Source organism: Strix aluco, chromosome Z, assembly GCF_031877795.1.
Source record: "Strix aluco isolate bStrAlu1 chromosome Z, bStrAlu1.hap1, whole genome shotgun sequence".
NCBI classification, from domain to species: Eukaryota; Metazoa; Chordata; class Aves; order Strigiformes; family Strigidae; genus Strix; species Strix aluco.
In genome coordinates this window covers 22205598-22349776 of record NC_133971.1, presented here as the reverse complement: position 1 = coordinate 22349776, position 144179 = coordinate 22205598, and the positions used below count along the sequence as shown (strand labels likewise).

The 144179-nt window shown below is 44.0% G+C and overlaps 1 protein-coding gene and 1 pseudogene across 6 annotated transcripts; one reads left to right on the top strand and one right to left on the bottom strand.

Annotated features, from left to right (window-relative positions):
* Positions 1–50910: 50910 nt before the first annotated feature.
* Positions 50911–113027, bottom strand: LOC141918633 (uncharacterized). 6 transcript variants are annotated; one of them, XM_074813330.1, is made up of 4 exons: positions 112671–113027; positions 99016–99305; positions 95798–95895; positions 50911–51053 (listed from the first exon to the last, which is right to left on the bottom strand). In XM_074813330.1, the coding sequence occupies exons 1-4, from the start codon at positions 113015–113017 to the stop codon at positions 51027–51029; spliced, it is 762 nt and encodes a 253-aa protein (XP_074669431.1). In that variant the 5' UTR covers positions 113018–113027; the 3' UTR covers positions 50911–51026. The 6 variants fall into 6 exon arrangements, 5 of the variants coding, with proteins under 5 accessions (XP_074669431.1, XP_074669430.1, XP_074669432.1 ...); XM_074813329.1 differs by lacking the exon at positions 50911–51053 and adding an exon at positions 88816–89700; XM_074813331.1 differs by lacking the exon at positions 50911–51053 and adding an exon at positions 88816–89664.
* Positions 113028–120663: 7636 nt separating this feature from the next.
* On the top strand, positions 120664–143494 carry LOC141918768 (AF4/FMR2 family member 1-like; annotated as a pseudogene).
* The last annotated feature ends 685 nt before the right edge of the window (positions 143495–144179 follow it).

The window sequence follows — 144179 nt, the reverse complement described above, 5'->3', positions numbered from 1 at the left end:
CTTGAAGCTCCAAGCTGGAGGACTATGGAAAACAGAAAGTGTCATTTTCATGGATGAGTAACTAGCTGACTTATGACACTCTGTATTTAAGAATGTTTCCCTACCTGGATGTGGGTAGGCATAGTTCCTAGATAGAAAAACTGCAAAGTATCCTCATTAAACAGGTTGCCTTCACTAGGGGCTCAGAAACATGCTCCTGTTATTATCACCTAACATTCTCCATACAAGCAAATTTGTTTTGTGTCACCTCTCTGACAGACTAAAATTTAGGCTTGCCCCATCCCACTGCAGGTGGGGCAAGTAGATGCTCACTCAATGTAGATGTTCACCTAAGTGTCTGGCTCTCTTTGTAGTCAGTCAAAAGAGCCAGGAATCTCCAGAGGTTCAGTCAGTCCACCTAGGGCTTGAGTTGCCTCCGGAGCTGCCAGTCTCAGAGTTACAGAAAGAGCCTAGGTTTTAACCACTTGCAAAAGGTGCGTTTTCATTCATCAGTTATTTAAGCAGTAAACTCTTGCACAGCATTAAGACATTGAAAGTAGACAGTGTTAGGCTGCTGTAACAACAGGCATCAAGAAAGCAAGAGCTCTGTGCCTGTAGCTTAGTGACATCAACAGTAATTTAGGGAAAAAAAATTGGTGACTGAGGTAGCAGTGGGACAAGCTCACTGTGGTCATGGAAGTCTCTAAGAAGAGGGTCTTAAAATGTAAGACTTGGAACATGTGTTAGACACACCCTTGAGCCAAATAAAACCCAAAACAAAAATAACAAGTAAAAATTAAAAAACTGGTCTTCAGTAATGCTGTTTGCTTGCAGGTATCTCAGGAAGTGCCTCAAATTTCTTTTCCTGAGCTGAGATGTCCTGGGATAAAGTAGGTCAGGAAACAAACACTCTCAAACCTTGGCCAGAACTATAGTGTATAATAGTTTCAGGAGTTTGCACTAAACTAAATAATGGGTTAAATAGCTGTACAGGAAAGATGTATGTTTAGAAGAAGCCATTTTGGGCACTTATTGTAAAGGGAGGCTGGGTGTACTATGGGAAATGGGCATAAACACAGATGGATGATCACATACCTTCTTGCTGCTTGGGAGAAGGCAAATAGTCATACACCCCTTTGGAGCTAGGTCACTCTTCCTTTCTGCTTAGTTTGAGATGAGTCGGGGTTATTGATCCTCCCTCTTTTTATCACACCTGGTGATGTAACGAAGAGGATTAAAGACACCCCTGCCACATGTCCTTTTGGTCAGCTCCCGCAGTTTAGATAGCAATGCTGGCTTGATATTCTCTGTAGGGATCCTGCCTTGATCTTGATAGATGGAGAGATGAATCCTGTCAGAGACAATACATCAGGCTGGGAAATGCAAGGGGAGATATGGCACTGCCCCATTTGTGCAGAGATGTGCACAGAAACACCCTGAGAAATCTTCCTGTGAACTGGCCTGCTGGCTTAAAATGCTGCAAGGCTAGGCACTGCCCCAAACTCTGCCTCATTTCTGGGTAATTCCCTTCTGGACTCCATCCTCTGCTGATTCTTGAGTGTTTATTTCCCAAGATAAGCAGGAAAAACAGCACCTCCTCTCTCCAGTCTGTAGGGAGGAGAGCTCAGTGTCTCTGCCCAGCTCTGCACAGGATATAGAGTAGATGAGGATGTGGGGTAAGGAAAGGTGGGTGTTCACTGTTTATATCCAGAAGCCTAAATAAAATGTAGGAAAACATTGTGGTGTGCTAACTCCTTGGCTTTGGGACAGGCAGACAGGGGAAGATAGCGTGTGCATTTGGGAGAGGTGGAAGGATTGTCCCATGACTGGAGTGCACCAATTGATGGCTACAAGCTCTTTAGAAGGGACAGACAAGGAAGGAGAGGTGGTGGGGTGGCCCTGTATGTTAGGGACTGTTATGATTGCTTTGAGTACAAGTGCAGTGAAGACAGGAAGGAGTGTCTTTGCATTAGAATCAGGGGGAAGGCCAACAGGGCAGATGTTGTAGTAGGAGTCTACTATAGGCCACCTACCCAGGACAGAGAGGTGGATGAAATATTCTATAGGCACTTAGAAGAAATCTCATGATCCACTTGCCCTTGTTCTCTCTTAACTTCCCAGACATCTACTGGAAATACAACACAGCAGAGTGGGACCGGTCCCGGAGATTCCTGGAATGTGTGGCAGATAACTTCCTGACACAGCTGGTGAGAGAACTGACCAGAGAAGGTGCCCTGCTGGATCTCCTCTTTGTGAACAGAGAAGGACTTGGTGGATGATGTGGCGGTCGGAGGACGACTAGGGCACAACGGTCATGAAATAATAGAGTTCTCTATTCTTAGAGAGGCCAGGAGAGGGCTAAGCAGAACTGACATCCTGGACTTCCAAAGGGCTGACTTTGTCTTGTTTGGGCACTGGCTTGACAGGATCCCTTGGGAGACGGTCCTGAAGGGTATAGGGGTCCAGGAAGGCTGGGCACTCTTCAAGAAGGAAGTGTTAATGGCTCAGGAACAGGCGGTTCCCAGGTGCTGTAAGAGAAGCCGACGACAGAGAAGACCACCCTGGCTGAACAGGGAGCTTTGGCTGGAACTCAGGGAGAAAAGGAAAGTTTACAGCCTTTGGAAGAAGGGGCTAGCCACTCACAGTGATTACAAAGAGGCTGTGAGGCTATGCAGGGCAGAAATCAGGAGGTCTAAAGCCCAGCTGGAAATTACCCTGGCTTCAGCAATCAAGGATAACAAGAAATGTTTCTATAAGTATGTCAGTAGCAAAAGAAAGACCAGGGAGAGTATCCATCCCCTGCTAGACACAGGAGGAAACATGGTAACAAGTGATGAGGAGAAGGCTGAAGTCCTTAATGCCTTCTTTGCCTCAGTCTTTAATAACAAGACTAGTTGTATTGAGGGAATCCAGCGTGCTCAGACAGAAGACAGATACTGGGAGAACAACCCCCCCATAATCTAGGAGGAGAGAGTCAGTGACCTACTGCATCACACAGACACACACAAGTCTATGGGACCAGACAGGATACACCCGAGGGTGCTGAAGGAGCTGGCTGGGGTGCTCGCCAAGACGCTTTCCATCATTTACCAGCAGTCCTGGCTGACCGGGGAGGTCCCGACAGATTGGAAATTGACCAAAGTGACGCCCATCTATAAGAAGGGTCGGAAGGATGATCCAGGAAATTACAGGCCTGTCAGCTTGACGTTGGTGCCTGGGAAGCTGATGGAGCAGCTCATCCTGAGTACCAACACACAACACATGCGGGACAACCAGATGATCAGGCCCAGTCAGCAGGGGTTTGTGAAAGGCAGGTCCTGCTTGACAAACCTGATCTCCTTCTATGGCAGGGCGACCTGCTTATTGGATGAGGGAAAGGCTGTGGATGTTGTTTACCTTGACTTCAGTAAGGCCTTTGACACCGTTTCCCACAGCATTCTCCTGGTGAAACTGGCTGCTCGAGGCTTGGATGATCACATGCTTTGCTGGGTAAAAAACTGGCTGGATGGCCGGGCCCAAAGAGTTGTTGTGAATGGAGTTAAATCCAGTTGGCAGCCGGTCACGAGTGGTGTCCCCCAGGGCTCGGTTTTGGGGCCACTCACCACAGAGGCGAATGTTAATGCTTTTGGTTGCAGACCACGATGTTTAGGAGCTGGAGCCAGGAAAGTTTCCGGAAGTGATATGCTTCACAATTAACTGAGGAACTTTAAAACAATGTGCACTCTTTAGGATATTTAGATATATTACAGCCATAATTTTCCAATGCTAAGGCTCTATTATTTGATATTTTATTTCAGCACAACATCATCAGTGTGAAGTGGGACTGTTAACAACAAGAAAATCCCATAAAGTAAAGATTGATGGACAAATGACATGACAAATGGAAATGTTATTATTAATGTAATGTATTACTAATGTACATAAGATTCATGAATAACCCTTCAATAAATGATTATATTGTAGTGAATGAAGAAATTTTGTAATGTTCACTGCAATTTAAGTTCTAGCTTACACAATATCTATTCCTTTTTTTTCTGAGATTATTAAAAGTCAAGTGGGATATCTAGTTGTGCCTAGAGAAGCAAAAAAAAAAAAGAGCATGAAAGTGTATAAAAGGAAATTTTGGTGGAAGAACAGGAGAACCTTTCTTAAAGAAGTCTTAGACAAAGAGTCCACTAAAGAGTGAGTTAATCCACCAGCTGGTAATGATCAAACCGATAAATAAACTGGTAAAACAAACAACTTTCATATGTATTGTGACTTAAGATAACCATAATGCAAATAAGAATCTGTGTTCTTATAGATAAAGAGAACCTGACATTTTTTCCTTAATAAATATTTTCCTTTAATAGAGGTTTTCTTTAAAATGGTGGAAGACACACCCATTTCAGCGGTTTCTTTACAAGCCTCAGTAATTAAGTTCACACTTGGTATTTGCAGTTGAGCCAGGTCAAATGTTTACTGATTCTTCAGTAATATTTTTAATTAGAATAGCAAAATGTGACAGAAAAAAATGGTGATGATTTCCTTAAGATAGGATAACACTTTCAGAAGACATATTGCCACACTGACATTGGAATGACATTGAAACAAGTTTACAGAATTGCCCTAAATCCATTAGTATCCATTCATTAGTATAAATGATGTCAAAATCTTGCTCATTATTTTCAGTCACAAGCATATGTCTAGTTTTCACTTACAGCCATCACTACACAGTTATATCCAGATACAAACGATAATTCATGTTCACTCACTTCGTAATATAAGGCATTTCGTAAGACAAAAATAGGAGACACGGCTGGCCACATCTCTCTCCTCTCAGTGTCTGTATGGTTACAATGGCCATTGGAGACACTGAAAGTCTGCTGCTTTTGCATAAAAGAGGATAATTAATACTGCTAGTGAGTATGGCAGGGATAAAAATTCCCTCTTTTTTTTTTTTTTCTTTTAACCATTTTAGTATTTCACTGACAACATATGGCTAAAGAGAGAACCAAAGACTAGAGAACCCATGCAATAAAAAAAATCTAGGGATGTGAATGTTAATATTAAATATCACTTGCACAAAGTGGATATAATAACCAGAAACAGAGCACAAAATGCTTCCCATCAATAATGTACATTCAGTGGTGACTTCCCATTTGGATGTATGAATTCAACATCAGAACAAGGTGCTGGGTGACTTCACTGACTTCTGCAGCACAGAAAAATATTTGGTGCTACATTGTCATCCCTTTGTTTGTGTAACAACTTCTGGTCATGGGCTGTGAACTGAGTGTGAGTGTGAGATCTCCTGCACAGGAGGCAGAGACCTCTACATTGGGAGCTTCAAACATACAAACAAATGCTCAGCCAAAGGGAAAGCATGTGGCTGGCAGCTGACAGGGTTACCTATTGAGTGGAGGATCCTTGCAGGCAGTACAGCTTATACATAAGCTTCAAAATGAGCTGCGTGAAGGGGTCTGGAAGCACTCACTGATGTCCTACATGGTACGGCTTTCTTCTTCAGCACATGCCTGCAGAGCATCCCACAGACAAAGTACCTCTTGTCCTCTTTTGTGTTACCCTTCCCCACCACAGCCCCCTGCAGTCACTCCCTCCCACTCTCCCCCCCTTTTTTTTGTTGCTGAGCACAAGATTTATAAACCCTTTGAAACATGTTGTTTCCAGATGTAAGCTCCAAGTGCCCCACCAATAGCTTCCTGCCCAGCTCCAAGGGCTGAGCAGAGGGAGACACACACGCTTCCCCCTCACAAGCCCATGCTCCATTGCTCACTGAAACCCTCCAGAATCTGCTCTTTTCCTGGCAGAAACCCTTCTGCATCCCTTTGCTTAACACGGTGAATTACCAGCTCATTAGGGTCCCTGTTTTCCCACTGATTAGCTGTCCAGGACTGGCATTTCCCCTGGTCTTTCTAATGGGCTGGTACTAGTGCTGTGTCCGCGCTCCTCACCTGCACCAGCATGTAACATGAGAAAAACCTCACAAGTCCACATGAAACACCGCATTACAATATTAATAAACTGTGTCTTGAGCACCAAAGGATGACGAGGTAATGTTAATTATTTCTGCGGACTAGGACAACTTAAAAGCACAAATGACAGCACCTTATGTCAAATACCTGTTAGCAGTCTTTGAAAGCATGCCTGCCTCCTCGCTAAGCCAGGCCAAAACAGATTAATAAAAGAAAACCAAACAATAGTTGCCTTCTGTGAGTTCAAAAGCAGAAAACATTTTTTTTTTTTTTAAATCTGCATTAACCTTCAGCTGGTAATTATGCCACACAAAAGGAAAAGCTTTAAAATGTATTACTTATGTGCAGAAAATGAAAACCATAAAATGTTAGTTCAACCTTTTACTCCCACAACTTCTTTTCTTTGGTGATAGAGGTCATATAAAATAAAAACTAAGTTAGAGGAGGGTTGGAAGACAAAGTTAGACTAAGTTAAAGCAGGATTGGAAGTACTTTAGTGAACAAGTTTCAGCTTAGTAGGATTTCAGAACAGCTTTCTGACATCCACAGGCCAGTCACATCATGCTTATTCTGTGTATAGAGCTGAGCATCCTCATGCACACTGACCACCAACAAGGTGCACTGCAGGGCGTCTAGGGATCTTTCCAACATATAAGCTTGGCAGCACAGTAGGATTGAACCTCAAATACACATTAACTTACAGAGTTTTCCTGTCAGAGCAATGGCAGGCAGTGGTCAAAAGGGATCAGAGACCCCATACGTCCCATGCTACAGCTGACATGTGCCCTTGCGGGATTGCTCTCCCAGTCCCAAAAAAGGCACTTTGCAGCTGGATTGGGAACTGGGGATCCCCTTGCCCCTGTTCAGCTGCTCGCTGGCTGATGCATATGGAGGTTAGCTTCATTACCACCTGAGTCTGGACACTGGTGGACTTCATACTCCAGGCTATCATCTGGGCTATCATCTGGGTTTCCCCTCCCAGAATTCTGCCTTTTGGCACCTGGTGCTGGAGGATAGTGGGCTGGGCACATCCCTCACGCTTTGAAGCTCTGCAGCCAGGAAGTCGCTCTTTTTGCAGGAGGACTTTATTCCTCTCCTCCACCTTCCCACTGCCACTGCAGAAGCTGCTGGCCAGCACGGTGGTATGGAGTGGTTCCATGGCACCAGAGGCAAAAGCACTAACCATGCACGGTCTTTTGCTCAGACCATCTCTAACTTTTCTAATTAACTAGGGCAAACAGACTTTCTGCCTGTTCCCCACTCTGCTCTGTGGGGAAACCCTGCATGTGGGATGTGAAGGCATCATGCAGCAGTCAAAATCAAATGCTGATAAAAGAACAACATCATTGCACGTAATCCTACAAATGCTAAGGATGAGACACCTCTGTCAATAACTTCTGAGTGTCTGATGTTATTTTCATAATATTACTTGACATGCTTTGTCAGTTGATATGCCCAGATGCACGAGCTATTTCTTTCAGCTTCTTAACATTCTGCCAGCAGTTAAAAGTACTTTAGCAGCATGATCAATACAACAATCTCCATGTAGAGTGAAAAACCAACTGACCATGATCCTTATCCACCACATAATGTGAAGCAACAGTCACAAGCTGAAGCCAAACAGCTTCCATCAGTACAGAGGCAAATGGTTTTGCCAGTGAGCAAGGTTATCTGCTCACACAAATTGCTTCAGGCAAACAGCAGGTCACTTGTCGCTCAAAGCCTTCAGTCAAGGCTAAAGTCTTCTGTGGAAGGTGAGCAAGCTCAATCAAACAGTGCAATGGTGACTGGATAAAACTCTCTCTCATGAATTACACAGCAATTCTGACCGACAGATCTGAAGCAGAGGGTGGATCTCCAGAGCTGGTTGGGGCGCTTATAACTCATTTCAGAAGGGGTTATATCCTCCCTGTATTCTGATGCCAGCCAGCATTTTTGAGTGAAGGAGAAATCCCTAGCACATCTGCAACTGCTAGCTTCTGCAGCATCCTTCAGAAAACATTGTGTATGCCCACTGCAAATTTAAGAAAAAGTACACAGAGCTGTTGCAGAGCCTTTCTCATACTGGCTAATGAGACAAAAAACTAATAGAAAGATGAAGTAAAGGGTTCTTACATAGGTAAAGACACAGAACTAAAAAGCATGCAGATTTCAGTTTTCAAAATGTATTTTAAATGCAGGAATAAGGACTTGACATTGCATTTCCCACTTCTAGACTTGCTGATCCAGAATGACTTCCTTTTATTTTCTACAAATTTATATATATATATAAAATTTATTAATGTAATTAAAATATGTACTTGAATAGTTGAATACACATATGTTCCAGCTGCCATGGCCATCCAGAATTTCTGTTGAACTAATCCATGTTTAGTCAATGTTGATTTCTGGGTGTGAGCCAAGGACTTTGTGGATGGCGTGAAAAAGACCCAAATAAGGTTTGGAAAATTCCAGGTAATGCATAATCAGATCAGTAAGCAGGTATGGTGTGATGGCAGAAGCAGCCTAATCACAGAAAAAATATGGCAAAGTCATATCTGTATTACAAAATGGAGATTTAAGTAATCTGTTTTATATGGAAAAAGGATAGTTTAGCAGAAGATTAAAGCCAGGGCTCCAGTTCAATGTTACTAAATAATGCTTACTCTCACTTTACCCTAAGACTAGCCAGAAATTTCTATCACATGTCTTTCTTCATTTAGAAATGCATCTGACTAGGGAGCAGAGCAACCAGGACAGCAGCAGCAGGTTCTGTCACACAGCATGTGCCAGAAGGCCAATGTGTTTTGATCCCAGCTAGATGCATACATCCCCTTTCCAGTTATTAAGTAAAAAGAATCTCATGTAATGAGATGTATAATTATGCAAGTGTGTGCGTGTGTATGCTTGTGGGCACAGGCAGAAGAGTGGCAGGTTTGGGAACACAGCTCAGTTAAACTCACTGGGACTCTGCTGCAGACCTTTGCTAACTTTACATTAATATATTTTACAGGTCTGGGAATATCATCTGGATACTGGATTGTAAACCACAAAGCAGTTCCAGGACAATTCCAAAAGTAAATTAAAGTCAGACAGGTCAACCTACACAACCCACAGTAAAAATGACCGTGTTTGATGTCCATGCAGAGGTCTGTTTCATGGCCCTGCTATGCCACTAAGTAATGTTATCATTTTTAGAGGCTAACAGTGAAAATTTTGACAAGCTGGAGCCAAAAGAAGTGACCTTACAAAGAGGACTTTGTTCAAAAATGGATTTCTTTTCCTTGGTTTCAAGAGAAACAATAGCTATTAGCTGTTATAGTAAATCACTAGTTGTTAATTTATGAAGGCTTTCAAACCCTTATGATTATCCGTGTGAGTGATGGGTCCCATTGTGCAAGCAGCAAAGCATCCTGAGCCCATTCCAGCAAATCTATTAAGCATGTGCTTCATATTAAGCATGTGAGGAAACACAGTAAGATCAACATATCTGAATTAAGCATGTGTTTAAGTGCTTTACTAGACTAGGGTCAGAGTGCATAGCAACTTGCAGGATGGACTTCTACAGGAATTTAAGTGCTTGTGTCCAAAAGCAAGTCCATAATGGAGATCTATCTGAAACTGCAGTATATTCCCAGACATTTTAAGCTACCTTTCTATGTTCCATTTGGTGAAAAGTTATTCTAAATTAGCAGAACTAGATCTACATACCTGCAGATGGAAACTGGTGAATGGCAGTCTCCTATGCACCTTCTCGATCTGCCTCTGAACTAGAGTACTGAATAAAGAAATTCAATCCAACATACAGCAGGATCTTCTTTTTCATTTTAGAAAGCCTTGGCATTATCCATGTATCAAACCTAGATTTCATCTGGCCTAATTGTTGTCCTGCCAGCCAGCAATCTAAATCCAGCTTCAGGAAGATGAGGAAAAAAGTGTACAATAAGAAAAGTGATAAAAGAATTATACTGTCACAGCCTGCTTACAATGCAAAGGAAGGGGATTGCAGCTGTTCACCCCTCCCTTCTCCCTTCCAGAAACCATGCTGACAGATTTGTCCAGTCTGTCTTTTTTTGTTTTTTCCTCTTTCTTTTTTAATCATTTTAACATGACATCAGCAAACATTTCTACAGGATTTCCATGACCTGTGGCAATTCGCTCCCACTGATGTTGGTAGAACGTGTGTCTGCAAGCTCAAGAACTGAATCAAGCTGTCTTCTCCTTTAAAACTATAAACCCCTCTGAAGCCAATGAAGTTGTGCACATGCTAAGTAAGTGGAGAACTGAACCCACAATACACATGCCAAAGAATGAATGACTGAAAGGGACAAGATAAAACTGCAGCTGGAAAAGAAAAGCAAACATATTGTAGGTGGAAAAACAGTGATGAGTGCAAGGTCCTAGCCAGCTGCCCCCTTCTTCCTGACTCAGGAAAGAAAATAGTGTTGAAGTCCTAAGGTCACAGACAGAGGAGAAGAGAGGGCAAGAGCCAGACCTGGAGCTGAAGCACTTCCACACTTCAAGGGGTGTTGTGGCAAAAAAATAACTGACAGACGATTGGGAGGGGAAATGAAGCGCCTTAAAGGGAAATTAATAATCAAAGCAGGCAAATCTCTCCCTAATGGTATAATATTTCACAAGATTTAGTCCACACAACATGGAGTCCAAACTTTTATTTATTCTTTGTTCTAGACACCTGCAGCAACATTCCCCTTATTTAGTATAATACTTGCTGTGAAGCTAAAGTTCAGTTCATCTACACATTGGAACGCCTTTTTCATCATGAAGTCTTCTGCATCTGGACATCTGGCTGCAATCTTACACTCTATGAATGCAAGGAGTACAATGAGATGGTATTACCTGATCATTCTTATAACTTGTGGGGCAAACCTCTTATGAGCATAAATCAGTGTAACTCCTCTGAAGTGAATGGAGCAAGGCAGAGTATCTGTCCACAAGGAATAATGAACCTGTTCTAAGGAGTATGTTCCATAGCAGAGGAATAAACAATATTTATTCTTCAGTAATGGGATAGAAGCCCTCACTAAACACTGCCTTCCCCTGTTTGCCTCTCTTACTTCATCAGCTGTCCCTAATGTGCGTGATGTTTGAAAATGTTCCTGCTATTAGTCTTTGATTTCTCTCAGGCCCCTGACCCCTTGGTGAAAGAAGGCGTGGAAACTGAGATGAAGCTGTATCTCTTCCATCCTATGCAACTTGAGAAGTTAAAGATAAAAGCTGTCACACAGCCACAAAAATGAGGAAATAAGGAGTACTGACTAGAAGGATGATCTTGTTCATCTGATTGTCTCTCCTGGAAAAAGCAGAGAACCCCTTGCAATGCCTCTGCTTCAATGCAGAGTAGAAAGCCTGCCTGCATCAAATGGGGTGGTCAGGGACCAAAAGACATAATCCAGGCAAACTGGTTGTTATGAATACGCAGCAACACAGCCAACTGAAACAGCAGGCCTGAACTTCTGGTTAGCTTTTGTTGACACTTGAAGCCAAATAGACAAGCAGAAGTGAAGCAGAAGTTACAGAATACCTTTGTGGGGGGGGAAACATAGCAGTGTTGAGAGGAAGATGGGAGGAAACACTGGCCACTGACATCCTACACATGAAGGAAAGAATTACCCAATGGGGAAAATACAATGGTATCAAGCACCAAAGTTTCATATACTGCAAAGAAATTTTAAGTGCTGCAAGACAGTCCCAGGTCTGCTGGCTGTACCCTGCTGACCATTGTCTCCCTGGATCATGAAATAAGGAGGCATGTCGGATGCCCATGTTAGTTGTGCACAAAGTAACCCCTGCCTGTGTGCCTAGGAATAATGCTGCACTCTCACCTTCTTTATTCCCCTCTAAATACTGTGAGGTGTGACACCAAGTCGCTCCCACTGACAGACAAGGGAAGATGATGAGATCAGCTCCTTGATTGTCACACTGTCACTAGAAGAGTTCACTTTCCCATTTCCTGGTCATACATATACATAATATTATGTATGCACAGACACACAGTAATAATCACTACCATGTTGTTACTCTAGAGCATATTCTATCTAGAAATCTCAAACAGTTTTAAAATGCAACAAACAAAAACTATTCTTGCTAAGGGTTTCACTATATAGATGATGAAATGGAATGGACCTTAACAAGTCACCTGATGTATGCAGCTGCCTCAAGGAAAGACCAATGATTCCCATCATTCCTGACAGCCTAAGAAATTTTTAAATATTTCCAGTGGGTAGAGACAGTGTGATTTGCAGTAAGTCCCTAGATCCACTCTCCATCCTTACGATGAGAATGTCCTTTCTCATACTGAACCTGAATCTTGCTTCCTCTTACTTCTTCTCAACATTTGTAGTAGAAGGGATTGCAGATTAATTCCTCTCCTCTTTGCATCAGGCTTTCATACATTAGATTATTGCTCTATTCCCTCTTTACTATCCATCTTGCAGACTAAATAATTCCTATTTGTGTAGCGCTCTCTCATCAGCTACATTTTCCAGTTTGTCCTTATTGGCCTCTTCCCAACAGTTTCCCAGTGACCAACATCCTTTTCTAGACTCTTCCAACAATGTGACAAAGACAAGATGAAAATACGGGGTTTTGACCTTCGGGGCAGGTGAGTCAGTGTTATCTTTTACCTGAGGCAGTTACAACACCTGATTTTCTCCTCTGAGCTTTGCTACTGATCTACTTTATTCTTAAGCAAATTGCTTCTCCATTGGGCATCTACAGCTGACTGTGTGTCTCATTTATCTAGACTTTTAACTTTCCTGAAGAGGAGCTTTGTGTCAGTGCAGTGCCTCTCAGATCTTGGCTTAAGCATCTCAAAAATCATTTATAAAAAGAATTGGACGTGATACTGGCTGGCCTCTTTATTTTTCCAGCTTTCCCAGAAACTAATATCTAGGCCAGAATCTTCAACACTGTGTCTCTCACATCAATGTAAATCATTCTTATTCATAAATAATGTTATTTTCAGGCTCTAGTAAAATCTCTTAGATTTTGTTTTCTCAACTGAGATCTCTATCTTCAAATAAAGACAGAAAAAAATATGCAGGCACGCAGTCCTAAGTTGTTCCATTAGCCATTCAGTTTGTGATAGTATAACTATACAGGCTGAATTTTTATGTTTTCCTTTGAGAATTTGAATTGTGTTTGCACTTGTCTCCTAGACTTGAGTGCACAGATAGGCTACTGCACAAAAGTATTATCTACAAACATGATGCTGCTCTGAGTGGGGATAAGCAACCGTGTCACTCTCACCACCTCTTTTCTTCTTCTTCCTTCAGCTGACTCCTTCAGGAAGCTCAGTGGCACAATTCTTCTTTCTGTATTGACAAACCTGCTGCTCCTGTCTCCCTCGGAGCTCCCCAAGGCTGTTAAGAACAGTTACTTTGATTTAGATCTGCTCTTCTCTGATCCCTGAGAGTTGATATGGCCAGCACTGCATCCAAGCTCTGCTGGACTTCGAGCCTGACATGTCACCACTTAAGAGTCCAGGATGTGAAGGAGCTGACGGAAACAATCACACATACTTTGAAAAATAGTCTTGACACTGAATCCATGTGGTATATCTGTCTCATTGTTCAACATTTTCTCCACAAGTAAACCATTTTAATTATTTAACATTTAACATTTTAATTATTCTCTTTCACTCTGTTGAATCCAGTAGATGAGACATAAAGAAACAAATTGAACATGGCAAGATCTGTGATCAACTACTGGGAACTTCATCTGATATCCCAAAAAGCAAAGGCCATGTTTCAGAATTAAATCAAGCTGTATTTCAAGACATGACTTCACTCTTGTCTCATTGAAGAGACACAAAACAGATAATCACCTGTGTTTTATGCCATACCTACAATTGGGGTGCAGTTTTTGTCTACAGAGAGGACTGGAATGAGATCTATGCATCTGGTAAGACTTGACCAAATTCAGACATGGTAAACTTTTCTTAGATTCTGCAGCTGAATGCCACTCCCCTAAAAGAGTCAATAACATCACTAAAGAACAGGTTTTTTAAAGGGGACCCAGTCCTTTCCCCATTTTATTCCAGATTAATATTGTTTGGCATCATATGCAAACACCTAATGGTCCTAACCCACAGCACAGGGAAATACCTAAATATTAAGAGAAAGTAACTATTTGTGCATAAGACTTCTGTTTTCTTGAAGGGTTTCACACCCTTTCAACACATTTCTTCCTAGCAACATGCATAGAATATCATACAAGGTGGGTTCATAGATATGCAATCACCTGGAAAAATATACTACCATTTACTCTTTTTCAGCTTCTCTACAGAAACAAATCTGGACTGTGAGAAGGGCCAGAATGGGTCTTGGTTTTCCACAGCAACAAAGCAGGGACAAGCCTTCACATCTGATCAGTCCACGCATGGAGCTCTTCTCCCACCCTCCCACTTTTCCATTTAGAAATCAGGGCGATTTCACCAGGAAAGAATACTGGAAAACTCTTTTCCTTTTTTTTTTTTTTTTTTTTTTTTTTTTTTTTTTTTTTCTTCAGGATTGTGCAGGGACAGTAAGGGGAAAGTTCTGGAGAAATAGCAACAGTGTGTGAGCCAATGGTCAGCTTTGCACAAAGCATGTGTAATTCTTTCCCTCTACTATTCACATACAGTAATTCCCCAGCCACAGGGTTATATTCTCCCACATCATTATGAGGGGAATGACTGAAACAGATTTCAACAGTCTGGTAGCCAACGGAGCGACTGACATTACTGAGGAAAATGTAAGCTGAGAAGACAGACTAGCCAAGTAATGAAAAAAAAAGCAAGCTGTGAGATATATTACTGGAACCCAGACAAGAAAAATGTCTGTTCTGGCACCACTACAACCAAACAACAATAACAGGTTATGACCCATGCCGTACTTGGGGAATTAGGCACACAGCCTTTGCATTCAGCCTTCTCACAGGGGTATGAGGTAAGGCCACATCGTCTTGGTTCACAACCTTCTGTAACTCATCAAGTTATGAAATACAAATTGGCAGATGGAGAGGGAGGAAAAGGGAAAGGAACGGAAATTTTGGCAAGGGTGTTCCCATCCATCCCTCTCATGCCCTGACAAAGCTCTTCAGCCACACACTTGGACATTCCTCATGTATTTTATTTCTGTAGAGAGTGTACTGTATTGTTTACATGTCTTGTTTCATTGAAGCTGGTGAGGGAAGGACTGGAACATCTGGAATTTTGGGCAACCGTTTTGCAACACTTGTTGTTTGAAGAGGGGGAAACACTGTTTTCAGTTACCTCTGCATGGTCATGTCAGATCCTGGCCTTTTTAAAACACCTTTTCTTCTCTGTTGACTGAAAAGATGCACACTTTTCTTTCACTGTTCAACTGTACATTTACGCACACATATACAGAGAAAACATGCTGAGTTTTTAAGGACCATCTCTGAAAGCTTTACCTTCACCTGTTTTTGCAAAAGAGGTATATTAGAAAATTAATATAGCTGGCGGCTTCTTTTTTTTTTTTTTTTTTCCCTCACAGCAGGAAAATCAGTTGCTGGACCAGTTTTCATTAATCCAAAGCTATATTATTAACTTACTGTACAGGCACTTGATCACAGAGGCCTGTTTTTAAAGTGTGCTTCATTTTTGGGATGTAGTCTAAAACATAGTTCTGGACAGACAGTCAGCATGAGACACAGAGAAGGTTTATATTCAGACCTGAAAACCAGGTAATGTTTAAGTAGAATACAGACATTATCCGAATCCTCTGCAAAGGATTTTTGAACTCATCTGCAAATGTGAATTTAACCTAGGAGGAAATCCAAGGTAGTGAGGTACTATTCTCTTAAACCATAATATGGACAAGATGACACACACAAAAATATATGGTAGCAATTTCACTATAAGGTGAAGATTTTTCAATATGTCTTCCTAATAAATCACAATCTGACTGATGGGTTCCCCTCTCTTCACACACACAAGCATCTTTTTGAGACTGTTACTCATTTAGCAAGGATGACTCATTTCTTTTTCTCTCTGTTTTAACTTTTTCCTAAAAATCATAGTTTTTGGAAGCTCCTGTAATGCCACACTTTTTACAGAGTCTACAGAAGGAGACTGTCAGGAGGTGTAGTCTTTCATGAAACAGGCATTATGAGCAAAAAAAGAATGACGTCCCTTACAGATCAGAAAATTATTTCTTTTATTTGGAAGCACTGGAGATATTTGGTCCATACTCATATGACTTCTTCGGCTCCTCTAGCATCATGAAGCCCAGGGAAGCAGAAATCTAACCACTTCTAATGGAAACTTTCTTATTAAGTCCAAAAGACCAGCACCAAATATTTCCCATCTGAAGGCCTGCAGGTAAGCCCTGCTAAGGTGAGCACACTGTCTATTGAAGTAGCTCTGCTGACCTTACTCCCATGCTGGGGAAATCATACCATTGTCACAGTCCAGACTTGAAACACAGGACAGACTACAATACTTCCCTTCCCCTTGAACTGACCTGTATCCTCCTTTACACTTTAGTTCACTGAAACTGTGAGAGCTCATCACAAAAGATCAATCCATTTCGAGGGATTAGTCATATAAATAGCTCCTTATCCACTTACATTCTCATGCACAGCAGATTGTATTTGATCCAACAAACCTGAAAAGTCTCAAATGCTTTAATTCATTCATCAGAATTTAACAGAATGCTGAATCAAAGGATATGTGTGTAAGGTTAAAGAAATATTCACTCCGGTTTAAACCGTTCTTAATGTTTACCTATATTTCTTGTTTCTTGGTGTGTATTACACCAACATGGGCTCTCTCCACACTCAAATGAAAGAGCAGGTTAGCTTCAGTGCTCTCTGCTTTACTGTAAAAAGGCTCTGGTACCTCAGTTATCTCATGCCTGTGAAATCTTCAAATTGCAAAAAAAAAATAAGTGAAACCCAAGCATGTGTTTTACTGATGAGTAACCACAAACATTATTTCTGAGGTATCCCAGCTGACCTGATAACTTGGTCTGGGTGGTCCCAAGGGCATGTGAGTAAGGAAGGTCTTTGTTTTCCTCTTTCTTCTCCATCTATCTTCTGTTGTGATTTGGTAGATGTCTCATGCAAAACTGACCTCAGGTTGCCAAAGGACACTGGAGCATATCTGGTAACTGGCCTAAAATTTCAACTGTGAATATGTATTATTTCTTTGAACAGTTCAATGCTTATTACTATGCTTATCTAATCAGTGGTAGGCTCGGAGTTTTTTTCTGCAAAGGCTAACTAGAAAGTGCCCTTAATAGAACCGAAAATGTAGGTTGACAGAGTTGCCATCTATCTTCATGTTTGGAGTCCTCCCACTCCTCTGTGAAATAGGGCAGCTTCTGTGGATTTTCTCATTTAGTGGTGTCTCTATTCAACACACATAATAAAGATCAAGAAGGACTTCAGCTTAGTTTAAAAGCTAACCTGCATTTTCAGTATGAGACATGATTTGAAGTCTATAAAAGATCAAGATTAATTTTTTTATGATCATGAAAAGATTCCTGTCAGTTTTTGGATCAATTTTTAAAAAGGAAGATTACCTTTAAAAAGCCCAAACTAAGCCTTTTGAATCAGTAAGATGATATCAAGAACAGCAGTAGGGATGAAGTTTAGCAACAGGTAAGTATATCATCTTTACCTGCAAAAAACACCGAAAAACATTCTTTTGAACTAACCAATTTGATTTTGAGATTACTTTCAAACCAACCAGTAGGTATTATACACAATGTCCAGACATCACAACAATGGGGTCAAAGAAAAATAACTTGTAGTCTTTCCTCAAGAGGAAAAAAAGGAAGGGAGTAGGTTGCAATGGAAAATGAGTGATTTTTCATGAAAGAGGAGAATAACCGTTCCAGTTTATATCAGCGGGCTCTGCATGACTTCGTCCTCCCTGATAAGGGGGGAAGATAGGGGCAGGGCAGCATTATCTGAGGACTCTTGACTTGGCTCTTTAGGAGGGAAAAATAATAAAAGAAATCTTAAAGCTGAGGTAGAACTCCATTGGAGATACATAGTGAGGGAAGCATTAAAAACCTGGGACTACTATTTCATATAAATATATTACCATTTTCTGCTTTATGCATCAGTCACTCTCCAAAACATGAGTATAACAGGACTTGGTTAAAATTCAAGTACAATGAGAAATTGTATTGCAGTTCCCCCCATTTTTTTCTTTTTTTTCCCTAAACTAACAGATAAATACCCGAGAAAAACAGTACTTCTGCTGTTAGTCTTTGTGCAAATAGTTTTTGGTGTTTACTACTTCATCTTACATGGTTAACAAAAGATTAGTAACATATTAATAACATTTACACATGAAAGCAAATAAAGTGTTATATTCCCACTTGAGGTCACCCTGATTTAGGTTTTCAAATCTGTCTCACAAAATGAAAAAACTTTCTGCTATTCTTTCCTTTTATTTGCTTTTTTGGTTTGTTTTTTTGTGTTTTTTTGGTTTTTGTTTGTTTTTTTTTTTAAACACATATAACATTACTTTCTTTTCAACATCTTCCACTCAGATTTACTGTTCTCCTGATTTTACTCTCATTTCAGGCTGTCCTCTTTCCCCGTGTTTTCTCAGTCACAACATGCCTATGCACTTGTAACCTTTCCCCAGTGCAGTGTTGAATGCTTCATTTTTAAGCATTAGAATAATGCTAACAATTTTCATGTTGCTAATATCAGGCATGATAAGTAGCTGATATTTTAATGTTTGGCAGTGGAAGACAACAGAGGTGAAGTGACTTGCTGAAAGCCACATACAGAGAATAAGACAGAGATGTGAGTCCAGAGGCCCCCCTTTTCTTGGCCCTAATTGTGCAAAGTGTTATTCAAGACACTTAATTTTGCAAAAGCCTCAAACTCAGTGGGACTACTTGTGTGTGAAAACTGAAGTATGTATCTAAATAGGATCACTGCCATAGTCTGTCTTAAAAATGTGTTTTCTTTGGACATATATACTTGGCTTGATTGGAACAGATTTAGGAGTGACTGGAGCAAAGTGCAAATAGAGAATGATATAATGGCTTAAGAAAATATAGCATTCAAAACAGATCAGTGTAAACTAACAAAAGCTGGGAAGGCTCAGAAGCCATCCAGGCATGGATTTCACCCTGATCTGAAAGACAGCCAAAGATTTCTTTCTCTTCCAATTTTTTTTGCATTTGTTCTATGGTGGACCAAAGTAAGAAAGCTGTGGCTCGTAGGTTAAACAATAGAAGAGCAAACATATTTGAATCATTTTTGTTTAGCTTGGTTCTGCCTTGGTTTTCAAAAGAAACAGTATGAGGGTATGGCATCCATGTGGGACAGGAGCAAACCTTATTCACTACTTATCAGTTGTACTTCTTCTCAGAATAAAAACAAAACAAACAAACAAACAAAAGAAGGTGCAAGGTGTTCCACTGGCAGCAGAAACCGAAGAATTCCTGATTTTCCAGTTTTTATATTCCTTTGAAGTCCCTTCACTCCTGGCACCCCATAGGTCATCCTTTGTAGCACCGGGACAGCCAGCCTTTTGGCTGAGTTGGAGCACTGTGCACACTGCATGGCTGTCCTCTGCACATGTCCAGGGTGCCAACCCCAGCTACTGCCAAATGCTTTTACCTGCCAGCCGATCCCACTGGGGCATCTCTTCAGTCAGCTGTCAGTTTCTCTAAGGCTGCATGCCTCTACCTCCTCTTGCAAGCTTGGCTGAAACCAGCCTCCAAGCTCGAATGTTATTTGTCTGCCTTTCCCCTTTCATTCTCTTTCCAAAATAGACAGACAATGCAATTGCATAAGTCTTATTTCCCTTGGAAGCAAAACTAAAAAAGAAGCTCTGTGCAGAGTGGCTTGTAGATACATAACCATAATGGGAAATAAGCAGGCCAGCATTTGGGACAAACCTAGTATCATTTGATAGGGATGAAATTAGTGGAATTCTATATATATTAGCCACTTTCAAACCTTGTCAGGTCATATTCTTATATGGTGTGAATTCGGACAGCTCTGTTAATTTTAACGTATCTGTGCTACTTACAATAACTGCTGGTCCAAATATTAGAATTTATCAACAACACTTTTCCCTTATTTTTAAAATTTGCTGTGTAAAAATACTGATGAAGACAAGTTTCCTGACAAATTTTTAAAGGTCTTAAAAAAGGGTTAAACTCTTCAGTCAAATTCTAAAGCTTTTCCATATGGAGGGCAAGCTGTTAAAGATCAAATCGTAAAACAGTGTCAACTTAGTTTTCAGAGGTTTTTCCTGTCTAAGCAAAAGTATAAAGCCAAGTCACAACCCAAAAGATTTTGCTTTGTTTAGATTGTATTTTTTTTCCTATGCCATATAACCTCGTCAGTGAAATGTGCCCTAGGAAATGCTTTGTACTCACTTTCGTTAACTTCATGTTGCAGAATTGCACCAAGTGACGTCAATAGAAATTTTGAAGCAAACCATCATTTCTGACAATGGATCTTACTTAACTCAGTGTGGTAGGAATAGCCAGTGGTGAAATTAGCTAAATCCTCCACAATATCTACAGCTAAATCCTCCACAATATCTACAAACAAGACAGGGATTGGGCAACACTGCTTTTTTTTAACTTGACCTGGCTTCTCCAGTTCTTCCAAACAGCACTTTTCAGTGCACCGTGTTGGGCATGGAGGTTTTAGCAAGGGGTTAGGTTGACTAAGCTGGAAATAGGGTCTGTCTAGTGGAGCCATTGTCTTGTTCCATCAGCTCATGGGCAGGTGATGTGGTCCACTGAGGGGTTGTTACCATGAACATCACTAGCTGTCATGTTTGAATGCTAAGCAGTAATCTGGAGTATCTTTCTCATAAATTGCATGCAGAGGTTCCACAGCAATATTCTTGCATTTATATATGTAAGTCCCTTATAAAACTATGGCCAGTACATGGCCACTCATGCAAAAAGCAGAGCCCACTCTGAAGAAAACATTTAAACTATTTCTGACACCAATATTTAAAGCCCATCCTTTCTCAATTTTCCTATTTGTTATATTTTATTCCTTAAACTTTACCATGTGTCTTTTATATACACAGTATTTTATTGAACAGGATTTAGTACTAGTTCAGAAAAACTATATTTTCTTCCTGAAAACTGGGGGCTTGTTTTGTTACCATTTGAAAAATAATTAGGTAAATTTTATAGAAGCATTGCCAAAAACCAAGTGTCTCAAACTTTTACTTTTGAAAAACACAATTTTTTGAAATCTCATAAGCCTTTTTAGACATCTCACGTAAAAAAAAAAAAAAAAAAAAGTAAAATAAAAGAAAGGGTCTCAAAATTAGACTAGATGGGCTTGTTTGGCATTACTTGGAATGAGTAGTTATTTGGCTGGCATATAAGTTTCTACTGTGTCCTTAGGACATGCTATATCTTAAATAGATTTCACAGTTGAGAATTTAGGCAGGAAAAAGAAAGGTAAAACCTTGGGAAATGAAAGGAAAAGTAAATTTTTATGTTACTAATCTTGGAATCACTTTTTTTTTTTTTTCCCCCAGCAAGAAAGCAACTGCAAACATATATTCCTATAAAAGTAAATGAACTGCTATTCAAGTGTACAATGCCAGACATAAACAAGAGCATCAGTGATAAATGACGCCAGGATGCTAATTATTGTCACAGAAGTACATGTGGGTGTAAAACCCAATCTTGGGTTTATTATGGAGGTTCAGTATATTTCCTCATAGCCTGAGCCAGTGGACTAAAGCAATAACAAAAAATCCTCAGTCTTCCCCTTTTTGCATGAAGGCAACGTGGGTGCATATGTGCATCTCCTATCTCACAAGCTCAACAACCCATCTGCAGCCTGGTGGTTCAGAAAGCAAATAAGCCCATTCAGGACATATTATTATTATTAGCTTTCTGATTTTAAGCCAGTTTTAGATTTGTGCAGGGCATGAAACTTGCTGGGGCTGGCCAAACTGCAAAAAAGGCAGTAGTGTAACTGAGGATAAATGAGGCAAACAAGGTTTACCAACTTCCAATTTAAGTAAAAAGGCCTTGGTCCACTGCGTCCCTCCTACTTGAGATGCCCATCACATGAATTACCTTCATTAATTAAGTAGATATACCTCCCCACAATTTTTTTGTTTTAATTTGCCACTACACTGACACATAGGTTATTAAATTTCTAATGCTTCTAAAGTTTTCTCTTGCCCTACCACGCACATGAATATAGCTTTTCAGTAGTGTAAAATTCATACACTTCCCAGCTCTTCACATACTCTTTCATGAGAACAGGATCCACTGTTCATTGTGAAAAACACTGATCACAAAGCAAACCTTTCCCTTTCCTAATTTTTTTTTTTTTTTGGTCAGCACCAGTTAACCTAATTATACACGAATATCAATTCCCACAACAAAATCCCTTTTAGCTCACAGATCGTGAAGTTCACGCCATTCAGAAAAGCCAATGAAAGACCTAGGAATCATTTAACCCTCAGAGGGATGGTTGAAGCTACACTTGAGTAGTACCTAGCTAACCTCTGTCAACAATTACTATTGTCCACTCTCCATGCCCATTGCACAGGGGTATGAGCTGGACAGAGAGAAACTCAGATACAACTGTGAGCAGCTCATGTCTGTCTTTCCAAAGATCTCCAGTCCCCAGAAGTCCATCAGCACCATCAGACCCAAGTCTGCTCTGGCAGCTCTGCACAGAAGTTTCTCCCTAAACAGCTTGTGATCAGTAGGACATTTCTTCAGCTTTCTCTTTTCTCCTCCTATTTTTTCTCTGAAAAGAAAACTCAATGTTATCTTCTTCTCCAGGTTTCAAAGGCCTCCGCTAACTACTGAATGTTTCCCTATCTCTGCACTCTTGAAGATGCATTGTATGCTGGTGGGATGTGTTTTTTGCCTCCTCTACAACACCTCCCTCTACAACAACCAGCGTTTTGGAGTTCATGCAGCTATCCATTTCCTAATAGGTGTGCTCAGCATTTGATTGAAATTATTAAGGAAGTGGACATGGGGTTGTGCTTTCGGGGTATCTACAGGATTAATTGTTAAAATGGCAGTTGTGGTGCTAGTGGGAACACTGAAGACAGAAGGTAATTTCCATCACACTTCATTTCAGTGCTGGAACATGCACGATTAAGTGGACTCTTTGGAGCGACAGCACATGAGCCAAATGAAAATGGTGTGTTTTACTGAACAGACAGGCTACATTTCCTGTCACCTGCTGAAAGATGCCCACAGCTGCCAACTTTTAAGAGAAATTAAAAAACCCCCAACCCTAAAGCAAACTAAAATCCTCTAATAACCTACCATCTGTGGGTGTCTTGCTGTCACATGCTGACTTTTTAATGAGACAAATTTGTCTGACAGTTACTTGCCCTCCCTGATTGCGGGCTGCGGTTTAAGGGGCCATGAGCATGATTAGAAAGTGATATCATTTTCTAGGGCCTGCCATTCTCCCCCATACTCTGATATGAAACAAGCAAAGCCCTTCTGCTTTACATCTGACCTTGACAAGGGTGTTTCTCATTTCCTCTTCACTTTTTCCCTCCTAATCCTTCCTGAAAACATGTGCCTGCTGAATAAATTGGATCCAGTGTTTTTAATTGGCATCCTCCTGGTGTTTTTGCCTGTGGTTGAATTTTACACGCCTAAGGTCCTTTTAAAGGGATAGGGGAGATGATTTCTCCTTTGATAACATACCAACCCTGATCTTTCCTCCAGTTACCATTCCCCATCTCTATATTTGCTTGGACTGTAGCTGCTCTGCCTGCTAGGATGGTGTGGTTTGATGAATGCCATGCTTCACAAACATGTCAGCATATCAACTTAAAGGTGCTTAAAAGCAGAGGCAAGAACATCAGTCTGTTTACACAGGTATTTAACAAAGCCTCTTTTTTGTCTCTTTAGGTGGGTCATCTTGACTTGAAAGTGAGACATGAATGATCATTTCTTCATAGAAGTCTTATATCTCAGAATAGGCAAATGACAAAAGAAAATGGGCACAGCTACAAGGAGAACTCATTTCAACAATCACACAAATCAGTCTTAGGGCTGGGATAATGTCCTTGCAGTCTCCAGTAGTGCTGTATTAAGTTCCATGCTGAAAACATAAATATATTCCAAGTTCAGCAGACTTAAAGTGACATAATTTTCTGACCACCTTCCCTCTCATTAATCAAACTAATTTTCCACAATGACTAAAAGCAGAAGATAAAATAGTTGTCTTGCCAGATGAAACTAGTTCTACATTTCAGAACTGCAGTGGTTCTCAAAAACAAAAAAGAGGGTTTTTTGCTTCATTTTCCCTTTATCTATATGACTGCCAGAAATTAACTTGTACTGAAGTCTCTGCAGAAATTACTTACTGACAAAAACTATCACAATATGGAAGTGTACTCATTTTTAAAATTATAACTGTGTGTTCACTTCCTGATTCTTTTTAAACTGCTCTTTTTATGAGAACTCCACCAATAACATGTCACTTTTCAGTAATGTGCCCTGTTAAATGTCACATTAGCATCCCTTGACCTTCTTCTATTTTCAGGATGTGGCTGAGTGCCTGCTGTTACAGGCAGCCTACAGTGGGACACACACAGGGCACAAGTAAAAGACCACTTAAGCAATGAAGACATTAAATGGTTCATAGGGGTTCACTTATGGTTTGAGAAGGAAAGGGAGACCAGGATGATTGTAATCCAGATGGAGTAGACAGCTCACTTCCATAAAGGCACACTCTGGCACCAAGACCCCAGCTGCCGCCCAGGAAAGTCAAGTCCTGCAAGACTAATACAGGGGAATAAAACATCATTTTATCAAAAGATCAAGGAGACATTCACAGTCATCACTCTCATTTAAAATATTTCCTTCAAAATGTTTTGATCACACTTGTTTTCCTTTGTAAAAGGTTTGTTCCAGAAAGTTTTCAATCATGGTGGGAGGGGGGAATAATCAGGCTCTTCTGTCAATAAAGTGGCATTTTTCTGAGAAAGACTACAGGGAAAGCAAGCATCACAGTGCTTCAGATTTTCTTCACTTGAGCTGTAGACACAACTGGGGGGGGGGGGCAAAAACAGGTCCATTCCTCTATCAGGAAATCCGATGACTTTATAAAAGGATAAAAAACCTGACAGAATTCAACAGGCTAATTTAATAAAAGGCTATTAGAGGGAATTCTTTAGACTGGCTTAATAGTTGGTTTCCTAAGACTGTTGAAATTCCATTCTGTCGTAGTAATTTCCATACACATACACAGAAGAAATCTTTATTCCTATGCAGTCTTATCAATTCACTGTTTTTCATTCTTTATTAAAAGAACACTAAATGAAAACAACACAGCAAAACTGCTTGAGGAAAACAGTTTCTACTCATTCCTGCTCCTTGTACTTTGCCATATCACACAGAGAGGGAAGTAGCTTTCAGACAAATATTCCACATTAAAGACCAAGCATGCGGTTTTAAGATACGCAGAGGCTAGGTTTTTAGGGATATGGGCTTGCTGGGGTATGGACTAAGGAGGGCAGAGAGGGGTTGTTTTCCAGTAAATGTGTCATAATCATACAAAAAAGGTGGGACTGGACAAAAAGTTCCGAGAATCCAAAATTCTCCTGCTGACTCCCCAGATCCTGATAATGCACTGAACTTTGCATTGGCAGGGTCATGTAAGTGAACAAAAGTTTCGGGATGCAATCTGTGTGTATCAATCCCTTAAATATTCATGTTCAGTATAGGCTACTCAAGACAGGGGCTGACTGCCACAGAGCTCCCACCTCAGCACCTGAGGCATGTACTTCTATCTGCTGTTAGCAACCAAGCTTCCAGAACAGGTGAACATCCATATGCCCACTTTATCCACTTGATGAAATCAGGCCTGTATTTCCGCATGGCTCCCAGGGGATCTGCTTTCAGGACAACAGGGACTCTGAACGGTGCCAGCTGGCTCTCCAGCACCACCACACAAGGACTCAAGGTTTTGCCCATTGAACTGACAGAATCACCCCTAAGGTTGCATGTGTGGAAACACTTGATTGGAGTCATCCAGAAACTAAGGAAAAAAAGAAAATCCAAAAAATTAAGAACCTGAATTATATCTGGAAAAAGTGACTCAGTAATCGGGTCTTCATCATGGTCTTATGCTTTTTTCTTATTCCTGCATCATTTTTATTCTACTGCTGTGAGCCAACAACAATAAATGTCAAGGATGTCATAACTAGATTTAGGTATGTCTCTGTCCATTGACAAGTTCATAGAGCAAAGCCAGAATGAAACAGCTGCAGCACTTCTCAGCCTAGAAAGCTCTGTTTCTAGGAATGTATTCTCCTTTAGAAATACATTATCTCAGCTGCATCTTAGAAAAAAATCTGCAGATTTTATTCTGTAAAGAACCAGTACTCAGCTTTCATGTTCCAAAAATTTGGGGCCAGAAGTGATCACCATGCATGTTGTGAAACACAGGCTGTAGACTCTTATTTTAGCTTAGGAAAGAATGGTCTTTAAAAGGCGATATTAAAAAAGCAACAGGGATAAGATTCATCCCTAAGAGGACAACTAGCATAAAATTAATCAATTTGCCACAGACAAGTGACATCCATAATGCTAATCCCAACACTGACCCTAGATATCTTAGTGCCTCTGAGTTTGGATTCTAATTCTGTGGGCTCACAAAAGCAAACTAAATTAGCCTGTTTGCTGGCTACCAAGAAAAAAAAAAAAAACAAAACCAAAACAAACTCACATAACAGTACCTTGATGTATGACCAGAACCTTCAAATACGAAGAGGAAGCCACTGGTCTGTCACTGACGAAAACAAGGAAGTTAACTGTGGTATCCTCTGGATGAATCTATGAAAAAATGGAACAGACTTCTCCACTTTGTACTGGGAAGTAGAAGGAAAAAGTAATTCCAAAAAGGCAAAGCAACATACACAAACTTTCTTCTGCCTGCACAGTATCACACATAATTCAATAAAGCAAGAACTGCAGGGAGGAGTCAGCTATTACACCTGAACATCAGACATGGGATCTCATGTCCACCATGGAGCTGACTTTCTGCAGAGATATGGAGGAGTTATTGACTATTATATTGCATACAGTCTGGTTCTATTTTAACTGCACACATTTATTCTTCACGATTAGAGTAACTTTCTTTGTTTCAGGAATTTACCTGACAGAGTAAGTCTTTAATAAGAAAAAAAAAAAAAAAAGGCAGAAAAGAAAGTTGGATTTTTAGGCCCTGCAGGAACATAAACTTCAGGCACTGAAGCCCTGCAAGTAGAGCCTGTGCAGCACACTGGCTGTTGTGCTCCAAATGAGATCACCGCTTCTCGCTTCTCGTCCTGGAATGGGACGCGAGTGGGTGAGGTGAGCCAGAGGGCGCACAGATGTGAGTCTGCAGTGGGGAGGGGAAAGAGTAGGGAAAGATGGAATAGGCAAATGTGGAACACACACAGAAGACTTAAGCACTGAAAATTATGCTCTTCAGCACTTTTTCTTCAACCCCGACATCCCAGCACCTTCAGACTGGATGGGCCAAGACTCATTACAATGTTGGCAAATGCACCTTTTTTTAAAGAAAAGTTGAGCAGCTGGAAGTCTTGAAACACCAAGGGAGAGGAGGAAAAAAAAAAAAACCAACTAAAAAGCAAATCTAAAGCCTCTGGATTTCAACACAGGCTTGAATGTGATATTCACAAGGAATAAATGCCATGCTGTCACAACCAGTGAGTCAAACCTGCCATGGCTGACTTAACTGATGAACGCAGTCCGAGCCTAAAGCTTCAGGACAGAATAAAGGCCTGCATTCAGGTGAGATCCTGCTTTTTGAAAGCAGAAATGTGGCTGTAGAAATTAGCTCTTGAGATCCCCAAGGAGCTCAGAAACCATGGCTGACCACAGACCAAATCACTTATCCAGCTCATATACACAGTATCGAGAGACTGTAGGATTGGGTAAGCAATAAAATCAGACCTTTTGGGCAATGACAAAAACAGTTTTATCAAGCGTAGGACTCTTTGAGTCCTTATCAGACCAGTGTTCCTTTCATCTGGGACCTCGCACTGTCTCTACCAGACATTCCCAAGGGGCACAATTCTTGTAACACTGTGAGATACCTCGCCCCCAGTGGCAGTTTTCTTAACCCATGCCACACCTAGGAATTTGCACTCCCAGGTATGAACAATGCCATCATGGAGCTTTTATCTTATTTTGCGTGATGATGGATGCTTCCTTTCTTCATGTTAATACTAGACTCTTAAATCTGTAATGCTTGTATACACAGTGATGCTTGTAGCAGTGAGATTCAAAGGCTAATTTTGTGATACTGTTTCAAACTTTGAGTTTATGTAATTTTCATGGTTTTTTCTACCCTTCAATTTAACTGACCCACCATTATGAGATTATTTAAATAGGACACTAGAATGACCTACTTTGCCATGTTCATTTTTTTCTTCTTCAACGCCCACTTTTCTCTCCCTCTGACCTAAGAAGTTCATTCTTTTTCATCGTTTCATAAGGAACAGCTTGTTATCTTCAAAAATAAACCACTGACTGTCAATACAAGAAGATGTAGGGCAGGGTAAGAACATTCTGCAAGGATTAATGATATAATTACAATTACCTTCACCTCCATTTTCTGCCGTGTTCTCTATGTTCCTATCCCCAGTATTTTAATAAGCTGCACTGAGAAGATATTTTCATCATAGCTCTGTCTTTCTGACAACACAGAAAAAGTCATGGTTGTGTTTACTCAACTGCAGGATAAAGACTGCATGGCTTTTGAGTGTAAAAATCTTGTCTTGAAACGCCAGAATGTAGATAAAGCTACACTGTAGGACAGAACTTGTTTGGTGGTGTGTTAGAGTGATCATCTGTGCAAATCCTCTATTTCCTCCAGACACCTAGAGCTGTCCCTCACAGAGGTGAAAGCACAACAGTCATCTTCTTCCAGGAAACCTCCCTGGCAAGAGATTCCAACCTCTGGCATAACATCATTCCAATGCAACCAATTAGCCTGCAGATCCAGAGACTACCACATCTGGATGATCTTGTAGGCCACCTAAGTTGAAAAGATTTCCTAGAGGAAATGGCTAAGGTGCTGCCTAACATGCTGGTAATGCCTTCAAACTGAATATCAGAGGCAACCTCAGTCTTGACAACCCTTCTCATACAGTCCCCCAAAGTCTTTTCTCATTTTCCATCTTTGCTCACTTAAAATAATCTCTGCATACCTGTGTTGCTCAAAGGCAGTAGCAAAGGATTTCTCAGGATTTAGGGAAGTGGCCCCAGAGGAGCAGGGTCATGACAAAACCTCAAAGTGTCCCTGAAGATAGTTGCTTCTCCCAGAGCTGGTGGAGCAAACAGCCTTACGAGGCACAGTCGTGGCTGACCCACCAGCGGTCTGGCATTGACACCCTGCCTGACACTGCTCTGTAAAACCTTAATGACCAATGACATGAGGGAAGAAAAAAGTCTCAAGCATTGGACACCACAAAGATGGGCACAGACTTTGTCACAATCCAGCTGTGATCCCAGTGGAACTGTGTGGGTTGCTTGAAATTTAATGTGCCTGCCAGCATGTTGGTGGCTACAAATCATTTATTTTAATGCAAATGTCACAGTGGCTCCACTGACAACAAATGACCATCCTGGATTTGCAGTAAGGAGACCAAGGACAGAATTTGTGAATTTTCCAGTTTTTAGTTAAAAATCTGGTTACAGAACTAACTTAGAAAATGTTCCTTGCTGAGCTGTAAAATACCATAGCAAAAAGTTGTCTTTTTCTCTTTTTGGATTATGCCAGCACTTGTCATTTTATTTGTACTTTCCTTTTTTTTTTTTTTTTTTTAAAAAAAAAGACTTTTTTCCCTGCAAACACCTGATGTAACACAGCCTGCAACACAGGGAACAAATATCTTCATTACTGCATAGCTAGCTAAACACTGCTCACTTGCTCTCGTGCCATAAAGAAAACACAGTTATATTCATTCAGGGAGAATGACTGCATTCATGGCACTTGGTATGTCGGTATTTTTACTTCAACCCTATAGTTAGATTCTATATTTTCAACAGTAGAAAGAGGAGAAGCTTTCTCAATGGAATCTGTTTCCTATTTGTTGGGACCACATAAAATTAAGGACACTGTCCAGCAATGGTTTGAGAGAAATAGAAAATCATAGGTTTAGAAATACAGCTTGTATTTTACAAAAGGCTATTTGGTGCACTACAGATAGACTATTTATACAGCTAATTCTTTTTTATGAACTTGGTTTCCTACAAAATGGACAACTCCATGTACTAGTTTAATGCATTCTCACTCATTAATTAATACCCACTGCATGAGTGATCCAGTATGACTGCTAACACTGGGCTACTTACCTTTTGAAATTAGATGGACCATGATGTACCAGGGCTGCCCTGATTTCATCTTCAACAAAGACAGACAACAAAGACAGACCTGAATTAGAAGTGCAAGTCTCATAAAGCTAAAGGAAACAAACTGCACAGTCCCATTTCACTATTTTTTTCTACAGTGGCTCCAGAAGGAATTAGGCTCATAACCTCAGGGTTCGGCTCACAACCTCAGGGTTCCCTTATGATTTCATTATGTTATTTAGTTGTTTACTTATAACAAGCAGTTACTGTGCAATAATTGAATGACAAAACATCAACAGCTCCAAAGTCACACTCACATTACTGATATAAATCTCTTTCTATAGCGTTTCTTCAATCTCAAGGCAATTTTAGGAAAACCTTGATCTGTTCTTATCCAGGATGACAAAATAGCAGCCCTTCACCCTTTGGATGGGACTGCATGAAAGCTGTGGTATGGTTCATGATGTTTTTAGTATGATAGCCACATTAGGCAACCATCTAACTCCAGTGGCACAAGTGTTTCCATAGAAATACATAGGGCTTTTAGAAAATACCTATTTATGTTTCAACACGAGGTACAGAAATGAAGGAATCACAGATCTTGGTCACCAAGTCATCTGTTATATCAGCTCTGAATAAAACAGAGAGACAATTCTCTGAAGAACTTGAAGCTGTTTTCAAGCATTTGATGACAACAAAACCAATAAAAAAATAGAGTGTCTTTTTGGTATATATTACATAAAGTAGCATAGTTCAGTGATGTACTTCTTAAACATTTTGATATTTCAAAGATAAACTGTTATTTAGAGGAACTAATTACAGATGAAAAAAGTAATTTTTCTGTAATCTGAAAAAAATCTATTAATATTTGTTCAAACACATAGGGTTTTGAATTGCATAATGTATACTTGCCCTGTGTTTTTTTTTCCTAATAGCACTAGTTATTATAAATATGCTATATCTTTACATGCATGGTGGCAAATCAGCTAGAATATTTCTTTGCCATGGTGTTACAAAGAGAATATTTATTTGATTTTATAAGGTATCTGGAGAAGAGCAACAGTAAGTGTGCAGTGTGGAAATTGAAATAAACCTTTAGAAAAGAAATGGCAACCCACTGGCACATGAAAAATGTCTAGGGTACATACCATTTGTTAGCTATGGGTGTATATCACTGCAGGCTGATGTGAGCTAGGTGGTCTAGGGCTAAGAGAAAAGGTTCTGTTGTCATACTCTTACAAATTTAGGAAGTATGCTAAGTCAAGCAATGAATGGTCTTTTAATAGTCACAAAACCAGAACTATTTCCTTGGTTTTACTCACCCCTAATAAATGAAAACTCTGATTCCACTGAAATTAGAGAGCAGCTAAGATTTCACCGCCTATCCCCACCAATCTGCAAGTTCAAAGGACTAGGAAGTTTGGGATCCCCTGGGTTTTTGGTCTTTGAACACAGAAACATAAAAAAGTAAGCACCAGACTTGCTGCTTGCTTCCCAGACAGTCTGTGACCCCAGCAGTCTTCTGGCAACCTCACCCACTCACCCTGACCCCAGCTGCTTTCATGTCTGCTGTATGGAGCAGAGGAGACAGTTTTCCTACCCAGAAGAACCTTGCATGGCAGTGCTGGTTTGTTCAGGCCTACCCAGTGAAAGAAGCTCCAAGGGATGAATTGAGAGGCATGAAGCCACTTGCTGTGGCTGCTCTGCGTCCCTCCTCCCTCCCCCTTCCTCTCCAACAAGAGGTTCCAAAAGTTATGAAAATATTGAATCCTAGTGCTTTTTATTTTTCAACAGGAGGAAAGGAGGTGTGGGGGGAAGGGGAGTTTTGGCAGTTGGCAAAGCACCGCACCATGCTCTGACGGGAAGGACTCATCCAGCAAGCAAGGACAATAGCTCACTTGTGCTGGGCCCTACCACATCACTGTCACACAGGAAGGGTATCCGAAGGTCATAAGGAGCAGGCTACTGCCCAACTAGATTTTCACAGGAGGAGATGTAAACCTGATGGATTGAAGGCACATTACACATTGGACCTTGCTGGGAGGCTGGTCATATACAATAACAAATTTGCAGTTAAAGAGCACAGGGGTTTAATGAGCTTCCCTTATTTCAAAGAAACCCCTTCCCCTCACCCAAATTTAGTTTTTTTCTTTCTGTCTCAGTGATAGAATACTACAGCACCTCAGTTATAATCCTAATTGAGCTTTACAACTAGCATGACAAATAATTATTCTGTTGGACAATTATGAAATCCAATTAATTGGATTTCAAAGGGGGGGAAAATCACCCAAACACTCGTTGTTCCAGACTACAGAATAATCTGAATTCATGTTCACTGAGTATTTTATAGGTCTCTGGAACAGAATTGACACCTTTGTGAGTTTTTTCTCTCCCCCACAAGACTCCAGTTGCAGGACATGCCATTTGCAATTACACAACCTTGTGGATAGAACCACCTTCTCAAACTCTCTGTTTTCGTCAAAATGACCTGCAGAAGTAATGAGGAGATAAATAAACCATTCTTTAGGTTTCACATGAATTTCAGAATATATATTAGGAGGAGCTTTCTATTGATACACATAGTCAGCAGTATAGAAATACAGGCGTGAAAGGACTTGCCTGCTTGGACAAGTTTAATTTCAGTGCAGCCAACAAGGAACTGTGTGATAGATGTTCCTTCTGGAAGGAGTCACAAGAGAAGTTCCCCATGCTTCCTTTGTACTAACAAGTGACAAATGACAGTCTCTCAAAATAGGTGGAAGACAGTAATACAGAATCCATAGCCTCAAATAGTATAGTGATGTCATAAGAGAACTGGAGCAAGACCAAAACCTTGGAATGCCTAGAAACTGATCTGAAGGCCACACTGAAGAGGAAGGCAATTATTCCTCCCCCCTTACCTCTGAAACAACTGTCATTGCTGTTTTGAACTTGGGGAATATTTTTTTCTGACTAAACCTGAAAAATAGAGTAAGGTCAAGCAGAAGCAGACCATTCAGATGCCTGGCAAACAGTATCGGCAGCAGCAGTAGCAAACCTCACAAAGTACCAGTGTCCCATCAGCCATACACGCATATTGTGTCAGTACCTCTGTCAGGCTTCTGATCCAGCACGTACAGTGTGCAACTGCAGGACAAGTCAGTCAAATGGTCTAAAAACCACAAACAGTTGCAGCCCTCTCTTGACTAATTTATGTAGCTTCCTCCCAAAATGCAATACCGGGTGTCTTTCATAGTGGCTACCAAGCACTACAAGAAGTGGCAACTTCTGCCTTCAACCATTCACTTAACCAAGGAAACCACTTCAGCAGAACCTGTACTTTTCAGTCCTGAAAATGCAAAAGCTGACACAACTTAAGTGACAGGCTGTGGACAAATGTACACCTCTACATATGGTACATGTGCAAAATAGAATGGATGACAAACTCCATGATAGTTTTTTGGGAATGCCAAACTCAGGAGAGAAAACAAACCCAGAATTTTGTCATATAGCTCTGGCTCGATATCTTCCAGTGAAACTCTAGGCAGCAGAGATATCCTTTGTCTTGAAGGACAGACCATTGCCAAGCTTCTGTTGTGCATGCAGAATTGTCTGGTTATGTCTGGCTGGTGACAATATGAGATCAGCCCTTCCAGTGATGAGCCCAGGCTCAATGGGGATTTTGGAAGAAGGCTTCTTTCTCTTGTAGTTTAGCTGAATAATCTCAGACAGTGATCATTTTTGCATTTCTCATCCTTCTAATTTATTTTTACATAATCCCAGAGATGAGGGGAACGAAGCCCATCTTTTCATGACACATTGTTCTCCTGGAATTTGACTAAAATCAAGAGGGCTCTCACAAGGCTTGGCCAAGGTACAGAAGGGTAGCCTAGTCTCACTTTCTTGGGATAGCTCAGTAATACACACAATAGCCTATTTACTTCACCCAGACCCCTACAATGGTTGCAGGGAGAGGTTATCTGATGGTTCCAGGTCCCCACGGGATTCTCTTTACTCTCCAAAAGCCATCCCACAGCTCTCCTATTAGCTTTAGGGCCCTCTGCACCACCTGTATGGCAGCATCAGTGGAAGAGAGACTCTGCCTCTGACCAGCAACAGGCTGGTAAACAGTGTGATTCTATCATTAAATGAAACTCTGAGCATGCCTACAGTTCTTCAGGCTGATCCTTATGTCCCCTCCCACTTCCCTTTGTAGAGGAATGAATTTTGTTTAGGGGTGTGTAATTTGTGGTACTCTCACTTGTGAGCTAAATATGATGCACAATATTTCAAGTGACTATCCCTTCAGGCTTCTAGATCTACATACAGGCATGTCAAAAAGTGACTTAATATTTTTAGGTATTTCAGACCCCTAGAACTCATTCTGTCATTCTTTTTTTCCCTCCCCACAGGTTTATAACTATAATGAGTACAGGAGATCTTTGGTAACAAACATTTAAAAAAATAGAGAAAGGCAGATAGTGGGGAAACAACCATCTGGCTTAGAACAGTCCCCTAAATATCTACAGAAAAATATCCAGACCTCTACTTTTTTGTGTTCCAGATTTCTTTGATAAACAGTCATTACTATCCCTTCACTGGAATGAGGCTTGACCTCTAGTTTTGAATTTCTATCAAATGGCAATAGTACACATGAGTTATTAAGAGTAAAGACCAATTTAACAAATAAATTATAATTATCTCAGCAAAAACATCTATATCAAGGACTGGAGGAGTGGGGAGAAAAGGATGGGTCATAATACAAGATGAAAATTTTAGGTTTAACTTTGAAAGCAAATGCCCTGCTCATGCTCAACTGCCATGAGAAATAATTTCACTATTAATAGCTGTCATCTTAAACTAGACATGAGAAAGTTACAGAAAACCTGAAAGCCTCAAAAGCAACTCCTGACAGCATACAGGTTTTAAAGTATTACTAAGACACTACAACTACATTATTATTGTCTTCTCTTTTTTTTGACTCTATACTTGTGATACAATTTGTTTGCATATTTCAACCTATGGTACTTGTTTTATAGCTCTCAAAAAAAAAAAATCTTCCTTTCCAGGTGTATTCAAATGAAAAGAAATCACAGAATCATAGAATGGTTTGGGTTGGAAGGGACCTTAAAGATCATCTACTTCCAACCCTCCTGCCATTGGCAGGGACACTTTCCACTAGACCAGGTTGCTAAAAACCCCATCCAACCTGGCCTTGAACACTCCAGGGAGGGGACAGCCAGAGCCCTCTGGGCAACCTGTTCCTGTGCCTCACCACCCTCACAGGAAGAACTTCTTTATATCTAATTTAAATCTGCCCTTGTTGAGTTTCATAAGGTTTGCACAGGCCCACCTCTCCAGCCTGTCCAGGTCCCTCTGGATGGCACATCCCTTCCCTCCAGCACATTGACCACACCACACAGCTTGGTGTCATCAGCAAACTTGCTGAGGATGCACTCAATCCCGCTGTCCATGTCACCAACAAAGTTGTTAAACAGCACTGGTACCAACACCGACCCCTGAGGAACATCACTTGTCACTGCTCTCCACTTGGACATTGAGCCGTTGATCACAACTCTTTGAGTGTGACCATCCAGCCAATTCCTTATCCACCAAGTAGTTCATCCATCAGATCCATGTCTCTTCAATTTAGAGACAAGGATGTCATGCAGAAGAGTGTCAAAAGCTTTGCACAAGTTCAGGTAGATGATGTGAGTTGCTCTTCTCTTATCCACCAACACTGTAACTCCATCATAGAAGGCCACTAGATTTGTCAAGCACTATTCACCCTTCCTGAAGCCATGTTGGCTGTGACCAATCACCTCCTTATTTTTCATGTGCCCTAGCATATTTTCCAGGAGGATCTGCTCAATGATCTTACCAGGCACAGAGGTGAGACTGACTGGCCTGTAGATCCTCGCATAGACAGACAACCATATTTTATATATTTAGTGAAGAAAGTAAACTGGGAAGCAAAAGCAAGCACCAATACCTCAGAAGAGCTGTAGAGTATGATTAACACCATGTAGTTTTACATAGGGTAGTATGCCACTGAACAAGAACCTCTTCAAAAGCCTTTCACTTACACTTATTTACTTAACTTGAAGAGAATAAAGAGAAGACCTATTTCTACTAAGTTCTCAAGGAATTATTTTTCCATCCATTTTTTGTGTAGAAATTCAGAGATGTAGAAAATTTCATGGAAACTTTTCCAGATGAAAACATAGCAGATGAGCAAACAATAGTACTGGTTCGACATAATGGACTTTCTGTGAGGTTTTAAGTTACAGAGGAGAAAACTAATCTCACTTGCTTAGCTTTTGGGGAACTTTGGCAGCATATTTAGAAATTTGTAGATACAAATTAAAGAAAACACAGAAATCAAGTCCTCAGTAAAAAAATGCAAGATTTGGAAGAATGAAATTCTAGTATTTAAATTTATTAATTATTAATGTTCCTGTATCACACTACAATCATAGCCCTCAACTATTCTGTATCTATACCACATAGTTTTCTTAAACTTCCCCTAAAGCATCTGCTGAGACAGGATGGCCCACTAGTCTGAATAATTTCTATGAACCAATGCCAATGTCTAATCCCAGCTGGCAACTAAGCACCACACGGCCGCTTGCTCGCTCCTCACCTGGTGGCATGGGGAAGAGAATTGAAGGGTAAAAGTAAGAAAACTCATGGGTTGAGATAAGATTAGTTTATTAATTGAAATAAAATAATATGGTAATGAAAAGGAAAATAACAAAAAGAGAAATCCAAGAAAAACAAGTGATGCCAATGAAAAACAATTGCTCACCACCAACTGACCAATGCCCAGCCTATTCTTGAGCAGTGGCTGCCCCGGCCAGATTTCACCCTAGTTTATATGCTGAGCGTGATGTCATATGGTATATCCCTTTGGCCAGTTTGGATCAGCTGTACTGGCTGTGTTCCCTTCCAGGTTCTTGTGTATCCCCAGACTACTCACTGGCAGAGCAGCATGAGAAGTTGAAAAGTCATAGTGCAAGCACTACTCAGCAACAATTAAATCAAAAAACAATTAAATAAAACAATTTTTAAAAAGTGTGTTACCAACACTATTCTCATCCTAAATCCAAAACACAGCACTATACCAGCTACTAGGAAGAAAACGAACTCTATCCCAGCCAGAACCAGTACAGCCAATTACACAACAAGAAATGCTAACCATTATAATTATAAAGTTTTTAATTTACAATGCATTTTGTTATCCTCATGTAGCTGCTGTCAGGGACAAACACCCTCTGAAATAGGGTGTTTAGACCAAGAATAAAATTGGGCCATATTATTTAGAAGTTATAATTCACTTTCCGCTGACTGGAATATTCATTTGAAGTTTACTCTGCCGTGAAAGTTTTGAGGAGGGGATGTTAAATAATCAGAATTGCACTGCAGTGAGATTACTCCATGATTTGCTTGGATGGCAATGTGAAGCACAAGGCCAGCAAGAGTCAACTTCATCTAGGAAGTTTAGAAGTTGGCAAATCTTCACAGTTATGGAAAAACAAAGAAAAGAGCAATAGCATAATAGCTACCATGGCTTATCTACAGGGACATGGTATCAGCAGATGAATCACTAAATATCCAGTGTTTCACTTTATGATAGTCTCCATATGCTCAGCTGAATTACACAAGCTTTGTAGGTATGCACTGCTTGAGATAGAAGGAAATGGAGTATTTTATTGCTTTGGGGTTAAACATTCTATAATCCCTGCAGGTCATGGTTAAAATTTAAAGTCTAAATCAAACCACTGAAGAAAACAAAGCAATTCACTCTGGGTTTGACAGTTTGCTCATCAGACTGCAGAATTCCAGGTCAAATTACTTGAACATGCTTAACTTTGAACACTGAGACTTCATGCAAGAGTACTGTGTCTGAGCAAAAGGATGGACTCAGAATTTTTTTGATAGATTATCATAGAATGTTTAGGACTGGAAGGGAACTTAAAGGTCATCTAGTAACACCTCTGCACTGGCAGGGACACCTTTCACTTATTCCTTTAGATGACATATTATTGTCATAGGAGAGAGAGTTTGGTGCAGGCATATCTAGCTGTAAGCAACAGCAACTGCAAGCTAGGTGGAAATAACGTGGTTCAGAAATACAGTACTGGTGAAGCATGACAACAGCATTTTTAAACCGAAATGTTATTCCCTGGGGACATCTGTACTCCCCAAAAAAATAAAAAAGAGGTTTCCTCATACAACAGTGGTGACTTTCATTTTACCAAAGCTATGATTTTGTATCAAGACACATTTTGAAAGAAAAGTTTCAAGCACTGTAATCACTGATAATGAAGCACATACATAAGCACTTCTCTGGTCCAGAGACTTCAGAGACTTTCATTCAATTCTTTTATTATGTAGTATTACACATCAATACTAATGGTATATATTAGTCTGATATGAATCAAAGTATGATTTGGTTTACTGAAGGATCTTCTATCCAAATAGAAAATCCATCACACACTGTTTACATTACTTAACTTTAAAGTCCATCTATGAGGACTGTCTGGTTTAATAATTATTGGAATTAGCTCAAAATGGAAAACATCTTCACAAGAACTCAAGCATATTTTTTTCTCCTACTCAGGTTAATTGTCTATTTTTAGAAAGCATCCAAAGAGTGTTCAAAACACAGCCCAAAGAACAGGAGTGTACATTTTCAGAGGGAAGACACTGAGCTGCTGCTGGTATCCCGAGGCCAACAGGAACCAGATGCCATGTAAACCCATGTGAATCTGGGTGTTCAGGTTTCTCAGGGTCAATCTCCTGAGGGAGAAAGAGGCCTAAAACCACAGCACCTCATCTGCCTGTCCCAAAATTTCCTTATGAGAAAAAAAAGTACGAAAGCAAGGAAATGTTAACTTGTGGGCCTGAAACTGTAACAAGTAGTGTCCCATCCCTTAACTAGACTTGTGAAAACAAGTAATATTGAGGTGTATTTTGCTGTCTCTTCCTAGAATAAAGCACTATTTGCATATCATAAAATTAGTGCTCTAACTACTTAGTGATAAATCTGATTTAAATTATAGCTTCTCAACTGTATTTCATTACCATTAGCATTGAATCTGGGCACCTATGAGTAAGGCACCTTTTTTTCTGAGCAGGTGATTGGGGACAGAATGACTTACTGGTTCCTGGGAAGCTAAGCTAGTGCAGAGTATGTTTCTGTATATGTCAATAGCAAATGAATTCTCAGAGCAGAAGAAGAATAGTGATGAAGTGGTCAGCCCTTCTTGGGATGGTGTTGCTCTCCCTGCTGTTCAAAGGATCCAGATCTCCCCAGCTTTTGTGTAGTCTAACCCTTAATTAAAAAAAAAAAAAGACAGGGAGGAAGATGTTAACCATATTGTGGAGGAGCGAGGATGCAACTCATTATACCTACAGTGAAAATTCCCACCCTAAACATGATATGAGTAAACTGAGCAGGCAGCTCTTAATACCCTTTCTTCCTTCTCCATGCCTTCCAGGTTTCCTAAAACACCCCACCTGAAACACTGAGCAGTGCCAAGTTCATGGCCATGCAGCACTGCAAGTGTTAGTATAGGGTCACCAAGAGAGATGCAGGCGAACAGCAGGGCATTGAGAGCTAGTTTCCAGCATTCCTGGAAAAATACACTGGCTGCATTGTGTGTTCCCTGGTAGAGCACAGCCAGCCTTGCCCAAATTGCTCTGCTTTCCAAGAATTGCATTTAGAATCTAACTTGTTTATACACCTTCTTTGACTCATTCTACTAAGTACATTGGCATGCAGAGGCTGAAATGTCTCTCCTGACTGTCGCCAAGGCAGATGGACAGGACTTTATACTGATATTTCACATACTAAACCTACTTTGCTCTTTTGCTGATTTCTCATTTACTTGTAAGGTTGTAGGTTCATACACAACATATCCAAGATCAGATTAATGGCACGATGCCAAAGGATGGGAAATTGTATACTTGAACCATCTTTGGATGCATTAGGGAAACATCTGGGTCAATGACAGAAAGCAGAGCTCCATCAAAAGTGATGGTACAGAGACTTAGTGTCTCTGATATGGCAATGCTGCCAGTTTAAAGGGAGGATGGGACAGGGCCAGGACACAGGCTGCATGTGTATCTCTACCTTTCACTTCAGCAATAGTTAATGAGTGCTACTCTTTTCCAGGCCTTGAAGAGCTCTTGAAGGTAACTTTGATGTAACTTTGCATTATGCCCTCAATGTAAAGTTTATTAGTAAAGCAGCTTAAAATATAAATGGGAAGTTAAAAATGAGAGCACCTACCTCTGCTGTTCTTTCTATATTGTTTAGATTTTTCCAACCTGTAGCTGTCAGTACTGCCACAATACTTTTCTGGTTTAGAGACTTTTTTCCCCTCTTTTGGTTAGATCAATCTGTTGGGAACCTGAAGTGTGTACAAAGAGAGCTGGAGCACACTGGGGCCAGTTAGTTCAGGTAGATTAGGAAGCAGATGGTGCTAGGGGTAGAAAGAACCGGCACAGATGGTTACCCAATTTGTTGCAGAACCAGCATTGGATTAAACTTTTTCCAGTCAAGTTCATGTCCAGCTGCCTACTTGGAATAGGCATTAGTTAAAAAAAAAAAAAAAAAGCACAAGAGATACACAGCAAGAAGAAGACCCCTCAAAAACTGGACTATTTAAAAACAGGCCAATTATCCACATGCACACATGGATGTGGCCTGCAATCTGACAGCTTGTCCCTGCCCAAGTGACCACCACTGAATGTCTGTATTTGAATGCACATTGTTTGTGGCCATTCTGCAGGGACATCCAGCAGACCCAACTTTGTTAAGCAGACATCAGCATTTACTTGCGTCAATAGCTGAAGCTCTTGGAGGAAGAGGTTTCACGTGCAACTGTTTCGGTGTGTGCATCTGTGTGGCTTGGATGGGTTGCAAGTCATCTATTCTGCTCTTGAGCATACTTGCTTGTCTTTGTGTAGCAGCACTGGAAAGTCCTAGGAGGAGCTGTCTCTTGCAATCTGAAGCCGTGCTCATGCAGTAATCTCCTCGTGGGTGGTCTAGTACATATGCAGAGAGTCTGCTGAATATTTTGTGGCTCCACCCACGCAACAGTCATTGCTGTATTCAGCCTTAGGCTGGAGAGCAGATCAGGTTGTCTGGTGTCAAAGGGTCTTAAAATTGGGAATAAATTTATTTTGGCTCTGTAATAAGTTTAAAGAATACTTCATATGCAATCAGAAATGGAGGCTAGGGCATATTAAAAATCATCTCATTGCAGATAGATGGAGCTTCTTAGCACGAAAGGAAAATAACTGAGTTACTTCCAGAAAAACAAACGGCTTCTCATTATGTGATTTTGGGAATATCTACAAACCCACAGTCTTGCTGAAGAGTAGCTCACCTCTTGCCTTTCAGAAATCAGGTTTTCCTCGGAAGGCCCCTGACACCAAGATCCAGTGCTTAAAGGGAGGGTTTATGTGCGCACAGAAAGCTTTATGGTATTTTTATACATTAAAATTCTCACCTATGCAGCTAGGAGCTAGAGTTTGCAATTATTTTTTTATGCCTTCTAAGCAGATAACATTTGCTCAAATTCACAAGACTGCCATGTGATCACTAACAAGTTTAACAGCTTGGTTACATTACAGAAACAAATCACATCTAAAATATTGAAGCCAGTGCCTCTGACAGGTTAATTAGAGAGGTAATTTCTATACCCAGCTACTAAAAATGTTTTCTCAAATACTGGAATCTTATTTCCTACCCCCCAAAAGCAGATCATGTAAGGCCTATAAATGGGAATTTTAAGTACAAATTTACTTATTTTTAGTTATAGAGGCTAAAAGTCTTCCAGTTTCATGCTTTGATTGATGGCAAAAGGTCAGGAGTGGTTGAATGGACTACCTGATGTAAGATGGTAAGGGAGTAATGAGAACAGAGATAAGCAACATAGGCAACAGTTTGCTCTTCAGCTCAGATCCAGACTGATTTGCCTTCCAAGCACCTCCTGTAACCTCAAGGAAGGTTACAAGAGGGCAGTTTTGCCTGAAATTGTTTTATGTGCTAAATAGCAGTGGTCACTGTACTCCCACGAAGATGAATAGATGAAGGGAACCAGAAGGAAGAGAAAACCTCAGAAGGGAGAACTTTAATTTGTCACTGATCAAAACTGCAGTGGTAAAAGACTTGAAAGTTCACACAGATATAAAGTTGCTTCCTGATTGCTACAGTTAGGCTTCATATGAAAAGTATTTGATTTCTATCAGCCGTCTAAAAGCCACTAATGACTATAAATTAAGGAAAGTGAGAGGTTAATTATTAAAAGCAAAGGGACTTCTAATAAATCACAGAAGCTGAAAGATGGAAGAGACCAGTTAGGCTATCTCAGCAAGTCCAGAGCTCATCCTGACAGTACATTTCCAGAGCTGTGACCAGTCCAGTTTTAAATGATCAGACAATGGGATTGTCTCTGTTCTGCAAGTCACACCAGAATACGCAAATGTAACACCAACAGCCACATAGATGCTGTGGCAAGCCAAGCATGCAGACAAGTTGGAAGAACACTATCATCAGACAAGTGTCAGTATCAGAGAGAGCTTGGGGCCCTTCTCAGGAGTCAGGTGAACTGGAGGAAAGAGCCTTTTTTCTGGCCTCTATACAGTTTGCTAGATTTGGGAAGAAACATTCTCACCCAATTCCTACCCCATTAATACTGATAGCAATGAGAAAGTGATTAGAAATCAAGAGGACTCACACACAGCAGAGTATTTCACTCCCTGATTTTTCAACCCACCAGATTTTTTTTGTTATCTGCACAGTGCACAGCTTTGCCAGCCAGCAGTTGTGGCTGACCTTAGGACATAAACCCCAGGCTGAAAAAGAACCAAAGGTGGAGTTTGCTTGTCACCTTGTGTGGTGTGTAACAGTGCTGCGTGTGTCAAGCTACATTACTATACCTTTCCAGGAACAATGTGGCTGTCATTTTACCAGTAAAAGGAAATTGTGGAAAGGCACTAGAGAAGTAAGAATTTAAATTATTTTATCTACATCTACATGGGCAAGTTGCCATCAGAGACAGCTTAGCTTTACCATAAATCCCCAAGAAGTTGGCTAAGTCAGTCTAAAAGTAGCAACTAGACAAAAGGCAGCTTTCCATGTAGTTTGAAACAGTCTCAAGGAGAATATCCAGAGACTGCACTATCTTCAAAATGAAGACAAAGTAAGAGGATTGCTGCCTGCCTTTGTAGTTTCCTCCCAGGGCACCCATCGGGTGGTGTACACTCCAGAATAACTCAGTCTAAAGGGTTTATTCCAGCAGCTGAGGATCCCTTCATTTTACACTTACCAGCATTTACTTTTCTGATCTTTCTAGTGCACTCTCCCCACTTTTTACCTCTTTTTCCCTCTGCACTGAAGTTGATTGCTGCTTGACCTGTATCATAGCATCAGCTAAAGCTATAAGGTTCCTTTACCCAGGAGCTCTGGAGCATGCTGTTTGGAAGGGGGTTTTGCCCTCATTTCATGCCAACTCTATTCATACTAATACTTTGAATTTGGGGGAGCTGGAGGGGAAGGGAAGAAAGGGGAGTGTTTTTGTCAAGTCAATTAGAGGTGCACATTGTAACTAGGACACAGCACAGTGCTGCGCTGCATTACTGCCACGTGGATTTCATTTGATATTAAACACAGAATCAGAGCTTCTCATGTAATTTCCAAATGAAAACCAGGTGTTTCCAACCCAGAAGTGCCATGCAAACAGTATGTCATATTTTGCCTGAAAAGGTTAAAAAACTACAAACAAGAAAATTGTCTTGCTGACCAGTCTTTGAAACAAATAAAGAAATAAGGACCCTCTTTTTTATTCTTTGTAAAGCAGCATCTGGGAGGAGTCTCTGCTTAAGAAACTGACCTACTTTCTCCTCAGTGTCATCCCTCTCTGTGAAGTTTGTCTCAAAGCTGATTTAAAGAAATAAATGGTTATAAAGCTCTGCAGAACTAAGAGTTTTCCAAGATGTTGCCTTGTACATGTAGATATGCTGAACACCTATGCAACTGAGAGTAGTGTAAGCAAAATGCTTGCGCAGAGTAGGAAGGACACCAGCACAGAGCGAAGAAAGTCTAGGCTGTTGTGCCTGTTCCTGGAAATAAGGGAAAGGAAATGGACTTAAAACACTGTTGCTTCACTCTCTGAATAATATGGAAAAGTGATTTTATTTTACATCACTTAATATCAGGCCTTTCTAACCATGTCCACGGAAATAGTTAAATAGCCACAGCCCTTGCATGAGAATACGGGTATGGAACATGGAAACTGAGTTCTGGTTGAGAAGTTGGGTTCTTAAGAGTACACTGTGTCTCCCAAACGTTGCAGCATGAAAACACAACAAAATAGCTGTTTCCTCAATATTAAAGTGATATTGCTAGAGGCAACTATCCTGAAAGGCAGTAAACACTGATAAATCAAGAGCATATTATTAAAGCATTGCAAAGCAAAACAGAGCTTAATGTCTTTAATAGACATGCGTTTGTGATCAGTTACTTGGAGGACCAGACTTCTATGACATTCTATACAGTGCTGATGTTTCAGTGTCCCAGATGACATACTTTGATATGCTAGAGAGCGTAAACTTGGATCCTCATAATTCATCTAAGAAACTTAACAGCAACAGAATATTCACCTAAAGCTGCATGTATGTAAGTCCTTGAACATGAAATGGAAGAACAACTGCTGAATAAAAGTTTCACCTGAGTACTTTCAATCCTACAGGTTACTGGCTACACTGTCCTTTGAGTATCAGTATTTTTGGGGTAACGGTGTTCATCTGGTTTTGTAGTTTGAAGTCAGCATTAAGTAAATTACAGTGTATCATCCTTCCCTGTTTTCTGGATTATAATTTCCTTTACAGCACTCTTGTATAGAATTAAACAATTTTAAAGGAAGTGGAAATTAAGCTGATTAGCGAGAGAACATGTTCAGCAGTGAAAAAGTTATCCTCACTTTTCATCAATTTTGATTTATTCCCATTGTTATTTTCCACTGGAGGATTGCAGATACAGTTATACAAGTACTGAACACTACTATTCACATCCCAGTCAGCTTTATTTAAAGGTGCATGGGCAATTGGCTAGATGGCTGAGGGATATTTACTATCACAGCATTCCTCAAATAGCCATTTCAAATTAAGACAAAAGGCACCCCTTCAAAGAGGTATTAAGAACAAAGCAGAAGGGGTGACTCAGTGTGCAGCAAGAACTGCTAATCAATAAGTACACTCCTATGTAATGCCACCACAAATGCATTTCTCTTTGAATCTTCAAAATATCTCCGATTCACTTAGGAAGCTGCCACATGACTTTCTAGAAATATTTTATTCTATAGATACCTGGAAGTTAAGGCAACAAGCCTATTTTTCTGAGTAAGCAGGACACATTTTCAGAAAAAAGTCAATATTCCTCCCAAAACAAAGTCATATTTTAATACCAAGGAACAAAGGCATTATACAAATATTGCCCCATTCTAGTAAAAATGCCTGCCTTTGCCTACACTAAATCTGGTATTTTTAAGGTCAGATCAATATTTTCACACTGAAGAAAAGCAAGCACTCTTCATAATAAATAATGTTTGCTACCTCAGCACTATGAATGGTATTAAAACCATTTGCACTCATAAGTACTCCTAAAGGAGAAAAAAACCCACAAAAACCCAAAGCATATGCATTTCTCTTATGAAAGATTGCTGTCGAATGCTATTCAGCATCCAGAAAGGGACCTAGCTGTACACAGGCACTAATATAAACATTAAGAACTGCTCTAGAGTTTTCCAGCCTTCTTCTCAGTGGCATGATGAAAATACAGAAGAGGACAGGAAAGCACAGGAGTGTTGGGATTGATCCTTCTCTTAAAGAGGTAATGACACTCCATATTTGTCCCTATATTGTTCCCCTTCCTTCCGCCCCTTTCAATTATTTCTTCTCTCTTTGAATAGTCCCAGGCTCCTCCCTGTCAGATAAGATTAGATCCAATACTTTCTAAAAATTCTGCTTTGCTTTACAAACAGCTAATTTATGAGCAAACATGTTGGACAATTCTCTATAGCCGTCTATGAACCTTCTCCAGTCACATCCATGAAGAGAAGCACAATGAAGAATGCAATTTCTGCAAAAACCAAATTCATAACAAGTAATTTTTATAACAGACCTTAGGCTGGTTTCTGAATGAGTCAGCAGAAAACAGATTATGAGGTAAAGCAAAAGCATTTTAAATCTGCCTCAGTGCTGGCAACAGATTGAATAAATTAAGTACCTTGAGTAAAGGAATGCAGTATCACCCCCAAACTAGATCGTAAGTGCATTATCAATTAAGCTACGAAACACTTTATGAGCCACACTTGAAAGATACTTACTTCAGTGACTGGAAGCACTGCTTGAACTCTCTTGGCTGTTCATTGGGTGGTTCAGAAGCGTTTCTAGAAGAGTACAGCCTGCTTCAGCACTAACAGCTGTGGCTCATTTGGAAAATTCTGCTTGTTTCTGCTCATCTCCGCGAAGGTCTGACCTACAATGCCTAATGGCATCAACAGGAAAACACCTCCAACTTTAACAGTAAGGATTGTTGTGTTTCCCTTTTGCAATCACAGTACTGCCTGTGTTTCCCTTTTGCCACCTGTGTTTCCCTTTTGCAACCAGAGTACTGCCTCAAGTCTATTTCTATTGTTGACAAAAGTTATTTTTCTGTGTTCATCAAGGGTCAAGCGTTAGTCTATAACCATGTTACTGCAGGTATCAATAAAAAATTATTCTTCATGCCACAGGATAAATGCCTAGTTTTTATGAGCACTCTCATGACATGAAATTCTGCAGCAAAGCCAAACAACAGGTTTTTATTTGGATTTTAACAGAGCTAGCACTACCAGAGGAAAGCCAGAGCTGTCATGTATTTAGGCAATCTTAAATTTCAAGGATAACATTATATGTCATGAAATAAATGTCCTGGGTTCAGCTAGGATGGGGTTAATTTTCACAAGAAGCTGGGAGAAGGCACAGCCAGGACAGGCAACTGGAACCAGCCAAGGGGCTATTCGACACCATGCTGATATCATGCCCAGTATCTAACTGGGGGAGCTGGCCAGGGGTGAGGGGTGGTCATGGCTTGGAAAGGGGCTGAGCATGGGGTACCAAGGGGTGAGCAATTGCATTGTGCATCACTCGCTTTATATATTTGTTTTATTAGCATTGTTGTTGTTACTGTTCTCTTCTTGTGTTGTTCTATTAAACTGTTCTTATCTCAATCCCCGAGGTTTTACTTTTTTTCCCTTCCTGTTCTCCTTCCCACCCCACCAGTAGGGAGGAGTTTTGTTGCCGGCTGGGCCTAAACCACGACAATGACATAATATATATTGGGCCCAAATCCATACATATGGAGCCAGATATTCATCCAGGGTAAGCCACGGTAGCAGTACTGACTTCAAAAGAGTGTTTTACTTTCATCATCCGCTGAGCTGGTCCAAACAATGGTAGTTTTAAACATAGGCACAGCAAGGTTCACATTAAGACTGCTGGAAAATTCAGAGGCCATGGCTCTACTGTCTGATTTGCTGATATCAGAGACCTGAGCTAAGGCATTTTTGCTTACTGGTATTTGTGGCAGCCCCTAAAACCTAAAAAAGTGGTAAGCCTTACCCTCCAGACATCTGCCCTACTTCCTGTTTATGTCCTGACTTTTCTCATCCTTCTGATTTCTCCCTGAGGCAAAATAGTCCTGTTTCTCATCTTTGGTTAGCAAAGCTTTGCTCCCAAGTCTGAAAAGTCTTCAGCTGGCTCTGATTAAGAATGAATCCATCAGGTGAGAGGACAGGCTTTCTCACTTGTACAATCCCTCAGAATAACCTTGCTGAGAAGAATATCCTGGTTATACTAAGCCAGTGAGAATTTTATTGGGTTTATTAGGACGAAGATTCAGTAATGTGTGTCTGTTCTCCATGTTTAACCCTTAACTGAAAATTAATTTTCCGTAAGCAGCAAAATTGATGTTTCCTTCCACAGAAGGAAAAAATCCATCCTATTTAAAATTGCATAAGATCTCATTGTTTGGATGACAACAACAGCAGTGTTTGCTGGTATTTTCAAGCATTTGTGCTCAAAGAGGATCTGTGTCTGAGTGGTAGGGAAAAGTTCAGTACAAAAATCACTGTATTCCAGTAGCCAGAGTAGACTCAGAAGACTCACTTACTAATCGGGTTACACTTCCACAACAGCCAAAACCATGTTAACCTAGCAGCCATTGAGAACTACAAAAGGATCAGTTTGAAGCTTTGCAAGGCTAATTTTCAGAAAGTGTTAAAATATTTACACTAGGGAGAATAGTCAGAGTTCTAATAGTAAATACGTAAAAATTAAGTAAAATGCAGAGAACTTTGGAAATGTCAGCTTTCTGTAAATAGGACAATTGCTAACTACAATGGTCAGGAAGAACTTACTGCAGAGGAGGTAATTCCCTTTAAAAAAAATTCTTTCTGATATTCCTTTTCATATTGATCAATTTTGAGAATTGTTTACTGCAGTGCATTAACCACAGTACAACAGTTATTGTTCTACAGTGATTCGGCAGGAAATTCGCCATCAGCCTCAACGGATGAGAAACACTGAAGTTCACAGCCATATCAAAAAGAAAGTGATAGATATCAGAAAAAGCAATTACATTATTTTTAGCAAAATACTAGTATAAAATAGAATAGTTCCAGTTGCAAAGGACATACTGCAATCATCTAGCCCAGCTGCCTGACCACTTCAAGGCTGACCAAAAGTTAAACCATACTATCAAGGGCGTTGTCCAAATGTCTCTTAAGCACTGATCTGAGGCATTGATCACCTCTTTAGGAAGCCTGTTCTAGTGTCTGTCCACCCTCTCTGTAAAGAAATGCTTCCTAATATCAAGTCTAAACCTCTCCTGGCACAGCTCTGAACCACTTCCATTTGTCCTGTTGCTTGGTACCAGGAGGAAGAGTTCAGCACCTCCCTCTCCACTTCCCCTCCTCAAGAATCTGTAGAGAGCAATGAGGTTGTCTCTCAGCCTCCTTTTCTCCACACTAGACAAACCCAGAGTCCTTAGCTGCTTCTCATAGGACATGCAATATTATCACAGAATCGTCTAGGTTGGAAAAGACCTTGAAGATCATCCAGTCCAACCATTAAACTAACACTGACAGTTCCCAACTACACCATATCCCTCAGCACTTTGTCAACACGACTCTTAAACACCTCCAGGGATGGGGACTCCACCACCTCCCTGGGCAGCCCATTCCAACGCCTAACAACACATTCTGTAAAGAAATGCTTCCTAATATCTAGTCTAAACCTTCCCTAGTGCAACTTGAGGCCATTCCCTCTTGTCTTATCGCTTATTACTTGGTTAAAGAGACTCATTAATTTACATTTAGAGAAAGATAGCTTAAAATCAAATCCTTTTCCTAGAAAATCATATAGACGTTTTACAGACTAAAGTTCATTCTAAACTCAGTTTAGTCACTTGCTATGAATTCCTCACTGCTGTCCCTAAACCATAGAACAAACAGTTTCAGTTAAATACAGTTTCCACTGAAGTCTTTTATGAAGAAAAAATTTTTCAACAAATTTGACTTCAGCCTTTTGAGTTAGTCAGTCACCAGTGTGTCATTTTTTCAAATTTCAGGAAAAGTATCTTGCCGAGGAATCAAATGACAGATTTGGGAGCTTTTAACTTTAGGATGACACTGATACAAATTACAAAGACTTGTTTTTTCTGTAGACTTCCCTTCCTCAGGACTGCTAACCTGTCTCAAACATACCAATACATACAGCACGGAAAACACAACACATCTTTAAGGATTTAATTTCTGATAGATGAAGAGTTCTCTCCCGGCCAGACAGCATGCAAGCATTCACATGCTGAGCTGCTGGCTCCAGCAGTCCTGCTCATTGGCACTCTGTTGACATCAGTATCAACAGAGAGGTTTACAACCATGCACGAGCAAAGTTGGAACATCGTGTCCTCCAAAATTCAACAGGAACTGCTCTAAACTCTCCTAGACTTGAAATAGCCCTCCTGCTTCATCCTTTTCAAGAACACTAACACAAGAGAGGTGACAAGGTTTTTTGCAGCCTAATAGTACCTTACTGTGCAATGGCTGTGCCTGCTAAGAAATCAAGATACTGCAGGTTAAAGTTTTACCTCATTATCTCAGCTGCACAGGATCATTCCACCCACCATTATCTAAAGAAAAATTTTTAAGACTTTTTGGGTCACTTGTGACTGGAGGCTGCAACAGGGTGTATGTAAGCCATTAGTACATTTGGCAAAGAGTTTGAAGAGCCAGCAATTTCAGCCCTTCCCTGATAGCACCCACAGGATACAGCATGAAGCCTCCCTCTCCACTTTAAAGGCAGGATGGTGCTGATCCATCTGCTTTATGCAGAGAAACAGCTCAGGCTCCACATACCCTCAAGAGGACATGGATGGACCAGGCCTGTACTGCACTATTTCACAGACAGTTGCTTAAAGAATGTCAGAGTATTACAGTTTTTTCCACTGAGTAAGGGTATTAATTTATACATCCCTCCCCTGCTAATCTCCAAGGAACATTGGGTCCAGTCTTACCACCCATTCAACTCCTTCATGTGAAACTCTTCATCCCAGTTCCCAAGCATGGAACAATGAGGGAAGGAAAGACAAGGCAGTTTTTCAGTTGTCAGCCAAAAATTTGTACCTGTAGGAAAATAATACCACTTAGCTTTTCTAGTGGAACTTCCAGCTTATGGTGTCCTAAGAGAGAAAAAATTAATTTTAAGCATAAGAATCAGAGAAACTTTTCAGAAATTTAAAATTAAGCAACATCTTAAACAGTTGGCTGAACCATGACTACATGGATTGGTGAACAGACTGAAAATTATTAGTTCAATGCAAGTTACTGTGAGTTCCTTGTTACCTCTGATCCTTTAACTCAACATTGCACCACTGCTTATTGTCCATTTATAAGCCTGCCTGCTTTTTTCACATTTGGAATATCCCTTTGTCTCACAAAGCGTATTTCCTCCCAGCCTCACTGCACATCGGTGCAAGACAGAAAAACTAAGCAGACAACGGAACAATGGAAAAATGTCTTGTTGTCCTGTGCTCCATCACTCCCCAGCTGAGCTAGAAGAAACCCTGAATTCTCACATGCTTGTGAGTTAAACATGGTTTGCCTCTCATGTTCAGAAAGCAGGAAGGCAAAAAGCAGGTGAGAAGATCACAAAGGTCAAGAAGTGACATCCAAAAATTACTTGTTATAGGGAGAATCACCTACAGGGGACTCCATCACATATTGAGTCGGACATAATAACACAGGATAAAAGAAAATCGGCTGATAAGCACTGTGGCAGCAGAATAAGTATCCAGACAGTAAGTTTTAATAAAATTAAACAGGATAATTCTCTCAATCTCACCTCACAAGCCTTTGTTGTATTCTTTTGAACTCATCTTGCATGGTGTTCATTGAAAGTATTTCTCTCAGTAATCATCAGCACAAGTAACAAGAACCACTGCATTGTATTTGACTCCCATTCAACACAAAACTCATTAAGCAGAATGATTTCTGCTTAATAAGTCTGTTTGAGTCTATGGTTTCTGCAAGTCATTGCTCTAGGCCATCAGCTGTAATAAAATTCTTTACTCATTCTCTAGACTCTATTTTCCCTAAAAAGAGACCAGGTTTTCATACAATTGCCAAAGATATAAAGTGCTAGCAGTTCATGCAAAATAGGATGCATATGTCCCATACTGTAAGAGGTGGGAAGGTCTTCATGAGTCCAAGATAAACTGATGACAGGTCTATGGGTTGCAAATGTAATGTACTATGTCATCCATCCAAGCCTTCTTCCACACATTTATCAGTACTTTTCATGCCTTAAGGAAAGCAGACCACAAAGAAGCAATTTCTTATCTAGTAAAAGTTATCCTGGTGGTGTCATCCATCCAAACCCAGATCATCACAAGAAACCTTGCAGACATTTTCAATGCAAAGCCCTGTCTCTGGCCCTAGTATCTCCACTCCAAAACTTAGAATATTAATTTTGCCTCTCTCGTATTCGTGAACTTAGTCTTTGTTCATTGTAAGCTACCTGACTTCTGTTAATTTAGAAGTTCATCCACTGGCTAAAAGAACATTTTTGTCAGTAGAATTAACAAGCAGCATTTGAGTGAGTGATAGGTCTAATGATCACTGAGAGTTGTCTATGTCTCTGGTACCCCTTTATCCATAAATGATTTCTGCACCTGATCCAGCATGATCTTCTAGGAACATTCAATGTTTTTTGCTGTGCGTAGTGGTAGGCATTTAGTCTGTTATGAAAGATTCTTTCTAATGCTGTCAGCTAGTTGTTGGCTTACCTGATGAGTCATAACATTTGATAATCACATTTAAAATGTATGTTATGGAGCTAATTCACTTTAGTTTCATAAATATGTAGTGGTTTTCTGAACCTGCTGAACTGCTGGTCCACATGCTACTTTGTTGGAGGGAGTTATATAATTTTATTTTTCTTGAATTTTTTTTTAAGGGTGTTACTCTCATAATGAATTTTAAATATTTTAAATATTATTTTCCAACAGTCCTTCTCACTCTGGGTGTCTAGTCCTAAGCAGTCTCCATACACACAGATGTTTAGCTGCTATAGCCTTGGTATTCAAAGCATCTTCTCTTCCTGTCCTAACAACCTGGTTTCAACAGCAAAATCAGTGGGAGCCAAGAGAAACTCCCTCAACGTATCTTCCACAGCTCCATTTGCAGTTACAGTTGTTAGTCTGTTGAGGACAGAAAAATTACGTTTGTCTGAAGGAATAGTATTAGAGCCTGGACAAACCCACCAGACTTTCAGTAAGAAAGCTTACCTTAGCACTAAGGCCTCCATTCTATAAAAGTTAACTTTCTTCTCTTGCCAAGGAGACAATGTGGCATATGGATTTCTGATTTTTAACACAGATAGGGCTTAGTATTTTCTCCTTTTATCAGGTTCTCAAACTATTGCTGTGCTATGGCTGGGGACTTGTTGGAGCAAGTCCAGAGGAGGCCATGAAGATGAGCAGGGGACTGGAGCACCTCCCTTATGAGGACAGGCTGGAAGAGTTGGGGTTGTTCAGCCTGGAGAAGAGAAGGCTCTGGGGAGACCTTATAGTGGCCTTCCAGTACTTAAAGGGGGCTACAGGAAAGCCAAAAGGGACATTTTACAAGGGCGTGTAGTGACAGAACAAGGGGTAATGGCTTTAAACTGAAAGAGGGTAGATTTAAATTAGATGTCAGGAAGACGTTCTTCACTATGAGGGTGGTGAGACACTGGAACAGGTTGCCCAGAGAGGTTGTGGCAGCCCCCCCTCCCTGGAAGTATTCAAGGCCAGGTTGGATGGGACTTTGAGCAACCTAGTCTAGTGGAAGGTGTCGCTGCCCATGGCAGGGGGTTGGACTAGATGATCTTAAAGGTCCCTTCCTACCCAATCCATTTTATGACTCAATGATTCTAAAGGCACTTCCCTCTCGGAACAGGTTCAGCTCTTCTGTCTTCTCCAACATCCTGAACTGGGCTTCCTAACTCCACCTTGTTCCCTGAACAAAGTTTAAGCTTGGAGTTTATCTCATAGCATTGCACCAAGATGTCAATTAGAGCAGTCTTCCAAATCTGTGGTCCACCAAGGAAGAACACAGAGGAAACTTCATCGATGCTCAAGTCACATGAATTGTGCCATGGGTATAACAATGGAACAATTTCCTTCCCAACATATTGGCCCAAATATGCAGTAAGCTACGAATACTTTTCGGAGTCTTGATTCACTGCAAATGCAGGGATTACTGAGAAAGAGGTAATGAGGCAAGCCAAGAGTTTTCCCATATGGTTTCCCAGTGAAGTCCTGTTGCTCTTTGGCCTTTAGGTGCCAGAAAGCAAATTAACTGCAAGTTTCTAAGTCTGAATGTCTTACTTTTTTATCATTTGAAAGCAAACCTCAAGGATATATTTTGGAACTACCAGGAAAACAGGAAATTATAAACCATAAATTGCAGAGAAGAAAAGAAATTAAAGTTCGTGTAACTATGAGACATTCCCAGAGCCTGTGAATTACTGACAGAATAACTCATACTGGCTGTATGAGCTGTTGTCAATGGAAGTAGATATTTGCAGAAAATGAAGCAGCCTGAAGAACAAATAGGTTTTAGCAAGAATTTTTGATTCTGCAATCATAACAGTCTGTGAGTTTTATAAGACAAAAGGAAAATCCTTTCAAGACACACTTTTCAATCTGAAAGTGCAAACAGCTCAGGTTTGAGTAATTTGGGATTAGTAAATTATCCAGACAGTTCAGTGTAGAATACTTGCAGTGTTGAATAGTCAGAGGCCCAAAGAACCAAAGCTGCCGTTTAACACAGATTCCAGAAGACACAGAGAGGAATATGTATGTAAACACATATCTACAACTTATGGCATGTGTCTCACAGTAGTTCCTCCATATCTGATGAGAGGAATTAAAGTGGCATAAAGCACGTTTTAAGCCTTGTAAAATAATTTATTTTCTAAGGGGACAGCAGAAACCAATTTGGTTTCCTTCTAAAGACCAATTTACAAGTTTGGTCTAAGAGTCAAACTGCAGAGGTCAAGGCAGAAGTCAACCACAGCATACACTGCTGTGCAGATCCAGGAGATGAATTTTTAATCCTTGTCATCATGTACCTAGAATCATAGAATATCTCAAGTTGGAAGGCACCCATAAGGATCATCGAGTCCAACTCCCTGCTCCCTGTAGGGCTACCTAAAACTAAACGATATGACTAAGAGCATCATCCAGACACTTCTCAAACTCTGACAGGCTTGGTACCATGACCACTTCCCTGGGGACTCTGTTCCAGTGACTGACCACCCTCTCATTGAAGAACCTTTCCTTTTTCCAATGTCCAATCTGAACTTCCCCTGACGCAGCTTCACCCATTTCCTCGTGTCCTATCACTGGTCACCAGAGAGAGATCAGCAGCTCCGTCTCTGCTGCCCCCCTTGAGGAAGTTGTACACTGTGATAAGGTCACCCCTCAGTCTTCTCTTCTCCAAGCTGAACAAACCAAGTGACCTGAGCTGCTCCTCGTAAATCTTGCCTTTGACGCCTTTCACCATCTTGGTTGCCCTCCTCTGGACACACTCTAACAGTTTGATATCCTTCTGATATTGAGGCGCCCAAAACTGCACACGGGACTTGAGGTGGAGCCACACCAGTGCAATGTAGAGTGGGAAAATCACCACCCTCAAACAGCTACTTGTGCTGTGCTTCCAGCACCCCAGGACACGCTTGGTCCTTGTGGCTGCCAGGGTGCACTGCTGACTCATATTCAACTTGCCACCAACCCAGACCCCCAGATCTCTTTCCACAGGGCTGATTTCCAGCCTCTCGTCCCTCAATTTGTATGTACAACCATGATTGCTCTGTCCCAGGTAGAGAATCTGGCACTTGCTGTTCTTAAATTTCATACAGTTGGTGATTGCCCAGCTCTCTCATCTATCCAGATCTCTCTGCAAGGCCTCACTACCCTCAAGGGAGTCCACAGCTCGTCCTAGTTTATATTGTTGGCAAACTTACTTAATGTACATTTGATTCCTGTGTCCAGACAATTTATAAAAACATTAAGGAGCACTGACACTAAAATTGAGTGCTGGAGAACCCCCCTGGTGACTGGCTGCCAGGCGGATGTAACCCCATTTACTTTAGATCTTTGTGTCCGACCTGTCAGTCAATTGCTCACCCAACACATTATGGACTTGTCTAGCTGTGTGCTGGACGTTTTATCCAGAAGGACACTGTGAGAGACAGTATGAAAAGCTTAGTTACAATCCCAAAACACCAAATCTACTGTCTTCCTTTGGTCAACTAGATGGGTGACCTTGTCATAAAAGGAAATTAAGTTAGTTAAGCAGGACTTTCCCCTCATGAACCCAGGCTGGCTATGACCAATGACTGCACTATCTCTCAGGTGTTTTACATTAATTCCCAGAAAAATCTTCTCTATAATTTTACCAAGCACTGAAGTGAGACTGACAGGCCTGTAATTACCATGGTCTTCCTTCATTCCTTTCCTGAAAATTGGGACAACATTTGCCAGCTTCCAGTAGACTGGGACCTCTCCAGACTCACAAGACCATTAAAAAGTAATGGAGAGAGGTCCTGTGATGACATTGACCAGCTCTTTCAGTACCCTGGGATGAATCCCATGGGGCCATAGATTTATGTGCATCCAGCTAGAGCAGCAAGTCTTGAGTTGGTTGGAAGTTTACCATCTACCCAGTCACAGTCTTCCAACACAGGGCTCCAGGGGTCCCACGGCCCATCATTGGTGTTGAAGACAGAGGCAAAGAAGGCATTAAATGCCTCCACTTTGTTTATGTCCTTATTTGTGAGGTGACAAACCTCATCAAGCAATGGACCAATGTTATCTCCAATTCTCCTTTTTTGCATTAACATACTTTAAAAAGCCCTAGTACTCTTTTAAAAGCTGTACTACCCATACTACTACATGCTAGTGGCAGTTACAGTTCTCAGGCTCTGACCTTCAGTGGACTCAGCAACAAGAGCAACAAGCTCCACAAGACAACCATGCATTATGCAGAAATGGTGCTGGCTTCCAGTTTTAGAGATGCTGCTCTTTGACATGTGGCATGTCACAGGCTGGCAGGCCCTGCCCAAGTTCAGGAAAGTTATGGGCAACAAAGCTTTTAAATGTCATCTGCTTCTCTCTCTTCCATACATGTCTTGAATGCACCCAGTATGCTCTGCAGCTCCTGACAGCACTCAGATATAGGTCTGGGCAAAGACACTTACAAGCATATAGGCTTTCATTTTTTATCTAAGTCTTGCCCATTTTCACAGTCTAACTGGCTCCCTCTCCTAGGTTCTTGGTGCAAGAGGTTACTGTCTGTGCAGTACAGGGGCCACAACACCTTCACCCACTACCAGCATTTTTATGGGGAACTAGTCCAGAAGCTGCTTTCCAGCAAGCTGCTCTTCTGATCAACACAGGCTCAAGAGCAAGTCCTGATGCTTCAGCAGCAAAATTCTTTCATGACACTTCGATCTAATATTACCCATCTGGAACAACAAGCTATTGAATAGAGTGAAAACAGAAGACCATCAGAGCTGCAAACACTATGTATGAGCATATATTCAATGCTCTGCATTGATCTGCTGTTGTGTTAGGTCTAGATAGAGCTTCAGAAGTGCCTCTACTCTTAGAAAGGTCAACAAGCCTGTGGAAGTTTCAGGATCACAGCACAATTCATATTTATAACAAATATCAGGGGTAGAGGTAAGAGAAGTGGAAAGAGAGATTGTCCATTAGGGACTTTATCCAACAGAAAAGTCTAACAAAAAAGTTGAGCACACTTGCCATATGAGATAACAAAAGGAACCGTTCTTCTCCTTCTTTCAGTTGACACACTTCTATAAAGCAAATTAGCAAATAAAATGATACTAAAACCTGAACGGCATGGCCTTTGCACTAAATAGAATGAATGTATCTTCCAGGGGAAAAAAATAGTTTAGGTCATTAGCAACAATAATACATAAAGGGTCAACATTTGCATCAGTGCTCACTTTACACAAGATCACATTCTTTACCTAATTTGTTCCCATTACCAACTTTACCAGCTTGGAAACAGAACACTGAATTTCTGTAGGAATCGGAACGGATTTCCTTCCTCTGCCACTCATGTTGCTGCTATCTTCTCACCTGATGGTCATAGGATTGCTATTTCAGGCCTCAGGGTATTCTCTGGTCAGAATGCAAAGAGTAACATTTCCATAATCTCCAAAGGAATTTTAGTACGGTTAAGACTTGTGCAAATATATTTTTGGGCTGCTACTCTTCCATTTACGTAGGAGGGGGAAAAAAAGTCTTAATCTTTGTTTCCTGCCTCACTGACCCTGTTTCACAACTCCTCATCCTTTTTCATTTGGACAACCGCCACTGCAGCTAGATCTAAAGATTCCCATCAGTTCCTGTGGATAGGAGATTAGGCTCTTTAAGGTCATCTCCAAAACTGGTCTTCAGGTCTTTGCTGAGCCAGTATTACTCTCTTGCTTTTAATGTCACCCGTAAGTTCAATTTTAAATGTTCTCTGGATACACTTCAGCATGAGCCCATAACTGGGAATTAGGGATCACTGTTCTCTAACAACTCAACACTGCTGCCTCTTTCCTGGTGGCTCTGTGACAGGAGCTGAAAATGAACCCAGAGACTCCCCTCTTCATCCCACCCAGCACAGGGCAGCAGCAGCTGGGCGAGTTATCTGTCATGCCTCTGACATAACACCCCAGCCCGTGCCATGGCCACAGCATGACAGAGTGGGAAGCAGGTGGCACATTTCTACAGGAAGTGCTGGTGCCTTGGCAAGAGCATCGCAGCCAGCAAGTCTGATCATCCCAAGCATGCAGCCACATTTCCAGGCCCCCTCACCATCACTTAAAGAAGCTGTGCTATTCCTGCAGGTGCTCCTGGGACACAGATTGGAAAGCAAGTGTTCTGCCATATGGGGCCCTGGGCAGGGAGCCACTGCTGAAGATACGTTTGGCACGTAGGCCTGCTGTTAGGGAGGAGATTAAAGCAAACTGCTATGAGTGGTGAGGGAAGACGAGACTCCCATGTGACATGCCACCAGCAGCAGATCACAGGCAAGTGGTGAGACGGCTTCAAATCTGATTTCCAAGATGAGGGCAGCAAGGCTGCTACAACACTAGAATCTGAATTATCACAAATGTGAGTCTGAAGACGTTACACCTGAGAGATGGCTGAAGGAGAGAGAAGTGATTCAGTACAAACACTCAAGACATCTGTGGTTCACCTTCCTTGCAGGAATACCCACGAACACACCTTCCGTCCTTTCAGCTGTGTACAGGAGACTACCAGTGTGAATGAACGGGAAAATCTCTAACACAGCCATGGTAGCAGATGCATTTGAATAAAGAATTTCAGGGGGAGAAAAGAATCAGAAAATATAGTAATGAATATACAGTCTGTCCACAAATTTAAAAAATGCAATAGATTTCTTCATTAACTCCTTTACAGTAAGTGCACACTATTACTCAGATGTATCCTTAAGTGTGCTTGAGTTACACTATGCATTTGTCTCTCTGCTCACTGTTCACTAATTTCCTTTCAAATGTAGGAACTTTCTTCTGTAATGGCATAACTTAAGAATTGACTTCTTAAATTTTATCCAGAAATAAGATTATAACTGCATACCAAATAGCAAACAGTCACAAGTGGAAAGTTTATGACTAAAAATTTCTACATAGGAATGAGACTGCAAATATTTGTGAAACAGAGGAATTCAACAGAAGAGGGGGCTAAATTAATTACTTACACTTTCAGTCGGAAAAGCTGTGGTTCTAACATAAAATTTTCTTGCAAAATTAAGCTCCACACTGTGTATTGCATTGCATTGCATGATGCTCCAGGAGAATACCTATCTTAATTAAACACCATGTTTTTAGGGTGTTCTAGATCTATTTACAGCCTACATACTAAACTGCCCTTCAGAAAAGATCTGGCACCTTAGAGCTTTGGCAAGAAGGGGAAATTTAGTCAGGTCTAGACACAGATTGATTTGAGCTTTTGAATATTAATAAATAACTTTCTCACATTCCTGGAGTCACCGAGTGCGTAAGTTACTGCTTGCTGTCTATAAGCAAAAAACTTGTCATTGATCCCTTAAATTTGCTGCCACTAATTAAATTAATTACCAACTAAAAATGCAGGTATGCAGTTCATAGGACTTGATTACCTAGCTCAGCTGTTTTCACCAAAACTTCAGTGTGCTCAACATTAACAACATAGTTAGGCAAGAATTCAATGACACAGCATCCAAAAGAATGACACATAGACCAGCTAAACTGTGAGACAACAGAATCACCTCACTGAATCCACTCCCCACATTGATAGACTAGCAGAGCTCTTTCCTGGCAAGACTGACAGCATTTGGAAAAATACAACACTGAATACAATCACTGCAACCTTTAAACATCATTCTCAAGCCAGAGTCAAAAAGATGTTACCAACTTCATGTCACAGGAACTTCAGCTGTGGTACCATTTTATAGTCACTGACACATGTGTCTAAAAAAACCACTTCAATGTTTAACTGTAAGAAGGTTTAGTAACATTATATAGTACAAACACTGAATATGAAAACTGTGGTAGATGAGGAAGAGAACAAACAGTAGGCAACAGCAAGTAACGTAAGGCTGCCTCTCAAGTACCTCATGGCAGCCTGGGTGCAGCCAGCACTTTGCCTTGAAAACTAGCTGCTGAGGTGGCAGGATAGCACCCCATGCTCTGACCACCCTGTTCTACCTGGCTGCAGGAATCCTTGCGGCCAAGTGGGAGCATCGCTTTCAGGGTGTACAGCATGGGGAAGCAGTGCCTGAGGCATTAGCATTTATTAGCAGTCCTTTTGGATGCCAGTTATTAAGAAGACATCATAGAAACAGTGGGGTTAAAAAGGGGACCTCCTGACAACTCCAGATGTGCAGGTAAAGCAAACATAAAGGGACTCCCTGCTCAGTATTATCCATCTTTTTCAGATGCAAGGGACAAACCACTACTTGGAAGGACTTGTGTCATTGCTAAGGGCAAACTGCAACAATTCATATAGGAGAGAAATGCAGTGAAATGATACCACCATAATAAGACAATACTGGCACCCGGTGGTTTTTAGAACAGGTCATGCTTGGGTTTTTTGTGAGTTTTTTGTTTTGTTTTCATTTGGTTTTTTTGTTGGTTGCGTTTTTTGGTCTTTTGGTTTTTGTTTTTTTTTTTTTTTTAATCCTGTAAGGAAGTGTTTCCTTCTGAAACAGATTCTTGATGCATGTTCCACATTTTGTCAACTAAGATCAGAGTAAAGACTGTGATTTATTCCTAAACAAGAATGCAGAAAGTTTTGTTTCAACTCTTCTTGATTCAGTTTTGGCACTCAGTAATGTCATTTGTTGCAGCAAGAAATAAGAAGATGCAGGAACATTTCAGTCCAATAGAGTTTATGCTCTGCCAAAAGCTAGGCAGAGCAGAGACCTTCAGTCTCCTCTGATTCTGTCCAGGTTCCCATACCAGGACATCAGGTTTTCTACACTCATCTCCCTCTGAAGTTAGAGGATCTATTGTGCTGGTAGTCCTGTTCTTAACTCACACTTATGCCATGTCCCATTTTGTTGTCTAAGAAAGAATTCAACACAAGACAATATAGTCCCTTAAATTTTTTCTTGGTGCTACACTAAGAGGAGTGGGTTATCTTTGGTCTACGCTAATGTTCTATTAATATTCTAAGGAAAGCCCTGGAGTATGAGTGAAAATAGGAAAAATGCTTTTAGTCCATTATTTATCACAGAACAAATACTGTTGTGGCAAAACAATTTTTCTTAATCTGCAGTGGTTGACTTATGCAAACAACACCTGCACAGTCACAGAAAACCAGTTAAGCAGTGATATAAACTGAAGAGATCTACATAGCAAGAGCAAAACACAGAAATAAAGAGGGCAGCCATTCTCCACTCTTCTCAAAAAAATCCGAGGACTCAGGAACTACCACCTGCACAGCTGTACCTGGGAGGTGTTTAGAGAAGGCTGCAGGAGAGAGCTCTACACATCCACCCATTTTGTGGATGTGGTGATAAAAAGTCCAAGACTTTTTCCACTTCTTTGAAGTCCACTGAGCCTGTAGATGTCACTTGAAAAACCGGCACTTACAGAGACTCAAGGGAAGAGTCAAGAAAATGCTTGACATATAATAGCTCCTTTGCATTGCAAGAAGCAATCCAAAGCCTACCTCACCTCAGAGAAAGGAGCAGTCAAAAGGACAGGGAAAATAGATCTTGTGAGGGGACTAACAGGAGTGTGGGGGAAAGGAACAGGCACAGCCTTGTTTATGCAGGACTTAAACAATACAAAGAGTTGCAATGTTAAGCAGGGAGCACTGTGACTTTGCAGTGGGAATCCAGGAGTCAGTAGAATAATGTATATATTGAACATAGGAAAGGGCTCTTGGAGAAATACGCTAGCAACAGCAACTCTGACAAGAGCTTTCCTTTGGTTCACACCAAATATAGGTAGAATGATCTTGGGCATGTACATATACACTCTACAGAAGACTCTGTTCTCTGTGCTGCCACTCTGACCTAGGACTGTGGGAAACCAGTTCATTCAAGGTTATGCTTTTGCCCTCTGGGATACAGGGGGCAACTTGAAGTGGCAGATTCGTGGGTTTGTGATAGGAACTTCACCATCCAACCACACCACCATCTTTTGTTAGCTGCAGACCTAGCCAGGCTTCACCTATCAACAACATGACTGCAAGAGCTTCTGCAGACCATTACCAGCATAATGGGCTTATTTCTTTGTTTTAGTTTTAATTCTGTCCACAAATTCTGGCTTTTTAGATGTCTGTCTTGATGTAAACCTCCTACAACATATTGGTTTAAATTTTTAATACCCCAATGCATTTAACCTTATTTACAAATGTAAACACATACTTTGCTCAACTAGAACATTTACTGAAGCAGCAATGCAAATAAAATTACACAACTCACAAAAAGAAACACTATAAACTTCACTGATGTTTCTGTCTTTATAACAGCTCTCAGATCCTAAAATACCTGGGCCTTACACCAAAACAGAGAAAAGACATATAATTATCACTTTATTCTGCTTGGCAAAACAGTGTAAAACTGGATGGTTCTGTTGAGTTAGAGAATGATGGGAAAGAACAGTTTACAAGATGAAACTTGTTCGAGCTTGAAACATCCCCCTCTATCTATCTATTCTATTCTTTTTTAAGAAGCACTTGCACACTGGCTCACATTTGACTCAGCTCAGGCAAACACAGTGTTCCAATTTATTTCCATAAGAAAAGAAAGAATACAATAACCCCCAGGTGCATTGCAGGAAAATGGCTTAGACACAGACCTGCATTATATTAGATAACACAGTTGCCACTGGGCATAAGATTATAAGACCCACTTCATCAAGGTGTGTTTTATCTCTTCCTCTTTTTTGCTCAAGCAGTCACACCTCCTTGGACAGAGATGAGTTTTTTATTTAACTGGAAAAGCAATGGAAGAAATTATTTATTTTTTCATATATGATGAGTTTTCAGGATTATAAATTCCACTGTATTAAATATCTTTCAAACATGAGACCAGATGTCTTCATGTTTACAACACATTCTTTTGGCACAGCTTGTCAAAACACGGTCTGTCTTGGAAAATCTGAATAAGCATTCATTACACCAGTTTTAATAGTTGCTGGTCATAATGTTGATTTATTTGCTCTCAGAGTTGTTGTGCTTGTTCTCCAACTTGTGTTATGTAACACCTGACTTGCTCTACATGTTCCCTGTTGTGATGTTTATCACCTCTGGGGGCTGGGTTAAGGTTATCATTTTGCTGTACTGTGTCACACTGGCTTATGATGAGATAAAATTACTGATCATGAGACTAATCTGGTATTTGTATTCAGCATTGCCGTCATCTCCATAATTTGGGAACCAACTCTCAGAAACTATTAATAATTATAACTTTCACCTTTTCTCCTTGGAGAGACAATCTATGAGGCAGATACCTTCCTCCATCTTCCTCTGGACTGGCAACATAAGGGTGAATTATTTATGGCTTCGTGGGCCCACAACACCCCAGGCAATCCAGGAAGAGATGTAACATAGAGATGGGTTTGTGATTGATGGGTGGATTTAACCATGGACAGGTTATCCATGAATGTGAAACATGCACTGCAATCAAGGAAGCCAAGCAGTTAAAGCATCTCTGGCATGGAGGACGATGGCTGGGCCTTGAAAGAGAAGTCTTATGGTGACAGGGCACCCCAGAAATAATTGAGTCAGACAATGGGACTCATTTGTGAAACAACCTCAGAGACACCTGGGCCAAGCATGGCATTGAGTGGGTATATCACATCCCCTACCATGCACCAGCCTCCAGGAAAACTGAACAATACAATGAATTAAAGACTACACTGAGAACAATGGGGGCTGGGACCTTCAAACATTGGGATACACATTTAGCAAAAGCCACCTGGTTAGTCAACACTAGGGAATCTGCTAGTCAAGCTGGCCCTGCCCAATCAAAACTTTTACACACTGTAGAAGGGGATAAAGGCCCTGTATAACATATAAAAAATATGCTGGGGAAGACAGTTGGGTTATTCCTGCCTCAGGCAAAGGCAAAGCCACCCATGGGACTGGTTTTGCTCAAGGACCTGGGTGCAGTTGGTGGGTAATGCGGAAGGATGGGGAAGTCTGATGTCTACCTCAAGGGGATTTGATTTTGGGTGAGAATAGCCAATGATTTTAACTGTATGGTGTTAAACATTATGTAATACTCTATGCCATCACTATTATGGTTGCTATATGCCATATCAATGGCATTACAATAAAAATTACCCAGATTAATGAAGAATTAATTTTGATGAAACTGGGCAAAGTGCAGCGATGATAGAACCAGAACTGGCTTCAGCATGCAACAATCCCAACACCACACACCATCTCTCCTGCCCTGAAGGACTGCTACAACAGATGGAGCCCAAAGTCATGGACTAAATGAACTCAACAGACATTTCAGATGGACGGCCCATTCTAAGGGAATGATATCTGTGTGTATATATCAAAGGACAGGAAAGTGTGTATTGGAAAGTGTGGGACCTGGACGTGACATAAAAGGTAGAGAATAAGGGGTGGATATGGTCCTAGTTTCAGCTGGGATAGAGTTTATTTTCTTGCTAGTAGCTGGTATAGTGTTGTGTTTTGGATTTAGGATGAGGATAATGTTGATAACACACTGATGTTTTAGTTATTACTGAGGAGTGCTTACACTAAGCCAAGAACTTTTCAGCTCCTCACACCACCCCACCAGCAAGTAGGCTGGGGTGCATAAGAAGTTGGGAGGAGACACAGCCAGGACAGCTGACCCAAACTGGCCAAAGGGATATTCCACACTATATGATGTCATGTTCAGCATATAAACTGGGGGGAAAGCTGGCCAGGGTTCGCTGCTTGAGAACTGGCTGGGCAGCAGTTGGCAGGTGCATTGTGCGTTACTTGTTTTGTGTATTCTAATTCTTTTACCATTATAATTATTACTATTATTATTTCCCCTTCCTTTTCTGTCCCATTAAACTGTCTTTATCTCAACCCATGATTTTTACTTTTTTTTCCTAATTCTCTCCTCCATCCAACTCAAGGGGGGGGGGGCGGGGGGGAGTGGGGAGTGAGCAAGTGGCTGTGTGGTGTTTAGCTGCCTGTTGGGTTAAACCATGGGAATGGCTACAAGTGTCTTTGTTAGCCTAGGCAGTTTAAAACCTTGTAGTTTCAGATTAAGTACTCAAGGGTCCATTCTGATCACAATATCCTAACATGCTCTTTAACTCTGATGCTAGTTTAGCTTCTATCTCTCAGTCCTTTTATACGCAGGAAAACCTAATTGTGCTAGTTTACGCACATGCTTCATGAATTGGTTTAACTGATGTGCTGTTTTCACTTTTGTAGGGAGACAGGGCGGACACAGTGGCACTGGAAGAACAATGGTATCTTCACTCGGGTAAGGGAGGACACATCTAGAAACCTTTCTAATTCCCGAAGTCAGACTGGGTGCAGTTCTGGGTGACAAGTGAATACACCGCAATAGCTTGTCCCTCACTAAATGCTTCATTTCAGCCTTCACAGGTGAGAAGGAGCCTCAGCTCATGCCACCCTGGCCTTTACTAAAGCCCTCAGTGTCCTGCAGGGAAAGCTCGAGGACTGTTATCTCATCGACCGATTCAGCAGGCACCTATGCAGTTTTCATATCTTCTTATGACAGCACAGGTTCACTATCTCTCCTTACTTCCTCCAGATGAGTTTTTCAATAAATTCAAAATGACGTAACACAGACAGGCAAAGAAAAATTCCTTAGCTTAGAAGGGAAAAGAAACACAAATGGGGCTGGGAAAACTAGATTTTAACAGGATGTGCTTAGTGGGTTGAGTGGATGTGATAATTGTAAATGTAGGATTTTTTTTCTTAGATTCAAACATTCAAATACGGATTTGTCTTCTATACTTGTATATTTGATGTAAAAGCCCTCTCTGATTTTTTTGTTAGAAAGATGCAGGTCAACACAAGGATTCAAGAAACCAGTGTTTTCAACAGAACACTTGTCTTACTCTTGCCTCAGGAGGGTGGCCATTAATAGCTAAAACGCCAGTACCTGAGGTAAATTTGCAAGGATTAACAGAATGGAGAGCTGTTGCACACCTGAATTTAACAAACTGTAATCTTACTGGAGAATTTACACTTCTACATAAAGCAAGCAATTAAACAGATGCCATGAGCTCTTAAGTCTCTGTTATTCTTTCAGTCAGTTTAAGTTTTTTTCTGAGAAATCACTTAACTTTAATATGTATGTCCAGTTGTAGCCACAGCAGTTACCAATACAGAAAGAATCAGTCCTGTTCTTGTGGCAAAACTCCTTGTGCTATAGAGGTCCAGAACTTCTACACTGAATTCATGAGGAGGGAACACAATTGTTGCTGAGAGCAAAGCAAGGTGTGGTTTTGTATTCCTTTTTTTTTTTTTTTTCTTTTCTATTCCCTTAGCTCTTGATACAGAAAAACATAGCTTTGCTTCATATTGACTAGACTCTTACTTAAAATCAAAAGCAAATAAAAACCTATATTAAAATTAAATCCCGTGATGTATTCTTTTAGGCCTGAGGAACCTATTTTGGGACTTAGGTAGTCCTTAAGTAAGAACTCAGTAAAGGTTGTTTGTTTGTTTGTTTGTTTTTCCTTGAGACTGTAAATTCAAGAAAGCAAATCTAAGACCTTGTATTTTTCAGCCAATATTGTACAAATTTCTCATGTTTTTTTTTTTACGCATGGTGACTTCTTTAATACAGATTTCCAGAAACGCTGCTAATTTTGTAATGCATGGGTTGCTTCTGTTGCTTGTTTTATGATAAAGGCAGGTCCTCCCTGTTCACTGTTTGAAACTTGGCTTTTTTACTGAAGCTTGTAAGGACACAATTCAGAAGGCTGCTGTTTAGAAAACCACAGCAGTTTCAGGAGCTGACTGTGAAATGAGTACTGAATGTGCTATCAGCAATAAGTGATGCAGCAGACAAACTGAGCTGGAGAAGAAAGTTTTACATGCTGACAAAAAGTCATCAAAGGAAACCTGCTTTCACAGATACCATTATGACAGCAGGGAACGGGACTCAATGACATGACAGTGATGACTCTGTGCCAGGACTCTCAGTGGTCACAACCTTGCTTCTACCTGTCTTTTGTCCCCTCCGTGCCCTAACTCCAAACTGAATCCTTCTGAAATCAAGTCCATTTTTCTTGGAAACAATTTAACACACTGAATACAAGTACCGCCTTAGTTAGATAGGGTTATAATGTAGGCAGTCAGCACTCTCCAATCGCTGAGAAAGAGACAGCCCAGCAGGAGGTGCAGATGGGAGACTCAAGGGAACAGCTCAGCAGTCTGGTGCTTCCGCAACATCTTCCCCACGGGGCATAGCTGCACGGCACTAAGTCAGGTGCGGAGAATGACGGCATCACACAACTAGCCAGAAACAAGAAGCTCCTCACTTTTCTAAGTTGAACAGTGGCCAGATATGAGGGCAGGGATGGCTGAAATTGTCCTGCAGTAAGTGGTCTAGCACAAACCTTGTGTAGATCACAGCCCGCCCCCTGGCCTTTCTCATCTTTCTAGCTGTCTTTCTTCACTGCGACTGTCTCTTAGAGCCCAGATGCTTTGCAGCCTATGTTTCCGGCAAACCACAGGCACACGGGAGGGAACCAAATCTATACTTGGAGTCAAACTTGTGCTCTTCAATGCAACTCAACAGGAAAGGCAGCATGCTCACAATTATTTGAGCCTTGCAACATTGGAGTTATCTCTGCCAAGCACTGTGCCGTAAATTCGGATTAAAGTTACGTGGTTCAGTCAAATGTACTAACATGACGAAATAAAAAACTGACTGCATTTTAAAATTCAAAATCAAGATTTGAGAGTTTCCAAGGCTGCCACTTCCTGTAAAGAAACAGAATTCAGATGATGTGCAAGACAGAGCAATCAGTTAAGCACTATTGAAATAACTTACTATACCAGTTTTATAATACTTATTCTGTAAAGAACACCTCTGAACACTCTAGTCCCTCATTCAAAATAAACCATGAATCTCTGTATTCCGAATGACTTTCTGGTAGCTGCTACTTAGTGCAAAGCTCACCAGAACTGTCTTTTTCTTCTCGAAGTGTTCAACTCAGCAGCCAAGAGAAAATCGAAAACCTTTGTTCTATCTATCATTTACTTGTGTCTGCTACTTCAGATGCCCTTCAAAAGCACATGACTCAGCATGGTCCGCATGTGTATCAGTTCAAGATATTTCTTCTCTCCTGCTCTTCCTGGTAAAGGGTAGGAAAAGGAAGAGCAAGCAATGGACCTGCTGCAGAAGGAAAGAGGATGCACCTATAAATTTCTACTCATACATACAAAACACATGACTATGTATGACTTCCCTTTGATGTCTGTAACTGCTCTGCCTGCAGAAGCTCACACTATCAACCCCAACCCCCTGTTTAGTGTCACAAAATTGTCACACCCAAGAAACTCATTATATTGACCAAGTTTAGTTGTTTTTTTTTTTTTTTAACTACACTTGGATGTATAAATCAAACAACTGTTGAAATATACATCTGCACGGACACATGCAGGTCTAATGCATGTAGGGAGCGCAAACGTTTTCTAGACATAATTAACAGGCCAACTGGACATGAAGTCTTAACTTTCTGAAAAGGTTTTTTGAACAGATTCAAAGCAGCATTTTAAGTGGTGTTACATTTGCCCTGTGATTTCTAAGGTGACAGGCTGCATCCAGCCTAGCTCAGCCGGAACTGAAAGCTGCCATTATCTAACAGGTTCTTACTGGCCCATATGAAATGAACTGACACAGTTAACTTGACCCACACAGGCCTAGACTCCGGAAAACAGGAACACCTTTTACCCTTAAATAGGGAACAAGGACAGGTGACCAGCAAATACTCTTAATTCCATTCTGGAGTTCAGTCATAGGTCAGTATCTATCTAACAAAGGCATTTTGAGTGTTCCACTGTAAGATTTCTGGAATATTTTGTCCAGTACCGATTTTCACATTTTGAAGTGAGAAATTACAAACTAAATTTAGCTGAAATTCACGCATTTCTGAATGACATCATAGGAAGATGTTGTCACATACTTGATTCTACCAAATGGTACAATGAGATCTTTTGTACAAAGTTTAGCCACACTTAGAACTTTCACTTTACCCCAAGAGCATCTGTTAAGATACAGAAATGATCTATTTCTCAATGATTACTTTCTGTTTTCACTAGTTGGCTGACAGCAGGCTCACTATAATCCAGCCATACTAGTTGACTTTCAAGGAGAAGCCCAGTAACGTACGCATAATCCTATGCAGCATGCAGTTCTTTATATTTTACATTCTTCCTACATCTCCAGTGATCAGAGTTTGGTGAAAGAGAAAGCAGGTTACAAGACAGACAATGAAATCTTTGCTTTAACCTGGCATAGAAAATTTCCTTGTTCTCCTGGGATTAATACTGTTAATCTTGAAAGTGCAATACAAGGATCACTACACGCTTCTGTACTTATCATTACTCATATTAGTCACATCTCTGAAGTTACGTAACAACAGAGACTGTGTTATAATAAAATTCAAGCAATGCTGAAGGACTAAAGTCAGAAACCATTTGTTGTGCAGATGACTAACAGAAATGTCAGTATGGCAGCTGTGTTTCCATGGCTGCTCAGTCTCTTTCTTTCTTTGATAATCTTCTGCTTCTCCAGAAGATGTATAGGGACTTTATACCAGCTACTAGCAAATAAGGAAAAGACTGTTTTCTTAGCACTTCCGTAACCATTAATCCATACTTTTCAGTGCACATGTAATCAGCATGTAACTTAGAAATTCCTATAAGAAGTATATTATGTATATAGTATTGAAAACACAGAGTATGTAAATGTGAAGATTGCACATTCGGAACAGAGTATTAAACTTAGGTGTCTAGTTAAGTATTCCCCAGTTGCTAGAAAAGCTCTGTAGTTTCATGTTGACCCCCAGGACCTTCAAGCAGTTGCTTTCTGTGAGTTTTACTTGTATCACACAATCAGCAGCAGACATGCAGCCATGATTTACAGACTCCCACTAGTTCTGCACAGCTGTGAAACCTCAATTTACCATATGCACTGATCTTCTTCACCCTGTACCACAGTCTACAGCCCTGCCTCAAGAACATCAAAGTTACTATGGAACAGAAATGAGAGCGAGTAGAAGCATCTAAAGACAGTTAGATGGCTGCTGCCTTTAACAATCCTGAGCAATCACCGTTACTGACTAGTAAAGTGACAGATCACTGTTGCTAATTAAAGACCATTCATTTTAATAACATTTTGCTGAGCTTTCCAAAGCAATATATACACACCACTTCAGGGTGGTAAGGTTTTTTACATGTGAAACCCAGCTTAGCAATTTGTCTTCACACCACCAACACAGGAAAACACCAGCCCTAGTTTAAGGACATCATGTCCTCAGAGCAGCCTGGCTCAGCCAGGGGGACAGCCATGGGACATTGAAGCATGGCACAACCAGGAAGGTTTAAGAATTGTCCTTGAGATCCTTGCTTTATTGAGCAATTCTTGCTCTTCTTTCAGACATTTCTCTGGAAAAGAGCCAGAAAATAGAGAGCCAAAAGACTCTCTAATGGGTGTGCTAGTAAAAAAATGTATTTGTAAAGGAACTGGATAGAAGACACTGATGTTTTTGTCATGTTGTGTTACTTCAGTTAAGCAATGCCATCTGGGATAAGTTACTGTATGTTTGGTACTGGACCTGTATCTGTCTCCCATGAAGTGCACGTTCCCGATTTAGTATTTTTTCCTATTTGGTTTAGTCTACTGGAACTGCTGCAGCTGGTAATGCTCTAGAAATTCCAGGAAAAAGAGAACTTCTGAACCTATGGCCTTTGTTTTTTTCTGAGAAAGCTCTTGCAAGTTAGACCACACCACACAGTATACATTTTTTTGTATGAGGAAACTTTACTACATGATAATAACCATTTGGCTCATGTAAGCTCTATCCATTTGTCTTTCAACAGAGAGGGCAAACAAAGAAACCAAAGCTGTGTTTTTCACTTTTCTGTCAGATATGGCCACACAGCCTACAGAGCTACCTAATCTGAGCACAAACCATCTTCTCATATTGCAAATTAGGTTGCAAAGCACCAAAAAACCTGAGGAAATCAAATCAGAGGTCCAGGGTTTCTGCAGCTAGCCTTGATCTCCTACTCAGACCTTGAAGACCTTTGGCTGGTGAGGATGGTCTGGCCATTTCCACAGCGAGTGCAGGACTGGCAACCTCAGGCACATCACTGAGCATCAGTCTTCAACAGAAGCAGCAGCTGGCAAGCACTGAGCATCCACAATGCCTGGGATTGCTTTGTTATTCTTTTTTCTTCTCTGCAGCTCATCCAGCCCTTTATAAACTCAGCCAATTATCACTTCTCTGCTGTACATGGTAGGTAGGGAAGAGGCAGGAGCAGCTGTCAGGACACCGCAGATAAGGATGGAAAGGGAGAGCTGGTGGAAGCCAGCTGCAGACAAGGTTGCCTGACAGCTGAAACTCCCCATAGAAGTAAGTGCTGCCATCAGGAAGACGAAGAGCTTGTAGCAGCTGCATTGCGGGCGCAAGGCAGGCCAGCCCAGCCCAGCCCCGCGGCTGCCCCACACCCAGCTGGGCAAACCCCGAGGGGCCGCCCGGTGCCCAGCCTCAGCCCCTACACGTCTTCCTTCCCTGCGCTGCTGCGGGCCGCTGTCCCCCGACCCGGGCTGCTCGCCATCGCCAGCCGTCCCGCGGCCTGGAGACAGCCCACGCCGCACAGCCTGCCTGCCTCAGCCTCCCCTCAGGCTGCCCGCCGCCATCTTCCCGGGTCACCACGGGCCGCCATCTTCCTTCGGGCCTCAGGAAGCCCGGGGCAGTCGGTACGTTATGCAAATCTGCCATCTGCTGGGGAATACGGGGTAAAGGGAGGCTTTACAATGCCGTGCTGCCTGCGCAAATCCCGAATGAGTAGTAAATACGAAAATACGGGCTTTTTTGGTTTTCTTTTAGCTTTTGCATGTAGCGCGCCACAATTTCTCCTACACGCATCATGCTTCTTACAAATCCATAGGATTTGGCTTTATTGGCAAAAAGAGTACCACAGCTGCAGGGTTCCCTTTGGCAGCACAGCATCCCGTGGTTTCCCAACTCCCTGCTCGGCTGGGAAACTCAGAAACTCTGCAAGTCTCACGTCTTTCGGAAAAAACGTGCAGCAGCAGGGTCCACAGTGTGGGGCAGGCCCAGCAGAGGCCCCAGGCAGCCAGGCCCAAAGACCTGGGCATGGCCAGTAGAAAGTGTATAATCCCTGGAGCCCCACAGGAATTTTGGGGTCTTACAAAGCTCCCCCCCACCTTCGTACCTTGGTCTCTGCCCCACCAGGCTGCAGGCCCTGCTGTTGCCTGGAGGCCTTTGCACATCCCCCCCCAAGCACCAGGACTTCCACCACTCACATTATTTTCTCTTGCTGCCACTGTGCTGTCAACATTGAGAAACATGAAAGCCAAGAGCAAGCCCTGGGAATCAGGGCAAGATTCTCTTCCTTGATCACAGAGCAGCTTCTTAAAACTGAAGGTGCAATGATTTAAAGTCCATCAAAACAGTTTGAAAAATGCTGGCTGACTGTTACTCTCTTCTTTGCAGGAGGTTGCAAAGTTGAGATCCTATCTCCTCAGCTTAATGGAAGCCTTTTCGACAAGCCATTCATTTCTAACCTGAAGAAATGCTGTAGCTCTGAGAAGGAAAGGAACCATACTGATCACATGTCAGCCTATCTGCCGGAGCTCCCCTCTGCAGACATTTAGCTCCAGCTATGATGGTTGTTGCTGACGCTGACATTTCTGTAATAAAAGCAAAACTGACTTCATCAGTAATAAATAAATCTCATTATTTCAATTGCATGCTAATTTGTACTGAACTAAATTCAATAGGTGAATAAGGAAACATCACCTATGATTATAGATAACTTCAAATTAAATGTTTTATGACAAACAGGTGGATTTTAGTTTGTAACAGGCAGATGGACATTACAGATTGTTACCGCTTCTTTTTACTTCTGGTAACAGGGTAGTAACTACAGGTTCTGGCTCTCATATAAGATGTAGATTCCATTGTTTACATTTGGGTATTTTAGCTATCATTCTGTCAGCAAAAAATGCTGCCAAGGAAACAAAGAAACCAGTCCTGGAAACCACTTGATTATTGCATGACTGGTAAATTCTTGACAGGTGTTTCTAGATTTTCAAATATAGTCCTTAGTAATTCCTTGGAAAGACAGACTGGTGCCAAGTAACTAGTTCAATGACTTACCTTGTTTTGAATATTTTTTTTGCTGTTGTTTGTCCTCTAAGGAAATAAGAAGCTTTGAACTAGTTTCCAATGAACAAGTTTGCCAGGAATTTTGTGCAGCATTTCGGAAGTTGGTCTGATTTGTTTGGCTTTGTTTTGTTTAGACAAACCATTTGCCTTCATTCTTAATACCTAATTTTTGGTGTTGACACATCTCCTAATTTTGTTGGCATGTAACTGAAAGCCAGCATTGTAACTGAAAGACAAAAAGGCTATATAACAGGCATTTCCTTCCCAGTTATTTAATTCAACATGCAACCACATCTCTGAGAAGCTCAGTGTTCTTAAGAGTTTATGGGCATTGTATGAACGGGATATTTTCACCACAGGTACTTCAAGGTGTTCCTACTGTCAAATCTCATAGGAATCACATTGATTAAAGAAGCAGTGAATTATACAAATTGCACTTTTGATGCACCACAAAGCCAGCTGTGATATTTGCTAGATTTTTCTCATGATAGTTTACAAGAGCTGCATTTAATGGAAAGAACTGCATTTGTATTTGTGTTTGTGAGGGGATGGTATCGTTTCCCATGTTTTAATGGGTATGTGGAATCCTGAGATGTTTGGTGTCACCAAAATATGTTCCTTATGCTTACTCTCACTTTTTCAGTATTTTATATTTCACAGTTCCTACAGAAGATGGTGTTTATTTCTTAGTGTAAACGTAAGGTTATGTGTAAAAAAAAAAAACCAATGCATCTGCTTCTGTACCCACCTTTACACATGTCCAATAGAACTGCGTAAAATTTGCTTCATGACTCCATGTTTACATTTTTAAATGAAATAATTTTTATCTGATAATCTGCAATGGCTTGATAGATAGCTGCTCTTACTACCCTCCATGTATAAATTTTAATTCCTTCCACTCTTCCCAATGAGTCAGTCAAAGTATCAAGGGCCTAGAATAAGGTATTCAAACGTTAAACGTATCAGTGAGAGGTGAAAGTGTGCTGATGATTCAGAAATACCATATACCTTTTGTATGTGATTCCCCATTGTGTCAGTTACTATTGAAAAATAAAGTGAAGACGGAAAGTGAAGCTTTGATAGATAGAAAACCAGGGAATGCCAAGAAAGCCAGTGGATTTCTGTTGACTAGACCAAAAGACTAAACTTCCAGGTCTTCTGGCTTTCAAGTGCTTAAGCTATGCAGAATTCCAGTCTGTTTCAGCACAAGTAAGTGACTTGCTTACCAAGGACTGAACTGTGGCACTCACCACATATCCTTAGCCTGCACTGTGATCTCTAGCAAGTCACTGAACTTTTCATGCCTTAATTTCCCATCTTTTAGCCCAGACATTAAAAAAGGGCAAATTTTATTAAGCATTGTCTTTTAATACGTTAGACTATTTTGAATCATATCACACGGGCAGTTTTCAAGATGTTCTCAAAATGTTTTCTCATGTACAGACATGCAGAACATTAATAAAAGTCTTAGGATGGCCATAGACATCACCCAGGTACTACAGTGGCTGAGCAGTGGTTAGCAGGCACAGCTCAATGTAGTGGTATTGCCTTACAAAGCAGAAACTATCCTGTTTGCAGGACAAACTCTATCTTGTGCACTGCTAAGTCAACTGCATACTCTAGAGAGTTATGATTTGGAGCCACCTGATTTAAAATAGAAGGCATTATCAAAGCAGTCACACCAGCCAAGAATTTGAAAGGTGTGATCAGTTGTGCTTAACTGATATTGTCAATTATTTACGAAGGAACTTCTACTTTCTTCCAGAATAGATCACTGGGGCCTTGCTATTTTATATCTTTAAAGGAGACATTAGACGGATGAAAAACGTTACAAGTAAAGATCTATGAAATGCAAGGAAGAGAGTTTGTTCTTAATTCAACACTGTTCAGAATGTATAATTTCTTCTTAAAAAGCAGGAACCAGAACTGATATGAAATTACTAAGATAACACAACATCCTGAGGAAAGTAGATTTTTAAATGGAGCTCTTGGAAAATGTCTAGGGCTGCAGCTTGACTCCTTGTGGGGAAAAATGGGGTGTTTCCCAGGCACTAAAAATTGGCCTCTAAGAAGTGGTGAAAATAGATGAGAACAAACACTTGGTATCTATGTTAATCATAGCCTGGTTGGAAGCAGGAACACCTGAATTAAAAACAATGTTGGGATCCTAGAAGTTGAAAATTGTGTTCAGAATCTCTGGCATTTGAGCTCATTTTTAGGAAAGAGGCCAAGAGGTTATACTGGATACTGAATTTTATTTGATGTCAGCTTGCAACCACTGTTTATAAACACACATACACACACCTGTAAGGAGTCCTATTTATTCTTACTCTTGCTCTATAGCATTACTAATTCATAAAGTATTATTAAAATAGTTTCTGGAGAGCCAATCAAGAATCAAATACATAGCCATTTTTGCAGTTCACAAGGATTTCTTACCTGAACATTTTCCTGCAGGACTTATGTTGAATACTAAAGTTTTCATAGGTATTTTCCAGTGTGCAAATACATGTTATAGTTATACGCTATATCTCACCTTAGTTCATAACTGAGAAGCCAGTACAGCTCAGCAGCAATTAACCTTTTGCCTTTGTAACTTAGTCAGTTACTTGCAGCCTTGTTTCAAAAATAGGAAAGATGAAGACGAGCAAACTACAACGAATTAGATTAACACAGAGCAGGTCAGTGGCAGAGCTGGAGCTGTTCCTCATGTCTGGTGGCCCATAATGTTATATTAGCACAATGCCATCTACATTTTTGAGCTAGGTAAAGTCACGGAAGTAGCCCACCAGACTATTCAAAGTCTGTTCACATGAGGATTCAGTCTCCTTTAGGTTTTCCCCAGCAATGGCATCCCTGGAGCATTTTAGTTTCAATCACCTGACTTAGTACAGCATGTGGACTGACATGGCCATTCCCCACCTCTGTTTCTTTCCTCTAAGGAGTTTTGGTCTGTCCACTATTAAAGATTTCCCTTAGTTATGAACTGACAGACCCCTTGACTGAAACTAGGATATGAAATTTGATATGAAGATTTTAAGACTTGATCTTTTGAAATAGCAGCTCTACAGATAGAAACACCTGGATCATTTAGTTAGAAAAAGTCAAGCATGTATACACAGATTAAAAAAACAGCTTGCTTTGCAAGAGCATTGAGTAGGTCTCCTACTTGCAGTAAATCAGGATCCATTAATTATGACGCACTTGAGAGTCCTATTTTAAGCAACCATTGTGAGTAAGTTTATGTTAAATGTCTGTATGAGTGTTGTAAACTGCCTCCTTGGCATTGTCTCAGGAGGCATTCAGTAAAACTGTAATACTGTCACTCCACTGTGCTTATAGAGAGGTGGAACATGCCATAACACAGTTTCAATAGCAGCCAAATTATTAAGCCCTCAAAGTACTGTTATTTTCTGTAATTAAATGTGAGGAGCCTGCGTTTGTTTTTTCCTCTGTGAGAAAGGGTTTTGTCTGTTTATTTGATTTCACTCTGGTGCCCTAGGAGCTCCAAAGCAGATAATATAGGGTCACCACCTTCCTGCCTCTTCTAGTTGCTGACAGTGCCCTCAGTTTTTGAGGTATCACAGCACTTCCTAGGTCCTCTGTAAATTCATTTTCCATTAAAGAGAAAGTCAAGCAATTATGTCCCTTCCACTAGTCCCCATGTCCTAGAACTCATTTTCCTCTTTTCTGCAGAAAATAGCTCTTAGAGTAAGTGCTGCTGACGATCTTTTAAGCAGGTTAAAAATATATCTCTATCTACCTATCTTTTAGCTTTAAATGAAACAGTTAAAAAACAAGGTATAAGTGAAATTCATAAGACCTGAGCTGAAGACTGAGGTCTTTTAAAAATATATGACATCCTCCAAAGAAAAGGCATTGTAGCTAGAGATAGAAAAATACTGGTAAATGAACTCTACAAGTATTTTTTTTTTTACCAAATTATAAATGAAGGTGGAAAAAATGATGAGAAGAAAATTGAGTTAGTCCTGGCAATTGAGATAGGCTATCTTTTCCCCATAATTTAGCAGAGTAATAAAGTCCAACTGCTAATAAAAAAAGAAGTTAGAAAGTCCTGAAATAATTATAGTGGCACAATGATGCATTCTGGGACAGCTTTGACAAAACTGGTTAGTTCATGGAGTAGGAAACAATTCCAGAGGAAATTGCTTGAAATATTTTTTGATGTGCTTAAATGCCTAATGCAGTCTAGGGAGGGAGAAATTCAGGTTACAGTTCTGCAGTCAACACTAACTCAAGGCTTGTGAACCCAATAGAAAGATACAAAAACTTAGAAGTTTCTCCATTCTGATTTATCCAAATCTTACAAATCTACTGCTGTAATACAAATTTGTTTCTTATATCTATTTCCTTTCATTAAACACTGTGACAAAGCCAGAATAAAAAACTTGTTTCTAAAGAATTTACCTTCTTGGTGTTGTTTCTTTGTATGGTCCTAACCGTCAGTATTGTTACCTCTAACAAGTGAGACAGGTTTCATCACTGAGGCAGAACCGAGATTCTCCAGTAACAGTAAATGAATGTCACATAAACAGAATTATGTTTGTGATTTCTGCTGTCCTAGGACTAAAGAAGTTAAATATGTATGTTCTTGAACTAATTAGAAGTAAGCATTAATAGAAGAGCAACATCTCGGCTAATGAAAACACCACCAAAAAAATGAATGTTAAGAATAGTAACATTTACCCTGGCTAAATCCGTGTTAATGGGCTTTCAAAATATTATTACAGAAAACTGATGAAGATTGCAAAAATCTTGCATTACCAGAGTTCCCCACTGTGACACATGAATCATGCATGGTCATTATCATCCTTATTTACAGTTTTGATTTTTCTTTATAGATGAGGTAGAAACTTGCATTGCTCTCTTGTGTTGTGTCTAAATGTCCCTGCTGTGGATCTGGATCTTTTTCGTCTATTCTAAAGCCAAATCCCTTCGTAAGAATACAAGGCACAGGCAGAGCCAGGGATTTATAATCACAGGTGAAGAATGTATATTAAGTATGTGACTAAAATTTCATTTACCCATAAGAAAACATAATTTGCATGGCATTGCTTAAAACATTTAAATAATACAAACTGCTAGCTTGGATTCTGGCAGTTCGCCCTGAGAGCTGAGACTCCTGTTGTATCAACAAGTGTTTTTTTCAATATTTATTGTAGCTCTTAGACAAGCCAATTCTTTCAGCACACCCTAAATTAAACTGGAGACTCTGCATTCGCTACAGAAGGCAGCCGTAACAAATATTGATGACAGTTCTAATGTGAGATGGAGAAAATGCCCTCAACAGCATCACAAGGTAAGTCCAGGCATACTTGGCTCTTGTAATTGTTCATTTCACACATCTAATGAAGAGTAAATATCTCACAATTCCGAATAGCACTTCCCCATTCCTACCTAGCAACTGAGACTCATTCTTTCTTTAAGGGCCTTTGTCCCTCTCAACTAAATCAGACCAAATTGGTTATTGACACCCTTCATCAGGGAGGGCCAGTAAACCCTGCACCTCTACCTACTTCCCTGCTTGCCTGTCACGTGTCATTCTGCACAAATTCTCATTGCCATCTCCCACTACTTATGAAATCACAAGGCCATCTTGCAGTCTCTGCTGTGCCAGTGGCCAGCATTCGTCAAATCTGTTGCCTCTCAGCTACTTTCGTCTAGCAATCAGGATTTCCATTCAGGAAAAAGGGGACATCATAACAGAGCAACTGGAGTATGTCTGCATCCCATCAAGGTCACTTTCAGTCCAGAAATCCAGTGAAACACATTTGTTCAACACAGAGGTACAAGCACTTCCTCACTGTGTGATGCCAGGCACATGTAAACCTTTGTCCTCACAGCTCTGGTCTTTGACCCTGCCTGCTACGCTTTACGTTGCTTGCTGTCCTGGATACTTCTTGCTCTGCTCCTTGCTCCTTTAACCACAAACATTTGGGCTATTTAAATTCCTTTAGAACGCATATAGCCTGTAGGACTCCATGCAGTCCTATTGCTCATACAAGTCCAGGCAACTTGGAAATAAATTTTCTTTCCCTTTTTCTTCTTCCCAGGCTTTAATATTTATACCCTAAAACTTTTACTTGGGCAGACTTACCAAAGCTGGTTAGCTGTACACAGTTACAATACATACGTTGCAGTACTCCATATACTATGTGGGTATATTACATGATTCTCTTACATATCATGACTTCTTTTTTAAACAGAAGTCTTTCCCAAGCACACAAGAATGGAGTGTTGCTTCTTGAGAAAGTCAGAGTCTGACCCACTGACTACATGCTGTGAACACAGAGTAATGAAGTGGAATGGTGCTGCGAATGATAGGTCATGTTCATTCCATGGTTGGAAGTGAAAGTGATCTCACACTGCTTTTAAGAGAGAATCCTCTCTGTGGGACCAGAAAGATCAGATTTTAGATAGATCCTAGTCATAATACACAGAGATGCAGCCGTTTCACAAAAGCTCAGTAACTCAGATTTGTGGGGGGGTTTTTGAAGTAGAACAAGGTGTAAGTCGGTTTAAGAGCCAAACGTGTGCTGGATATTTATTGAACCACTGGTACATCAGAGGGAACAAAAATAACCACTGAGTTATTTAAGAGAATGATCCATTTGTGTTTAACCAAAGCCACATAAGTAATCTTCTCTTCAGCTTTATGCTAGCCACAGCTCCCCAGTGGAATTTCAATTTATATCTCTTACATAATCAGAGCACACTTTCAGGAGAGAATTTGACCCTGAGGGAAACAGGAGGACTGGAGAGACTTGCTAATAGTCATGTGGTAAAAATAGCCTTTTCATAAGCCCTGCATGAAGCACGGAGAATGCCTTGAAACATGCCCTAGCTAGTATCAGAAATAGCCAAGCCAGAGATGAAAAGCATCCTTCTGCTCAAATGTAAAGGGAAAAAAACCCCTAAGATATTCTATAATAGTCCTCATGAGTCACTCCAATGTGCTAATGAGTTTGTCACAAGCCACCATTTAAAATGGCATGCCTTTCTCACCAGCACAGAAGCACACCAGTTCCCTGGACATTCAGGTTCTCGTGCACCCCTTCTCTCCTTAAATGAGGAATATACTAACATCAGTCTCATTTAAGGGTACATAGAAATCAGTCCTCACATCCCAGGTGTTTATTTGTGTACTGGGTCTGGCTGAGCCGGAATTGGTTTTCCCCTGTAGCAGCCCTCATGGTGCAGTGTTTTATGTTGGGAGCTGGCAGGGTGTTGATAGCACACTGGTGTTGTGGCTACTGCTGAGTAGTGCTTACACAGCACCAAGGCTCTTTCCAACATTTTCCCCCCGCAGTGGGACGGGGTGGGCAAGATCTTGTGAGGGGACACAACCAGGACAGCTGACCCGAACTGACCAAAGGGATATTCCAGACCATATGACGTCTGCTCAGTATAAAGCTGGGAGAAAGGAGGAAGGGGGTGGGGTCACCCTTGGTCCTCCGAGGCAACCACTACACGTATGGGAGCCCTGCTTCCTGAGAAGGCCAGACATCGCCTGTTAATGGGAAGTAGAGAATAAATCTGTTTTCTTTTTGCTTCCATGTGTGGACCTTTGCTTCGCTTTGCTTATATTAAAACTGCTTTTGTTTTACCCACAAGGGTACATCCCTTCCCTCCAGTGTGTCAGCTGCACCACACAGCTTAGTGTCGGTGAACTTTCTGAGGGTGCACTCGATCCCTCTCTCCATGTCACCAACAAAGATCTTAAACAGCACCTGTCTCAACACTGACCCTGAGGAACGCCACTCGTCAGTACTCTCCACCTGGACATCGAGCCACTGACTGCAGCTCTTTGAGTGAGACTGTCCAGCCAATTCCTTGTCACTGAGTGGTTCATCTGTCAAATCCATGTCTCTCCAGTTTATAGACAAGGATGTCATGTGGAAGAGTGTCTACTGTCCAGATAGATGATGTCAGTTCCTCTTCCAACTGTTCTTTTGGGGACTAGCAACTGGTGAGGCTGGTGTGTGTGCATGTCACATTGGTGTGTATGTCAGTGGGTGTAACCAGTAGTGAACATCAAACGGGAGCAACCAATGAGTAGAAGAGACCTGGGAGTCTAGTATTTTTGAGAGTGTAAGTCTAGACTGGATAATAGAGAGCCCAGAGGGTCCACAAGTATCTGCTGGAGGAATAAGGTTGCACAAACCACCTCCTGGAGAAACTGTGGGGTCTTGGGTGTCTGCTATGGATAGGTCTTGACCCAGAGCAGAAATTGTCCTTTATAGTAAAGAGCATCAGCAATGCATGGAGCTCTGCCTGGGGATGGATGAGGAGTCAGCTGAGGGGTCACCATGAGAGGGAAGAACAGCATGGACAGTGCTGTAGTGGGTGGATGTCTGCTCCGGACCTCCTGGTCAGGAAGAGGATGTAGATGAGACCTTCTTCAGACAACTGGAAGAAGCCTCATGTTGGCAGGCCATGGCACTCATGGGGGACTCACACTATCCCCATATCTGCTGAAGGGGCAACAGAGCAAGGTGCAAGCCACACAGGCTGCTTTTGGAGCTTGTTGGCTTGTCCTGAGAAGGGTGACTGAGGTGAGGTGTCCTGTGGAACTTCATCCTTACAAATAAGGACAAGGTGGTCAGGGATGGAACAGTCAGAGGTGAAAAGGTAGAGCTGAGGCTCCTGACAGAAGGGAACAAGGCTTCATGAGAGCAGGCTTTGGCCTGCTGAGGGACTTGATTGGAAGAATCCCATGGGATACCACCTGCAGAGAAGAGGGTTGCAGGGAGGTGTTTGACTGTCAAGGATCTCTTCCAGCTCCAGAAGGGTCCACCCCGACATGCAGGAAGTCATGCAAAGGTGGCAGGAGGCTGGCAGGGATGAGGAAGGAGCTCCTGACTGAAATGAAGCATGAGGAGGCAGCACAGAGAAGGTGGAAGCTGGCTGCCTTCCAGCCCCAGGGGCTCTGTGACTGTGCTGGAGAGAGATGTTTGTGTGTGTGTGTATGTGCGTGTGCTTGTTTGTGCGTGGGAGAACAGGGGGACAAGGGGATCCTGGGGCTAGTTTCTGGATAGATGAAGGTGTAAGAGCAGCTCTTGGCGGGATCCATTTTGCCTGTGTGTCTTTATGGGTACATATCTTGCAGTAACAGAGTACAGCATACCAACAGCTCACCCTTGTTTCCCTTTCTCCACTGACTGTTGTTTTGATTGGCCTAGAAACCTTTCCCTGCAACACGGGTCTTCCCTTGATGATAATGCATGTGTGGGGCAGGGAGGCTGGGTCAGTGCAGCGACAGGGCTGGCTCTGACAGGGGCCAGGAAGCAGCTGCTAGGAGGTGACAGCAAGGACAGTTTACAGAGGAGAAATTTATAGAGATTGACTTCATTGTTTTTAGGAAGGCAAAGCTTACATGGAGCTGGTGGTGGCAAGGAAAGTCAAGAGCAAAAAGATGACCTTCAGTGGCTCGTTAGAGACCAAGACTACACCAGGGAAATGCAGGGCTGCTGCTGAATGGGGAGGGTGATTTAACAGCAGCAGGCACAGGCGGGTCTGGGGGACTCAATGCCATCCTTGCCTGAGTCTTTACTGAAAAGGTCTCCAGGCCTCAGTGCTCAGGGAAAGGGCTAAAGCAGCAGGAGAGCACATACTGGCAGGAACCTCAGGAAGTGCAACAAGGACAAGTGCCAGTGTGTGACCCTGCAGGACATCCCTCTGGCATTGGCACAGGCTGGGGGGTGCCAGGCTGGGAGAGGCCCCGTGGGAAAGGTCTTGGTGGGTTGGGCAGGAGTGTGCCCTGGCAGCAAGGGAGGCCAGCTGCCCCCAGGGCTTGATGGGCAGGAGTGCGGCCAGGAGATCAAGAGGGGGCATTGTCCAGGTTACTGCATCTGGATTTCAGATCCCCAGGACAGGAATGATGTTGGCAAGCTGGAGGGGGTTTGGTGAATGGCCCCCAAGATAGGCCGGGCTGGAACACTTTGCCTGTGAGGAGAGGCTGAGGGAGCGGGGCTTGTTCAGCCTGGAGAAGGGAGGGCTGAGGGGGACCTCAGTGCAGCCTGGCAGCACCTATGAGGAGGCCATAAAGAATAGAGAACTAGGCTCTGCGCCATGGTGCATGTTCCAAGGATGGAAGAAGAGTGTTGGGTGAAAGAGGGGATGTTCAACCTGGAGAGAAGGAAAAGATTTTTCACCCATCTCAGGGCTAGTCCTGAGCCACGTGGCCATGAGCCCTTCCATCCCTTCTGTCTGCCATGTTTGGTCAGGTCCCCATAACAGAGGTTCCTCCAGAATCAGAACCCAAGTGGGCCTCTTCCACCTGCCTCACCCCCTCCCCTTCCTGAGGATGTAGTTTCTGTTGGGTGGGTTCTCTGATGCGCTGGATGACCTCAGAATGCCTGCTGGCCAGTATGTCTTCTGAGGGCCAGTCAGGCTGCTGCAGTGGATGCAGCCTCATAACCATCCCCATTCCAGCCAGCTCCCCTTGGCCTGTCTCTCCCCTTCCTCTCTGTCCCTGTCTTGTCTCTTCTGGGATGAGTGCTTTTGTGATGAATGTCTTGTCCCCAGATTGCTGGGGCCAGCTGCTGGCCAATCAGGCTCCTGTAACAGTCGTGGAGTCACAATCAACACCACAATTTGTGGTGCCTTTGTTGGTCTCTGCCCATCCACTCCCTTGGCCACAATGATGATTTGGAGCTGAAGCACCTCCCCTGTGAGGACAGGCTGAGAGAGTTGGGGTTGTGCAGCCTGGTGAAGAGAAGGCTCTGGGGAGACATTCCAGTGCTTAAAGGGTGCCTACAGGTAGGGTGGGGAGGGCCTCTTCATCAGGGAGTGTAGGGATAGGATGAGCAGTAGCAGTTTTAAGCTGAAAGAGGGTCGATTTAGATTAGATATAAGGAAGAAATTCTTTAGTCTGTGTGTGGTGAGGCACTGATAGAAGTTGCCCAGAGAAGTTGTGTATGCCCCCTCCCTGGAACTTCTCTAGGCAACCTGTTCCAGTGTCTCAGCACCATCATCCTAAAACATTTCTTCCTTAAGGTCAGGTCAGCATGGACACTCTTCCCTGATGGAAGTTTCTCTGGGGGCAGGGACATCCCTGGAGAAGAGTAAGAAAGAAATTCAGTGTTTCAAGTGGGAAATAAATGACCAAGAGAAACCTATTTCTGAATGCACCAGCTCAGGGCAAGTTTCTCTATTGCTGGGGCAGCTGGAGAAGCCTGAGGAGCCTCTGTGACAGGAATCTTTTCCTGGAAGGAGGGCTGGCACAGAGGGACTTGCTGGGAGTGGACAATAAGGATGCCTTGGAGACAGGAGCAGGGGACACAGGGAGACACTGACCTCTGTCTCCTCATGCCATGGCTGGCCCTCAGCCCTGGGGCTGATGGGGAGGCTGCGACACCTCTCATTTCTTCTTTTGCTCCCCACACTTGGATGGAACTCAGGAAGCATCCATGAGCCTGGAGGATGCACAAACATCCTGCGCTGAGGTCCCATTGCTGGAGGGGAAGCAGAAGGGTTTGTGGGATTCATGGGAGTGCAGGGAGAGAGAGGTGTGTGTGTGTGTGTCAGCGTCTGTGTAAAAGACAGGAGGAAGATGGGGGGTGGGAGTGCATCAAACTGAAGTGAAATAGGTTGAGTTTTGATTTTGAGGCAGCAGAAGAAGGAGGATGTGCAGTTCAGTGCTGGGACATGGGGCTAAATAGAGGATTCAAGTGGGGCTGGGGGCTGGACTACTGAGGAGCATTAGCAGGGCTTTGGAAGAAGCTGCATGGGTTATGGGGATCTCACAGCCATTGTCAGACCACAGAAAAGGACAGATTGTGTTTGAAGAAATAGGACAGAGTGATCAATAACTTTTTTGAACAGAATGTGGTCAGAGTGAGGTGGGAAGCAGGAGTGGTGGTTAAAATCTGCAGAGAAACAGGCACAGGCATAGGAAAGTGTGGGACAGCCTGTGGTAGAGATGGCCCCTTGGTTGAGGCTGGGACACCACAACTAAACTGAAGTCCTTGTCCTTTTGGCCATGGCTGCTGTCTTTTCCACTGAGGACCCTGAGAAGACACCAGTTCCTTGTGACACAGCACTTCAGTGACGCCTCACACACCCTCCACAGAGCCTGGGGGGAGTCCTATTGCTGTCCTGCATCCACATCACACCCCCCTGCATCTCACTGCCCCCAGGAAGAGCCCTGAGCATCCCAGGAGGGAAAGGATCCCCGTTCCCAGGGTATGGGCGTCAGGGCTTGACCATCCTGTTGATGAAACACATCAAGGCCTTTCACAGTCCCCTGAACATTTGATTTGCAACCCGTAAGCAGTGCCTCTGACTTCCTGCTTCCCCAGCCCCCAGGGACAGGAACCTTGTCTCCTCATTCCCTCCCTGGCCCCTTCAGTGATGGCCCTCGCTGGGGATCACTGACACCCTCAGAGACTTGGAGGTTTGCTGCTGACTTTCACTTCTCTAGAGGCCACTTCAATCCCTTTTCTGGACCTGCAGTTCAGGAACTTGGCACCAGAGGGCTCATTAACACGCAAATCCCCCTGACAAGCCAGGTCTCTGGGCGTCACTTAATTCCTCACTTCTGAAGTGGTTAATTTGAGAGGTTTCAGGCATGCAGGCAAAGTGAAAAGTTTTCAGTCCTACATGTCAATAAGAAACAATTTCTTGTTTGTCCACTACTCTGTATTTTTCTGCTCACACATTAAGTGACACCAGCAAACTCCAATGGATATTGATCCTGAGCATCTCCTGATAGAGGCTGAATATGTAGGGAAGACAAGACCCTCTATGCCAGACACTCTGTGGGCAATCTTTGTTGCTACCTCCAACTCCACATTTCTCTCATCAGCCCCTTGGGACTTCCAGCACCTTTGTTCAAATCTGAGCTTTCTCCAGGAAAGGCTGTAGCTGCATCTTTCTGCCCATTGACACCAACTCCCATCTGCTGTACTTGGAAAATGACCTTCATGTGGACACAGAGGATGTCTAATTGTCAGAGTGCTAAATCAACAGAAGGCACGGTTCAATCAAAACCAAAATACACTCCTCTGCTGTATATTAAGTCCACCTTACCTCCTCTTAAGGCCACTTTCCACAGTGGTGGTGACCTTAGACCAAAGGAAAACACATTTTTTGTCAAGCAGAGACCCAAAGAACACCCAAAGCACCCCTGCCCCAGACTCTGTCCATATTCACTCACAGAGAGTCACACCCTGAAGTCACGAGCTCCCTCGAGCTTCCAATCTGCATCCCATCCCTTCCCATTCCCATCTGCAAACCCATCTGTTAAACAGGACTGGACTCAGCATTGGCCCCTGGGGTTCACCACTGCCCTGCTCCCAAGGGGACTTTGTGCTCTTGGCCACGGCCTTCTGGATCCGGCCATTCACCCTGTTTCCAGTCCACCTCACTCACGCCTATGAGGTTGTGACGGGATGCAGCGTGAAAAGAATTGTTAATATGGAGGTTAAACAGCTTCCCTGCTCTCCCCTCATCCACCAGCCAAGGCATCTTATTGCTGTGGTGGGTTAACCGTGGCTAATAACCAAACTGCCACCCAGCTGCTCGCTCACTCCCTCTCCCACCCCAGTGGGATGGGGGAGAAAATAGGAAGAATGGGAATGAGAAAGCTGCTGGGTGGGGACAAGGACAGGGAGATCTGCAGGCAAGACTTGATTTGAAAGAAAGTAACTCAATTGTTTTCAGTTAAAACAGAGATTTAATTATGAATTCAGTTATTGGGGAAAAATGACAAATATTAAAACAACATCTTTCCTCTCTCCTGTCTTGGACTCAGATTCACTCCTTCACTCCAGGCTCCTCTCCCCCATCCCGAGCAGTGCAGGGGCGTTTGGGATTGGGGGTCACAACCAGTACATAACTGTTTTTCTCTGCTCTTGTGTCCCACAGTTTTTCTCTGCTCTGGCACTAATCCTCCATGGGCTGCAGGGAAAGACCTGCTCCACCATGGAGCGCCTCCTCCTCTTTCTCCAACCGTGGTGTTCCCTCCATCGTTTCTTAATATGTTTGTTCCCTCCACCTCTACCAATCTGCTCTTTTCTGCCCTTTCTTGAACATGTTTTCAGAGAGCACGACCAGTTTTGCTGATGGGCTGATCTGTGTCCTGTGTTGAGACTGTTGTGGAGGTGGAAACAGATCTGTCTGGCACAGGGAAATCTCTGGCCTCGTCCCACAGAGCCACCCTTGCAGCCCCTCCAGCTACCAACCCCTTGTCACATACACCCCATACAGTCACCAGCTGTGGAAAGGGGAGGTGCAAATTTTTTTTTTTTTTCTGCTGAACTATGCTTTCTTTATTGTTCTGTGTTGGCAATTAAGAAACAACTTCCTGTGAGTGTGCAGGCAGTTCTCCAAAAAAAGCAGGTGGGAATTGGTGCAAATGAGCTGCAACCTTCAGCTACAGACAGAAAGACTGGATCTAAAAAAGCCCAGGGGGCTGAGAAGAGAGACCTCAGTGGTGGGGACATAGTGACAAAGGTTAGCCATAGAGTCTGTGACCTCACTGACGTTGCTTTTCCTACATGCTTTTTCAGACTCCATCAGGGCACACGCAGAGTCAGTATAAATTAGAGAATGCAGGTATTTCTTGATCTGGAAGGTGAAAACTGAAGAAAATAACAAAAAAACTTTTAAAAAATATTTAATATGGAAATCACCTGGTTTTATGCTACAGTCTGGAAATGTCTCTATTTGCAAGAATTCAAGAATTAAAAATTATGCACAGAGATGTTGCTCTTTAGAGCACACAGCTGTCTCCACCACAAGCTGTCCTACCAGCGTCTTGCATCTCTGTCTGTTCCTCACCAGGCTGTAGACACCAACGCCACTACCCCACCTCTCTCTCACCCCAACATCTCCCCTCCTTTACTGATGTCTCTCCATTGTTGCTGCCTTTGTTGCTCTCGCAGGTTCCAAGGAGCCCTGTCAGCTCCTCATCCAAGGGTGCATTGCTGAGAGGCTGCTGAAGCTTGTGATTCGCCAAAAAAAGATTCTACAACTCAAAATAGAGTTATACAGCAAGTATGTTTTACTCCGGCCAGGGTGCAAGGGGATTTCTCCACAAAGCTTGCATGCCAACAGCACATTCTGCCAAAAACTTATAGAGTGTGGATATACATATTCATTGGATTACATAACACAAACATACATATGCATGAGTAGGCTGGGTTAGTTCTAGAGGCTGGGGTCAGCAGTTTATGTTCTCTTTGTACCTGTGCATTGCCTCCTGGTGGGGGTCTTTGGGAGGAAGGCTCGTAGTCTTTCTCACCTTGTTTTTTTTCCCCGGAGCATGCGCAGATTCTCTTGGCCAATTTCTTGAACAACAAAAATGTTTTTCAGCCAGTTTACTCATCCTATCTTCAAAGGGAACCAATGAAACTTCTACCATCCATATATGGCTATCTTTACTCATTACCAAGGCCCAACTAGTTAGAGCACACCTGTTCCTCAAGGACAAAAACATGATATTTTGCTGAACACTGCAGTTCTTGGTAGATTTTCACAGTAAACTGCTTTGTTTTGATGGACACAGTAGTCCTTGGTAAAATTCCACAGAACAGTCTGGGCAAGCAGGATTCTTAGCAATATTCAAAAACACTGTAAGTAATACTGTAACTTGCTATAAGTAAGTAAATAAGTTGCTAAGCAGTTTTCTATAAGTAAATAAGTAAATAAGTCTTAAGTAATCATTTCTCTGTATCAATTGTCCAACCCTTGGAATGTTATCCCAGCTGCTCTTCCACACGAGCACCACTGATACTGCCCCAGGAGACCTGGAGAGTGTCAAGCATGACGACATGACTCTGGACATGATGTTCAAAGGCATTCAGGCACAGGTGATCTTCTCAGTCCTGCTGGGGAGTGGAAGAGGTTTGAGAAATGAACAGACCCTGCAGGTAGACAATTGGTTGTGCCATTGGTGTTAGTAATGGGTTTCTATGACATTATTACCCTCCCTGGGGAAGAGATGGGATTCACCTGATGAAGTGGGACAAAACTATTGTGGAGGTTTGAACTCGCCGGCAGCCAGGCGCCATGTGGCCAGCCGTTCACCTCCCCCCTCCCCACTCTGGTAAGATAGGGGAGGAACAAAAGAAGAGAATTCGTGGGTTGAATAAAAAGAAAGAGTTTACTAAATATAACAAGAGAACAACAGTAACAATAGTGAGTTCAAAAAGAAAACGGGTAAAATGCAGCAGTGGCTTACTGAGCGCGACGACCACCCCCACCCCAGCAACACCACGACCCGACAAGCAGACGGCACCCGTGCAAGCCCCCAGTGAAAAGCCGAGAGAGAGCGAGCGAGAGAGAGCGGAAGAGCCTGCCCACCTGGGCATGACATCACATGGTATGAAATACTCCAATGAAAATTAACTCCATCCTGGTCGAAACCAGGGCAGGCTCCACCCCTTATTCCATACCATTGAAGTTATGCTCAGGTTTCCAAATACATCTTAAGGAATCACCACCCCTTTTTCCTCAAGTCTCACCAATATCATTCCCTTAGTCTATGGGCCATCCTTCCACAATATCTGCTGAGTTCATTTGGTCCATAACTTTGGGTTCCATCTATTATGACAGTCTACAAGGCTGAGGAATGAGGAGGAGTTGGCTCAGTCGGTGGAGCAGGAGGCTTTGGATGTGGCACGGGAATGTTGCAAGGCACCAGCTGCAATAACAGGGTTATTTGACAGTCCGGTTCATTGGCTATTCTCACCTAAAATCAAATCTCCCAGAGGCACACATCGGACCTCTCCATCCTTCTGCATTACCCACGAAGTACACCCAGGTCCTTGGACAAAAGTAATCCCACGCATGGATTTACGTTTACCCACTGCAGGAGTAACCCAGACGGTCTTCCCCAACATATTCCTAATGCACACTACGGGGGGCTTTATCCCCATCCATGGTATGTAGGAGGTTTGATTGAGCAGGGCCAGATTGCTTGGCAGATCCTCTGGTATTGACTAACCAGGTGGCTTTTGCTAAATGCATGTCCCAGTGTTTGAAAGTTCCACCACCCATTGCTCTCAGTGTAGTTTTCAGCAATCCATCGTATCGCTCAATTTTCCCAGAGGCTGGTGCATGGTGGGGAACGTGATATATCCACTCAATGCCATGTTCTTTGTCGCAGGTGTCTATGAGATTGTTTCGGAAATGTGTCCCATTATCTGACTCAATCCTTTCTGGTGTGCCATGCCGCTATAAGACCTTCTCCTCAAGGCCTAAAATGGTGTTCTAGGCAGTGGCATGGGACACGGCATGAGTTTCCAACCATCTGGTGGCTGCTTCCACCATTGTAAGCACATAGTGTTTGCCATGCCGAGTTTGTGGGAGCGTGATATAATCAATCTGGCAGGCCTCCCCATATTTATATTTTGACCATCGTCCTCCATACCAAATGGGCTTTAACTGTTTGGCTTGCTTGCCTCATGTCTCACATTCATGGATTACCTGTGCAATAGCAGCCATGGTTAAGTCCACCCCTTGGTCACAAGCCCATCTATATGTTCCATCTCTTCCCTGATGGCCTGAGGAGTCATGGGCCCAGCGAGCCATTAATTGTTCACCTTTTTGCTGCCAGTCCAGATCCACTTGAGCCACCTTAATCTTAATCCACCTGTTGATTGTTCTGATGTTCTTCAGTGGCCCGGCTCTTGGTTATGTGAGCGTCTACACAACGTACTTTCACAGCCAAGTTCTCTACCCCAGCAGCAATATCTCACCATCATTCAGCAGCCCAGACGGGTTTGCCTCTGCACTGCCAGTTGCTCCATTTCCACTGCTGTAACCACCCCCACAGCGCATTTGCCACCATCCATGAGTCATCAGAGACAGAGCACTGGACACCTTTCTCGCTTGGCGATAGCCAAGGCCAGCTGGATGGCTTTCACCTCTGCACACTGACTCGGTAGGCACGGGCCAGGCCCCAGCACGTTGCAGTGAGCTGTGTCTCTCTGGAATTACCCGGGTGACACCATACGTTTTCCAAATATTTTACTATTTTTTCGGAATTCTGCCCCTGTTCGGGAGTGAAGTTCCAATACACCGGAGGTGCCCACTGTCCTCGGCACTTGCCCATGCTGTCCCACACCCACTCATAATTCTCCAACCCTGGGGTAGATCTCTGGGTGATACTCTTAAGTAGTTGCTTAACCCTGAACCCATGCAGGAATGCACTGGCTCCCAGTGGTAAGATGACAATGTTAGTCTCAGTATTCTGAGGGTATTCAAAATTCCCCAAATTCTCAAACACAGTTGTAAGTAGCCTCAGGACCGACAATGTGCCATATATCAGTGTCACATATCAGTGTCACACAGTTCAGCAAAACAAAAATCTTAATCCAACTCCCACGGGTGGTGAGCAGCAGCACAGGCACTATATACAGCAAATGAGGTGATGAAATTTTAAGGAGCCAAGTGATCAACATTATGACCAGCAATTAATAAGCCAATATAATGAATGCTTCTAACAAACTGTTATGACACACTGACCAGATCTGTCGTTATCTCAACCCTTTGAGCCCCACACTGGGCGCCAAAAAGGACTGTTGTGGTTTGAACTTGGTCAGAGCCAAATACCACACAGCCAGTCGCTCACCCTCCCCCTGTCGGGGGAATGGGGTAAGAGAGTGGAGGGACACAAGGAAAACGCGTAGGTTGAGATAAAAAACCACCAGTTTAGTGACTGTAATAAAACAAAATGATAATAGAAACTACAAATGGGTAATGCACAAGGCGATTTCTCACCACCCACCGACTGATACCCAGCCCGCTCCCGGCCAGCAATCCTGGCAGAACGGAGCTCCTGTCATTGCAAAACTGGAAGCAAGAGAAAACAGACCTGCTTTATATCCTGAGCATAACGTCACAGGATATGGAACACTCCAATGGCCAGTCTGGGCTGGGCACTCCGGCTGTACCCCCTCCCAGCTCAAGAAAATTAACTCTATCCTAGCTGAAACCAGGACACTGCTGTAGCAGATTAAACATACTCTGTGAGTGTGGGAGATAACTGGACACAGGCGATCAAACGCTTCAGGTGACCGGAGAGACAGGGCAGTCTGCAGTGTTTCTGTTGGGATCAAAGCAGAAGGTCCAGGGGCTGTGCGGGGGTGTGTGAACCCTCTGGGATGAGCCTGAGGGTACAGGATGGTCCTGAGGGGACATGATGGGGGCCTGGGGGCACCCCCAGAGGAGCCATGGCCCAATGGCAATCTGGGTCCCTACGCCCTGCAGCAGAACCCCTGCCCCACACGGCCTGGGTGATGGGTCACAATGTGACCCCCCTTTGTGACATGCCTCCGTGTCACCCCTCTGTGTCATCTGACGGCACCGTCTCTAAGCAGCGCAGCCCTGCAGTGTCTGACAAGACAGGGAAGGGACAGGGCAGGAGCGCACTGAGGGCACTCCTGAGCACAGACCACGTCTTTCCCCGCCACCCCCGGCGTTTCCCTTAAGCTGAACCCCCTCACTGTCCCTCAACCACTTTCCTCCATTTTTGAGGATGGCAGAGAGACCCCCCCACCCCAGGATGGTTTGGGAGGAGGTGGGTGTACCCCAGGAGAGCAGCTTTCCTCCAGAGCCCCACGAGGTGTCCATCGTCCAGCCACTGCAGATCGGTGAGTAGAGGGCTCCTCGGGGCTGGCTTGATGCCGGGACCCCGTTTCCTCAGCATGGTGCCATTTGAAGCTCTTTTCGCCATCTGGGAGGCTTGTTGGTGAAGGTGGCGTGTCCTACCGACTCTTCCATGTTTCCGTGTAGGCGAGACACTGATGGAGGAGAATCCAGAGCACCCAGAGCTCCAACCAGGATGGGATTCTGAGAGCACCTTGTCGCTTTCTTCGCTTGACAGCAGCGACATGACAATGGTAATTAGCTCCCTCCTCTCAGGGACCCTTGTCCGTGGCATCAGCTTGTGCAAGTGAAGGGACCAAGGGATGGTTGAGCTGATCAGCCGTGCAGCACCGTCAGCATGCTCGGACTGACAAGTCTTCCCCCCCCGTCCCTCCTCCTGTAGGTGTTTGGCGAATACCTCTGGCCTTCTCAGAGGATGGAGGTTCTCCTCATGGCCATCGAGGCCTTGACGGCAGACGATGTCCACAAGAGGCAGATGGACAGCGATGTCGTGGACATGGCCATGAGAGACCCAGCGTCCTGGCTGATGGATGTAAGTGCCCCGTGGCTGGACTGTCCTCCTGTGTCAAGACGTGTCAAGTCTTGTTCTTCCCTCCTGCCCTAACCCGGCTCTTTGAGGCACCTGAAACCATTTCAAGGCAGCAGGGATGGATGGGAATGGCAGCACCATCCTTACCCATGTCCCCTCCAGGTGCCAGAAATTATGACATACATCCACAAAAATGTGGAGCACATCCGCATGGAGCCAGCCCGGAACAGCCTGGACTCACTGCTGCTGCAGCTGACCAAGTGGAGCCCCAGGGAGGTGGTCAGGAGCCTTTTGAGGATCTCTCCAACGTGTGACAGGTACCAGCCTCGACAGCCTTGAGGGCTTGTTCCCCACGGGGAGAGTGGCCCAGAGACTCTCTAGCTGTCAGACCCACGGAAAACTGCGGAATATCTATCCCTGAGGAGCAGGGCTCTCCATCCTACCATGCTTCCCCCTTCAGCCTGAGCTGGCCAAAGCAGAGCCCCTGCCCCATGGGAACAGAACCTCACCCCCCTCTGCCTCCCCAGGCACCCCAAAATGAGGGGGGTGGGCAGGGCCGGGGTCCGGAGGAGCCGAGGCAGCCCAACTGACTGAGTTTGCTCTGGCTCCGCAGCACTGCCATGGCCATGTGGGAGGTGATGATCTCCGTGCCCTTGGCTTTGTGGAGCGTCTTGTTGGAGCTGCTCGGCGTGCTGCAGGACCGGTGGCTGCGCAGGGTGTTCAGCTCTGCCACGGAGGACGCCTGCATCTACCCCTTGACTGTGAGTGACCCATGCTCAGCCCCAGTGCTCTGCCTTCCTCCTCCTCCTCCTTCCCCTGCTCAGCACCAGCCAGACCCCTGGGCCACATGCTCGGGCCTACCCCATGCTGGTTTGGCCCCACCAAGCCTGTCCCGGCACAGGCAGCACTCTGCCCTCCCCCTGCCTGCATCCCCCTGCCCAGCTCTGCAGCCTGGAGGCCCCAGGAAGGGGCAGAAACCAGAGTCAAGGCAGTTGCTGGTCCTGGGTCAGAGATGTGGGGACTCTGAGGTGGCTTCAGGGGGAGAGGAGACACTTGCCATGGACCGTGCTGGTGGAGGGGAGGGAGCCCTGCAGCTCTGCTGGTGTCTCACCACTGTCTCCATTTTAGCTCCTGGCCTGCGTTGACATTGACGCGGAGGAGTTTGCTGCCCTCTACAACGCCCAGAGGTACCTGAGGCATCCCAGTCCAGTGATGCTCTCGATGGTGCTCATGGGCCTCATCACGCTCTCAAAAACACCTGAAATGGTGAGCGGGGGGTCGGCCAGGCGAGCCACATCGGTAGCCGGGGGATGGAGCGGTGGGGGGAGTCTTTCACTGCTTCACAAAAAGGCAACGGTGTGTTTCATACAGGCCAGAAAACTGCCGGTGCTGCTGCCTGACATACTGGAAACCCTGACGGATGCCAACACCGATGTCAAGACCAAGGCTCTGGTGTTGTTCATCAACGTGATGAGTCACATGAAGAGGGAAGAGGCCAACCTCATCTCTCTGAGGCTGGCGGAGAAGCTCCTGCCCCTCTTTGATGATGTAAGGCTGCCATGGGAGCCTGAGCCAAGGCAATGGCTGCAAGATGGCTTCCCTTCAGTGTGGCTATGTGGGAAGCATTTGGGCAGGGGCCCCCCCCTTACTCCTCTTGTGTAGCCTTTTGGGGCTCTTCCCCTCCCCACTCCTCTTCCGTGGCCTTTCAGGGCTCTGGGACCATTGAGCCGCAGCTGCAGATCTGGCCGACAGCTCCTGTGTTCAGGATCCGACTCCAGAGCAGCTCCTCCCCCATCAGCCACGCTAACGCCCCTGCTCACCGTGGGCAGGGTGCTGAGCTCCCTCTGTCCTCTTCCCTGCCAGGAGTCCAGCCGGCTGTGGGAGCTCTCCATCCGCCTCTTCAGAGATGTGATGAAGTCTGCGGTGGGGAGAAACAAGAAAAAAATGGTGAAGACAGTGCAGAGTGTCCTGCTCCCACTGTTCTTCCATACGAGTGACCAGATTGAGAGTGTGGCCAAGGTGCAGTGATCAGCAACTGGTGTCGCGGGGAAGGGCATGCTGACACCATGGGGGTGGCCTGGGCATGAGGGACAATGGGAATGTGTGTCACTGCAGGGTCCTGCTGTGCTGGTCCCACTGCTGCAGAGCTGGATGCGGAGGTGGGGTCCCCCCCAGCCCACAGGAAGGGTCCCTGCAGCCCCAGCACGAGCAGGGCCAGAGAACCTGGCACAGACAGTTCCCTGCTCAGTCAGGGCCAGCTCCCAGAGTGCAGGATGGCCCCAGGAATGAAGGGGGATCCAATCCCGGGATCATGCCGTTCCCCCAGCTCAAAGCCAAGCCCAGAGGAGGAGGATGCCAGGTCTCCTTCCCTGGGCTCTGGTGCCATCTCCCAGCCTCTGCTTCTCCACAGGCTTTCCGGGACAACCTCAGTGCCTGTGGAGAGTTCCTGCACTGGAGGAGGCTCAGCTCCGTGGCCAAGACATGGCAGACACACCTGATCGGACAGTGCTTGGTGAGGACAAACCCCAAAGCCCAGGGCTGGCTGGACGAGGCCTGCAGCTGTGCCATGGGGAGGGCTGTAGCCATGCCATGGGGAGGGCTGTGCTGCTCTGCATCGCTGTCCTGCTCCAGCCCCGCTGCTCCAGCTGCATCCTCCTTCCCTGCCCTCCAGCACGCAGCCCCCAAGGGCTCTTCTCCAGGAGACCCCGGCCCATCTGGGCCCTGGCAGCAGGACGGAGGGGTCTCAGCACCCCCAGCCCCCTCTGCCTGCGGCACTCTCTGGCCCTCATCCCCACAGGGCTCCTGACTGGGAGACAGGAGTCACTGGGAGGGAGTGGGGGTACTGGCAGGAGGGACTGGTCTGGACGGCTGCGGAGGGTCCGTACCAGCCCCATGCCCTTGTGCTCCCTCATGATGATGTCCAGACTCCACATTGTGATGCTCAGATCAATACACGGGCTGGTTGAGGGCACACACAACTCTAGACTAGCTCGTACCGCAAACGAAAAAATGACTCTGTGGCCTGGCCGAGTCCTGAGCTACTTTGTGTGTCCGAGGAACATGGGTCATTCCTGAGCAGCAGCTTCAGCCGCTCTGGTTGTCTCACCAGCTCCTCCTGGCCAGGGAAGCAGATGAATGGTGCTGGCATGGGCTGGAGGGGGGTCCTGGGGTCTCTGCGGGCAGTGGGGGTTCACGTCTGCTCTGCTCCCTTCTCTCGCAGTGCTCCTGCCCTTGAGGAAAGACTCTGAACTTTCCATCAGGTCCCTGGCAGCCGAGACTGTCTCCATCCTGACAACAGAGCAGAGGCCAAGATCAAGATGGAGCCTGCGGTCGCTGTGCTGCTGGCCCTGCTGAGCCTCGGAGAAACCAAATGCTCTGGAAGAAGGCTGTACTGGAATAATGATTTTTTTTAAATAAAGCCAGAGCCACAAGCCGCTGGGACTCCATAGTGTCCTTCCCATGGGGACCACCCTGAGTGTGCTGAGCAGGGTCCCCCCCGGCCTCTGCCGCTGCCCCCAGGACCGCACACCCGGACCCAGTCTGGAGAGGAGGAGGAGGAGGGAATCTTTAGCCCATCCTGCCCCTCCCAAGACATCTCAGGGCATGAAAACGCACCCGTGCGCCAAGCTGGCACGTCGCTATTTGTCCCAGCACCAATATCCTCTCTTGTACTGGGGAGCTGGCTGGTTTTGACTGGGCACTGGTTAGTTGCTAGAACATTCTGGGTTCAAATTGGGGGATTCTGGGGTCCAAAGAGAATTTTGGGGTGAAACAGGGAGGCTTTTGGTGGTGCTGGGGCAGATTTTGGGGTAAAACTGTGGGATTTTGAGATTCTGGATAGATTTTGGGATGAAAAATAGGATTTTTGGGGGTGCTGAGGCTGATTTGGTGTCAAACTGGGAAATTCTGGGATCAAAAGTGGGAGATTTGGGAGTCAAAAATGGGAGATTTGGGGGTCAAACGTGGGAATTTTGTGGTAAAATTGGGAGATTTGATGGTGAAACATGGATCCTTGGGCCATGGATGATTTTGGGGTGAAAAGGGAGTTTGCGGGTCTCACCCCGCAGCACCCAGGTGAGGGTGGCCCCGGTGATGGTGGCAGCGCTGTCCCCCACCCCCATGGCCTGGAGGACCACCCAGATGGCCAGGGCGCCTGTCAGGGTCTGCACAGCACCTGCCCAGAGCTCCCAGTCACCCCCAGTTACCTCCCAGTTACCCCCACCTGCCCCACCTCCCTCCTAGCTACTTCCCAGTCCTTCTCCTTAACCCCCAGACACCTCCCAGTAGTCCCCCACCACATTCAATTACCAGTGACCCCCACCCCATCCCAGTGCTCCCAGTTACCACCCAGTTACCCCCACCTACACCCCCTCCCTCCCAGTTACCTCCCAGTCTCTCCCAGCACTGCCCCGGCTCTTCCCAGTGGCCTTCAACCACCTTCCAGTGTCTCCAGTCCTCTCCTGGTGCTCTCAGGTCATCCCAGTGCCCCTGAGTTCCCTCCCAGTAGCCCTCAGCTCCCTCCCAACTACCTCCTAGTACCCCCAACCCATCCCAGTACTCCCAGTTACCACCCAGTTACCTCCCAGTACCCCATGCCCATACTGCCTCCCTCCCAGTTACCTCTCAATTCCCCCAGGTCCCTCCTAGTAGCCCCCAGCTGCTTCCCAGTGCCCTCCAGTCCCCTCCCAGCACCCCTTCTGGTGACCCCCAGCCCCCTCCCAGTTCCTTCCAGTACTCCCAGTAGCAACTGGCGTGCCTCCCAGCACTGGTACTGGAGGTAGTTGGGGCCGACTCTCTCGGGGTACACTGAGGCAGCAGCATCTGCTGAGGGGGGATACATGGAGGGGGGGTCAGGTACCCCTGGGACCCTCAGGGACCCCAAATCACCCCTGTGACCTCTCCAAACGCCATTTGCCTCCCCCCCCTCCCCCCAATCCTGGTCCCTCCAAAACCCCCTTAGCCCCCACCCAGATCCTACTGGCCCCCCAGTTCTCTCCATTTTTCCCCTCAAGATTCCAATAGTCTCCCTGGAACCTACCGGCTGCCCCTTCTCTCCCTCTTCCTCTAGACCGTGGAGCACCTGATGGGGAACGTGCTGTGCCTCCTCCTCTGCCCCTCGGCGTGACAAGCTGAACACCAGCTGGGTCCCCGCTTCCCGCGCAGCCTCTGCACCAGCTCACAGTTGTGATACTCCTCCTGCTTGGAGCGCAAGAGGGATCTAACTGAAGTAAATATCCAATAAATGGGCTTGTTTTAAGAAATCCTGTGTCCATGAGTGTCTGGGCAGCACTGTGTTGAGGAATATCACCCCTTGGCTCCATCTCCACTCTGCAACAAACAGATGAAGTTTGTTGTTGAATTTACGTTTGCAGTGGTTACACTCAGACGTTTAGTGCCTCCTTCTCTTCTCTCTCTTCTCCTGGTGGTCTCCACATCTCCTCCTCCCCGCCTCCTTTCCGACGGCCCTGACCACCTCTGTCCTCGCTCCAAAGGCCGCTGCTGAAATCAGCTGTTCCATCCCCAGGTTGGGCTTTTCCTGGCTGAGATCAACCCACCACAAGTGGTTCCCTTCTTTCCTCAGGGAAAGAGCACAGAAGGCACAAACAAAAGCAATCCTATTGGTAACGAGCAGAGTGCCAGTAGGAAAGGGTCTCTGAAATTCAGTGATGTGTGCAAATCTAGACATCTCTGTCCCCAAAATGAGAATTAATGCATTATGTGGTGATTCGTACACGTATAGTGACTGATTAGAAGATTTTGCCACCTCTTGGGTGCCTGCTTAAACTACATCTCAAGTGAGGGGAGGTTGCTGCAGGCGCAGCGCTGCCCTGCGGGACCCCTGCATCCAGGAAGAGGGGGGAAGGGGTCCTCCCACTTAGGGCTACCCACCCCCCCAGCACCCCCTTTCCCAGGGTCCCCATTCCCCCCAGCACCCCAAAACTCCCATCGGGGGGGAGGGGAGGGGTGTTGTACACAGTGCTGCCCTAAGGGACCCAGGCCTCTGGGAGGGAGGAGGGAGTGGCCGAGGGGGGTCAGGGGGATTTGGGGCACAATCCCCCTCCCCAAATTGCCAAATTCCATCCCCCCTACTGCTCACCGAGGGCGAGGCAGGAGCAGACCCACTGCAGCACCACCGCAGTCTGGAGCTGGTGATGAAGGGAGAGCTGGAGTGGGGCCAAGTGAAGGGTCATGGCTGGGGGGACACTGGGACTGGGGGGGGGGGTCAGTGGGAGCAGGGAGGGGCACTGGGAGCTGGAGAAAGAAGGGCAGGGAACTGGGAGCTGCTGGTTTTAGTGGAGCTGGTCCCACCCTGTGTCCACCCCAACCCCTGCCCTCCTCTGGGCGGGGGTCAAAGGGTTGGATAATGGTGGGGCTTGTGCAAGTGGGTGTGCAAAGGCTGGGGCTTGTATAAAGGCTTGTACGAGCTTTGGGGCTGGGGAAAGGCTCGTGCAACATTTGGGACTTGTACAAATGCATGTGCAAAGGCCTGTGCAAAGTTTGGAGCTTCTGCAAAGGCCTGTGCAAAGCTCAGGCTTGTACAAACACACGTGCCATGTTTGGGGATGGTGCAAATGCAGGTGCAACACCTGGGACTTGTGCAAAGCCCCATGCAAGCCCTGGTGTGTGTCCAAGAGCCCTGGGACATGGGAGAGCAGGAATACACTGCGGAGCACTGGGGGACACTGGGATGAGCTGCTGGGCACTGGGCAGCTCTGGGGAGTACTGGGATGAACTGGGACGAACCAGGGGGCACTGGGAGTTTATTGGGTTATTAACAATATTCTCCTGTTATTCCTGACAGTGTCACAGAAAGAACTCTTCAGCTTTACCTCCTTGTCTGGATTCACAAAGAAATCACATGGTAATTCCTAGTAATTATGAAAATTAATCAGAAAATAATACTGAAGAAAGTAACAATCACAGCTGAAAAAGAGAATTAAAGGAAGGAATGAAATGAGCAAAAAGTGCCTCAGCTCTTGGAAGTTGTTCCTACACATCATGCTTGTATACTAATCCTCTGAGAGATCAACATCAGAGGAATTCCAAATTCTCTTTCAATGTTATGTCTACGAGAGAACCCAAAATATTCTAGTTCATAAGTAACATACAACAAATTAATTCCATGGCATCATCCTGAGGAAGAAAAGAAAAAGAAAACTAAAAGGATTTCAAGCACTGAATATGATTTGAGGGAATAAAGATTTTTGATTTGAGAAGAGAAGAAAAAAGAAGCCTGGCACCAAACAGTTGAGAGAGCTTCTATATAACAGGGAGCATGACAAAGGCAGATGAACCAGGTCACTATAAACCAGACAATTTTTTCTTCCCTTTGAGACGAGAACAAACTACCACTATACAGATTATTTACATTTGAAAAAAAAAGTACTTTTTCCACGTTCCAAGTAACTAGTTAACAAGATAAATGAGGTAGTTTTTTCTATTTTATTCTATGATTTTTTTCACAAGTCTTTGTCTTCATACCAGTAAAGGATTAAACCAATGGCCCCGACATGCCTCCTGAAACCAAAGTCCTGCCTTCCAGCATGTCCAAGCTCCTTGCATAAACATTGTGAAAGTGATGAACCCAACTGGAAACAAAATTCTGAAAACAGGAAAATGTCCCCTACCTTTCTTTACCATCTGTGAACATACTACGGCTGTTAGGAGCCAGCCCTGTGGTGAGCAGGAGGTTGGGATCAGTTTCAAATTCCGTTAACCTGTGCACATTGAGAAGGGATGTATCCTGCAGGGGAGGCAGGGTGGAAACTTAGAAAAAGGAAAAAAAGCACCAAACCTCAAAGGTACAGAAAGCATTCTAACAAGGGAAGCAAAGCTGAAATGCCACCCTCGGCACACAGAGCCGCGAGTCCCTCGCTCCTGGCAGCAGAGGAGTGGTTTCTTATTGTAGGACATTAGATCCTAAACCAAGTGCCACACAGCATTTGGCTGTGGGAACAATGAGTGTTTGGGATTGTTCCTGGGAAACAGCAGACACTTCCCTGCATCCCCCAGAGCGCAACTCCATCACCAGGGTCTGCACGGGATACTCTGTGCGTAGCTGATGTCAGCAGGAACAGAAAAGCAAAGGGCTCAGCTCAGGCAAAGGAGTCCCTGGCTCCAGTGCCAGCATGGGCTCACACCACACAAACTCCAGATTCCCCTTTATAGATGTAAACCTGCACATTCTCTACCTCTGCACACATTTCAGAACATTGTCTCCTCCAGAACAGAGAGCAAAATACCGCAGAGACGTTACAAAAGAAAGTATTCTGATACTGAAGAGCTCTGGTTGTCATGTCAAGCATCAGGCACCCCAGCAGCGGGTGGCTGTGAAAGGCGTGTGGACAGAGATAATTCACTGGGCACAGGGAATGTGGGAGAGGAAAGCTCACAGACAGACGCCAGAGGATGACAGCTTGGGCATTTGTTGCCAGGTTGAGAGAAGGCCAAAACACATGACAGAGAGAATTGAAGGCAGGTGGTTTTCCATTTCTTGGGTTTGCTTCTCAGTCATAATGGAGCCGGGGAGACACACAGCTTCAGCACTTTGTTTCTGCAACTGTCTTCAAAGTCAACACAACACAGGATGGTGTGTATAGAGGACCCCTAAAACCCCACATACGCTGCTGGTGGATTCACTTTCAGTCTTTTGCATTTTATTTTACCTTCCCCACCACCACTTCTGAAGCAGCATAGCCGCTGTGGAGTTGCTGCTTTATTTCCTTCACCACCAACACCGTCCAGCTGCAACATATTCTTCCAGTTCCAGCAGAGATCACACCTGCGCTGGGCAGCACAGACTGGCCAAGAGCACAGACACATCAAACCAGTGATACCAACCTGCCTGTGCAGCATCCGCCACCAGAAGCCACAAACAGAAACAGCAGCAACAACTGTAGTGTCACTGCAGAAAGACAGGAGATCTGTATCAATCTGTCTGTGTTTCTAACACAGCAAACTGAACTACACCAGCAAAGAGAGCAATCTCATCTTCATAAAGATTAGAGGTCTTTTCCAAACAAGAAAAAGCATGTTTGGATTATCTTCTTCCTGAGAGTTTTCAGTAGAAAAATTAACATTCACCAGTTTAACTATTTCTACACATAACAGGGCATAGTAGAAATATGAATTCTAATGCAATTACTTTTGGGAAGAGAAGAAATATCCCTAAACACTTGCTATACATCTTTAATAGAAGAGACAGAAAGTACTGCAAAGCACAGGGCCAAGCTGAGTGCTCTAGTTAAGAAAAAAAATCTTCCCATCTCTACAATTGCTCCATAACTGTCCTCAGAGGGGTTTTGTCCCCTCCTCAGACACACAAACTTCCAGTCACTCGCAAATACAAAGTACTGACCTGAGTGAACCACAGTAATTCCCAAATTATTTCCCCAGGGCAAATTATATAGTAAAGAAGCTGCAGGTAATTTCCACAAGCTACCAAGAGAGTTCCACTCTCCCTTTTGGTCACCTCGTAAGGGAGGAGCGGCTTCTCTGGGCCAGAGGAGCAAGGCTCTGCTTTTATTTATTTTCTGACATGAACAAAACCTGCTTAGGGATGTAGAGCTCCAAAAAAATCATTTCTATAATGCTATCCAGATTGTACTTCCTCTCTCTCTGCCTCCAGTATCACCAACAAAAGAACACCCCATCGTTCTCTTTCACACGCACACTTGAGACGCTTGTTGCAGAGACAAACCCCTTCAGGTGAGTAAAGCCTCAGCTCCTCGTGGAGGCAGATCAGATGCAGCAGTCCTGCCATCCAGACCACTCTCAGCACAGGCGTCCCAACAGCTCTTCAGAAACCCCAGCAGAATTCCTCCTTCTCATTTCTGACACAGCCATCCACAAATCCCCACCTCTAACTCCACTCACCCATACGCCATAAATTCTCTCACACAATTTGGGTCCAAAGAAGCAACTGCAGAAGCCTGGACCTTAAGTACCGTGAGAAGAGGCTGAGTAGGGCATAAATATACACCACCTTTTCCACCTTCTGCTTCAAATTTATAACAAATCCACAAGAAGAAATCTTGACTCTATTCAGTCCTTCCTTCCCCTCCATCCAAGTTACAACAGCCATCTCCTCCAGTGCCCAGATGCTGTAAGTCTCCACTCCTGCGTTCCTAGATTAAAGGTCCAACTCAGCTTAGGTACATCAATGCTTTGCTTAAAATAAATGCAACTGTAAAGACTCATATTGGCTTAGGATCTCCCTGAGTCAAATGCACACTTGTGAGAGAAAATGGGAACATATGTAAAAGAGCACTTCTAAAGAAATTTATAGTTAATTATTTGATAGAGAATGAACAGAAGTTTGTTTCCAAGATTATAGCACAGCTATATAAGGAGTCTAACAGCATTGGATACTGCCAATTAGGTATTTCACACACCACTTCTACAGAAGTTAAATGAAGTTAGCAGAGAGTGCCAGCTTTCCCATCAGCAGAAATACATGGTATGACCCTTGCAGTGGATGTAGTCATGTCAGTAAAAGAGTCTTGTATGCTTAGAGCTTGTGCTCACTTCTTCTGGCTTAAAGCAGCTTTATATCAGTATAACTACTAGAGAATGAGAGCATGACTTCAGAAAAAAAATGCCAACTAATGAAAGTGGCACAACACTTGTATCACCTAGGGGCACGGCAGCTGTGAGGCTTCCTCGCTGCTAACTCCAGACCAGGGGTAACAGGCTCCAGCAGAGTCTTCCAGCCCAAAACTGGAACAGAGAGACTCACCGGCTGCAGCTGCAGGGGAACACAGACATGCATGACAAGAGACAGTTCTCTGTCAAGTCAGCAGCCGCCTGACCAAAGCCAGGCTGACCTAGGAACCTGCGTGCAAAACCACATTTCAGTCGGGTTTCTTGGCTGCCCTTGTGTGGTCTGTAACTGGCCACTGTGTCCTGACCAGCCTCTGTCCTGGACGACACTCTTGCTGGGAGCAGGACATTTCATAGGTCAGACAAGGCTTGTCGTGAGGTCAGTGACAGGTGCAGTTTATCCAGGGATGAGGAAAATCCCACAGCCAGGCAACAGACCCCTGAAGGGGAACTACTTAACACAGAGGCAGCAGCAGCGGAGACTCAGCCTCTTTTGCAAATACACCAGATGGAATCCACAGAGCTGTGGTTAGGAGCATCAACACAATCCTCAGAAATATCCTGGCTCATCTGGTTTTGTATCTGCATGACTTTAAAGTATACTGAAGTCAAATATTTTGAGCCATGATCAATCAGTACTTCAGAAACACACACAAATGACTTGCAAAAGTGTTTTTCCCCCCGTATCCTCCTAAGAGTATCAGAGTAGTGTCAACAGACATCAAGACAGCAATTCTCCAGTAAATAACCAATCTCATGGGTATTTCCCTTCAGTCATATCTGTGTTGTTGTGTGCTCAGATGCTATGTCCAAGATGCAGCTTTTCATATTCAAGTGTAATGCTTTTGGTTTCTTCTAATGTATCTGTGAGCACAGTTTACTTTTTATATATTCCCGTAACTACAGAATTGACACATTTGTGAACTGTTCAGAAAAACAGGGAGTAGTAGATAGGCCACAGGCAAATTTGTTAAATAACGTAAAACAAAAGTCTATTTCTCCTTGGAAGTATTACATCCTTATGTGCAGTCACTATCTAGAAGTGTATTCAGCTTAGTACCTCTTGAGAAGGGGATTATTTTCTGAAGTGTAGGGAGTGGCGTTCGGAAGATCTCGCGATGTACGGAAGGAATAGCTGTAGCCCTCCCTTGTTACGAGGTAAGGTGATGGATAGGCTTGTAATGTTATGGGCACACCCACGAAGGAGGTACTTGGTGAACCTATATAGGTGAGATACACAGTTTAATAAACGGACATTTTGTATCCATCATATTGGTGTTTGTACTGATGTCCCCGTGAAGGTCTTAACCTCCTGCAGCATTAGTCTGCGATCTGAGCGCCACTGACGTGGATTGGCAGGTTTAATGAGGCAGGCTAATTGCGGTGTTGCAGTATTAGTCTCTGCGACCTGGGCGCCACTGACACGTGGAGAGGCAGGTTTAAAGAGGCAGAGCTAACTGCACTGAAGTGCCTAAGAGATGTAACAACACACACACATGCAGCTTGAGGAGGTAACTCAACCGATCAGTTTAACCACTCCCCTGTTTCATCCTCTTAGATGCTTTACAAAATCTCCCCAAAGACTGAGATGTCTTCTGACTTTAGACATGTAAAAGTTGACGTGTCTTTTTTACTTCTATAGGAAGTGGCAGGCACTCCTCAGAAGCGATCTATCCCACTTGCTCTCATACTCATCTCAGGACGTTGTGTGGCTGGGCAAAAATTCACATTTCTAAATTTGTTTATGCACACAGCAAAGGGGAAATTCAACTGGACACATTTACCTTCCTCATTTCAGAGAGGCCAGAAGTAATTTAAACAACCCTCCAAAGAAGGATTGATTACGGATGTTCTTCATATAAGGTACAGCTGTTCTCCACCACATCCAGTGCACCACTTCTGCTGCTGTCTTCAGTCTTTCCTACAAGGTGTTGGGAACAAGAGCTGGACAATTTAACTTTCTCCATAATCACAACTGCTTTTACACTCACCCCAGACCACTTGCACCAGCATGCCTCCCTCTGATTCCAGGGCACATTAGTGTTACACTCACGTCTCTGCCCGCACCATAACTACTCTCCAAAAGCCACCCCGTGCTGTTTAGCTCCTATGCCCAAGTTTGGAATGAAAACCAGCGGCAAACAAATATAACTAATAGAAAAATATTTAAATTTAAAAGGCTTTTGGATTAAGAAAACCTCCACCCCACAACAGGGAGTGCCCTACTACCAAAGCTCCAATAGACGCCGTCCCCTTCAGTCACTTTCCCACTCTTCTGCTGGTATAGATTGAATTTCATTCCACCTGCTGATCCCTGTACGGCCCCTCCAACTAATCTGGGCAGACAAGTTCATTAACCTTTACACAGCAGCCTGCTCAGTAACGGTCAGGTTGGGATACTGCTGGACTTTGGAAAAGTCAGCTCCTGCTCCAAGGTTCCGAACAACCTGGATCATCTCTCTGAAAGGGAGGAGGGAATTTTCCGCACCATCCTGATGTATCGCTGTTGGATGTTAATTTACTTTGTGTCCTGTAAGGCGTCTGGAAGCAGAATATGATTACTGAGATGGAAGATCCTAACCCAATACATCCATCGCTATTTGCTGCTGTGGTTACAGTTATCAAAGGCCACAATAAGACACATTCTACCAGATTAGGGGGAAACAAGAAACTAATGATTGCTATATCCTTGTCTTATCTTCTTCCACTAAAGAGTTCAAACTGGTTTAAAAATTGGTGTTGTTAGACATGACTTCAAAGGCAAGAGGCATTTTATCACTCAGCATTGTTATCAGTGATAGAGCAGAGAGAGAGTACAGCAAAGCTCAATGGGGAAAAAAAAAAATTCTCAAGAGCAGAGGCACTTTCACTCAATTTAAAACTATGCATAGCCTAGCAGATACACACTGGCCAAAATTGACCTCGCATCTTTTAATGCGTAAAACAGTGCTGAAGGCTGCCCTGCAATCAGACAACTACAGCTGGTGACTTGAACCATGATGTTAACCACTGGCGAGTCAGGCTGGGTAGATGGTCTCAGAGCTCTTCTCCTACCTCTGCCAGCTAGTGCCACAGCAGGCAGACCCCCCCAGCAGGCTGAGGGCCCTGTTGAGTGCCTGCACCCACCACCTCTCTCCAGGGGCCAGAAAGAGTCTGGAGATTCACAGATGCCCCCAACCTCAGGGCAGCACAAGAGAGAAGTCAAATGTGCAAAGTCCTGCTCAGTGTGCAGCCCCGACCAGGTCTGCAAGAGCAAGGAATGAATTTACCCAGGAACTCTGGAATCATCTGCTGTTTGACAGGGAAGCAACATCAGGGACTCAGGAGTGAGTCCTGTTGTCAAGCAACAAGAGAGAGAAAGTGGTTGACTGAAGAAAAACCTCCAGGTTTTGTGTTCCCTAAAACAAGTTTTTTTCCCCAGGTCATGTCTGAGCTGTGGCCTCTCCTCCCACACTCAGTCCCTCAAAAAAAAAAAAAAAAAAAAAAAAAAAAGTCTGTCGGTCTCATACAGCAAGGGTCTTCCACAATTTATGATTATTTCCATGTGCCACGATAAGACAGAATGAATGACAGGCTCATTCTCCGTCAGCTTTTCATGTGTTATTTCACAGCTGACACATACATCAAGCTTCTGTACAAGCTGCTTGACATAAGTGCCAGGAGGTTTATTTTTCGGCCTGCTTAATACTCTTTCTGATCTTTTGGATCAGCGATATACAGCATAGACTTCAGTATTTAAGATTTTAAGTCCTCATGAAACTGTGTTGCTGACATCTGCCAAGAAAGGCAGCTCAGGTAACATTCTAAACAAGAGTAATCTTAGAATCATCTATATAAAATGAGAGCAACAGCAGCAACAACAGAAAAGCATGCAAGGGTGGAGGGAAAAAGTGAGCCTCGAATAAAGGATAATGCCAAGATCTAGCAATGACCTTAAAGATTCAATGCAGCAGGAGAAAATAACCAGACCATGTGCCCTGCCACAGCCTCTCCTTCTGGCAGACACTACAGGACAGGAAAGTAATCTCAGAGGACCCTGATAATGGCTCTCCAGCCCTTTACACAGTCAATGCAATACAAAAATCTACAAAATAGGGGGGTCCCCTGCATAATTGTTTATTCATAGGCATTCTGCTTTTTCTGTTCTGCTGCTAACCTTGCTGTCAGTCTCAAAATGCTTTCTGGAGTATATCTCTGTAAGGACGCACACCTGTTTGCAATATCCCCTGTAAAATTATCTGAGCTATTCATGACTCGGCTCAAGTCAAAACCTGACCCAGCTGATCAGGAGCCTTCCGTGCTCACCATGTCTGCAGATCATCCTCTGATGTGGCTGTAACAGAAGACTGCCTCTCCTCCCAGGCGGAGCAAGAAATCACCAGGAACAGAAAAGCCCAGGAGGTAGCAGGAGGAGGAGTGCTCCAACACTTACCCAGCAGCCACAGAGCATCTGCTTGGGCAAGTGCCCTACCTGAGGGCAGGTACAGACACATCCATGTGCAGAACCCCTGGTGAGGCAAGCTCTCTCCTGCAAGCCGCTCCTGGCATCAGAATGCTGTGGAGGGATTTGAGCCATTCACACCTCCCAGAGCTTCTGCCTCAAGCAGCTGCCCTAAACTGAAGCAGACTCGTACTATGAGGAGTCACCCACACTCTGTTTTTCAAACTCATTTATAACTGTGCAGTCTACAGCTTTCAGTTTCCGTTAAAAAAGGAAAAGGAGATTCTGATTCTCAAGTCTCTTGATAGGAAATGGTTTCCAGGTTTAAAAAGGGCTCGAGTGTTTATAGTAGGATTTGGGGTCAAAAATCTTAACTCTGCATTGCTGACACACCCTGGTGAGCTGCCACAGCGGTGAGAAATGGGGCACCTTGTAACACAGCTGGCTAACGCCTTGCTGCTCTCCAGCTGTGAAGCCCATTGCCATGCCGCAGAGTAAGTACAGGCTCATCTCGGCGTTTCCGAGAGGACTTCCAAAGCCACCTCGGTCCAGAAACCAGGAACTTCTCTCCGCCACATCCCCCTCCCTGTGATCTGAGAGCTGTCTGTAGGCACCTCACTGATGTGGGCACCATGGACATGGAGACCAGGTTTGACTCCGGTCCTGAGCCAAGCACAGGGGCCACTCCATGGAGATAAAAGAAAGAAAAGGCCACAGCTTGGCTGCAAGGGCAAGGAAAGTGGGGAGAGGTGCTCCTTCAGGAACTTCAAAGGGTAAGGGAAGTCTTGTTTGTTGAAATTATGTGTTGTTTCTACTGGCAGATGCTGTTATTTATCTGCAGGGTTCTAGGAAAGTGACATTAAGAAATCCCCATCGCGTGGTTTTCACCATGCAAAGAAAATGAGGGATTTTACAACAACAAAAAGAAAATCATACACTTTGTTTCTTTCTTCTAGGACACCTCTGTAACAGGCTGGCAGCACCCGGTGTGCTGTGCTCACCCAGCAGCACTAACCTGTCCTTTCCTGGCAAACTCGGTTCATACCCCAGCTGCGAACAGTCCTGGGGGCAACAACAAGAGCAATGGAATTCAGCATCATTTGCTGCTTGGGCAGGCTTTTGAGGAGAGGGATGGTTTTCTTTGAGTCATTGACACTAAACTTTTGGTACGTTTGATTTCTGAACAAGGCTCAGTGAAACAAAAGAAACTGCTGAAGTAAAAGAAAACAAATCACATTCATAGTTCTTCCACATTGCTCCTGATTGTTTCCAAATGTCAAGTCTAAACATCTCTGATTTTGTTGTTAGGAGATGTATTTGGACAGCCGGAAAAGTTACTCCAACCTTTTAGATACTGCCCCCACAGTCTGAATGCAAGAACATCTTAACCATGTAAATGTTATTTGCACACAAAAAGGAGGTTCATGTTTCTTCAGCCAGTATTTGTCCTTCTCCAGATCACCCCAAGATGGGGGTCTCTATTGCTCTGTAACACAGCACTTACGACGCTTGGAGGGCAGATGTGTCAGGCTGAACACTTTAGACCCTTGCCCAGACCAGAACCTAGCCAGGTGGGGAGGCTGGTGGACGTCACAGGAGCACAACATAATCCTGCTGGTAGTCCTGCCAGAATGATTGATTACTAATACTTTCAAAAAATCCAAAACAAATGCGTATTTCAAGCCCTTAGAGATGGTAACTCACTGCTTCTCTTGTTTCTGGGGTAACAAGATTTGTGGTAACCATTTTTGATGAACAGGACAACTTTACAGCCAGCAATAAGCTGCAGGCAAAAAAACATATGTGAGCATTTAGAGGAATCACTTGGGGTTTTTTTAAAGTGCCAAGCTTAACATCCAGCAGGACGTTTCCCGCTCTGCTCTAACAAGAAATGGAGCAGCTGAGTCCAGCCTGCTGTATCAGAACAGCTGACTCGGCTCCCCTGCACACAGAGCCTGACTCTGCCACTTACATCGATCAGAGTTCCAAAAGTGCAGGAGCCAGAAACTCAAGTAAATAAAATCACCATTCCACCCCAGGGCCCACATTTAAATATACAGATGCCCAGAATGCTCCTACACTACAGACAGTGCAGACTGTGGTCCACATACTGAAATGGTTTAGATGGAGTGCTGATGGCACCCACCTATTAGAACATGTTTCCCAGTTAATGCCATAGCACAGCTGTGGACATGCAGTTATAATCTACAACAAGATATAAGCTGTTGTTTCTCCTTCCCTCCTTATTTTTGTTTAAAATGAAACTGGTTTGAACGTGGAATAAGCCTTTCAGAACACAAACACTTGCCAACTCCTGTGGATGGTGTTTTCCACTTCCTCTGGACCTCAGCTGTCTGGAATTGGAAGTGTTAGCAGCACACTTTGTAAATAATTGATAAAATTGCTGATTTCTGAATTGTTTTCCCTTGGCTCCTTACAGCCAAGAGAATCACACACAATTAATACAGCTGTAGGCTTAATGACAAGTCTTCAGTCAGACACAGCAAATTCCACCCCCAAAATCCCTATGTGTGCTCACAAACATGAAAAAATATATTTTTAGAAAACCCTACACAGCTCAAGTGATGCATACTAGGTGAGTGTGCTACTAAATTCACTTGTGGTACACAAATGCTACCGAGCTTATGGACAAACTCAATGTTCTGAGCTTCCCCTTCACTGGAAGCTTAATAAGTGCCTATTTTTTAGGGTCTGAAGTGAAAGTTGACCCTCAGTCCGTGAGCAGCTGAAGCTCGGACAGTGATACGCTGTGCATCCAGCCAGCCAGGGCTGTGTGTGATCCTGGGGCCTTGAGAGGAAGCATCTGAACCTCAGCAAGCTGAGAATGGAACTCTGCTGCACAGGTAAGGAGCAAAGTGCTGTTGGCACTTTTTACAAGAGTGAAATACTCTTGTGTTGTTGTTCTGGATCGCCAACGGGAAGAAAATTTATACAAGTGTCACAGTTACATTGGCAGGGATTTTGTTATTCCTTTCCTCTGCATTTTTAAATTCTAGAAGTAAATTCATGCTCTTAATTAGACTCTGATGCCATAAAAATTTTATGATGCCATAAAAATTAGACAAACTCTGCCCTAAGCTCTGGCAGGAGAAGCAGCCCAGGCATTTTTTCTCTGGGGCTCTGTCTGCCGTTAGCGATGGGATTCAACCATAAAATGGCTCATTCCCCCACACAAATATCTCACCCTGTGCCGGAGTAGGGATGGGAAGCTGCTCTCAGTGCCCAGCCAAGGCCATCTGGCAGCAGAGCAGTTTCCTTCAGGTCTTTCCCAGCAATTCCAGTCTCATTCCGGAATCCATCGGAAGCAGTTTGTAATTAAAGGTACCTGCTGGAGATACCTCACGGGCTCAGTGATTTACAGTGAGAGAGGCAAAATGTAATTAAAACGGCCAAATGAGGCTGGGTCGCTCCTCCACCAGGACAGTGCTGCAGGACGTTGCCTTTCTAGCCCCAAATCGCTGCTTCCCACCCCCCCCGCCCTCCCCGCCATTCCAGCTTCCCCCGGGAATTCAGCACCAAGAGCCACCGGACAGCCCGAGGGGCCACGGGGGGGTGAAGCCGCTTTTCTTTTTTTTTTTTTCCCTTTTCCCCCCCAACCTCCCGCCGTTTCAGGGTACCGCTGTACTCACCCAGAGCGGCTGCTCCCTCGCAGGGGCCGGGCGAGGGTCCCTCCTCCCGGGGGTCCCCACGGGGGGGCCGAAGCCGGCGGGGGCTGGGGGGGGGGGGCGGGCAGGACGGAGCGGCGCTTCACTCCCTTGGAGGGCGCCGGGCGCGGGGGGGGCAGTTTCCCCGCTCCCCCCTCCCGGGGCCGGGGCTGTGGGGGCGGCACGGGGGGGGCGGTTCTCGGCCCGGGGCCGGGACGCAGCTTCTGCCCGGCAAAGGCGGCCGGTTCGCCGCCGCCGGCATCGAGAGAGCCGCTCCGCTCCCCCCGCTCCGCTCCCCCCGCCGGCGCCCGGGGCTCAGCGTCGCGTCCCATCCCCGCCCCGCCGCGCCGGGTCCCTCCCGGCCCCGCCGCTCCCCCGGCCCCGCCGCCGCTGCCGGCCGAGCCCCCCCCCGCCAGCGCCGGCCCCGGCGGGAACCTCCACGGCTGCTGCCGCCGCCTGCGCCGCTGCGGATCGGCAGCCTGACGGGGCCGCCCGGGCGCGCACCCCCCGCGGACCCCCCCGCGCACATCCCTGCGCACATCCCCACGGACCCCCCGCGCACATCCCAATGAAGACTTCAATGGCAGACCGCAATTCTGTGAGTCCCCTCAGGCAACTGAAGTGACTGGTGCTGCAAAACTTAGTTTTATCTAGTTAAAATCTATTTGTAACTAGTTTGATCTATTTACAGTCAGTTGTGGGAAGCTTTTTATAATACACTGCTTTGAAACAGGCCAGAATGGCACATGTAATGAATCACTTACCTGTGATGATAATGCACTGCGGCAAAATCTCTTTAGTTGACATAATCGTGAGATACTTTAAATGAGTGCCCCCTTGTATTTTTTTTAGATTCTATTAATGCTAGCCTGCTAAAAAAATGTTTACCATTTTTTTCAGTCTGCTTTATCAAGTTGGATCCCTGTAAACTTGGCCTGGCCAACACACTAACTTTCTGAACTGCATAGATCCACTTGCTCTAAGTACAAGGCTTCTCAGACAGCCTGTTGGAAGAACCAAGGAAAAGCCACTACGTGCAGAACACAGAGGTAAAAAATGCACTTCTGAGTAGCATCCAGGCAACACACCTCCTATCACATCAAGGCTACTGCAAAAAGGCATCTTTCACCCTGGTTTTGACAAAAGTCCTCTCCCCACAGTGAATTCAACTTATCTAATGGATTTCTCTTTGAAATGAGGAATGAAGTCCTTTTCTATAATGTTACGGTATATGAAACAAAAATGAAATGGAATCTAAATATACCCAACACTATTCTGCTCTCTATCCCTCACATGAATCCAACATCATTCTTGCATCCAAAGAGAAGCATAAGAACCTTGAAATGACTGTCAATGAGGGTAGTATATTTTCTTTGGTGGGGTTTTTTATAGTTTCTTACTCTTATCCAGCACATATGCACATGTCTCTCTCTCTCTCTCCCTCTCTCTCTCTCTCTCTCTCTCTCTCCATAACAATAAGGACACGCTTAAGCGCATTAGTGCATGGGTGCATATGAAGACAGTTATGTACCCCTCATTCACCCCTCCTTTAAAACCAGATGCCCCTGCTAGTCCATGTGCCCTTTCCTGCAATTTCTTCCACTGCACCTCTTACAGCTGGTGTGCAGTGGTGTGTCCCATCATGACTCAATTTCAAGAGATCACAGGTATAATGGAGTTGGGCTTCATCTACGCACACTTTGCAATGCTTCATATATTTTGATTGCTGAATATTTTCACTGAGATATTCTCTTTGGACTAAAATATCCTAGCCTCTGCAAGCCAGCCTAGTCTTGACACAGTCAGTCCTGGACAGTACCTTTCTTGTGCTGGTCTCTAAGTGAGATGCTCTGGGTGAGAGCAGCAGTGACAGATGATGCACAGGCTATCAGCAGTGAACGTCTCTGCTAGATCTGAAAGATCGATTCTTCCATCCGGGCAATCATTTCTGAGTGTCATGCTTCAAAAAGAGAAGGGGCTAAAGCCTGAAACAACAACCCTGCTCTTTGAGAGATGAATCATATAGCAGAGAGAGAGGGACAGTTTTAAAATGTGGGCACTGCGCTGGGAGATGTATCTGAATGCTGTCAGAAGGCCAGACTACAGCAGTATAATCTACATAGGGGAACACAAGACATAAAAGAGGGGTGCAGTCACGATAAGGTGTGTAAATTAAGAATTCTGTTGCTTCTGAGAAGTCTACACTATTGATGCTTCTAGGTAGAAGCAGGGCTTATTTATGTTGTTTCTTGCCTGCTGCTGTGACTGAAGAGCTTGCTGAGGATCTCAAAGGGAGGTGGGACCACAGGTGACTGCAACTGGACCAGCTACAGCCACAGCGGGTGAGAGGGCTGTGCTGTCACAGCAATGTCAGACTCTCCAGCTCACCCAGTATTAACCTGGAGTTACATCTAATGCAAAGAGCTGCTGTAACCTCCATACTTCTCCCCTGGCCTCATAGAAGAACCTCGGGTCTCAGAGAAGAGAGAAAAAAGGAGTGCAAGAAAGAGAGCATGTGCTTGTACGAGTCAACGATGGGAAGAACTGCCGGGATGATTATCTCTGAAGCTAAGCAGGGATAGAGCGGGAGGCAGTGTTGCAGTTGCAGCAGTGTGGTGCTCCCTCAGAATGGCTGTGTCTGTACTTTTTGGGGGTCACAGTCCCCCTTCAGAGGCGAGAAGGATGTTCTGCACTTTACAAGACCAAGACAAATGTCTGTGTGTTCTCAGTTTTACTATTGCTCATGATAACACCATTTGATCTTAATTTATTCAAGGTTACTGCAAAGCTGGTAATTGCAGTCAAAGTCCAGTTTTCAGGAGACCCAATTATTTATTATTTAGTTTCAGTTCTAAGTGGATCATTTGTGTTTTCTCTGAGTAACGTGCAGTGTACAAAATATCCCTAAAACTAAGTGGAGAGATACAGAAGAATTACTGTCTGTACCCATGGCTTTCAGAGTAGAAACCATTATTACACAAACACAGGAATTAGAGTGGTAGGCTTACACAGAGAATTAGAAATAGATAAAAACCACACTCTGTGCCATGAAGTTCTTACAGCTAAAAGATTTACTCAAGCAAGTAGTCCGACTGACAGAATCACAGAATCACAGAATCATCTAGGTTGGAAGGGACCTTGAAGATCATCTAGTCCAATCGTTAACCTAGCACTGACAGTTCCCAACTACACCAGATCCCTCAGCGCTATGTCAACCCACCTCTTGAACACCTCCAGGGATGGGGACTCCCTGGGCAGCCCATTCCAATGCCTGACTACCCATTCTGTAAAGAAATACTTCCTAATATCTAGTCTGAATCTTCCCTGGCACAACTTGAGGCCATTCCCTCTTGTCCTATCACTTATTACTTGGTTAAAGAGACTCATCCCCAGCTCTCTGCAACCTCCTTTCAGGTAGCTGTAGAGGGCGATGAGGTCTCCCCTCAGCCTCCTCTTCTCCAGACTAAACACCCCCAGTTCCCTCAGCCGCTCCTCGTACGACATGTGCTCCAGACCCTGCACCAGCTTCGTTGCCCTTCTCTGGACACGCTCGAGTAATTCAATGTCCTTTTTGTAGTGAGGGGCCCAAAACTGAACACAGTCATCGAGGTGCAGCCTCACCAGTGCCGAGTACAGGGGCAAGATCCCTTCCCTGTCCCTGCTGGCCACACTATTTCTGATACAAGCCAGGATGCCATTGGCCTTCTTGGCCACCTGGGCACACTGCTGGCTCCTGTTCAGCCGGCTGTCAATCAATACCCCCAGGTCCCTCTCTGACTGGCAGCTCTCCAGCCACTCCTCCCCAAGCCTGTAGCGCTGCTGGGGGTTGTTGTGGCCCAAGTGCAGCACCCGGCATTTGGCCTTATTGAAACTCCTCCAGTTGGCCTTAGCCCATCGCTCCAGCCTGTCCAGGTCTCTCTGCAGAGCCTCCCTACCCTCGAGCAGATCAACACTCCCACCCAACTTGGTGTCATCTGCAAACTTTCTGAGGGTGCACTCGATCCCCTCATCTAGGTCATCAATAAAGATGTTAAACAGGAGTGGCCCCAAAGCCGAGCCCTGGGGTACACCACTTGTGACCGGACACCAACCGGATTTAACTCCGTTCACCACAACTCTTTGGGCCCGGCCATCCAGCCAGTTTTTTACCCAGCAAAGCGTGTGATCATCCAAGCCTCGAGCAGTGAGTTTTACCAGGAGAATGCTGTGGGAAATGGTGTCAAAGGCCTTACTGAAATCAAGGTAAACAACATCCACAGCCTTTCCCTCATCCAATAAGTGGGTCGCCCTGTCGTAGAAGGAGATCAGGTTTGTCAAGCAGGACCTGCCTTTCATAAACCCCTGCTGACTGGGCCTGATCATCTGGTTGTCCCGCATGTGCTGTGTGATGGTACTCTGGATGAGCTGCTCCATCAGCTTCCCGGGCACCGAAGTCAAGCTGACAGGCCTGTAATTTCCTGGATCATCCTTCCGACCCTTCTTATAGATAGACGTCACATTGGCCAATTTCCAATCTGTGGGGACCTCCCCGGTCAGCCAGGACTGCTGGTAAATGATGGAAAGCGGCTTGGCGAGCACCCCAGCCAGCTCCTTCAGCACCCTCGGGTGTATCCCGTCTGGTCCCATAGACTTGTGTGTGTCTGTGTGATGCAGTAGGTCACTGACTGTCTCCTGGATTGCAGGGGGGTCATTCTCTCAGTCTCTGTCTTCTGTCTGAGCAGGCTGGATTCCCTCAATACAACTAGTCTTGTTATTAAAGACTGAGGCAAAGAAGGCATTAAGGACTTCAGCCTTCTCCTCATCACTTGTTACCATGTTTCCTCCTGCATCTAGCAGGGATGGATACTCTCCCTGGTCTTTCTTTTGCTACTGACATAGAAACATTTCTTGTTATCCTTGATTGCTGAAGCCAGATTAATTTCCAGCTGGGCTTTAGACCTCCTGATTTCTGCCCTGCATAGCCTCACAGCATCTTTGTAATCACTGTGAGTGGCTAGCCCCTTCTTCCAAAAACTCTAAACTCTCCTTTTCTCCCTGAGTTCCCGCCAAAGTTCCCTGTTCAGCCAGGGTGGTCTTCTCTGTCGTCGGCTTCTCTTACAGCACCTGGGAACTGCCTGTTCCTGAGTCATTAACACTTCTGTCTTAAAGAGTGCCCAGCCTTCCTGGACCCCTATACCCTTCAGGATCATCTCCCAAGGGATCCTTTCAAGCAGGTGCCTAAACAAGACAAAGTCAGCCCTTTGGAAGTCCAGGATGTCAGTTCTGCTGCCCCCTCTCCTGGCCTCTCTAAGAATAGAGAACTCTATTATTTCATGATTGCTGCGCCCTAGTCATCCTCTGACCGCCACATCATCGACCAGTCCTTCTCTGTTCACAAAGAGGAGATGCAGCAGGGCACCTTCTCTGGTTGGTTCTCTCACCAGTTGTGTCAGGAAGTTATCTGCCACACATTCCAGGAATCTCCGGGACTGGTCCCGCTCTGCTGTGTTGTATTTCCAGCAGATGTCTGGGAAGTTAAAGTCTCCCACAAGAACAAGGGCAAGCGATCGTGAGATTTCTCCTAAATACCTACAGAATATTTCATCCACCTCTCTGTCCTGGGTAGGTGGCCTATAGTAGACTCCTATTACAACATCTGCCCTGTTGGCCTTCCCCCTGATTCTAACGCAAAGACACTCTATCCTGTCTTCACTACACTTGTGCTCAAAGCAATCATAACAGTCCCTAACATACAGGGCCACCCCACCACCTCTCCTTCCTTGTCTGTCCCTCCTAAAGAGCTTCTGGCCATCAACAGGCGCACTCCAGTCATGGGAGACATCCCACCATGTTTCTGTAATAGCCACTACATCATAATTTTCCTGTTTCATCATGGCTTCAAGCTCCTCCTGTTTGTTACCCATGCTGTGTGCATTGGTATACATGCACTTCAGATGGGCTGATGTTTTGCCCCCTTCCCCCTTCAGATCTAGTTTAAAGCTCTGTCAATGAGCCCAGCTAACTCCTGCCCCAAGATCCTCTTCCCCCTCTGGGACAGGTGCATTCCATCTAATGCCAAAAGGTCTGGTGTCCTGTATGCCAACCCATGATTGAAAAATCCAAAGCCCTGCCGGTAACACCAGTCTTGGAGCCACAAGTTCATCTGTTGAGTTCCCCTGTATTCTTTTTCATCCATTCCCCCAACTGAAGGGATGGAGGAGAACACAATTTGTGCCCCCGACCCCTTAATCACTTTCCCCAAGGACCTGAAATCTCTCTTCATTGCTTAAGGACTTCTCCTAGTAATGTCGTCACTACCTACCTGAAAAACCAGGAGAGGGTAGTAGTCCTTGGGTCTCACTAGAGTGAGGAGCTTTGCCTTGAGGTCCCTGACGCGGGCCCCAGGGAGGCAGCAGACTTCCCTATGAAACGGGTCTGGTCTGCATATGGGGCCTTCGGTACCCCTCAGAATGGAGTCACCCACTACAATGACTCTTCTGGGGTTCTTTTTAGAACTGGTTTTAATACCTGGTCTAGAATGATCCGGCCTTGGTGGGCCTTGGTGGGCCTTGGTCTTCCTCCTTGTTTGTCTCATTTCCTTCCTTCTTCTCTTCTTCACTCAAAAGTTCCAGGGCCCCGAATCTATTGTGAAGGGACACCATGGAGGGTGAGGGAGGTTGGGAGAGGATTTTCCTGCCTCCCTGAGCGGGGACCTGTTTCCAGCCTTGAACCATCACACCATTGCAGTCCTCCTCTTGCTAATTCAGCTCTTAGCGTTGCTCTAAACGTCTCAAACCTCCTTTTTAGCCTAAAAAAGCAACTCCTCCCCACACACTCTAATATCCCCCCTCCGTGCCAATCCAGATTCCTGAATGACACAATCTTTCTGGATACCCATCATCAGTACCCATTTTACTGGGAACGGGAACTCAGGCACTGGATGTGACAGCTGTAAGTAGCTGCTTCTAAAAATTTCGGTTAAAATTGGGTTTTTTTGCAAACACACATGGAAGTCTTAAGCTACTGACTGGCTTTTGTGTGGATCTAATCTATTACCACAGGGCTATTCAGTAGATACAACTTCACTCAGTCCACAGAAGTAAAATACAGATTCACCTGGGTGCAATCTAGTGTGGCAGTAAGCATACTGTTTACATCACGATCAGGTACAAAGAGTTGGTCTAATACCCCCAAGGAGAGCAGACTGTCTAAAGAAGCATCTTTTATAGGAGGGTTCAGAGATTTATTCCTGATTCTTTCCAATTGTGACTTTGGAAAATCCTTGCAAGCCCTTCCAAACTAGTAAAGGCAAGCTGACCTTTTTGGTAGCTGCTGGTAGGATACCTGATCTCGTCTTAAATACAAACTTAGCTGTGACCTTAACTAAACGAGAAAAACCTGAGTTTCAGCATGAAGAATCACAACAGCTCCTTCTATGCTGGTAGCAACATACAAACACAGGGCAGTTTCAGCTAAACCTTACCTCCCAGACTGTTAACTAACATCTGACCTTTCAGAGACACTTTGCTGGGTGGGAGCAGTCAGGATTCTTCCCACCCTGGCCCAGGGAAGTGGTAGCAACAGTTGGGATGGCCGAAGACACAGCGCTGGTGGATTTGCACCCACAGGCAACACAGTGGAGGAAGTAACACTTGGGAATCCCGCACTAGAGACGTAAATCCTCAGAGAGTCCTGTGTTACAGCAAAGAAGATTCAAATCAGACTTCAGAAAAACCTTTTTAATGGTTAAGAGAGTGAAGCACTGGGACGGATACTCAGGGAGATTGTAGAGTTTCCAACATAAAGTCTTGAACATTAGCTTCCCCGAGATACATACGTGGGTCCTGTTCTGGGAAGAAGATGAACTACAGGTGCTTCTGAGGTCTTTTCCAGTCCTATTTCTGTGACTCTGCTCTCAAGTCTATTGTCCCACCTCCTGAAAGATAGAAACAAATCTTTTGTTCCGTATTTTGTTTAGTGTATGCATTCACTGGCGCTAATGACAGAAGAGAGAACAGGTTGCCACGTTTACAGGCTTCCACTTCTGAGCATCTTCTCCTCCCTCCCTCCCAGCATGTATGGAACCTTTTCTCTTGAATCTGTATGGTGCTCTCCAGCCTCCTGACAGATCAACAACTGTGCGTGCTGCTGCCTTTCTGCAGTACCAAAAGAGAAGATCTGCAGGCTTTGCACTTTCAAAGACAACCTCTTCTTTTTAGTGTATTCTCTAGGTCTCCGGAGTGGGAGTCCAGTGATATAACGACTCCCTGATCCATGTGTGCTGTATCCTGCTTTTTCTTTAGCAGTGTACAAGAGAGTTTATTTTTAGGACACTATCTCAGGACACCCTTGATAACCAAACTTCTACATAATCTAACCCTTAGTAACCTAACCTATTTTCTTCTTCAATCCATTGTAAGCCCTGTCTTCCCTTTTCAGCTGCCAAGCAAACTTTTTTTTTCAGATTTTGTAGATTTTTACTAAGTGCAGAATTGGCTTTACACAGAAACTCTGCTGCACCCTTAGACCTGGTGTGCTTCCCCGCTCTGCATTTTGCACAGCTTCACCACCTGCAGTAAGCAGATGAAGCAATGAGGTACACCTATTTCATCTGTCCATGTCCTTTACATTACACCTTCTGTTTTCATGAGCAAACAGTTTTAAGCTGAACTCATTTTTTGCAGGAGCACAGTGTGCATCCCCTGATTTCTAAACCACAATGGTCAGTAGAAGGCAATGGCACTCATGCCACAGTCTGCACGGAGCTACCTGGTCACGCTGTGCTCTTCTCCCCTCTGTCTGCTGAAGTATGTTAGAATTATTTAAAAATCACATGAACTGCTTTTCTAATGTTGGTCTTTCATGGAAACTGTGATCACAAACCCCATGATTGAGCAAGGCAGAAATATCATTCCTATTAATAAGAGCTTTGCGCTATGAGAAACTGCATGATACCCTTTTTCAGTGCTCAACCCTAACTTACAACATTTTCTTAATTTTATTATTTAGAAGATGTTTCCAGTGTCTGGAAAAATGCTGTGTGCTATCTCAGCCATAAGGAGTAAGGCAAATAAACCACACTGGAAAAACTCCCTCTGTGATTTGCTTAAGTAGCAATTTATGTGAACAGGAAATCTGCTGCTTATTTCACTTAGAAGGGAGTCACAGCCAAGAAAATCCCATGATAAAGGCCGTATCATACAAATGAGGATTAAGAATTTCCTAAATTTTATTTACAGAAGAAAGTGCTGGGTGAAGATCATAGAATCATAGAATCACAGAATGGTTTGGGTTTTCTGGTAGCTTAATTATCTTTACTCTTTTTTTATTTTTTAAGCAAGCTTTGTATTTTTAGAGTTGTAAGATGTTTGAGCCGAGGGTGTGTGTGTGAATGAGTAATGTTTCAATGACTTACACATTTTTTATAATCGTGGGCTTCAAATGTGGCTGCTTTTCAGAAGCGTTTTAAGCATCTCTGTTGCAGCACAAACAACATTTTGTCTTTATTGTCAACAAAATATTTGCTGTGTTAAACAGAAGAGTTTGGCAGGTCTTATAGAATTTTTTTAAATACTTCCTCAAAAATGCACATACCACTAATGTGCTAGCAACACATTTTTGGTGGCAGTAGCACGTATCATTTCTGCCCGTGCTAAGCTACATCAGGACCTCTTAGACTATTGGGCACTTCAAAGTCATGTTTTGACAAGTTAGTCAAAGTATTTATTACAGTAAGTAACAAAGTGGAAAACAAATCATTGATATGCTGCTCTTAAGAGAGAACTGATTTATTTTATTCCCAATTTGCACTTTTTCCTTCCTTTTGAGGAATCACAGCCTATTGGATCTGTAGCACACAATCAGAGCAAGCAGAAATCCAAAGAAAACACACTCTTATGTGTGTATGGGCAGACAGTTTTGTGTGTTCTGTGTTCTGTGTTGAGGAGAACATCAAGTGTTTACATTGATTAAGGAGTGCGATTTCCTGTGCTTTGTTGACCAGTGATGAATTTAGAAAACGGTTAAGAGATTGCATACAGCCATGACCTAGAAATTAAGGCAGCAGTTTGGCAGAGAATGAACAGTATTTCATTAGGAAACCCTATTTGGAGTGATGAATAATCTCAATGGCCAACAGTTACCTCCTGGAAAAAAGTGACTTTCTAATCTGATGTTCAGAGACCACAGGGTAAAATACGCTACAAGTGAGGCAAATAAAACTGATTCCTTTTTGATTTACAGAATGGTATGATGCACCTGCAAAAACATTGCCTAGTTCTCAACCAAGAACATCATAAGTAACCACACTCGGTTCCCATCTCTACTGTGCAATTTCTTAAAAGAACCAAGAATGAATTAAAATTTGGTTTACTTGATGATTCCAAAGGTTAAGGTTTTATCAGTCTGATTTTTCTCAGAAAATTTCAATGCAGGGAATTTTCACCAACAGAAACTTACTGTTTTGCGATTATGGCAACTGTGTTAAAAACAAAACAAAACTGAAGCAAAACCCTCAACTATTAATGCACCAGATTGAAGGGCTTTTTATCTTTTAATCTGTGGCCACTTAACATTGTGTCACACAGTGCTATTCAAACTACTAATAATGCATTCAACTGATGTAAATTATAAGGAATACAAACTGAATCTGATCTGTTCTGCGTATCGTTCTGAAGCCTGTGAGGGCTAGTAAAGCTACAGCTACAAAAACTCTGAAAACTAGGGGTGAAATTTTAAAGCAATCGTATGGCATACCTTTCTGCAACTGCCCAAGGAAAAGTTTTCTGAAAGTGTTGTCTTAATTTTATTTTTATTTTAAAAAAACAAAGAAAGAAAGAGAACTTTTCTTGTGGAGATTCTAAAAACCCCGATTTATATTCTAATAATGTTAGCTAGTTGCAAAGTGGGGTGAAGATTAAATTTCTATAGCTTTTTTTAATACTGTGCATGTATATTTCTACTTTTCTTTAGATATTTCTTCTTTTCCCTGTCATGTTTTCTCTCAGAAGAAGGAGGATAGCCACAGGGGAATGGCAAAGTCAAAATAGCCGAACACAGCAAGCACATAGGTCTTTGTGAGTGTAATCAGACAGAGTCCTCGTGCACGGAGAACCTCTTCTCCATCAGCGAGAGGTACTCGGGGACTGCGTGGTCTGTAAATCTTTCCATTTTATTCATAGTCTGACATGACAGCTTGACAGAGTGTGAAGGTTTGTGTAGTTTTCCTAACAAGCATCAGGAACACTCACTCCCTACTCTTCCAAGGTGATGTGGTTCACTGGGGATCTTTCATATTTGTTTTCTTGCTATAAAATGTGTTGTCATGAGGGCTTGGAGGTCTTTTCTTCTTATTTGGGCACAAGAAAAATTTCTCACAGAACGCCCTTAGTTTGGAAGGAGGTTGAAATAAGCAAGAGTTTTGACCTGATTAAAATCCCCGCCTCTGTTCCCAAACTTTTTATCCCATTTTTGGAACAACACTTGTGTAATTCTCTGGGTTGAGGACTTAGTCTCCAGCCAGTTTCAAGATTTGAATCACTATACTTCTGAACAGCAAGAGTTTTGCCTGTGTCTTTTCCAGCTCCTTTTGGGAGGCCTGCATGATTGCCAAAGAGGCTGATAACAATCTGGGAGAACTTTGGGTCCCTCTCCACAAATCCTTCCCATCTAGCCTTTGAGGACCTCGGTAATGCTTTGCAATTGCAAGCAGCAGTTACCACTTACAGACAGAGGAGTAAATTATGCTTTTGGAAACTTGTGCAGGCAGCCTGCTCTCTTCTCTAGCAATAGTAAAAGAGGATTTGTGCCTCCCCACTCGTAAACTGCTTTCAGTATCTGAACTGCTCAATGCTACAGTTACTGCTGAGATGTGCAGGAGCATGAAGTTCATTGTGTAAAGAAGAGATAGGAGACAGGCTTGACCCTGGCATTTACTTATGTATGTGTGATAGGAGACTTCAGCAGCAAAAAGAGAAGCCCTGCGACAGAAGAAATATTGACAGCTCCTGAGAGGAGAGAGCATGAGCATGCCCAGCTTCTGGTGCAGAGACAATGCTTTCTGCCCCCTGGGGACCTGTGGGGGCTAACAGTGTGCTAGCCTCTTGCTCTACAAGGACCAGACTTCTTCCAGCCCGCCCTGCTGTGTTAGTGTGCCAGGTAACCTTTGTTGGCTGTGTTGTGAGTGTGCTAGGTAACCTGCGCTGAGGAGCAGTCCCCTCACAGGACTTTGTTGTCTGTCGATGGCAGCCAGCAATACTGACCTCCACTGCAAAACGTCCTGAGACCATTTGGAAAGCAGAGTGACATGTCCAGGTTGTGTGTTAACTTTTTATCCCTTGTTTAGGTGATGACAGGGTTTAGGAGATTGAGCATCCCGAATGTTCAAAAGGGATGTGGAAGGCTGGTTTGTTTTGGCAAGCACAAACCAAGTCTTTCTCAGTGTCTGCTGCTTGAAACTGTGTCTGCCTTGGCTGATATTTATCTTCTGGCTCTTTCAGAATCCTCCAGGATGTCCTGCAGCTCAGTGATAGAGAAGAGAGTGGTGATGACCAAGTCAGTTTTAGATGTTCTTATGCACTAGGCTGACCTTTCTTCCCCCTCTCCTCTTTGTTTTTGGGAACAAAACAGGTTGTTGAAAAGCCACCACCTTCACTTGCTCCTCCAAGATACAGGTTTTTTCCCAAACTACTAGATAGACCAAATAAGGGCGAAAATACAAAACTACTTTTTATATAGGGGGTAGATGGGTAAGGGTTCCTGGTTTCTCTTGTAGATACAGGCTTTGGTTTCTAACTGCCTGGAGCTGCTGTTGAAAATTGGCTTTAGTTGTGTGGGGTTTTACTGAAAGCTCCAATCAGAAATGGTAATCCAGGCATGCTGGATTTTGCCTATGCACCAGGATTTAATTTCCCCAACTGTTCCTTTCTTTTCTGCTCTTGCCCTCCATGAGTGTGTATGTAGATCACACTGGAGCTGATTGGATTTTCAGGTGTAGTAGTGATGGGTGAGTCCAGTTTTAGTTCAGAAAGAAGCCCAAACCAGCCAAGTGGGTGAAGAACAGCAAAGGGTCAGGTAGACTCCCTGAGGCTATTTCATCTCCTCCCGATAAGGCAGATGATTGTACACCGTTCCTGCCATGTATTGCTAATCGAAGCAATATTCAAGGTAGACTGATCAGCCATGTGTCAGCATTAGAGGAAGAAAGGTGGAGAAGCCCAGAATTTTTCCTATAGGACAGCACGGACATACATTTTTGGCTTGATATGTATATTCTTCAAGCACAGTCTATAAAGTCTACAAAGTCAGGCTTGCAGAAGGGCGCGCCAGCTCTTGGCATGAACTGCATCCCTGCAAGCTCTTGAAATAGAGTGTTCTCACGATACCAGTCTGGATCAGCAAGGAGCTTGCCTCCAAACCATACAAATGTGTTGATACTGATATTGGAAACAGGCTTCAAAGTCAAAAAATGAACATTTTGATTTTGTAAGCCCATTTCAAAATGAAAAGAAGCTGTGCATAAAAGTCATGGCTCTCCCTCAGTTCCATTCACTCCCATTGTCAGTGCTGGAGAAAAACACTTTTGAGCTGGGGAGGGTGTTGGAAAAAATGCTGCTCCTTGACATGGCTGTTAATGAAACAGTTATAGTACCTTGACCAAGTAACACAGAGGAAGGAGAGAAAACTTAAGGGGAGAATACAAAAGGAGGAACCATCCTGGAATGTATGTTTCCGTCTTGTTAGCCTTGACTGGAAATTTTTCTTTTGAGGGTTGGGGCTTTCAGAAATACACTTGACAGTTTCAGTTGTTTTCTAAATTTGGCTGGCTAAATGCAGCTTGACATTGCAGCAGTGATGGCCTGCTGCAGTATTTGTCTGGCTGAGTTGGAGTTGAAGGTTTTATTATTTCCAGAGGTTTTTTATGCCGGTGCTTCATCTTTTGAGTATTACAATGTATTCCTTTGGCCTTCTCACCTCTCCTCTCAGTGCCAAAACACAGGGTGTCGGTTTTAATTTTGAATCCTGCCATGTCAATAGAATAAGTAAGTAACCTTCACCCATGCTGCCCTCTAATTTTAGCTCATGGTGGTCTTGGAGCGCTCTGCAGTCCCAGCCCAGGAGTGTGGCATCAGCACATTCCATCAGCCTGGAGTCAGGGAGCATCAGTGACAGACAGCTCTTCAGACTCAGACAGCGTGTCGAGTGGCAGTGAAGCATAAGACCCTCCGAGAGCATCAGGACCTGAGGTGAATGCAAATCAAATGAAGAGGCTGTTTAATACAGCCTCTTACCTCAGCCTCTCTGCTGTCCAAATGCCATCAGGACAGGAGACCGGAAACACCGTCATCGTCCAGGGGTCCCCTTGACATCTTTGCTGCATCATCAGACTTTGGTTGCCCTTTGTTGTCCTTCTAGAGTTTGTCAATTAAGTAACAGCACGATTAGACTTTTACATGACTAACCTGGAAGTGTTGCCCCCTCTCCTTTGGCATCATTGTCTAGCACTCCTGGAGGAATTAGTGCTTTCCCTGGTGAGACACAAGCGACGTGCGGATGAGATGCACGGCTTGTCTGGGGTGTTTGGGGCCCACCTCTACCCATGAAGCTTTTCTGAGTGCCGAGGCTATGGGCTGCTTCAGGGTGAGACCAGTTTCCTGATACATTAAGCGAGGCTGCTGCCTCCCGGCAGCTCCTGTGGGTGAGTGGCAGATTCAGCTTCTCCCACATGGCAGCTGAAGTGATCAGACCTGCAGGAAGGGCTGGGATGTGCTTAGACTTTCTTCTGCTGAATTTGGAGAGCACTGCAGTGGCATTTCTGAGGCTTTTATCGGGAAAAGCAGACAAACAGAACTTGGTGCCTTAAACTTTCAAAATTGAGACTGTGCATTTTTAAAAAATCTGCTCCAGAAATGCTCATGCCCCATGGCTTCAGACAGTTCCTCCAGCTTGCAAAACATTCTCAGGCCACTGGGGAGTGCATGGCTATATCTTATGGACCACAGCTGATGTAAGCCAGTCTGCTGACAGTTTTGGTGTACTCCCTCACAAAGCCCAGAAACCTTGCGCTTTATTTCTGCCTGCCTCCCCTAGCCCTAGCTTTCCTTTCCTTTACCTTAGGAGCACATCAACAGGGAGAATCTGATGTGCAGAAAGCAAGCTTTGAGAAGGCATATCTTTTCTCTCACATCTAATACACTTCACCCTCTTGCAGTTCAGTTACAGACTTTGCCCCCTGCAATGTGGGTGTCTTTGGAAGGAAAGATGTTACACTTCTCCTCTTTCACCAAAATCTGCCTAGTTTGTCCTGAAAATACTAGATTGTAAGATCGTCCTCACTCGACTGTAGTCCTGGCTATTTGCCGTTGACCATTTTATCCTTTGTTATTCATCCATGGTGCTCAAGGAACAAGTTAGTGCACGTGGTCCATTTGTTTATCGTCAGTTTGTAACATGCAAAAGCACAGACTTCAAGACCTATAGGCAATAATTTATTTTTTTTTTAAAAAAAGAAATCTCTTACTCTCCTATGTGTTTGGAAAACCTGATGAAAACCTGTACTATGGTTTAGATTACAAACAAGATAGCCGATGGTCTAGAAGGGCTGGAAAAAGATCAGACTATGTCACTGTCTGATAGAAACCTACATTATAAACCAAAGTTTACTAAGTCTTTTGGCCATGTTTCTACAGTGTTTGACAAAAAAAAAAAAAAAAAAGCCTTTCAGTGCTTCAATGGCTATAAGTTAAAATTCTAATGAAAATAAAGCAGATCTGTGTTATCTGAAAAGTCGAATGGAATTTGTGGTTTAAATTTACTTACAACCCATGCTAAAACCAAACTACTTTTTAAACCAGGTTGCTAGATTTACTCTCTCAAAGACAGCTGAAGATGTGTATGTCTTGTTTATGTGCATGTTCTGTAGCGAGTTGAGTCTGGATAGAGAAGAAATCACATCAGAAGGAATTCATTGGTCTTGGAAAACCTTGTATGGACTAGGTTTTCTCTTTTAGGGGAAGAGTTGTGTCTCTTCTCAGAAGTGAGAGTTGTGACTGGGGATGAACGTTGAGGGTGGGAGTGAAGCTGTGCTCAGATGGTGCCCAAATAATGAGCTACACATTTGAGTGATGCGGACATATATGTGATCTTTTCAGAACAGACCCCAGAGACTCATGTCCTGGATTTGCAGCTTCTGTTGTCTGTTTTAGGATTAGTTGGGTTTGCTTCTCTCATAACTTGTCAGAGTACTGTTAGATTAGGCAGGGCTTGTAGCAACCACATTATGTTATCTGACCGTGACTCCAGAGGCCTTCAGACCTTGGCCAGGGCTCATGCCTTGCTTGACCCAGAGGGAAGTGAGTGCTGGGTTGTGTAGGCTGGGCTTGATCTGTCAGTCATACAATTTCTTTTGCTTAAACCATAGGAGCCTGATGGGCTACCTGTCACACTTCAATGAGATGTGATAGCTGGAACAGCTCCTGATCCATTTTGAAAACAGTGCTGTGTGCAGATAACTTTCCAAAAGCGTGGCGAGGACAGCACCTCATCTGTTTTTACAATTGCTGCTTTTTTTATATGTTGTCTGATTGTGGAACGATGTTGGTTAGTGGCAAACCAAGATGAAGCTTCCATGTAGACAGGTCTCTTACTGAGTGGCAGCTAGGGCTCACAGAGATCCAGGAGTGCTGTGCAACACATTTGATTGATCCTGTGTTTCTGAAGTAAGTGTTGATGTGCACACACTAGTGCAGCCCCGCTGTCTCATGGTCTTTAACTTTCAAGATCTTTTAACAGTAAGTGGAAATTTTACTGGGTTCTGGTTAGCTGTGCTAGGATGGATACAGACCATAAAGGCATCAGTCTTGCATCCTTCCTTTCTCTTTTTGTCTGCAGCCCAACCCGCCAACTTCTAATGGCAGCTCAGCAACTGGCTAACCAAGGTGAACCCACCAGCAGTGTCAACAGAGATTCTCAGCAAAACCACCCCTGGGGATGAATGTGAGGAGAGCAAGGAGCAGGGGCAGGGCCTCAGCAGCAACTCCTCCCAGCAGTGCACTGAGCCGAGGGAGCCTCAGCACAAGAGCTTGGACCAAGCAGCCGTGGCTTCTCAGGACACTCATCTCCCCAGCAAAGACAACTGCCAGAAGTCTCCTGTGCACACCCAGGAGCCCTCGCCCAGGCAAACTGCGGGTGTTCCCCCAGTGCATGAGGGGCCCAAGGGAGGCCTGAAGGTGTAGAGTGACCCTGGACCCCTTGAGGGCAGAGACCAGTCTACCAGGGAGAAGACAAAAGTCAAACCGAAAGGGAAGCCTGGTGCAAGGAAGCGGGACCTGGAGAGGAAAACCACAGACACTCCTGACAAGTCGCTTCAAAAGAGGAAGGTGAGAGGTTGGAGGTGGAGGTGAGTTTGTACAAGGACCAAGGAGGTGGTTGAAAAACACACTTGTAGAGTTCATTTCTGCTTCATAGCTTGGGAATGGATCCATTACGCTCCTTCTCTAAAGGTGTTATCAGACTTCTAAAGAGAATTTGTATCAAACCTGTCCACAGGTGTTCCCTGTTGGTCACAAATCCCCTGCTAAGCAAATGAAAAGCCCTGCAAGCTAACAAATGCTTTGGTGTTTTAACACATTTTTTGATGTGTTTTCTTGGAATACTAGTTTTCTCAGACAACAAAACCCCTCTTATGTTGGAGGAGTTTTTGGCAGCAGGCTGTGTCAGCATGTGGCTCGCCAGCTCCCTGTTAGCATCTGTGGGTTTCTCTGGCTTTCAACCCAAGCAGAGCTTTGGAGGGCTGCGGTGCCCCTTCCCCCTGCAACCCCTTTCAAAGCCACACGGTATCTGCAGCACCTCCCAGACTCTGCAGCCATCTGCGCTACCCATCTAATGTCTGTTGTGGGAGAGCACCTTGCCTGCAGTTTGTGGGGGTGTCCAGAGGGAGAACCCACCCAGGCTACCCCCCTCTGTGGTTTTCAGTTTTGTCCACATGGGCACCTTCTGCTGCCTTTCGCCATGGAACCTCAGTCTGAGCAGTGTAGTCTTTTCCTGGGTGAAGTAATTTCCTTCCATGAGACATTCGTGATTGGTTGCTTACACAAAGATGAATGAATTCTGCAGGTGCCAACTGTTACTACTAGGGGTGATAGCAGCAGCCCCCTGCCTTTTACTTTTCCATAAATGCAGACTATGAACTGAACCACGTTCACTGATAGTGCATCTGCTTTGGATCTCAGCGCTTGGATAAATACGCAGCAAACGTCTCTGGTTGTCCCTGGAGCTGCTGCGGTGCCAGCCGCAATGTTAATGCTTCAAAGATGCCTGTGTCCAGTGACGGGCTTCCCAGAGACCCCTCTGCAGAGTCCTTCAGCTGTAAGAGCTGCTTTCCCCTGAATGACAAGACAGTCCTTTAGCTGAGGTAGCAGCTGCTCACTGGTGGATTTTGGGAAGCTCCCTCCCAAAGGGGGCTGTGAATGTCCTTCCAGCCAGCTGGTTCATTTGCACAAAGAGTTGGCTGCAGGCCTTATGGTGAGTGGATGTTTCCTGTGGATATTCCTGGGCCTGCAAACCTTTTTGGTTCTCCTCACAGAGCAGGTGGCTTAGCAGGTGTGGGTGAATACCCTTGGTTCCCTCACGGGTTTTATTAAGTCTTGTAATTTTCTGAACTTCCCATAGCTGTGGGGGAGAATTGAGAAGAGCAGGGAACTGGTGAAGAATCTCGAGAGACCCTGGCAGTTCCCCTCTTGTAGAGCAGAGGGAGAAGGGTAGAGAAGGCAGTAAATCTGTCGCTGTCATGGTGCATCAGTGTCCTTGGAGGCTCAGGCTTCATGGTGGCCAGCTAGGTCAGGTCCAGCTGTCAGACATCTTCTGCGGCAATGAAGAAACAGTTCCAGGACATGATCGAGGTGCTGGAGCCTTGCCCTGAGCACACTGCCAGAGGGAGACTCTGTGCCCAGCACAACCCACTGAGCTCCATCACGATGACATAAACCCTCTTGGGAGGGAGACAGCAAGGCCTGGAATGCTCCCGGCCACCACCAGGCACACTGTGGGTAACGCTGACTGATCAGTGTAGTTTCTTTCACATTTGCTTGGCTTGTAGCAAATTATTTTGAAGTTTTTAATTCAGGTGAGATGATGATTTGCATGCTTTGTATTTTAAGATCTATGGAGTGCAATTAAAAAGTATTATTTATTAGCTCTCTGCCTTAATGATTCTTGTTCTTCTAGAAGATAATGACAATGATTTTAAGTGACTGTTTAACATTTCACCTATATCAGATTCTTGTTAATAAAACCAAAAATCCCAGCACATCTGGGCAAGCTGAGTGATCTAACTCTCCTGTGAAGGCAGTTTTTTCCTTCCCTCTGACAAGGTGTATCACAAAACACAATTGCTTGCAGTTCATGACTTTCCCAGGAGGAATCTGAATGCATGTCTGTACAATTCAGACTGAGTGAGGAGAAAAACGTTCATCCAGAAAGATGAAATGCTTATTTTCAGCAATGGAAGTGCCTTAATTTTGATTACTATTAGCAACAAGAGGTTTAGCAGTTGCATCCCCATCACTACAAAATAATTAATCTATCTAAGCAAAAGTAAATAAAATGTCATTTTAGGATACTTGTCAGTGAGCCTGAAATCCATATCTGCCATGCTCTGTGTTCCCCCTTTGTCAATTCATATATCATGTCTTTTCTTTTTTTAACCAGAATCGATCAAGCTTACTTGATCTGTACTTTACATGAACTTTTAAAACCTGAGTCATTTTTTTTCTTTTTTTTTTTTTCCTTGTTGTTAGAGGGCAGTGGAGAAAAAGATTGATGGGAAGAAAAAAGAAATGAGAAAAAGAAACAAAATCATCTCAGTCTTCAACTGACAAAGACTCCAGCAAATTGAAGTGAGTATATGGTGGTGGGATGGCAGAAGGATGTATAAAACTGAGTCTTACTTAAAAAGGTTAAGGCAAGGAACTGTACCTCCTGTCCTTATATTCATGAGTTTGCTTATAACATAATGTGCCTTCTGAAACTTCATCTGCTGCAGATTTGTCTTTACATCCTGGAACCAACCACGTGGCTGTGGGAATGTAATTTATTTGCCTTTTTCTTTGTGGCCAATGTGAAGTGATACTTGGGTGTCACCTATCTTCCTCTCTCTCCTTACTGCTGAGGATTTTGGTTCTAATCATTCAAGCATAAACTGATGTTTCAGTTTCCTGTTCATCCTCCCATACTTGGTTTACACTGCTGCAAAAGCCTTGAATGTTATGGCATTTGTCCTGATTTCTAACAGCTGAGATGGGAATGAAGACTTCACCATTTGAAACACCAACTTGTCCATCCTGCAGCTCGCATTGCTGCATGCTCTGATCCATGTATTACACCTAGCTCAAAAAAATATCTCTATGCTGCAAGAAATTTAATTGCCAGTTGTGCCTGTCCTACTTTTCCCTCTAAGCTGGTAGGCAAGGATTTGCACTGCTGTCTTTCAGACCAGATGCAGGAAACAAATCTGTGCAAAAACAGTATGTTGTTTGTGTTGCAAACAGTGTGGTAGACTGCCTGCCTGCGGGGATGCAGGAGTCATTTCCCCTTCTCCAAACTCCAGTGGTGTTAACCTGCCAGCAGATGATTGCCTGCAGTGATCTGGGAGGTGGCAGCGGCTCTGTGGGGAGTAGCACAGACTTGTTCTGCACTGTAGTTTAGAGGCTTCAGGGGATGGCAAGAGAAATTGCCCTCCAGCTGAAGTTGTCCCTGCTCATTGCAGGGGGGGTTGGACTAGATGACTTTTAAAGGTCCCTTCCAACCCCAACTGTTCTATGACGCTAGGTGAGTAAGACTTGAGAGTTCAAGTATCAATTATTTCTTCTTTCATGAGAAATAGAACTAGCCTTGCAATGCTTTTTAAAACGGAGTTGGACTAGATGATCTTTAAAGGTCCCTTCCAACCTAAACCATTCTATGAGTCGATGAACTTCTTTGCCCATGTCTTCCTCATTCTGGGTTCTGCTGTCATCTTTATTTGGGGGAAGTTTGTAGTCTCTCTGCATGGGAAGCAGGAGAAAGCTTTATCTAATTCATGAGACTTAACATGCGTTTAAAGATCTTAGTCTTTGTAAAGTGAGAAGATGATGTGAACACTCTTTGCACAAGAAGAAACTAAGGTGCAGACAAATGGAATTGCTTGCTCAGGCTCCCACTGCAAACAGGTGAAATAGCTGAAAGTGTAGCCCAGGAGTCGTGACTCTTGTTCCTGTGACTGAACAATCATGTCCACAGCAGAGAGAGTTCTGGCAGCCTCTTGGGAAAGGCCATTGTCCTAAGTGTAACTGTATGCCCATCAATTTCGTCCGGATGATCATTGCCATCTTCTTAATTGGACAGGTCATGATGAAAGCAAAAAGTCAGGTGTTAACGCTGATACTCTCTGCTCCCTCAGCTGCTTTTGTTGTCACCGGTTACGGGCTTTGAATAGCACTTGCCTAACAGACACACAACCAGCGTGCCGTTTGAATTGTGACTCTCTCTGAAATTTCAGGTGGCCTTTATGGCCAGGGATTTCTCATTTCTTCCAGCATAGCATTTGCAGTCCTTCTGGTAGATCTGCTGAAACTTGCCCCGTCATTTGCAGACCAGTGTACTGCCAGCATTTTGACCAGGTCTTTGCTAGAGTGAATGCTTCCAAGAGCATGTCTTCAAATGGACAGTGTTCTCAAGAGGGGTGCCTCGAGCCCCAGTCATGGGCTACTACATTCAATTCCCGCTTGCCTGTGGCTTGAATAGGAGGTATTGGCTTGGATTGGTATGTAGTGTTGAGGTTTGTGTCCTGGTGATATCAGTAAACTGCTTTTCTGCAGAGAAAATACTGACGTACTCTTAAAGCACTGAGACAGTGGGGCTAACATTTCATTGGGTGAAGGGCTATTTCAGCTGTGGCAATAATGGAAGGGCTTTAATTCTGGGGTTCATTCTTCCCTTCTTCTCAGTGAAAACGAGCACCCCTTCCAGCCATGTTCTGTCTTGTGGAGTGGGAAGGATAGGATGCATTTCTGGGGAGAGAGGGCTCTGGCTCCAGTCAGGGGATGCTGCTGTGCTCTGTGCACTCTGCTCTGGAGCATCAGCTGTACCAGGGTAGTGAAGCTGGGGAGCATGTGTGCAATGAGTAGGGACTGTACCAGGGGAAAGGTGGGTTGTGGAAGAGGGGAGAGGACTGTCCAATGCACAGCAGGATGAAGCAAGATGTGCAGTGTCTTGCTTCAGTCTTCTCATGGGGTGTAACTTAATTTCCTCCTCTTCTGATGATGCAGTCCATGAGCTGGGATTCACTGCTCAGCATTTTCTTGGAAACTTTGAGAAGTTGGATAAAAATGATGTAACTGAGCAGTAGTGAAAGAAGGATTAGAGCTACGTAGTGCTGCTTAGAGCTGCCCGAGTTCCCTGGTAATCCTAACTTCAGATGATCAGAAATCTGATATGCCACTGTATTATTACATGGGATAGCCTCTGCCATTCAAAAGCACAGCATTTTAAGTCTCTCTCAACTGAATCCTCTCAACTTTTGTAAGTGTTGGCTAGCTGAGCTGGCAGGTCTTAAAGGAACAACTCAGTTTAATTCTGTCAAAGCATGTGCAGGATCAAGCATCAGGGTATCTCAGACCATAGAAGACACCTTCTACCATCACGGAGAGAGAGAGAGGCAGTGCTGCAGTTCATTTAGCTTGTTGGGTGATTTGTCCCAGGGGTTTTATTGGCTGTAATTACCTCTCTCCCTCTTTCAGTGAGAAGGGGCTGTGTTGGAGGGATGCCTTTTTTGCAACATCCTGATATTCTGGTTGCAAGTCTTTACTCCAAAGACAAGTCTCCTGAGGCTTATTCCTACCGGAAAAGCAGATGGCTTGTATGTTGTTGACAGCTGAAGATGTGGTGTCTAACACACACCAAAGTCCCTGAAGTTTCACTTTGCTTTTGCTGGACTCTTTCTGTTACCAAGTCATCTCACACTCCCAGAGAAATTGAAACAGAATTGGTACTTAATGTAACTCAGTTGTTAAAAATTTCCTACATTATATATACACCATATTCACCCTAACTGATGAATTTGCTTCCCATCTCCAGAGCATCAAAAGCTTCACTTGAAACCCAGAAGAAAGGTGTCCTGCTACCCCTGCCACTGCCACCCATGTCTCCTGCACCTCCTGCACCAAAGTCAACCAAGACAGCCAAAAAGAGACCCAGAAGTGAGAGTGATGAGCTGCCGGCCATGGATAACACTGCCAGGAACAAGAGCAGCCACAAGGATCCTTTGTTGTCCGAGCACAAGAAAGAGGAGAGAAATCACGCTGACCTGTCAAAGAGCATCAAAGTAGGTATCCGTTATAACCGGTGGGGTGTTTCCTGCGGCGCGTGGGTGCTGTGTGATTCTCTTTAGGAACATGTCCTGAGGATATTAACAAGGACGGACGATAAACCAGCCACCAGAGAAAGCTCTCTGAGCATTTTTGCCCCTTTAATGGCTCTCTGTGACTGTCTGTTGCTAGCCCGAAAGCCTGCATTGTAACTTTTCTGCTGACTTTCCGTCACCTGTTTTCATTTCACCAGTGAAATGTAGTGAGAAGGGGTGACCAGTAAAAACCAAAAGAATCATGTTTATGGTAGTAAAGCTTTCTGACTGTAGGCAACTGCAGTTGTTTTGATGTCAAAATAAGTGTGTTTACACAAACAGTCAATTGCTTATAAATAAGAAACAAGCAACCTGTGGTTTTGACTGCAACCTGGGCATGAGGTTTTATAGCTTGCTTACAAAATTGTTAATGATCCTTACAGCTGGATCTTTGCATTTTTGGGTTATAAAATTCAATTCAAATCTTATGTGTGGCAGGGTGTGCATGCTCTAGGATGATGTTGTGTGTGTTTGTTAAACCAGACTCTGCATGCTGCATTAGCAGGCTTCAAACTGCTTGCTTTTTCCTGACAGTGTAGTTAGCAATGGAGACTGAGCAACTTCTGTGTGGTTAAGCTGGAAATAAGTGTGAATGGGTATTAGCCGTTCCTGCCTTGGCTGGTGGCCATGAAAAGTGTGCTGCTTGCAGCCTTGCTGCTATCTTAGCCATTGTGCAAGGAAAGCTGCTACTTAATTTCTTGGAAAAGTTTGAATGGTATTAAGCTTTACTAGCAGAAGCCAAGTTTCCATTTCCATTATTGGAGGGGGTGCTGGGGAAGAAGCTAAGAAGAGGTGGAGAGCCTGGAGAATAGACTATGCCTGGGACAAATAAACATTTTCTCTTGAAATTTAGTAAAGCCAGGCTTTGGAATTGGTTTAGACATATCTCTCTAACCAGCTTTATCTCCACTCTGTGGCTCTCTGCAGGGGATGTCATAAATCCTTTCCGAGTGACGCCTTTGCCAGATGGTACCTCCAAGCCGAGGAGACCTCAACTCAAATTTGAAAAGTAAGTTTTTGTTCTACAACCCTCATCTCTATTTTCTGAAGATGCCAGGCAAGGCTAGTCCTACAGCCACCCTGCATCCTGCCTCATAATGAGCACCTTTTTTAGGAGGAAAGAGAGAGGAAGAGATGTCTTGAGACGTGCCCTGTACTGCCTTCTCATGTCTGGGACTTACCCCGCCCCCCCCCCCCCCCCCCCCGCCCCCCAAACACAAAGCAAACGTCTCATTACAACAGTTCTTGGTTTGAGGGAAGCTCCTCTAGAAATTAGGTACTTTTTAAATCGGAGAGGAGGTGTCTCTTGTGCCTGCCTACAGGTGATGGGTTTTGATTTGTCTAGTTCTTGACAAGTGGCAAACTCCTCTGTCACAAGGTAACTGTCACAGGCAACTGACTGTTTCAGGGAGGGCATGACTCTTTACTGGCTCGTTTTGTTAGTGCACAGGTGGCTGTGTGCTATTTGCACGGTGAACAGATTATCCCAGTGCACACAAATGCACGTGGTCGAACTTTGTCATTGTTTAGGTGTTGATTGAGACCAAGACCTGTAGAAGCCTTGGTGACCACATCTCTTGTAAGCAGATAACTTGAATGCAAGCTCTTTTAGTCCGAGATGAGTGCCTGGTACTGCAAAGCTTACCGTATGTTGCGATCAAAATGTGTTTGTGGTATTGCACTTGAGGAATGATGGGAGGTCACATAACTACGATCTTTCCTTGGGAGCAAAGAAATAAACCTGGCCCTACAGTAGTCTATCCTCTAATGGCTTTTTATTTTGAAATGTAAGTTGCCAATATTATTCTAACATACATTTTTTAGGAAATCAATTCATTTTATCTGTGTATGCAGCTGCTGTGTATTTCTGTACATGCAGACCACATTCATTTAGTGACTATCATAACTGTAACGTGTGTTTGATAAGGCTGTAACAGGCTTACCGAAACAGGTGAGGCCTCCTGGCATCCTCTAGATATGAAGGTAAAATTGATAATTCTCCTGCCCTTTTACTCTGTTTTCTGTTTTTCCTCTCTCTGTCCCCAATTCAGACAGCGCCCAGTGGAGTACTACATCGAAGAGGCCAGGAGGCTGAAGCACAAAGCTGATGCCATCGTAAGTCTCGGCCCTGTGCTGGAAATGCTCACCAGCTCTTGGATTCAGAGCTGATCCCTGCCTGCATGGGATAAGATTCACTGGCTGACAGTACTTCTGTACTTGGAGTATGTCCAAGTCACCTGCGGGGAGGCTGTCTTTATTTGCCTAATGTTCAGACATTTCCCTTGGCTACAAACACATCTAGAGGATGCACCTAGAGAACAGGATTCATTCTGGTGCTGTCTGAGGTCAGCAGGCCTGTTGGCTTTGCAAAGCTATTACAAAGTCCTTGGAAGAGAGGTGGAACATTAGTTATAAGACAGTTTACTCTGAACCATCAGGATCCTTACGGTAATTGTGTTGCTGGTGAACAAGACTCGGAAGTGCCCATTGCAGATGTGACTGGCTTTCTCGGCTATGGGTAGTTTAACAATGTGTGTGAAGGAACATCTTTTTTTGCTAATTATGGTTCAGTCAGATAATGTACATTTGCTACTTGCCATTTACCTGTGAAAATGAAATGAGGGAATACTGCAGTAGGCAAGTCCCATCTGCCTCTCATGAGGTAGGCCTCAAAGACCAGACAATAATATCCAAAACACGTGAAGGTAATAAATTGCTCAAGGAAGACGTTGAGGAAGAAATACAAATAGCCAGAGCACACGAAGCTGATGACTGGGACCACATTAGGGGCTCTGCTGAGAAGCCTTTAATTATGACCCAGAGGCCTGACTTGCATCTTTTTCTTTCTTCAAATCATGCTTAACTAGGCAGAAAAAAGGAATTCAGGTACACTTGAGAGAAGTAGCTTTTGTCTTAGTCTAAAGAGGAGAATTTTCTTCCCAATTGACCGACAAGACTGGAAGGGCCTTCCAGTACCTAGATGCTACCCTTTCCTTCATTGAATATGGGATTGCCTTGGAATCGGATGCAACAGAACCAAAATCAGCTTCCAGTGTATTCAGTGGCACCACAGATCTCCTCAAGTAAGCGGTTTTCACAGCGTGATGGTCAGGCAGCGTGTTTGGAGCGGGAGGGGTAGTTGCATTGCTTGTTTGCAGCTGTGGCAGCTCTGGATTCCCCCCACGGAGTAGAGCTCAGGCTGCTGCACAAGCACAAGGCAGCCCATTGCCATGCATCAGAGACAAATCCTTTGGCATGTTTCAGCACTGCTGATCAGAAGGAGGCACCTTGTCCTACCCAGCATTTGAGCTGCGCAGCTGAGGTACACCAGAAGACACTGGTTACGACAGTCAAGGATATGAAGGAGTTTTTAGTTTATCCAGTTTTGAGGTTGCTTTTGCATGTGAGCTCAGTAGTATTTCAGTTAGAAAAAGCACAACAATACTGTGTGTGGAGGAACAGTTTGTGCCCCAAAGGTCTTGCCGCTTGATTGAAGGCAGATTTTACTGCTTTCTCCCATGTGTCTTTCTACCAGTACACTTCATTGGGGTTTCTTTTAGCCACCTTCCCCAGTTAGTTTCACAGCCATAGTAGATCTATGTAGGTAGTATGACATATTCAGGCAGCACAACCCAAGGAACCGTGTATTGGATAGAAGAGAGATAGTATCGGTTTATTCCTCTTGAAATTACAGGTCATGTGAGTGTTTTTGAGAGCTGATTTGACTTCTTGCCTATAGAGCTGAAACAGCTGTCAGGATTAATTATTTATGTGTTAGACTTCCAAGTTTTTCAATTACATTATCTGCTTTCTGGTCTTGATGGACTGCATTTCCAAGATGCTCTTGTTGCTTTGTTCTCAAAAAGGAGATTTGCTTGCTTGTTTTTTGCCAGAAGAAATATTTCCACTAAGATGTCTGTCTTGTCCAGAAACACTTGAATTAATATTTCACCTTCACTAGTGGGGGGCACCTCTTCTGGGCCCCAGGCCTAGAGGTGGCCCACGAGGGTCATCTACTTGTAGGGATGGTGCCCGTTAATCAGTGTAAGAGGAGAGTGAGTCATATAAGGGGCCACATCTGTTCCTGCTGCCTGCAAAACAAGGCATTTGGAGACACAGTCCTCTGCTCAAGACCATACAAACCACTCAGTGCCAGGACTAAGAATTCAGGGCAGGTTTCCTGACTTTTTGGACCAGTGTTTGAGATAACGGCATGCACTGACTTTTCATAAACAGTGGGACTTCAGAGCACTGATGGCTGTCAAGATTCTTTTAATTTTGTTTCCTTAGATTCATCATGACACTGAAATCCTTTATGGACTCCTCATCATCTTCACATGACAAAATCTTTGCTGTGTTATGGTGCCTAACTGTTTTTCTGTGCCTTCATATTCTGTTTTTAGACTTGATAGAGTGAAAGACCCATTACATTCAGGGTGAAGGAATGAGTTAAATGGCAATCAGAGTTCTGCAAGTGAAAAAAAAAATCACAATATAAAAACCAGAATGAACTGGAACATTTCGAAAGGGAGCCGGGATATCAAACGTGGAAGGGACAGGCTCTAAAATTTGATCTGCTGGTAACTTGAGAGCACATAAGGGCTTTCTCCAAAGGTGAAAGAATGCCATTTGGCTGCCCATGTTTGAGTCGCGTAAGTGAAGCTGTAGCTGAAGGCACTTCTGGACAGGGGCTTACTCAGCTTGTGACACCTATGTGAGGCTGGGCACCTGTTTATGTAAAAGACTAGACATGGCCCTTCCCCAGTTGCTTTTTTTCCATTATGAGTTTTTTTAGGAGTCTTTTTTTAAGATGAGCAGGAGGAGGAGAAATTTGGGCTTTCTTGCCTTTGCAGTACAGCTGATGTGTGCTTGCCTCTGTCCCACAAGGCTGATGACTGCTGAGCAGGCAGCAGCCAGCATCAACACTGATGCTTGGGTGTGTTTCTGTTCACAGCATGCGCTGCCAGTCCATTCTGCACATGGCAATGTGCTGTTATAGCAAAGACACTGCCATAAGGTATTCCAGGATCCTGAATGACCACTTCAAGGTAGGGCACACATATTACTAAGCTGCCAGCTGGATGGCTGTGGTAGTTACTGATGTTGGCTGAATAGCCCAAACCTAACAAGAGTTCTGTTCCTTACTGCAGAGTTCTTCCAGATTAACACAAGCACCTTCTCCGTGTATTCCAAGGTAAGATTTAAAAATACATATGTTGTCATGTTTCTATAAGGGTGTGAATGAAAACAGGAGACGGAGTGTTTGAGGTGCGAGCTGCATTTGAGAGTGCCTCACCACTCGCTCCTTCCTGCCACCTGAAGTCATACCATTAGGGGCATGGGTATTTCTGCTCTCTCTTTCCTGTCTTGTTGGAAAGGGGTTTTTTTGTTACGGGGTCCAGAGTTACCACGTATTAAGCAGAGCAGTTCTCCACCCGAGAATCGGGTCATGGGACCAAGGAAGGTATTGTAACTTGGCTGTGTCAGAGCCCCTGTTGTTGTCGTCATCTGTTAGAGATCCCTTGAGACTTCACGGGATACCATCCCCACCTCCCTAGAAACTGCCCAGTAGGATTGTGCCTGCACCCTGTGGTAGAAAAAATGTCATATTTTCCTCTTTAGATCAGTCACCAATTAAGAAAAAGAAGCTAATTTTCTAATTTCCAAGTTGTTGAGCATTTTGTCCTTTCTGTGTACCTGCAGCAGTGATGCTGTGTATGCAGCAGCAAAAGTAAAAGGCAGCTGTCACGTAACAGTGTTTGACCCTGTGCCCAGCAGACTGGGCCCATGTTTGAATGGCAGTGAGTAAGAAAGAGTTTTTCTGTGTGCGGTGGCAACTGCATTTGGCAGAGAGCTACCCAGCTCCACGCCTGCGCCTTTTAAACTCTGTGGCTGAGAGAGGCTTATTTGGTTTTTAATAGTGACGCTGAAATTCCAGTCATTTTTCTACCACCTTGCATAGTACAGTTTATTGGGAAGTCAATGGTCTCCCCAGAGCAGCGGTGGAAGCCCTGTCATACCAGCCTAAAGTCAGGTTGGGTGAAGAAGTGATGTGATGAAGCCAGCCTGCGTCAGAAGGCGGGCAGCTGGCCGCAGTTACCTTCCGAGGGCTATACAGAACTGCGTGTAGACTGACCTGGCTGCTGTGACTGGCTGTCAGAAAGCTGTAGCCTTCATCGGTGGGGAGCTTCAGCGTGCCTGAAGTGGATGTCTTTTGGAAAAAAACATTCAGATAATCTGGTGAAGGCTTCCACAACTAGGTGTAGGTGTTGGGAGGTGGATGGGTGGCCCTTTCTGATGTCTGGTCCCACATTTTCTTTTGTCAAGAGGAGCCCTTTGAGTCACAAATCACTTCAAAATCCTTGGCCTTGCACTCGAAGGACAATTACTTGTTACGTAGCTGAACACATCTCAGTTTTCAACACTCCATTCCATACTGCAGGCCTGGATGATACTGAATAGTTCCTGGCATAAGATAGTCTTGCGGCAAGACTTTTAACTCTGAAGCTAAATGTTTGTGATGGTGCTTCTTTCTCCTGCAGAAGCACAGGCATGCCCTCTCATCCTTCTGCAATGCCCTGTCCTGCCAGTTCTGTGAGTTCTCAGCCAGGATTGAATGCCAGCAACTGCAGTGGGAACAGCACTGGCTCTTCATTCTCTGTTCCCTATAATATCCCAAACATCACGTCTTCCTATGTCAACACCACTTCCTATATCATCTATGCGTATGATATTTGGGAAAAGGCTGATGCACTGGCCGGGAAGAATACGGGTAAGTTTTTGCCCTCTGGCTTTTCGGTCATGTGTTGTAGTTTGTGTATGTACTTGCTTAAATCTTAACACTCAGTTTAGCAAACACTGTACTGAAAGATCAAAGCATTAAATATGTTAAAACAGACAGCTATGGCATATTGACAGAGATACCTGATGGTGATATTGATGAGTGTTCCAATTAAAAGGTTGTCTTGGCATGCTCGGATGTCTTAAGAGCTGAGGGATGAGGGTATCAAGGATGTATTGCCACTGTCTGTTGGCAAAAGAAAAGAAGCACAATGTGCCTGGTGGAATTGTTGGAAGGCTGTAAAAATCCTCCCACTGAGGCAGCTGCTGAAATTCAAAAGCCTTTTCGAGTCACCTTTGAATAGAGTAACTTCAGTTGTTGGGTGTCCTCTGAGCAAATCTGTGCTCGCAGCAGTAATGCATGTGTAGTGTTTTGGGTTATATCCTCCAAAGGCTGATAAAAGACTGTCACTAAGAAGGAGCGGTGGATGCTGCTGGTAGGCCAGAGGAGTGAGTCATGGAGAAAAACCTGTGCGAGGCAGCCTGAGCAGTCTTGTATCAGTCAAGACTAAATTCAAAACCTGCTCTCTGTTGCTGTTCTAATGTAGGGGAGTGATGACTGGGGTAGTAAATACTCCCAGGGGAGTGGATCTGTGCAGGAGAATAGTAAATACTCCTGTAGACTTGGCAGTTGTTGTCACTGTTCAGGACGGTGGAGGAGTTTAGTCCTGGAGCTTGTTGATACTCAGTGTAAGGTACAGGTGCTAATAGGTACAGAGAGCAAGTACATAAAATTGAAAAAAAAAAAGAGGCCACATCCTCAATTCTTTTATGCAATTCATTGGGTATAAGAGGAGGAGAAAAGAGCACTGGCCTTCAGCTATTGAGGGCCCTTAAACAGGGAAGTCACAAATCAGTGGGAAGTTGTACCTGATGTTGGAGCCACCCGTGCAGAGCTGAAGCGCTTTCTGGCGGGTCCACAACCGGGTGCTTCCAGTGCAGGACCCAGCTCCTTGCTGTCACTCAGAGCAGTGCCGTGGATCATGGGGCTGTGACAGGTTGTTTTCCGGCCTCTGAGCTGGGGTGGATGTCTGATCCACATTTGCTGATGGCACTCGAGGAATAAAAACACGGGTGGGGAGGATTCAGCTCCTCTGGCAATGGGATGAGGTGTCCTGCCCTCACGGAGAGCAGGTCGTCTGGGACTCGTCCCACCATGAGATGCCCCTCAGCAGCTTCACTCAGCTCCTTGTCCTCAGCAGGAGGGAGCCTGGCCGGAGACACCCTGGGGGACCCGGAGC

What these genes read in the sequence shown, in the direction of transcription:
- LOC141918633 (XM_074813329.1), bottom strand. Translation starts at nt 113,017, where the DNA reads ATGGGACGCGACGCTGAGCCCCGGGCGCCGGCGGGGGGAGCGGAGCGG. An exon ending in AGGGAGAGAAGGGGCAGCCG is followed by an intron (nt 95,896 to 99,015) that starts GTAGGTTCCAGG and finishes TCCCCACCGCAG; the next exon opens with ACTTCATCACATCTCTGAAG. An exon ending in AGCTCAGCACCCTGCCCACG is followed by an intron (nt 89,701 to 95,797) that starts GTGAGCAGGGGC and finishes GTCTACCTGCAG; the next exon opens with GGTCTGTTCATTTCTCAAAC.